This window comes from Tachyglossus aculeatus, chromosome 7, assembly GCF_015852505.1.
Source record: "Tachyglossus aculeatus isolate mTacAcu1 chromosome 7, mTacAcu1.pri, whole genome shotgun sequence".
Taxonomy (NCBI): Eukaryota; Metazoa; Chordata; class Mammalia; order Monotremata; family Tachyglossidae; genus Tachyglossus; species Tachyglossus aculeatus.
Genome location: NC_052072.1, coordinates 38,576,202 through 38,720,380, shown reverse-complemented (window position 1 = coordinate 38,720,380; position 144,179 = coordinate 38,576,202). Strand labels below are relative to the sequence as shown.

Genomic DNA, 144,179 nt, shown 5'->3' with positions numbered 1-144,179 from the left:
AATAATAACCTTTCTCTGTTCTTCCTCATCACAGAAAGTTTCAGACCATGTAAGATACCCACCCCTTACAATATTCTTCCTTTCTTGGCTATAATAGTCAGCCCCTCCTCCTTCCTCTTCCTCTCCAGTACATGGAGATTTTTTATGTCTGATCTTTATAATCCCCGTGTGGTACACCACAAATACACCCCCTCCCTCACCGCCCCCTGCCCCTGCCACCACACACACCCTCCTAATATAAAAATAAAAATAACAAGGCCTTAAGGGAATTTCAAAGAAGTAGACAATAAATATGTTTTCCAAAGGAAGAACCTCTGGAGGGCAACTCACCTAAACGTTCAGCAAGTTTCTAGTAAAGCCCTGGGGTGGGTGAGTTCCTCAAATAAAAGTTTCAGGGTCTCATAGGGATTAAGAGTTGGCCAAGGCTAGTTTTCCAAGGATGATAGCTGACCATCCTGAAGTACAGTGCTAGTTACAGCTCCCTGATAAAGAGATATTATAGAAAATGGCCAATCTTCGATTCTGTTGTATTTTTAGGGGACGTTTCTCCCCCTAGAAGGTGCTCAGCTAAAGACTAAATGGGATCAGTATTCTTTACTATTCTTCAGACTAGTCTGCTACTTTTCCTAGGTGATTGGAAAAGAAGCAGCATGGCCTAGTGGACAGAGCAAGGGCCTGGGAGTGAGACGGTCACGGGTTTGAATCCCGCCACCTGTCTGCTGTGTGATCTTGGGCAAGTCACTTTGCTTCTCTGTGCCTCAGTTACCTCATCTGTAAAATAGGGACTAAGAGTGTGAGCCTTGTGTGGAATATGGACTGTGTCCAACCTGGTTAGCTTGTATCTACCGCAGCACGAAGTACGGTGCCTGGCACACAGTAAGTGCTTAACGAACACTGCAATTATTATTATTAAAAGCTGCTGTTTTCAATGTATACTGACATCCTTTAATTGCATATGCTACACCAGTAATAATAATAGTATTTATTAAGTACTTACTATGTACCAAGCACTGTACTAAGCACTGGAATAGATACAAGACAAGCGGGTCAGACACAGTCCCTGTCCTGCATGGGCCTTTCGGTCTGAGCAGGATGGTGGTACAGGGATTTCATTCCCATTTTGCAGATGAGGAAATTGAAGCCCAGGGAAGTTAAGCAACTTGCCCTAGGTCACACAGCAAGCAAGGGGCAGAACTAGGATTAGAACCCAGATCCTCAGGTCGAGCTCTTTCCACTAGGCCAGGCTACTTCTCCACGAGATTCAGCTGGCATTTTCATGGAGTAACTGGGGCTTGAGTCCGGCTGTGGCCAAGGAATGGGTCTACAAACTCTGTTGTATTGTAATCTCCCAAGCACTTAATACAGTGGTCTGCAAACAGAAGGGCTCAATAAATACCACTGATAGACTGATTGATTGAATAGGTGTGCATAACTTAAAAAGATCTGGAATTACTATAGAATCACTACGGAATGTCTCATCTTCCCTCCAAACCCATTCTTATCTTTTCCACCTCCATCAACAAGACCATTATTCTTCCTGTCCTAAGATTCTTCCTGTCCTAAGTGCTTGGGAAAGTTCAGTAGTGATAGTTGGCATGAACCTTGCCTTTGAGGAGGATGATATGAGAGACCTGTATAATTATACACTTAATCATTCAGAATCTCCTAGAAGTTTATGGATGTTTGAACTCTCAACCTTGAAGATAAATCTAATTATAGTTCTGCTGTTCTACAATACTGTTTAAACAAAGCATCTTTACTCATTTCCTATCATCTTCAATAAATTTGCATGTTGAGTTGAGGAAGCAGACTCCTTTTTCTACATTCCTTTATATGGAGTTGGGTTTCAGGACAGAAACAGTGACAGTGTTTGGGAACTCGGTGTAAGATTATTGTCCATCGACCCTTGCTGGTGTGAGATAGGAAAATGGGAAAAGCCTATTTGTCCATTCCTCAAAAGTTAAACAAGCACCTTGCCCAGACCTCAGCAAGTAGCAGCCAGTGGCTGAGAGGATGACCGGAGAAGCACTGTGGTAGAATGCTCTTCCCCCATTGCAAAGCTCTTGTGTGTGTGTGTGTGTCTGTGGTATTTGTTAAGCGCTTACTATGTGCCAGGCACTGTACTAAGTGCTGGGGTAGATTCAAGCTAATCAGGTTGGACACAGTCCATGTCCCACACGGGACTCACAGTCTTAATCCCCATTTTACAGATGAGGTAACTTAGGCCCAGAAAAGCAAAAAGACTTGCCCAAGATCACATAGCAGACAGGTGGCGGAGCTGGGATTAGAACCCAGATTCATTCATTCATTCAATCGTATTTATTGAGCACTTACTGTGTGCAGAGCACTGTACTAAGCGCTTGGGAAGTACAAGTTGGCAACGTATAACGACGGTCCCTACCCAACAATGGGCTCACAGTCTAGAAGCCAGATCCTTCTGATTCCCAGGCCCGTGCTCTATCACCTAAGCCACGCTGCTTCTCCCACTATGAAGCTCCTGTTAGAGCCATAGTTGTTCCCTGGCTTCATTTCTTTCCCTTCATTCCTCTTTCCCTGCCACTGATCCTACTTCTCACACCCTTTTCAGCAAAGCTAAATGAGGAAAAAAAAAATTAATCCATGTTCCTCTATTAAATCCCAGTTGGGAAGCATTCAACACAAATGGGTATCTTTCAGAATCATTTCCAGAACACTGAATCTCACAGGCCAGGTGTGAACATCCTCAAACTATTAGTCACTTTCAATCAATTTGCTTACTCGAGTTACGGAAGCTGCATTTCAAGTTTTTAGCTATTCACTTGGTGCATCATCGGAAATTTGCTGATTTGGGAAGGGGGTGGGGGTGGTAAGAGGAGTCAGAGAAACTGCAAGGAAAAGAGAAATAATTACATACCTTTCTTAGTCTTTGTTTAGCTCTGCTTCCCCTCAAATCCTGTAAGGGCAGAGTTGTGTGCAGAATGCAATGGAGACCTTCATACTTATAATGTTCAATTTAGCATGCTGTGGGCTTTCTAACCCAAAATTGCAGATAAGGGACCTGAAGTACAGAGAAGCGAAGTGACTGTCTCAAGATCATACAGCAGACAACTGGCAGAGTCAGGATTAGAACCCAGATCCTCTGGCCAGTGCTCTTTCCACTATGCCACATTCTTTCTCTAGCACAAGATGTATAGCTCTTGAAGTTCAAGCCAGGATAGATGAAGGACATGAGATTTTGTGAGGAAAGGAAAGGTTCAAAAAGGGAGGAGATGTGGTCTCAAATGGGTAGGGTTTAGAAGGATGTAGATTTAGAGAGGAAGAGTAAAGCAGAGGGGGGGAGCAGAGAGCTGAAGGAAAAATAAGGAAAGTGAAAAGGGGATTAGTTTTATCTGACACTTTAATAAAGAGAATGTGAGTGAAATTTCCAAACACACAAAGAACTTCAAGGTGGTGAAATAGCATTCTATTGGGATATACTGCAGGACCATCTCACAAAGCTGAATGAACGGACAAAATCGTTGCAGTCGAGTTTCAATGTTAGCAGCTTGGAGAAACCCAAACCAGTTGCAAAATAATGGATGCTTTGCTCTCAGTCATGATTCGGGGAAAGGTATTATTTGGAGTCACTGTTACCTGACTCCATTAGATTAAACCATTAGATTAGAGGGCGGCAGCCATAAAAAAAAAATGCCAGTCAAATACAGGTCTCCTCATAAATGGTTTTGAAAATATACCCTAGGATAGACATTTTATAAAATCATAGTATTTCAGGACCTAGAATTCTGTGTTCGGCTCTGGTTGCCACATTTCGTGAGCGCATAGCAAAGCTGGAGGAGACACAGGGAAGGGCCACTGAAATGAGAGAAGGCTGAAGGGTGGAGAAAGGTGAAACATTCAGAAAGGTGGACAGCAGGGGAACATACAGAAAGGCCAAGAGGAAGAACAAAAATAAAGAAATGATATCTCCCAAGGTTGCAAAATTTTTCATTCATCTAAATACAGAAGAGGCTAGACTGATCGTGGGTTCTAATCCCAGCTCTGCCACTCAGCTGTGTGACTTTGGGCAAGTCACTTAACTTCTCTGTGCCTCAGTGACCTCATCTGTAAAATGGGGATTAAGACTGTGAGACCCACGTTGGATGACCTGATTACCTTGCATCTACCCCAGCGCTTAGAACAGTGCTTGGGACACAGTAAGAGCTTAACAAATACCATCATTCTTATTATTATTATTATTATTACTTAAGTAGTTCTAAGCAAGTGATTATGCAAATTAATTTAAAAGATCAAAGGAGGTGACATAATAATAGTAATAAAATTAATAACTGTGGTATTTAATAAGCACTTTGTGTCAAGCACTGTGCTAAGTGATGGGGTAGATACAAGATAATCAGGTTTGACACAATCCCTATTGCACACTGGGCTCACAGGTAGGGAAATTAGTAATCCTTTCAAACTACCGCACATAGCTACCTGGTGCTTATTTCATCTCCATCAGTCAATAAATCGAGAATCCCTCCTGTACACCAAGGCTTTTGCATTGGGTAATCAAGGAAGAATTCAGTCTGCCAACTGCTATCCCTCCAGGATAAAATATTTTTACTCTTCCAAGTGCTTAGTACAGTGCTCTGCACACAGGAAGCACTCGATAAATACAATTCATTGATATATTTATAGACACACAAATACATCTGTATATCTATAACTATATATACATATACACACATATATAATATATGTTTTTATATATATATATTTATATATATAAAACCATATAAAGTCTCACCTGCATTCTGATTGGATGTTAGGGAAGCAAATCCCTAATTTTGCAATAGTTACAGGACAAATAAATATTAAATACTGAAATACTTCTGCCAAAGATTACCTGACTCATGGACTATATCATGAATAGTAGTTTTCATTGAAAAATCTGCCTTTGGCCCAAATTTGCACTCAGCTTAAAGGTAAGCATCAGTCTACCTTTGGTAAAAATACAAACACCAGGAAGTTCGGTACTATTCATCCTGTCTTTGAACCTGCTCCAATAATCTTAATGTCAACACACCCAACTGATGGACAGATGGTATGCAGGCTTTTCCAAATGGATAGCCTCAGGCTAGTCCTTATATTACAAGCAGGCTAGGGGTAGGGTGAGGGCTGAAGGGGACTGTAAATATTAAGCCCTCAAAGCACTTTGAAATCAATCAATGGCATTTATTGAGCACTTACTGTGTACAGAGCACTGTACTAAGCACTTCGGGGAGTAAATGCCATTATTATTATTATTACAACAGAGTTGGTAGACAAGTTCCCCGCCCACAGTGAGGTTACAGTCTAGAGGAGGGGACAGATATTAAAATAAATTGTGGATATGTACATAAATGCTGTGGGGCTGAGGGAGGGGTGAATATCAAGGGCCCAAAGGGTTCAGATGATGCAGAAGGGAAAGGGAGTCAGGGAAAAGAGGGCTTGAACAGAGAAGGCTGCTAGGAAGAGACGGGACCTCAACAGGGCTTGGAAGGTGGGGACAGTGGTTGTCTGGTGTATGTGGAGAGGGAGGGAGTTCCAGGCCAGAGGACAGACATGAGAAAGGGTCAGAATCATGATACAAAAGAAGCAAGGAATCATATTCAGGACAAAACACCCTCTGGCTCCCAAGTGAGATTATGGCTCCTCATGATACCAGGTGTGAGCCCACTGTTGGGTAGGGACCGTCTCTATATGTTGCCAACTTGTACTTCCCAAGCGCTTAGTACAGTGTTCTGCACACAGTAAGCGCTCAATAAATACGATTGAATGAGTGAATGAATGAATGGCTCTCACTCAGACCAAGATGGCGACACCATTACATCTGCTCCCTCACAGATTTCCAGGGCAGGAAATAGCTTGCCCTCTGAGCTTCTTTAAGTCTGAGGGGCTGAGGAGGAATCAAGGTAGTGGTTCCACGCCATGACTTCTGCCAGGGAATAGTGCCCCTGCCCTGCATCCCAGAATGGCAAGACAAGCTGGAGATCTGCTAGCTCCCCCTTATTCAGCTCCAATGGCCATGAAAGCAGCAGCGAGCCCGGGCAGAGAGCAAGCTCGGCCCCCAGGCCGGGGTCACAATCCTTCTGTCTGCTGGAACTGCTACGAAGGACTGTGAGCTGCACAATGAGCAGAGGGCAAGAAGAACCTCAGGCCTGGTGCCTTGTCAAGGCTGTCCATCACCTCGCCCCCTCCTACCTCACCTCCCTTCTCTCCTTTTACAGCCCAGCCCGCACCCTTCGCTCCTCTGCCACTAATCTCCTCACCGTGCCTCATTCTCATGAGAAGCAGCGTGGCTCAGTGGAAAGAGCACGGGCTTGGGAGTCAGAGGTCTTGGGTTCGAATCCCGGCTCCACCACTTATCGGCTGTGTGACTTTGGGCACGTCACTTAACTTCTCTGTGCCTCAGTTACCTCATCTGTAAAATGGGGATTAAGATTGTGAGCCCCCCGTGGGACAACCTGATCACCTTGTATCCCCCCCAGCGCTTAGAACAGTGCTTTGCACATAGTAAGTGCTTAATAAATGCCATTATTATTATTATTATTATTATTATTATTATTATTATTCTCACCTGTCCCACCATCGACCCCCAGCCCACATCATCCCCCTGGCCTGGAATGCCTTCCCTCCTGACATCCGCCAAGCTAGCTCTCTTCCTCCCTTCAAGGCCCTACTGAGAGCTCACCTCCTCCAGGAGGCCTTCCCAGACTGAGCCCCCTCCTTCCTCTCCCCCTCCTCCCCCTCTCCATCCCCCGCCTTACCTCCTTCCCTTCCCCACAGCACCTGTATATATGTTTGTACGTATTTATTACTCTATTTATTGATTTATTTTACTTGTATATATTTAGTCTATTTATTTTATTCTGTTAATATGTTTTGTTTTGTTCTCTGTCTCCCCCTTCTAGACTGTGAGCCCACTGTTGGGTAGGGACTGTCTCTATATGCTGCCAACTTGTACTTCCCAAGTGCTTAGTACAGTGCTCTGCACACAGTAAGCACTCAATAAATACGATTGAATGAATGAATGAAAAGAAGTAGCATGGTCTAGTGGGTAGACCACGGGCCTGAGAGTCAGAAGGACATAGGTTCTAGTCGCGGCTCTGCCGCCCGTCTGCTGTATGACCTTGGGCAAGTCACTTCACTTCTCTGGGCCTCAGAGTCCATGTGGGTCAGGGACTGTGTCCAACTTGATTTGCTTGTATCCATCCCAGTGCTTAATACAGTGCCTGGCACATAGTAAGCACTTAAAAATACTACAGTTATTATTATTATTATTATTATTATTATTATTATTATTAAGAAGAACCCCCATACTTGGTGAGAGATTTCTTTGCCCAGTGGAGGAAAAGAAGAAGTGTGGCCTAGTGGAAAGAGCACAGGCCTGGGAATCAAAAGGACCTGGGTTCTAATCCCTGCTCTGCCTGCTGTGTGACTTTGGGCCAGTCACTTAATATCTCTGTTCCTCAGTTCCCTCACCTGTAAACTGGGGGTTAAGACTGTGTGTTCTATGTGGGACAGGTACTGTGTCCAACCCAATTATCTCATATATACCCCAGCGCTTAGTACAGTGACTGGCACATAGTAAGCACCGTTATTATTATTATTATTATTATTATTATCATCATCATCATCATCATTATTCCTCCCAATGCTAGCCAGATCCAGAGTGGCAGTGGTGGAGGTACAGAGGAGGAAGAGGAAGAGGAGGAAGCCAGTGAGAGATGACATCAGCAGCAGGAACATCTGCTTTGCCATTCAAATGCCAATTCTCCCCTTTCCCAAATGAATCAGGAATGAGTTTGATCTTTCTTTCTCTATCTCCCTTTCTCCCTCCCTTTTATTTCTCTCTTCTCCTCTCCCCTTGGCTTCTGTTTGAATTGTATGACTGGCTCTTTGCACACCAACTATTAAAAGGTTTCACTGTATTTCACTCATCTGCCCCTCCAGACTGTAAAACTCACTAAGGGCAGGGAATGTGTCTGTTATATTGTTGTGTTGTCCTCTCCTAAGCACTTAGTATAGTACTCTGCACACAGTACTACAGTACTCAGTAAATACAATTGATTGATTGTTCTGTCCCCAGAGCCAAATACTCAGTCATTTTGTGGACCTCTGCCCTAAATCTACTGGGTTTTTAGCCCTACTCTACTGAAGGGCAACAAGAATGGCAACAAGAATTTTAATAACAAAGCCCCCTTTGAGTAACTGGATAACAAGTTGTTATCTTTAATATAGCCTTAAGAATTTGTTGGATTTCTGGTAATATTTTCAACCTGCCATTAGGTTTTGCCCTGATGGGAAATAATAAGGCCAACATTGGCTGGGTATCATAAAAATGAATCGAAAAAAAAATTCCATTCCAATTTGAGTCCAACACAATTCATTTGTGTTACTTTTTCATTCAATCAGTCAGTCATATTTATTGAACACTTACTGTGTGCAGAGCACTGTACTAAGCGCTTGGGAAGTACAAGTTGGCAACATATAGAGACGGTCCCTACCCAACAACAGGCTCACAGTCTAGAAGACCGTGTGACATCATGCGACATCTGTGTTCATGCGACATTTCTGGGGTTATAGAATTATTGTCATTTTTGACTTCTTGAGGATATTAGCATTTTCATAAGTCCATATGTATGCAATGGGCTACCAAGGGAGATGGTGGAATTTCTATCTCTGGAACTCATTAAAAATGGGTTTGATTCTCATCTCTCTGGGTTGTCTTTTAGACTGTGAGCCCACTGTTGGGTAGGGACTGTCTCTATATGTTGCCAACTTGTACTTCCCAAGCGCTTAGTACAGTGCTCAGCACACAGAAAGTGCTTAATAAATACGATTGATTGATTGATTGTCCTGGGTACACCTGGTAGAAGGCGGAGGATTTGACTAAACAACCTTCTAGAGCCTTCCTGTCTCACAAATCCATTTGCTGAAAGAATACAGCATCTTCAAATAAACATAGCACATTATGCATGGCACCCACAGTTGTCTTTCAGGAGCAAGTCTAGAATTAAATCCATCAAGAAACTCAAATTAAAGCGTTTACAAGATAACAGTGTACACGTCCTCTCCCCAAAGATACATAAATATTACCCGCTGAACTTTAAGCCAAAAAATACCTCACCATTTTGTTTCAGGGATAGCAAACCACGTGGTGAGTTACTTTTCTGACGGTAAAATCATGCCTTATGAAACCAAGAAAGAAAAGAGCCTTAATCAAAAGTCCGATCACACATATCAAAAGCAAACTTGGGGACGAGTTTGGGGTGGACTCTGTCCAGGAGCACTGGCACGTGAAGGTTCTGTTGCCTGGCGAGGACACATGGCTGGAAATCAAAAATTCTTGGTTCCATTCCCAGCTCTAGGACTAATGAGCTGAATAACTTGAGGCAAGACATTTCAATTCTCTGTCCCTCCCTTTCTTCATCTGTGAACGATAATCGCCAGCTACACTAATTTCACGAGAGCCCCTCGAGGGGAAGTGAGTAAATACTAAAAGCAACCTGGCCTAGTGGCTAGAGCATGTGCCTGGGAGTCAGAAAGAGCTGGGTTCGAATCCCTCTCCACCACTTGTCTGCTGTGTGACTTTTCATTTCACTTCTCTGTGCCTCAGTTACCTCATCTACAAAATGGGGATTGAGACTGTGAGCCTCAAATGGGACTGTGTCCAAACTGATTAGCTTGTATCTACCCCAGAGGTCAATACAATTCCTGGAATATAGTAAGCGCTTAATCAATACCATTAAAAAAATACTTGCAAAATCCAATATGATGCCTGGGTGAAAGGTCCTCTCCCAGTGAAGTCTTTGGGTAAAAATGTATCACTGAAAAAGCTCCCAAACCTTTGACCACTTTCCTAAAGAGCTTATGCTAAAGGAGGCAATTTGAGTGGAAAGAGCCCAGGCCTGGATGTCAAGAGGTCATGTTCAGCTCTTCCACTTCCCTGGGCCTCAGTTTCCTCACCTGCCAGATGGGGACAATAATGTTTTCCCTTCCAACCTTTTGAGGATGTTTTAAGGATCCAACAAGACAACTGATGTGAAAGTGCTATGGAAAAATGAAAGTGAGCCCTATGAATTCAAGCTATAACAAAAAGGTGGAAGGAAGATGACTCACAGAAGAGGTCTAAGTAGGTGACTAATAGAAATACTAAGCTAGCACAGAGCTTTTTTATTATTATTATTATCATTATTGTATTAAACAGGTTGTTTCCTGCAGCAGTATTCCTCTTCCTCCAAATCTCTTACCCCAGCACGATTTTCTGGGGATTTTCTTATGCCAAGGGAATAATTTTAAGTCACATACTACTCATCCCATCTCCAAACATGTGACAGACTACATCTACTCATGGCCAATAATTTTCTTTGCCTTCGAATCCCGCCTTGGTTTATTTAAGGTATTTTTGCTCCATAAACCTTTTCTTACCTCTTCTCTTTTTTGGCACTCAGACAACGGCCCAGGGTTTTAGAACACCGGAGAGGGGAACATGTGGACTGAAAAATGAAAGTGTGGCAAGGTGCGAAGAGATGGTACCCAAAATGCAAATAGAGATGGGTTTACGTTTTTAATTTACAAAGATGACTCAGACCATCTTTGAGTTCTAAACCTTGATGTCAGGTTAAACCTATTAAAGAAAAAGAAAGAAAGAAAGAAAAAAAGACTCAGATGTGTCAGCCAAGCTCGTACTCCCTTGGTTCTTCCATGACTGTCTATGGCTGGGAAGCCAGTGTTCAGTGGTTCTGGTGCTGACCTGCGTATGTGATGGGTTTGGAATTATTATCATTATTATTATTATTATATTTTAAGCATGTTGTGGGGTAGATACAAGTTAATCAAGTCAAACAGAGTCTTTGTCCCAGAGGAGGCTTACAGTCTAAGTAGCAGAGAGAACAAGTAAAGGGCCCCGGGAGCAAACCCAGACACCTAGACCCCTGATACCACCACCACCGCCTTTTTCCTCCCCAGACCCTTTTCACCCCCCACTCTCCTCTCCCCCAGCCCCTTTTCACACCCCACTCTTCTCTCCCCCAGCCCCTTTTCATACCCCCATTCCCCTCTCCCCCAGCCCCTTTTCACACTCCCATTCCCCTCTCCCCCAGCCCCTTTTCACACCCCTATTCCCATCTTTCCCCAGCCCATTTTCACACCCCTATTCCCCTCTTTCCCCAGCCCATTTACACACCCCTATTCCCCTCTTTCCCCAGCCCCTTTTCACACACACCTGTTGTCCCCTCTCCCCCAGCCCCTTTTCGCCCTCCAGGCCCCTTTTCACACCCCCATTCCCCTCTTTCCCCAGCCCCTTTTCACACCCCCCAGTCCCCTCTTTCCCCAGCCCCTTTTCACACTCCCAATCCCCAGCCCCTTTTCACACCCCCATTCCTCTCCCCAGCTCCTTTCCACACTTCTATTCCCCTCTTTCCCCAGCCCCTTTTCACACCCCTATTCCCCTCTTTCCCCAGCCCCTTTTCACACCCCTATTCCCCTCTTTCCCCAGCCCCCCCACCCCTCCCCTCTCCCCCAGCCCCTTTTCACCCTCCAGGCCCCTTTTCACACCCCCATTCCCCTCTTTCCCCAGCCCCTTTTCACACCCTCAATCACCAGCCCCTTTCACACCCCTGTTCCCCTCTCCCCCAGCTCCTTTTCACAGCCTCTTCTCCTCAGTTTTTTTTACACCCCATTATTCTTTCACACACCCCTTTCTCCTCTCCCAGACCTTCTTTACCCCCTTCCTCCCGCCCCTTTTTCACACCCCCATTCTCCTCCCCTCATCCCTCTAGACTGTGAGCCCGTTGTTGGGTAGGGACCGCCTCTATATGTCGTCAACTTGTACTTCCCAAGTGCTTAGTACAGTGCTCTGCACACAGTAAGCACTCAGTAAATATGATTGAATGAATGAATGAACAAGTATTGCATCCCTATTTTACAGTTGGGGTAACTGAGGCACAGAGAAACTAAGTGTTGTACCCAAGTGGCAGGGCCAGGATTAGAACTCTGGTCCTTTTAGGCTCACTGGCCCATGGTCTTTCCACTAGGCCACACTGCTTCCCAATGTGTGGTAGCCCACAAGAAGCTACTGAAACTACAATGCTCAGCAACTAATAGGGTCAACCGGGCATGAATGGCAACTCTTCCATGAAACTGAATCCTTAAAGCCACCTCACAATCCAGTCCAGACCTGTGCCCAACCCAAGTGCCACAGGCTGGAACCTCAGCTGGGATTAGGCCAGGTGTGCAGCAGGGCAAATTTGGACAGGCTGATGATTTGGGGCCCCAGACAGGACTCAATCCTGTTGTGCCCTGCTCACAGTACCTTATTCGAAACTGAATACCCTCGTCTCTATTCAAAATGCTCTCTAGCTATAAAGAATATGCAAAAGAGAGAGCTAAACTATTCCTAATGTACAAGTGAAAAAAATGTTCTAAATTTTGCTACCCTGTTTTTTTTTTTTCCTAAACAGGACTGGTCTGGCTCTCAAGAAGGTTTCTGGGTAGTCAAGAGCCAAACCCATAGATATAATAGCAAATTAAATCCATCTGTATGGCTGTAAACAAATGACTTTTAATTGATTCATAAAAATTGGAACAGAATCTGTCATGAATGATTTCCCCCTTGTTGTGCTAAGAATACGACCATATACATTTCTACCTTTAGGAAATGCAAATTCTTGGGATATGCATCATCATCATCAATCATATTTATGGAGCGCTTACTATGTGCAGAGCACTGTACTAAGCGTTTATGCATTCCTTAATATGCATTCCTTTCACGCTGTCATTAGTTTGGCAGATTTGGTCATGATGAGGCATTTTCTTTGGAATCTGCAGAATCAGCATACTGGGAAGCAGTGTGGCCTAGTGGAAATTATAATAATAATTATGGTATTTGTTGAGCACTTACTAAGTTCCAAGCACTGTTCTAAGCACTGGGGTGGATACAAGGTAATCAGATCATCCCATGGGGGGGCTCACAGTCTTAATCCCCATTTTACAGATGAGGGAACTGAAGCACAGAGAAGTAAGGTGACTTGCCCAAGGTCACACAGCAGACATGTGGTGGAGCTGGGATTAGAACCCATGTCCTCGGCCTTCCAAGCCCAGGCTCTTTCCTCTGAGCCATGCTGCTTCTCTGAAAGGAGAAACAGCTGGAAAGAGCACAGCCAAGGGAGTCAGAGGACCTAAATTGTAATCCCAGGTCTGCTGTGTGACTTTGGGCAAGTCACTTAAATTTCTGCACCACAGTTCCCCCATCTGTAAAGTGGGGATAAAGGCTGTGAGCTCCATGAGGGAAACGGACTGTGTCCAACCTGATTGGCTTGTATCCACCCCAGAGCTTAGCACAGTGCTTGGCACCTAGTACGTGCTTAACAAACACCATATGAAGAGGTCACAGAGACAACCTCTGACATGGGGGGAGTTTCATGAGAGTTGTTAGGTTGCATGTCACTTCATCTATAATCTCGATTCGTTTAAAGACCTGATACTAAAGGAGCCATCTCAGGTACCCTTGAAACCCCCTGTGAAATGCCGTTCGGAGAGCAGATTCCCCAAGAAGTACTGCTCCATTGTGGAGAGGAGATAAACACAGCACTAACATGTACCCGTGTAACAGAGTGAATGAAACATTATTGGCTTGACCTAGATTCAGTACCAAACCATGCCAGGATAGAGATAAATTTACTTACCGAAAAAGACCCAAACATACAAATGTTACTGTATCTTCCTTGAACTCAGCCCTAAATTGTTGGTATTCCTCTCCTACCTGAGAGAAAAAAGAATAAAAATAATTACTCAATCAATCAATAATTCAACAGTAATACTAATATTAATAATAGTATTTCTTAAGCGATTACTATGCGCCACGCACTGTTCTAAGTGCTGGGGTAGATATAAGGTAATCAGGTTGGATACAGTCCCTGTCCCAAGTGGGGCTTACAGATTCACTCCTCATTTTACAGATGAGGTAACTGAGGCACAGAGAAGTGAGGAGACTCGTCCAAGGTAGCACGGCAGACAAGTGGCGGAGCGGAATTAGAACCCATGACCCTCTGATTCTGAGGCCTGTGTTTTATCCACCACGCCACTCGACTTCTCTGGAGCCCAGTTTAGCAAGGGGTCTTCTCTCCCACACGTTGCATCCAGGATGTTGGGAAGAAAGGGAGCAGAGGAGGATTCATGCTGCTGCCCCTTGTTTAGGAATTTGTTTGAGGAGCAGGTTTGTGAGGACATAAGCACCAAATACAGCTCTCAGCACACAGTGAACACTCAGCAAATACCACCGATTAAGTGCCTAGGGGACAAGGAAATGATTAAGTGCCTAAGGGGCAGTTGGAAGGATGGCAACTGGGGAGATTAGACATGGGGGAAGCCCTCTTGGAAGAGAATTGGACTTTCCAAGAGCTTAGTACAGTGCTCTGCACACAGTAAGTGCTTAATAAATAGGACTGAATAAATGAATTTCCAAAAGGCTTTGAAGATGGAGAGAACGGGTTGTCTGATGCATTTGAAGTGGATGGGGAGTTTCGAGAAGAGTGAGGGGGTCAGAGTTCAGTGGTGAGAGATATGAGAAGGGGGCACAGTGAGTAGTTTAGCTTGAGAACAATGATTAGTGTGAGCTAGATAAAGTGAGAGAAGAAGTGGATAAGGATGAGGGAAAGAACTGAACGTGCTCCTTTAAGACAATGTTCAGGAGTTTCTGCTTGATCAGTCAGAGAATCAGTCAATCAAAATTATTGAGCACTTACTGTGTGCAGAGAACTGTACTAAGTGCTTGGAAAAGTACAATACAACAGAGTTGTTAGATACACTGCTTGCCTACAACAAACTTACAGTCTAGAGGGGGAGACAGACATTTATGTAAATGAATTACTTGCAGACAGTCATTCAGTTGAATTTATTGAGCGTCTATTGTGTGCAAAGCGCTGTACTATTGTTGTATTGTACTCTCCCAAGTGTTTAGTGCAGTGCTTCTCACGCAGTAAGCACTCAATAAATATGACTGAATGGATGAATGAATAGGACAGTACTCCGCACACAGTAAGTGCTTGAGAAATACGATCGAATGAATGAATTAACTAGGAGATCGATCCAAGGGAGTTGCGAACTCGATCTTCCCACTGATCCCTTCTTAAGATTCCAGAAGAAAAGTATCGACCAACAAAGCTTTGTCCTACTTTTTCCCAAAGAACATGAAGGGCCATCGTTACATCTCTTTCTTGTTCTGTTGTCTATTTTTAAATTGTTGGGTTTTTTTCTCTAAACTGAGGCAATACTTCCTTCGGCCACCTCCCTAGTCCCACCCTGTTCCCCTCAATCTGGGTAAGACTTGCCTGACGTTCTTTTGGCCCAGAAAGGCCAAAATTAGACTCACTTTTGTTTCTTTTCTCAGAAGAGTCCCAATTGTATCTCAGGAAAGGATTATTGTACTCCGGGGACCGTATCTTATCAGGGGGCAGGGCAGGGGGGGTGAAAGGAAAATGGTCTTTGACAAATTGATTTGGTTGCAACTAGAACAGGCACATGATTTTCAGTAATCACCCTCAACAGTTTCAGAAACACTGCATCTGCTATTGTTCAGCCTCCCAAATATTTAGCCAAGTAGGAGGCCGGAGAAGACTGAGGACCATTCAAAGGTTAGCGAGCATGATAATCTGAGGAAAGGACTTTTCCTTGGCTATCTTTTCCCACATTGTGTTTGTAGTCACGATACAAAGTCAGGGACGAAGCTCAGTTAGATCCTTTTTTTATGGTCCTCGTTAAGCACTACAGAAGCAGTGTTGCCTAGTGGAAAGAGCACGGGGCTGGGAGTCAGGAGACCCTGGATTCTAATTCCGGCTCTGTCACTTGCCTGCTCTGTGACCTTGGGCAAGTCACTTAACTTCTCTGTGCCTCTGTTCCCTCATCTGTAAAATGGGGATTAAGACCGTGAGCCCCATGTGGGATGTAGACTGTGTCTAACCTTGTAGCTACCCCAGAGTTTAGTACAGTGCTTGGCACATAGGAAGCGCTTAACAAGTATCATTAAGAAAAAAAACTGGGGGGAGAGATTTACTTTGTGTCAAGCACCATTTTAAGCAGTGGGGTAGATACAAAATAAAAAAATTGGACACAGTCCCTACCCTATATGGGGCTCACAGCCTAAGTCGGTCAAAGTAGATAGTTCCCTTTAACACTAACCTTCAACCTCTGATAAGACTTAGGTTCTTTCACAGTAAGAAGATCTTCCAGTGATATCTGGACCAAAGCTAAAGTCTTCCAGCCCGGAACCAAAAAGCCTTCCAATATTCATTTGAGAAAACAGGCTTTTACCTTTTCACCTGAAACAGTGGATGCAGTAAAAACCTGGGCAAAAACAGGAAAGCCCGTGGTAAGTGAGGGAACACATTTAACTTAAGCTGTGGGAGTTAAAGGTTTAAATAAGAATTAAAGGCAGGGAAAGGCACCTGCTCGTCTAATTCTGTTTTATGCTTAAGACCGACAGAGCATTCCTATTCAGCACGTGAAGCTCATTTTTTAAAGACCAGCAGCATGTGAGCCTATTTGTTATCAATAGGGAACACTTTTCCCCTGAGCTCATACAGTTGGTCATCTGTCTGATAGGCTTGTGGGGGTGGGCAGAGGGGAAGGGAGTGTGCGGCCACCATAGACTGAAAAATGCCATGAGGTCATCATACCATGTCCTTCCCCGAGTTGGGCAACAATTGTCCTTCCAGGTGCTTTGTTCCATCAGCCCTAAGTGAGTCAGACTTGGGGGTTTCCACCACTTCCTCTGGGAGATCTCTGTTACCGTCTAATCGCCTTTACAGTTTAGAAACAGACTCCAGTACCCAGACAGGGAACTTGGATTGGAATTTCAGCCTCTGGAAGAGGATTCAGGCAAACAGTTCTGGTCTCGGCAGGGGGGTGGGGGGGGTTCAAAGAAGGAAATATTAGGTGACTATCATAAATGCAAAATCATGTTGGTGGATTACTTAAACATCTTGCTTCCCTTGCTGCTAGCCACCTTTAGAACATTTTGCTAAACAGTGGCTTCTATATTAAGGTGCAGGGAAAGAAGAGGTGATGAAACACACAGATCTCCGGATAAGAATTTTTATCAGAGTTTAATAGAAAGGGGAATCGAAAGCAAGTCCTAAAATAAGATTTGGGTTAGACCTGTGGTATTTTATTTAATGGTGCTCCTGGTTTCTCCTCCTACCATTGGTAACCGCTTGCTATACTGCTTTTTTGTTTTGTTTTTAATGGTATTTGTTAAGGGCTTACTATGTGTTAAGCATAGTTCTAAGTGCTTGGGTAGATACAAATTAATCAGGTCAGACACTGCCCCTGTCCCACACGGGACTCAGAGTCTAAGTAGGCACTGAATCCCCATTTGACAGATGAGGAAACTGAGGCACAGAGGGGATGTGACTTGCCCAAGTTCACATGGCAGGCAAGTGGCAGAGCTAGGATTAGAACCCAGGTCCACCAACTCTCAGGCCCGTGCTCTTTCCGCTAGATCAAGCTGCTTTTAGTAGGAAACCTTCCAGAATCCATCTTTACAAATTTTTTTTCCTTCTAATAGTTCTCATGGTTTTACATTCTGACAGGAATGACCTGATTGCCTCTTAAACAAAGGCTCATTCAAGAACAGCGTTCTTGAGTTTGAGACCAAATTGTGACCTGGGGACAAAAGAGAGAACTCGAAATGCCTCGGTTCTAGGCAAGCTCCAATTTTTCAAAGCACCATTGCAGATTTATATTTACAGGAATTAATTAAAGTTCGAAGAAGATGTGAGGAGCCAGCCTGGGGGGCAGGGAGGGCGGTTGGAGAGGGGAGGGCCTTTGGAAAAAAATCCTTTCAAAAAGGTGACTAATCTCTCTCCTTCATTGACCCTCTAGAAACTGAGATTTGTCCTGGTAGATTCTTCCAATAAGTACAATGAATGAGCCTCCATCTTGCCACTTAGGCAATTTGTCAATAAACAACACTGAAGGCTTAATTCATTCAATCGTATTTATTGAGCGCTTACTGTGTGCAGAGCACTGTACTAAGCACTAGGGCAAGTATAGGATGATAGAATTTAAAGTCATGATTTCTGCCCTTGAGGCGCTTATAAGCTCATGATGGAGAGAGATATTATAATAAATTACAGGTAGGGGAAGGGGCAGTATAATCAATCGATCAATCATATTTATTGAGTATAATGATAAGCACAAAAGTGCTTTGAGTCTGGGGTAGGGTGGTTAACGAAGTGCTTAAGGGATATAAACCCAAATGCATAGGTAATACAGAAAGGAGGTGAATAGAGTGGAGAAATGGGAGTTAGTCAGGGAAAGCTTCCTGGAGGAGAGATGATGGGAAGAGTAGCAGTCTGTTAGACATGAAGGGGGAGGGAATTCCAGGCCAGAGGAAGGCAGTGAGCCAAGGGGTTGATGGTGAGAGAGACAAGATCAGAGCCCAGTGAATACCTGGTTCAGGACTGAAAACCTGTACAGAAGTATTGATTATAGTGCTATTCACTGCCACTGTCACTCCCTCTCTTTAGTTGAGCACTTACTGTGTGCACTAAACTGTACTAAGCACTGTACTAAGCGCTTGGGTGAGTACAATAGAACTATAAATAGACACGTTCCCTCCCCACAACAAGGTTACAGTCTAGACGGGGAGACGGACATTAATATGAATAAATGAATTACAAATATGTACCAAAGTGCTGAGGGGCTGGGAGGGGGAGATGAATAAAGGGAGTGAGTCAGGGTGATGCAGAGGGAGTGGAAGAAGAGGAAAGGAGAGCTTAGCCAGGGAAGCTTTGACAGAGACGTTCCCAATGGGACCCTGAATGCAACAAGTATGTGAGGGTTTTGGGGAAGAACATTGCTAAATGTGACGTTAATCAACTGGAAGCCGAACAGGACTAGAACCTTGGTCCCTTGATTCCCAGAGCAGTGATCTTTTACCTGAACCAATGCAGGGTGAAGCTCTTTTGTACTCAGGCAGATGCTTAAAGCACTCCTCAGCACCCAAGAGGCTCCCAAGAAATCCTCTGAATGGAGCATTGCTCATCTTACTGCTGAGAAGTCCAAGATCTCTGTCCCGGCTATGATCCCAGCAAATGAATCACCTGAGGCTGGGCCTGTTTCCTCTTCTGTAAAAGGGGGTAATAAGACTGGATGCTTCCTTCCTCATAGGGCTGTGATGAGGATAAAATGAGGTCATTGTTGTGGCGCTAGCTGTTTCAGAGAAATAAAGAAAAAGCCGGACGAATGTTAAATGTTGTTTAGGAAGGAGAGAGTTTTGTGGACAAATGTTCACAGATTTTCCTGTTGGATCCCCCAAATTTTGTTCCTGGCACTTTCCTTACGACAAAATGAGGCCCGATTGGATAGCTCTCCTTTCCTCTTCTCCCTCTCCCCTCTGCATCGCCCTATCTTGATCCCTTCATTCCCCCCCCCCCAAGCACTTATGTACTTGTTTATATTGGTATCTGTCTCCCCCTCTAGACTGTAAGCTTGTTGTGGGCAGGTAATGTGCCTTTTATATTGTATTGTATTCTCCCAAGAGCTTTGTACAGTGTTCTGCACACAGTAAGCAGTCAATAAATAAGATTGACTGCCTGACATATAACTCCTGGAAAGTTCTCTAGCCTGCCAGAACTCAGGACAGTGCTCGGCACATAGTAAGTGCTTAACAAATACCAATATTATTATTATTATTTTCAATGCTGGCTACTAAGCACCTTTAGATCATTTTTACCTTATTCAGAGAGAGGTAGTGAAGTTTCTTCATCTTCAGGCAAATGATTCTGTGATCCTGGTATAGGAATGGTAATGTTCAGTTTACAAAGAGGGCTCTAAAACGGGCATTGTTTTAATGCCTCATAGTATATATGGTGAGCAGTTCCAATGGCTTTTGAACAACCCAGTCCACACTGGGATAATGCAGAGCGTGCAAAAAGTCAGTACAATGCATGCAGAATGGGGCTGAAAATGCTTTGGTCCTGAGAAGGTTTCTTCTCATATCTCTGGAGAGTAACTCTCCAAACTACCCCAAAACACCAGTAAAGGGGCCAGGCCTAAGAGAAGATTCTAGAGAGCTAGAAAAGAATTTTCTTTATGCCAGGCACTGTACTAAGACCTGGGTTAGATACAAATTAATCAGATTGGACATAGCCCATGTCCCACATGGGGCTCACAGTCTTAATCCCCATTTTGCAGATGAGGTAATAGAGGCACAGAGAAGTCAAGTGACTCACCCAAGGTCACCCAGCAGGCAAGTGGCAGAGCTAGGATTAGAATCTTTAACTTGAGACAGGTCAGTGTTATCTGGAAGGGACATAGTTTTTGCCCCTACAGTGTGTTTTTTGTTATTATTGTTGCTAAGGATGATGATGATGATAATAATGGCATTTATTAAGCGCTTACTATGTGCAAAGCACTGTTCTAAACATTGGGGGGGGGTAGAAGGTAATCAGGTTGTCCCACATGGGGCTCACAGGCTTCATCCCCATTTTACAGATGCGGGAACTGAGGCCTGGAGAAGTGAAGTGACTTGCCCAAAGTCACACAGTTGACAATTGGCAGAGCCGGGATTTGAACCCATGACTTCTGACTCCAAAGCCCGGGCTCTTTCCACTGAGCCACGCTGCTTCTCCACTTCCTATGTGTACTGTACCAAGCACTGGGGTAGATACAAGATAATCAGGTCCCACATGGGGTTAACAGTCACAGTAGAAGGGAGAACAGGCATTGAATCCCTATTTTGCAGTTGAGAAGCAGTGTAAGCCTGGGGAACAGAGGACCTGGGTTCTAATTCTGACTCGGCCGCTAACCTGCTGTATGACTTCAAGCAAGTCATTTCACTTCTCTGTACCTCAGTTTCCTCAACTGCAAAACGGGGATTCAATACCTATTCAATATCAACTCAATACCCGTGAACCCCATGTGGGACGGAACTGTATCCGGCCTGATTAACTTGTATCCACCTAGCACTTATTAACAGTTCCTGACACATAATAAAAAAAAATCATTAAAAAAAAGATGGGGGAACTGAGGCACTGAGAAGTTGAATGACTTGCCCAAGGTCATACAGCAGGCAAGTAGCAGAGCCAGTATTAGCACCCAGATCCTCTGGTCCCTAGGCCTGTGTTCTTTCCACTGAGGCCATGCTGCTTGTCTGTGCTTTGTAATCTTGCCCACAATACATTAACCAAAGGTGGATGGTGGCAGATTTCTATGTAAAAGCACCATAAGCCCATTGTTGGGCAGGGATTGTCTCTATTTATTGCTGAATTGTACTTTCCGAGCACTTAGTACAGTGCTCTGCACACAGTAAGGCTGTCCATCACCTCGCCCCCTCCTACCTCACCTCCCTTCTCTCCTTCTCCAGCCCAGCCCGCACCCTCCACTCCTCTGCCGCTCACCTCCTCACTGGGCCTCGTTCTCGCCTGTCCCGCCATCGACCCGCCGGCCCACGTCCTCCCCCTGGCCTGGAATGCCCTCCCTCCACACATCTGACAAACTAGCTCTCTTCCTTCCTTCAAAACCCTACTGAGAGCTCACCTCCTCCAGGAGGCCTTCCCACACAGAGCCCCCTTTATCCTCTCCTCCTCCCATCACCCCCCCGCCCTACCTCCTTCCCCTCCCCACAGCACTTGTATATATTTGTACATATTAAGCACTTAGTACAGTGCTCTGCACACAGTAAGCGCTCAATAAATACGATTGATTGATTACTCTATTTTACTTGTACATATTTACTACTCTATTTTATTAATGATGTGCATATAGCTGTAATTCTATTTATTCTGACGGTTTTAACACCTGTCTACATGTTTTGTCCTGTTTCTGTCTCCCCCTTCTAGACTGTGAGCCCGCTGTTGGGTGGGGACCATCTCTATATGTTGCCGACATGTACTTCCCAAGCGCTTAGTACAGTGCTCTGCACACAGTAAGCGCTCAATAAATACGATTGAATGAATGAATGAATAGGGACCGTCTCTATATGTGGCCGACCTGTACTTCCCAAGCGCTTAGTACAGTGCTCTGCTAAGCATCAATAAATATGATTGAATGAATGAAGAAAGTGCTCAATAAATACAATTGAATGAATGAATAAGCAGAACAGAGAGGTGAATGTGCTTTGCTCTAGTTGCCATAATACCTCTGGGTGTGGCCTTTTGTAGAGTCAATTAGTCAATCAACGGTATTTTTTGAGCACTTACTGTGTTCTAAGCTCTTGGGAGCCTACAGTATAACAGAGTTGGTAGATACCTTCCCTGCCCACAAAGTGATCGCAGTTCAGAGGGGGAGACGTTGATATAAGTAAATACATAAGTCTCTCAGTGACTGCAAGGCAGATAGATGAAGTCTGTTCTAGACAGCAGCTACAGGCGGCCCATGAATCCTAGTTTAGTTTCCCTCAGACTGTTCGCATTGTGTGCAGGGAATGTGTGTCACAACTCTGTTGTATAGTCCTCTCCCAAGTTCTTGGTACAATGCTCTGCACACAGTAAGCGTTCAATAAATATAATTAACTGATTGATTGACTTAGGTTGGGAGGGATTTGGGGACAGACAAAAGGAAAGATTAAAAATAATTAAAACAGAAAAACCTAAGAGATAAGGCTCAGCAACCAAATTCGTTGTGGGCAGGGAATGAGTCTGTTTATTGTTATATTGTACTGTCCCAAGTTGTGCTCTGCAAACTTTCATTCATTCATTCAATCAATCGTATTTATTGAGCGCTTACTGTGTGCAGAGCACTGTACTGAGCACTTGGGAAGTACAACTTGGCAACATATGGAGACGGTCCCTACCCAACAACGGGCTCACAGTCTAGAAGGAGGAGACAGACAGCACAACAGAACATATTAACAAAATAAAATAAATGGAATAAATATGTACAAGTAAAATAAATAGACTAATGAATATGTACAAACATATATACAGGTGCCATGGGGAAGGGAAGGAGGTAAGGCGGGGGGGATGGGGAGGGGGAGGAGGGGGAGAGGAAGGAGGGGGCTCAGTGTGGGAAGGCCTCCTGGAGGAGGTGAGCTCTCAGTAGGGCTTTGAAGGGAGGAAGAGAGCTAGCTTGGTGGATGTGTGGAGGGAGGGCATTCACTGTGGAGGGCAAATGGTAAGTACTCAATAAATATGATTGAATAAATGAAAAAGTCCACTGGCAAAGGGAACCACCAGGAGCCTCAGGGTGCTAGTAGCTGCCCACACTCATCTAGAGTCCGGTCTCAACTCCATCTTCCCCTCATTCTCCAATTTGTGGAGGCCTAGTGCTGTCCCTCCTGCTCCAGACCCTTAGGTCCCGACAGGCATGGGATAGGTTGGGACCAAGGCCCAGGGTGCAAGTAGGGTCATTGGGTGAGGCAGGGAATCCAAGGGCTAGCAGCCTCCTGGAGCAGAAGCCGTCCCACATGGTCTAGTGGAGAGCTCACAGGCCTGGGAGTAGAAAGGACCTGGCTTCTAATCAATCAAGCAATCAATCGTATTTATTGAGTGCTTACTGTGTGCAGAGCACCATACTAAGCGCTTGGGAAGTACAAGATGGCAACATATAGAGACAGTCGTGTTAATCCACCGCTTGTCTGCTGTGGGACCCTGGGCAAGTCACTTCACTTCTCCGTGCCTCAGTTATCTCATCTGTAAAACGGGGATTAAGACTGCGAGCCCAGTGTGGGACAACCCGATTTGATTGAATCCTAATTTATTTATTTATTTTACTTGTACGTATCTATTCTATTTATTTTATTTTGTTAGTATGTTTGGTTTTGTTCTCTGTCTCCCCCTTTTTGACTGTGAGCCCACTGTTGGGTAGGGACTGTCTCTATATGTTGCCAACTTGTACTTTCCAAGCGCTTAGTACAGTGCTCTGCACACAGTAAGCACTCAATAAATATGATTGATTGATTGATTGATTGAACCTATCCCGGTGCTTAGTACAGTGCCTGGCACATAGTAGGTGTTTCACAAATACCACACTTATTGTTATTATTATTATTATGTCTGTCAAAGAAAGCAGTGTCCTGGCTACAAAATGCCATTGGCTTGTGCATTCATTTGCATTGTTTTGTCCTTCCTCATTCGACTGTAACAAGAACATCAGATCACGCTATCATTAGCTGGCTAACATACCAGATATGTTTAGTGACTCAAAGAAACATATAGAATTGGTGAGGTATTTTCCAATGCAACTAGGCTTGACCAGTGCTAGCAAAACACTGTTTCAAAAGACCAAAACAGCCCCGATTCTCCTGGTAATAGTAATCATGGTATTTGCTATGCCCTTAATATGATAAACTTTGTACAAAGCGTAAGGGTAGAGATGTTTTGTTTTGTTGCCTGTCTCCCCCTTCTAGACTGTGAGCCCGTTGCTGGGTAGGGTAGGGACCATCTCTATCTGTTGCCGACTTGTACTTCCCAAGCGCTTAGTACAGTGTTCTGCACACAGTAAGCGCTCAATAAATACGATTGAATGAATGAATAAAAAAATAATTAGATCAGCCGCAATCCCTGTCCCATAGGGACTCAGCAGCCTGGAGGAGAGAGGGAACAGGTATTTATTCCCACTTTACAGAATGAGTAAACTGAGCCCCAAAGAAGTTAAACGACCCAAATTCACTACATAGCACCTGGGAGAGTACAACATAATTAGTCGACATGACCCTTGCCCTCAAGGAGTGTGCAATCTAGTGGGGATGAAAGATAATAAAATTAATTAGAGGTAGGAGGAAGCAATAGTGTAATAAAGTTACATACATAAGTGATAGTGTGAAGACTTAATTGCTTAGGTGGCATGGAAGTGCTGAAATGGCAGTTGGGTGATATAAGGTGAGGAGAATAAAAACCAATTGGATAAAGCCTTCTGGAGAAGATTTGATTTATCTTGTATCTACCCCAATGCTTAGAGCAGTGCTTGACATACAGTAAGCACTTAAAAAATACAATAATACTAGTAATATTGAGAGTTATAATAATCACAATAATCATAAGCATAGAAGCTGATGCAATCATCAAGCCAGGACATGACAAATACCTGCTACCAAAAAAACACAGGTAGATGTCAATACAAATTCAGAACTTATTAAAGTGCCCAGAGAAATGTGGACAGCTTTTATTCCCAATGCCCTCATTTTTTAAACGGTATTTGCTAAGTGCTTACTACGTGTGAGGCACTGTACCAAGTGTTTATTCAAGGACACTGTGCTAATATTACAAAAGGGAGAGGAAGAAGGAAAATATGCTTGTTCATAAAAGCAGTAATAAATAGAGTATTTTGTGTTTGGTGTGCAAGTACAGCATGTTACGAGATTTAAGAAGAGCAAGCCAAAGAAACCGTCTTCAAGGAGTGGCTGTGGATAAACTTGTGGGCAGGGAATGTGTCGATTTATTGTTAAATTGTACTCTCCTAAGCGCTTAGCACAGTGCTCTGCACACAGTAAGCAATCGATAAATACGATAGGATGAATGAATGAATAAGAAGCAGCGTGCCTTAGTGGAAAGAGCCTGGGCTTGGGAGTCAGAGGTCGTGGGTTCTAATCCCAGCTCCGCCACTTGTCAGCTGTGTGACTTTGGGCAAGTCACTTAGCTTCTCTGTGCTTCAGTTACCTCATCTGTAAAATGGGGATTAAGACTGTGAGCCCCACGTGGGACAACCTACTTACCTTGTATCTATCCCAGTGGTTAGAACAGTGCTTGACACATAGTAAGCGCTTAACAAATACCATTATTATTATTATTATTATCAGGCTGAGAACCGGGAGACCTGGGTTCTGTTCCCAGATCTGTAGCTGACTCCATCTGGGGAGTCACTTCACCTCTTTAGTTAGTTATGATACATTCTGTTCTTCTCAAATATGTTCTTTCATTCTGTGCTTTGGATAGAATGCGAGGACAGAGTAAAGAGTAAAGAACGTTCTTCTGACAATGTGTGTTTGTCTGAATTCGACACAGTGAAGTGACAAGAGAAACAATTGTGCACTCGGGCTTGACAGACACCAGACGCTGAATACTATCGCCTGAGTATTCCTTAATGCAGGGTTCTGCATATTACTGGGGGCTAGAGGGAGGTGGCCTAGTGGATAGAGCCCAGTCCTGGGAGTCGTAGGACTTGAGTTCTAATTCTGGCTCTGCCACTTGTCTATTGCGTGATTTAGGGCAAGTCACTTTATTTCTCTCTGCCTCAGTTCCCTCATCTGCAAAATGGGGGATTAAGACTGTGAGCCCCACGTGGGACACCGACTGTGTCCAACCTTGTATCTATCCCAGAACTTACCTGGCACATGGTAAACACTTAACATACCGTTAAAAAAAATTGGATCAGAGACAGTGTCTGTCCTGTATGCGGCTCTAAGTCTAAAAGGTAGGGAGAATATGTATCTTATTTCAGTTTTACAGATGAGGAAACTGAGGGCCATGGTGCTTAAGTGACTTGCCCAAGGTGCCACACTAGTGGCAGAGATAGGATTAGGGTCATCATTCTCCATCCTTTTTTTTCCACCTGACACTCCACTTTTGTGTCTCAGTTTCCCCCTCTAAAAGTAAAAATGGTTGTTCCTTCCCTCTTTCCATGAGATGAGGGGGAATTATCTTGTTTGCCTATTACCTATCATTTTAGGAACTCAAAGTGCTACAGCCAAAGATTCATTTCCACAACCAACCTCAAAGATAACCACCTACCTAAGAAAAAAAGACAACAGTAGAATCTAAGGAAAATCAGGTGTGGTCCCGCCTAAAAGAAACTTAATCCACTTATTCTTTTTCTCTGTAATTTTTCTATTTCAATAAATCAATGGTATTTATTGGGTGCTTTCTGTGTGCCGACCTCTGTACTAAGCACTTGGGAGAGTATGATACAACAGAATCGGTTGATGTGTTCCCCGCCCACGACAAACTACTTCAGCTGAGTTTGTAAGCGATCTCATTGCATTCGCTGTAGGCAGCCGGTTTTGAAGTTTTTGGTCAGTAAATCATCTGGAGGAGGAAGGAGATTTGAGACTGAGATCTTTGTAGCAAGAGCCCCCTTATCCACTGTGGTTTCAGTTCTCACACTTATCTTCACACTCCTTAATTTGGTGCCTTTCCCACACCAAAGATACCTGAGTGTATCAAAGTGTTTAGTGCCATCACATGTCTCCTTTCCACTGTACCTCGATCTCATCTAACTCACCGCCAACCTCTTGCCCACATCCTGCCTCTGGCCTGAAACGCCCTTCCTCCTCATATCCGACAAACAATTACTCTCCCGGCCTTCAAAACCTTACTGAATGAAGGCACATCTCCTCCAAGAGGCCTTCCCTAACTAAGCCCTCCTTTCCTCTTCTCCCATTCCCTTCTGTGTCACCCTGACTCTCTCCCTTTATTCATTCCCCTTCCCAACCCCACAGCACTTACGTACACTGTAATTTAGTTATTTATATTAATGTGTGTCTCCCCCTGTAGACTGCCGGCTTGTTGTGGGCAAGGAATATGTCTGCTTATTGTTATACTGTACTCTCCCAAGTGCTTAGTACAGTGCTCTGCACACAGTAAGTGCTCAATAAATATGATTGACTGACTGACAACCAGCAAAAGCCTTATTTCCTAAAGACTGTAAGCTTCTCGTGGGTAGGGATTGGGTCTACCAATTGCAGTTGTATTGTACTCTCTCAAGTGCTTAGTACGGTGCTCATGACATACCATTGATTTGACTTGGGGTGTGGTGACCTTGACAGCCCCTCTCAAGGTCACATCTGGAGAGTTTCCAGTACTGTACCAGCCTGCGGGAGGGAGAGTCAAGCAGAGGTGTGCCCATTCCATTCCTCGCTTGGCCAGTGGCTAACAAGTGGAAGGCAACCTGCTACAAGTCAAAACTCACCTGTGCTGGGCAGCAGGGGAGACAGTCGAGGGCGGAGACTCAAGTTTACTGCCAGGAAGGAGGCAATGGTAAAGCACTTCTGCATTTTTACCAAGAAAACTCCATGGATACACTACCAGAACGATTGCAGATGGAGGTGGGGTGTTCTGAGAGAGGTGTGTCTATGGCGTCGCTATGGGTCGGAGACGACTCGACGGCATACGACAAGACAGGACCTTGGAGGTGCACAGTGCAGATCAGAGGCAGCAGGAGAAGGTAAGAAGAAAACAGTAGTCGGTACAGCAACCACCATAGCTGCTATCCTAAACCCAAAGCTCCCCTCAGGTCAGTTCTTGCAGGCCAAACTAGAATCTAGAAGAGAGAATAAGCAGAAGGAAAGACACCATTTCCAACTCTTCCTTTTCCTATCCATCACTCACTCCTTATCCGTTCCGCCCCATTCAACTGTAAGCTCCTTGAGGGCAGAGATCATGCCTGGTAGCTAGTGTTTTCTTCCAAGTGCTCAGTACAATGCTGTGCACGGAGTAGGTGTTCATTCATTCATTCAATCATATTTATTGAGCACTTACTGTGTGCAAAGCACTGTACTAAAGCACTGTACTAAGCGCTTGGGAAGTACAAGTTGGCAACATATAGAGACGGTCCCTACCCAACAGCGGGCTCACGGTCTAGAAGGGGGAGACAGAAAACAAAACAAAACATGCGGACAGGTGTCATCATCAGAATAAATAGAAATAAAGCTAGATGCAGATCATTAACAAAATAAATAGAAGGGTAAATTTGTACAATAAAATAGAGTAATAAATCTGCAAAAACATATATACAGGTTCTGTGGGGAGGGGAAGGAGGTGTTCAGTAAATACTATTGGTAATCTGAAAAGAAAAGAGATAGGGAAAACCCAAAACCAAAAAACAAGGGAGGGAGAGAGAAAGGGAGTAAAAAATACATTGTTCAACGAGGGTCAAGTACGGTTTTCTGCCAGCGGAGTGTAAATGATTCTTTGGATAGCATGAAAGTTTTCATTCCCTGCAGGCATCCAGCCCAACTTTGAAATGAACATTGCCTTTGAACTCTGGGCTGCAGTAGCTTCAATACACTTCGCAGCCTTGCATTTTATTGTGTATTATCTTATCTCAATAGGAAAAGGCAATACAGTAGAAGAATTTCCTTTCTACTGTGTTCCAATCTTTCCATTGTCTAGATTTCTTAGCTCTCCTATATCTCTCGCCTGTCTATTACTAATATTAATGTGGAGGCTCTTTATCAGTGCCAAGATAGAAGGGGACTTTTTTTTTTTCTCCTGTCCCAGACAAACTGGAATACATCCACCCTTTGTGGGCGGCCATCAAAACACACCCACAGTTAGTGGCTCCACAATTCTTGGCTGCCTATGAGAAGATAGATTCAACACTATTTTGAGTCATGAATCTGCTAGGATTGCCCTCGGCTGGCTTAGTGTGCTGTTCCAATAATAAAAATATTACAGTTTTGCAGGGTGCCATATTGATTTTTAAAAAAAGTCTCGCATTTGGGCTTCTGGGGCTAAGCATCAGCCCATTTCATAGATGAGGAAAGTGAGAAGCAGCATGGCACAGTGGATAGAGCACAGGCCTGGATGTCAGAAGGTCATGGGTTCTAATCCCAACTCCCCCACTTGTCTGCTGTGTGACCTTGGTCAAGGCACTTCATTGCTCTGGGCCTCAGTTACCTCATCTGTAAAATGGGGATTGAGACTGTGAGCCCCACATGGAACAGGGACTGTGTCCAACTCGATTTGCTTGTCTCCACCCCAGCGCTTAGTACAGTGCCTGGCACATAGTATGAGCTTCCAAATACCATCACCATTATTATTACAATATAACAGACACATAATGAGTTTAAAGTCTAGAGGAAACTAGAAACTAGATTGTAGACAGAAGGCAGATGGGTGGAGAATCAGACGTTTGCAATCCCTAGTGGGAATAGTGCAGACTTGGGAGTTGAAGGACTTGGGTTCTAATTTCAGCTCTGCCAATTGCTTGCTGGGCAAGTCACAACTTCTCTTTGCCTCAGTTTCTGCCTCTGTAAAATGGGGACTCAATAACTGTTCTCCCTCCTACTTAGACTGTAAGCCCCACTTGGGAGAGGGACTGTGTCCCTACCTGATTAACTTGTATCTACTCCAGTGCTTAGAACAGTACTTGACACATAGTAAGTGCTGAATAAATGCCACTGTTATCTGAGTTTAGACAGTAGTAGAGTTAATAATAATAATAATAATAATAATAATAATGATAGCATTTGTTAAGCGCTTACTATGTGTGAAGCACTGTTCTAAGCACTGGGGGGAATACAAGGTGATCAGGTTGTCCCATGTGGGGCTCACAGTCTTAATCCCCATTTTACAGATGAGGTAACTGAGGCCCAGAGAAGTTAAGTGACTTGCCCAAAGTCACACAGCTGACAAGTGGCGGAGCCGGGATTAGAACCCATGACCTCTGGCTCCCAAGCCTGCACTCTTTCCACTGAGCCATGGTTGAGGAGATCAGAGGCCAAGGATTCTGAATCCTGTGAACTTTCCAAGAGATTTTACAGGTGCCAGTGTGGACTGACTGTGAGTTTGAAACCCCTCCACTGAGATGAGTGGCGGAGTGGAGTTAATAATAATAATTATGATGCTATTTTTTAAGCGCTTACTATGTTCCAGACACTGTACTACCATCCTTCTTTAGTCCTTAAGAGGAGGGACCATGCTGAGGTAGAGAAGCAGCATGGCTCAGTGGAAAGAGCACAGGTTTGGGAGCCAGAGGTCAGGGATTCTAATCCCAGCTCCGCCACTTGTCAGCTGTGTGACTTTGGGCAAATCACTTAACTTCTCTGTGCCTCAGTGACCTCATCTGTAAAATGGGGATTAAAACTGTGAGCCCCACATGGGACAACCTGATTACCTCTTATCCCCTCAGCGCTTAGAACAGTGCTTGGCACATAGTAAGCACTTAACAAATACCATTATTATTATTATTAGAGACCTGCCCGCCAGTGTGAACGCAGATACAAAATCATCAGTTTGAAGATAGTCTTTGTCCCCCTCAGAGTTTGCAGGGCTGGGTTTAGAACCAGAGTCTCCTGACTTCCATTGCTGAGTTCTTTCTGTCTAGACTGTAAGCTTGTTGTGGGCAGGGAATATGTCTGTTTATCATTGTATTGTACTCTCCCAAGCGCTTAGTACACTGCTCTGCACACAGACAGCGCTCAATAGATATGATTGAATGAATTTTCACTAGCTGTGTTTACTCCCTCGCTGAATCTCGGTGACCTCATGACACCGCTAGATTGTAAATTTGTGGTGGGCAGGGAACGTGTCTGCTAATTCTGTTGAATTGGACTTTCCCAAGTGCTTAGTACAGTGCTCTGCACACAGTAATCTCAACAAATACCACTGATTGATTGATTGATTAACCTCTGGGACCTGAATCATGTCCTTGCTGTTACTATCCTTCTTTCCCCAGGCAACCTCAGCATTTTTTATAGTGTTTGTTAAGTGCTTATTATGTGCCAGGTACAGTACTAATTGCTGAAGCTGATACCAGCTAATGGGGTTGGACACAGTCCATATCCCAAGTGGCACTCACAATCTTAATCTCCATTCCGTAGATGAGGTAACTGAGGCACACGTAAATGAATTGATTTGCCCAAGGTCACACAGCAGAAAAGTGGTGGAGCCAGAATTAGAACCCAGGTCCTCCTGACTCCCCACACTGTATTCCCATCCAGTGGAATGCGAAGAAGAAAACTGGGAAAACAGGATCCAGCCGGCGTCATAGTGCCAGGATTTACAATTATCTCTACGCAATTTCTAGTTGGCCATCTGTGTTTGCTATCTTGTTATTCCTGAGTGCCCACCCAAGCTGATAAGGAACAGCAGGAGACTCAGAAGTAAAAGAGATACCATCGGCTCAAAGCTTTAGTGAACAAAAGGGCCTAGCATATGAAAGAATGTACTTTAGTACCACGGGTGTGGTCAAATCCTTATTAGTGTAGTGTTTGGTGAGTTAGTGACCTGAGAGCGACAAAATTATGATTTGACCCCAAGCTAGCCCTACATTTTCCTTCTTACCTTTGAACAAGTTCACTTCCTGCACTGAGGCAAAAAAGAAAAGCATCTAATCAACAATTATCATCATCATCAATCGTATTTATTGAGCGCTTACTATGTGCAGAGCACTGTACTAAGCGCTTGGGAAGTACAAATTGGCAACATATAGAGACAGTCCCTACCCAACAGTGGGCTCACAGTCTAAACGGGGGAGACAGAGAACAAAACCAAACATACTAACAAAATAAAATAAATAGGATAGGATATTAGGTGAGGAGAGATGAGAAATACACCACCAGTCTGCTCTGTGACCTTGGGCAAGTCACTTCAATCAATCAATCAATCATATTTATTGAGCGTGTACTGTGTGCAGGGCACTGTACTAAGCGCTTGGGAAGTACAAGCTGGCAACATATAGAGACAGTCCCTACCCAACAGTGGGCTCACAGTCTAGAAGGGGGAGACAGAGAACAAAAGCAAACATACTAACAAAATAAAATAGAATAGATAGGTACAAGTAAAATAAATAGAGTAATAAATATGTACAAACATATACATATATATGTATATATATATATATATATATATAGATAGATAGATAGATAGATACACTTCTCTGTGCCTCAGTTACCTCATCTGTAGAATGTGGATTAAGGTTCCAAGCCCTACGTGAGACAGGAACTGTGTCCAACCCATTTATCTTGTATCTACTCCGGCACTTAGTACACAATAAGCGTTTGAGTACCACAAAAAGAAGAAAATGGCACCGCGTGTCAGTAGTTTGAGAGGAATGAAGATTGTGAGCTAGACTGCAATTGCAGAAGGGAGTGGAAAGAAGGATAGAGGTGGCTGATTGAGTGCCTTAAATCAATGGTATTTATTGAACACATATTGTGTGCAGAGTACTGTATTGATCATGTGGGAGAGTACAGTACAACAGAGTTGGTAAACACATTCCCTGCCCTCAGCGAGCTTACAGTCTAGAGGAGGAGACAAACATTACTAGAAATAATTTGTAGAAATGTACATAGGTGCAGTGGGGCTGAGGGTGCCTTAAATAATTATAATTAATAATTATGGTAAGCCCTTACTGTATGCCAGGCACTGGACTAAGTGCTGCAGTAGATACAAGATAAATGGGTTGGACACAGTCCCTGTTCCACGTGGGGCTTACAGTTTCAATTCCCATTTTACAGATGAGGTAAATGAGGCCCAGAGACGTGACTTGCATAAATTCACACAACAGACAAGTGGCGGAGCCAAGATTAGAACCCACGTCCTCTGACTCCCTAGCCTGTGTTCCTACCAGTAGGCCATGCTCCTTTTTTTTATGGCATTTATTAAGCGCTTACTATGTGCAAAGCACTGTTCTAAGCACTGGGGAGGTTACAAGGTGATCGGGTTGTCCCACGGGGGGCTCACAGTCTTAATCCCCATTTTATAAATGAGGTAACTGAGGCACAGGGAAGTTAAGTGACTTGTCCAAAGTCACACAACTGACAATTTGCGGAGCCGGGATTTGAACCCATGACTTCTGACTCCAAAGTCCGGGCTCTTTCCTACTGAGCCACGCTGCTTCTCATGGGGAGATATGTGCAGAATGTTTTAGAAAAATGAGCCGGGCAGAAGAGTGAAATTTGGGTAGGAGAGGGGAGAGATTGGAGTCTGGGAGTTTATTGAAGAGGCTGACACAGTTGTCAAGGTGGGGTATGACAAGAGCCTGGAATAGCTTGGTGGTCTGCACACAGCGAGTGCTTAATAAATACGATTGAATGTATCCCCTTGCCCAAACCTCAGACCTGAAACTCTTCCGGCCTCCATATCCAACAGACCATCATTCTCCCCACCTGCAAAGCCTTCTTAAAATCACATCTCTTCTAAGCGACCTTCCCCGACAAAGCCCCCATTTTCCCTAATTCCACTCCTTTCTGCATCACGCTTGCATTTGGATGTGTGCTCTTTAATAATAATAATAATGACGGCATTTGATAAGCGCTTACTGTGTGCAAAGCACTGTTCTAAATGCTGGGGAGGATACAACGTGATCAGGTTGTCCCACGTGGGGCTCACAGTCTTCATCCCCATTTTACAGATGAAGTAACTGAGGCCCAAAGAAGTTAAGTGACTTGCCCAAGGTCACACAGCTGACAAGTGGCGGAGCCGGGATTAGAACCCATGACCTCCAACTCCCAAACCCGGGCTCCACGTTGCTTCTTGTACTGACCCAGCCCCACAGCACTCATGTACATATCCATAAGTTACTTTAATGTCTATCTCCCCTTCTAGACTGGAAGCCCCTTGTGAGCAAGGAACGTGTCTATCGACTCGGTTATATTGTCCTCTCCCAAGAGCTTAGTACAACGCTCTGCACACAGTAAGTACTCAATAAATTTGATTGATTCACTGTTTGGTGGAGTGGAAAGAACAGATCTTCAAAATTTTGTGGAGAAAAACCAATAGGATTTGATGACAAGCTGAATATGGGGGTTAAAAGAGACAAAGATGGGGCCAGGTTTGTGGGTTTTAGAGATAATAATTATTATTATGGTAGTGGTTAAGTGCTTACTATGTGCCAGGCGCTGTGCTAAGCGCTGGGGTGGATACAAGCAAGTCAGGTCGGACACAGTCCCTGTCCCTTCAGGGGCTCACAGTCTCAATCCCCATTTTACAGATGAGGTAACCGAGGCCCTGAGAAGTGAAGTGACTTCCTCAAGGCCACATGAAAGACAAGTGGTGGAGCCAGGATTAGAACCCATGACCTCCTGACTCATCTCTCCACTATGTCCTGCTGCTTCTTGCTAATGGTATTGTCAACTGAACTGTGTGCTTAATACAGTGCTCTGCACATAGTAAGCATTCAGGAAAAAAGATCGATGGAGAGAAGATTCTGTTTAGGATATATTGGGCTCCAGGTGTCAGCAGGACATCCAAGTAGAGATATCCTGGACGTAGGAGGAAATGTTTGACCGTAGAGAAGGAGAGGTCAGGAATGGTGGGGGAAATTTGGGAATCAACTGATTAGAGGCACTAGTTTAAACTATAGGAGCCGATGAGTTCCCCAAGAGTCAGTGTAAAGTAAGAACAGAAGGGAACCCAAACTCAATTAGAGGAGAAAGTGAAGAAAAATCAGAGGCAGTGTAGCTTAGTGGATAAAGCACGTGCCTGGGAGTCAGAAGGGCCTGGGTTCTGATCGTGGTTCCAACACGTCTGCTGTGTGACCTTGGACAGGTTACTTTACATCTCTGTATCTCAGTTACCTCATTTGTAACATGGGGATTAAGACTGTAAGCCCCATGTGGGACAGGGACTGTGTCCAACCTGATTAACTTGTATCTACCCCAGCTCTTAGCCCAGTGCTAGGGAGATAGTAAGTGCTTAACAAGTACCATAACAAGAACCATAATGGACAAAGGAGACTGAGAAGGAATGGCCAGAGGAGGAAGGAGAAGAAGGGAGCTATATCAGGAAAAGCAAAGCTATACAGTATTTGAAGAGGCTGGAGTGGCCTACAGTGCTGATGATAATGAAGAGGTCAAGGAAGTTTATTATTAATAATAATAAAATAATTATGGCATTTGTTCAGTGCTTACTATGTGCCAAGTACTGTTCTAAGCATTGGGGTAACAATAATAATAACATGGTACTTGTTAAGCGTTTACTATGTGCCAAGCACTCTTCTAAGCACTGGAAGACACAAAATAATCAGTTTGGACACAGTCCCCGACCCACATGGGGCTCACAGTCCTAATCCCCATGTTTAGGGCACAGCCTGTTAGATTCTGTCCTCACATGTAATAATAATCATAATGGTATTTGTTAAGCATTTAACTATGTGTCAGGCACTGTACTAAGCGTTTCCAATTGTGCAAGGCTGAGGGAGGGAGGTGACTGATTGACAGTTCCAGCTTGAAGGAGTTGCTTCTTTTACTCCATCTAAAGATTTGCAATTTAGAAGCACACTGCAGAGACACTGGAGGACCTCTCACAAGGAAACAGGAAAAACTTCAGGAGGGCTCCTTTTATTAAACAGAACAACACTCATTTTAGTCTTGCTTCTCCACACCAAGAGAAATAACGGGGATAAGGAGCCAGAGCCTGGGGATGGGGAGCGGGATTTGGAAAAGCCCAACATGCCATGACAATCAGATGAATGTGTTAGTGTCAGAGGTCCCGAAGTGGCTGTCGGGTAGAACCAGCAGAATTTGGACTTACCCATGTCGGCACAGATATTATTAGCTTGGCTAGATTAGGTTGCCTGAGATCATTGTGGTGAAATGGATTTCTCCTATGAGAAAAAAATGACTTCAAAAAATACCACTGCCCTGAGCAGACCTAGCCAGGATCCTCAATCATCCATCCGATAAACAAAGACCCATCCTGCCAGGACTGTCACATGTTTTTTGTTTCGCTAAAACATCGTTCTGCTGGGTGCGATATGGATGTTAAGGTTAAAGGTTCATCACCAGGCTACAGATGGGATCTGAAAAATACGAAATACACCATTGTCTGAATAAGATGAACTCCCCAAACCTCGAAAATGTCAGAGCAGGAAGCCAAAGAGGATGCGATGCGCTCACCCATTCTCCACGCCTTCCAGGAGATGAGAGATCCCGGCCAAAAGCTGCCCCCAGATCTGACTCGCCTCGGACAGATGGGCCGATCTACTTCATCATCATCAATCGTATTTATTGAGCGCTTACTGTGTGCAGAGCACTGTACTAAGCGCTTCAGCCAGGAGCTGGTTTCCCTCAGAGAGACAAGCTATATGAGGTGGCTGAGGACCACGTAGAATTCATGAGCAGCAGTGATGGGTAGTAAGAGTAAGCACTTACTGTGTGCAGAGCACTCTACTAAATGCTGGGAAAGAGTGGGAATTAGACACAGATCCTGTCCTTTGAAGGGCTCAGGACCTATGACATTCCTGGTTTTTTTTATGGTATTTGTTAAGAAGTGCTTACTATATGCCAGGCTCTGTTCCAAGCACTGGGGTAGACAGAAGGTAATCAGGTTGGACATCGTCCCTGTCCCACATGCGGCTCACAGTCATAATCTCCATTTTACAGATGAGGTAACCGAGGCATAGAGAAGTGAAGTGACTTGCCTAAGGTCACCCAGCAGACAAGTGGCAGAGCCAGGACTAGAAATCAGGTCCTTCTGATTCCCAGGCCCCTGCTCAGGCCACTAGCCCACGCTGCTTCTGTTGGACTGCCTCCCAGCTTTTCCTTCGTTTTCTGGGAAGCAGAAGAGTGTAGTGGACAGAGCACAGGCCTGGGAATAAGAAGGTCATGGGTTTTAATCCTGGCTCCACCACTTGTCAGCGCTTAGACAGTCCTTTGCACATAGTAAGCGCTTAATAAATGTCATCATTATTATTATTATTATTGCCTGCTTACTGTGTGCACAGCACTGTACTAAGCACTTAGGAGAGTACAGTGCTTTGCACATAGTAAGCGCTTAATAAATGCCATCAGTATTATTACAACATACCGGTAAATGGACACATTCTCAAAGGCTGGAGCTAAAATCAGGCCTCCACAATTGGGCTGGTTTTCTACATTTTGAGGGGCTTCTCTTTGAAGGTGGAAGGTATGGTGAGAGATAACAATAATATTTTTAAAAACGATGGTATTTGTTAAGCACTGTACTAAGTGCTGAAGTGGATACGGTGAATTACGCTGGACACGGTCCCTGTCCCAAACGGGGCTCACGGTGTCAAACTCCATTTTCCAGATGAGGTAACTGAGACCCTGAGAAGTGAAGTGACTTGCGCAAGGTCACACAACAGACAAGTGGTGGAGCCTGGTTTAGAACCGAGGACCTTCTAACTCCCAGACTCACACTCTATCCACTCTGTCATGAAATCATTTTGGAATTCTAGCAACTGCTATTGGCTCAAGAATCCATCCTTACCTGTGATGAAGGCGGGTTCTCTCCGTAGTCCTCAATGTAGCTGTGGTGGAACATTTGAACCCGTTGAAAGACCGAGGCTTTAGCAACCGCTAACCAAACGGGGCAGGCCTGTGCAGTGAATCATCATCCTGAAGCTACTCCATGACAGGATGGAAAGTTGAATCAAAGCTGAAGGTAACAATAATAATAATAATGATGATGATGATGATGATGATGGTGGTGGTGGTGGCATTTATTAAGCGCTTGCTATGTGCAAAGCACTGTTCAAAGAGCTGGGGAGGTTACAAGGTGATCAGGTTGTCCCACGGTGGGCTCACAGTCAATCCCCATTTTCCAGATGAGGTAACTGAGGCGCAGAGAAGTGAAGTGACTCGCCCAAAGTCACCCAGCTGACAATTGGTGGAGCTGGGATTTGAACCCATGACCACTGACTCCAAAGCCTGGGCTCTTTCCACTGAGCCATGCTGCTTCTCTTTGGCTTTCCTCTTTCAAGCTGCTTTTGTTGACCCTCTCCACATTACCCTCAGTGTCTACCCTGGTGCCTGGTGTCTACCCAACTTGTACTTCCCAAGCGCTTAGTACAGTGCTCTGCACATAGTAAGCGCTCAATAAATACGATTGATGATGATGATGATGATGGTGCTGACTGCACTGCTTGGCACAAGTAGGCACTTAGTAAATATTGCTATTATTATTAACCATCAAGCGGGGCTGTGTGATGAGTCAGGCCATACTCAACCTATTTTGGCTGACCCTGCTGGGGGTTGCAATGAGAAATCTGGATGCCGTGGTCAGAATATACTTCCACCCAAACAAGCTACAAGCTTTATAACACACAGCAGATATATAAAGCTGTAAAGGGATAATAGCTGTGGCATCTGTTAAGTGCTTACTATGTGCCAAGCACCATTCTAAGCGCTGCAGTAGATAGAAGGGAATCAGATTAGACACGATCCCTGTCCCACATGGGGTTCACAGTTTTAATTCCCAGTTTACAGATGAGGGAACTGAAACACAGAGAATTGAAGTGACTGGCCCACGGCCACCTGGCAGACTCGTGTGGAGCCAGGATTAGAACCCGCATCCTGACTCCCAAGCCCGTGCTCTTTCCCCTAGGCCACCTTTGCTTCTCGTCGCTTCCGTATAGCTACAAGATGGAGACCTGCTACAAATTGCACATCCAGTCATTTGAGAAGCTTCGCCAGTTTCGCCTGTCACGTTAAATATCTAATAATAATAATAATGATGGTGTTTGTTAAGCGCTTACTATGTGCAAAGCACTGTTCAAAGTGCTGGAGAGGTTACAAGGTGATCAGGTTGTCCCACGGGGGGCTCGCAGTTTTAATCCCCATTTTACAGATGAGGTAACTGAGGCCCAGAGAAGTTAAGTGAATTGCCCAAAGTCACACAGCTGACAGTTGGCGGAGCCGGGATTTGAACCCATGACCTGACTCCAAAGCCCGTATATCGTCATCATCAATCGTATTTATTGAGCGCTTACTGTGTGCAGAGCACTGGACTAGGCGCTTGGGAAGTACAAGTTGGCAACATGTATATATGTTGGTACATATTTATTACTCTATTTATTTATTTATTTAATCTGTGCATATCTATTCTATTTATTTTATTTTGTTAGTATGTTTGGTTTTGTTCTCCATCTCCCCCCTTTAGACTGCGAGCCCACTGTTGGGTAGGGACTGTCTCTATATGTTGCCAACTTGTACTTCCCAAGCGCTTAGAACAGTGCTCTGCACACAGTAAGCGCTCAATAAATACGATTGATTGATTGATTGATTTCCACTGAGCCACGCTCAAGGTAAGAGGAAGGTTGTAGAACAAAGACTAGTAACAATACTCCTTGCCAGAGAGCTTCCTTGAGCAGGACAAGTGACTAGAGAGGATGAAAGCAGGACGCCCAAGTAGCTGCCTGAGAAGGGGACTGAGTGCTTTGCACATAGTAAGCGCTTAACAAATGCCATTATTATAATGGTGAACATGCAAAGAGGAAAGACAGAACAGATCTTTTGAAAGCGATGGTGATGTATGGTCTCGAGTCATCTGATGGGGTGGTGGAAGGTGGAAGCCTTCTAGACTGTGAGCCCGCCGTTGGGTAGGGACCGTCTCTATATGTTGCCAACTTGTACTTCCCAAGCGCTTAGTACAGTGCTCTGCACACAGTAAGCGCTCAGTAAGTATGATTGAATGAATGAAGATCACCTGAGCGGACAGACCACCCTGATGGGCAGAAACTGGGAGAGGATTATAATTATTTCTATTAATGTCTGTCTCCCCTCTAGACTGTAAGCTCGTTGGAGGCAGGGAATATGTCTGTTTATTGTTCCGTTGTACTCTCCCATGTGCTTAGTACAGTGCTCTGCACACAGTAAGCGCTCAATAAATATGACTAACTTTTTTGCCTCCAAGACACAAAGGCAGTCCACTTCCCTTATACACAAACGCTCACACACAACTCCAGACACAGTATAAGCAGCCTACACCTCAAACCAGTGGCTTCACTAGGGTACCACCAAAACCAAATTCAACATGCCTAGGATCCCTCCAGTCTATACCAGACTCCCCCGGCTCCATCCAGGACTAATAATAACAATAAAAATAATAACAATAATAATTCTAATGATTGTGGTATTTGTTAAGTGCTTCCTATGTGCAAACACTGCAAGTCCCTGCCCCACTTGGGGCTCACAGTCTCAATCTCCATTTTACAGATGAGGAAACAGATACCGAGAAGTGAAGTGACACTGTGCCCAAGGTCACACAGCAGATGAGCGACAGAGAAGGGATTAGAACCCAGGTCCTTCTGCCTCCAAGGCCGGTGCTCTTTCAACTAGGTTCCCCCAGGATGACCCCAGGACTAGGCCCCGGGACTTCCCTGGAACAAACCCGGACTCTGGAACTCAAAGGCAAAGATGCCCTTTGCCCCCGTGTTTGCCCAGCTGCTTTCGTTCGGCACGCAGAACAGGCAAACACAGGTAGGCAGGCTTCCTTTATTGACGCTTCTCGAGGGAGGGAGTACACACTGGACTTAACGGTTAAACTCTGGCACCCAAGTCGGGCTGTGGTTCAGAATCGCCCTGAGACATCAAACGATGTGAGCCCAAACCAGTCCCTTTTCTTCATCCTGATCATCATGTCAAAAAGGAATCAGGACAGCAGGATTGTTGTGCTTGAATGTAAACCCCCCCATTCACACACACCCACCCCGCTCCCTTTACCACCCTCTGCATGCTGCACGTTGTATTTTCTCAAAACAAATAAGGATACTTTGATTTAAAAAAAGGCGGACTATCACCCGCAAATTCCCCTTCCCCAACACCCGACTTAGACTGTGAGCCCACTGTTGGGTAGGGACTGTCTCTATATGTTGCCAATTTGTACTTCCCAAGCGCTTAGTGCAGTGCTCTGCACATAGTAAGCGCTCAATAAATACAATTGATGATAAGAGGGCCCAGCAAAGCCTTCAGGGAAGCAGGAAGCTCTGGATTCGATATAAATGAAGCAAATAAGTCTTCTATCCAGCTGGTGAAACAGATAGGATAGAAAGGGAAATATCACCCTTTTCTTGTTTGACTTAGCCAGTTCCCTGTCCTCCTCCTTGGCGGGGAATATGTCTTGTGCTTTTGTTTTACTTCCCAAGCGCTTAGAACAATGTGTTGTGCTCAGTAGACCCTGAGTAAACGCCTTTACTACTACTGCTGCCGTTACGGAAGGGGCAAGGGGAGGGAGAATGAATGGAGGGGGTATTGCTTAGGGTGGAGTAGAGGAACACAGGGGAAAGGAAATGTCGGAATGACTCACTAAAATGCAATACTTGACGCTCACTGTCTTTCCACAGAGATGGTTGGCAAATCGTAGTACATCGGATTCTCACTCATACAACCTTCGCCACCAAACGTGCACCCAATTCTTCTCAGACTTATGACCCTGAAAAGAGCATGGGCTGTAAATAACATCTAGAAGGTAATAATAATAATAATTATAGTATTTGTTAAGCGCTAACTATGGGCCAGGCACCGTACTGAGCGCTGGGGTGGATACAAGCAAATGGGGTTGGACACAGTCCCTGTCCCACGTGGGGTTTACAGTCTCAATCCCGATTTTACAGACGAGGTAACTGAGGCACAGAGAAGGGAAGGGGTTTGCCCAAGGTCACACAGCAGACAAGTGGGGGAGCCAGGATTAGAACACAAGACCTTCTGACTTCCACCCACTACACCGTGCCGCTTCCCCGGAAGGCGTGGGTTTTATTAGTAGAGCAAGGATTCCTTTCACCTTCGGATTTAAGCTTCCTAGTCTTGCTTGGCTTGCCCCAGGAGCAAGGAAATATCATCCCGATCATCACAAACATTTCCTGAGTACCCACTGGATACGGAATCGGAGGAGGTGCTAACCCATCTTAGATGGCTTGGCCTCGAGTCCTTAAGAGTCCGACGGAGTCGGCGTTCTGAGTCCTGAACCCCGAAGAGGCTGAACCCTGGGCATTTCCAAGTTGTTTTTGCTCCACTGAAGATTCGCGTCTTCAAAGTCCCACTGTGAACAGAACACACAAGCTCTCAGGTTGAGGCGCTTTTATCTCTTGCACTCAGACATTACCTAGGATCAGTAATGGGCGTACGGGGAAAAGGGAAAGAAACAAGATCTGTGCTTATGAGGTTTAAGAGATGCTTCCTGTAGACAACAAAGAACTATAATAAAAATAAAATACCTGAACACTGGAACTGTACATCTTCAGGCTACTTAGAGAAGCAGGGTCGCCTAGTAGATAGAACACAGGCCTGGGACTCAGAAGGATCTGGGTTCTAATTCCGGCTCCTCCACTCGTCTGCTGTGTGACCTTGGGCAAGTCAGTTCACTTCTCTGGGCCTCAGTTATCCCATCTGTAAAATGGGGACTTAAGACTGTGACCCCACATAAGATAGGGACTGTGTCCAAACCAATTTGCTTGTATACACCCCGCACCTAGTTCAGTGCCTGGCACATAGTAAGCATTTAACAAATAACACAATTATTATTATTATTATTACTGATGCTTGTAGCCTCTTGCAGCTATGGCAATGTGAAATACAGTAAGAGTATGGAACACCTTGAGAGCATTTGAGAAATGCTACATCACTAATTTGACTTCAAACTCTTTTCTCATGTCAAGTGGGTAACAATAATAACAACAACTAAGGTATAAGGCGCTTACAATGTACCAGGCACTGTACTAAGCGTTGGGGTGGGTACAAGCAAATCAGGTTGGACACAGCCCCTGTCCCACGTGGGACTCACAGTCTCAATCTCCATTTTACAGAGGAGGTGACTGAGGCTCAGAGAAGCGAAGTGACTTGCCCAAGGTCACACAGCAGACGAGTGGCTGAGCTGGGATTAGAACCCATGAATTTCTGACTCCCAGGACCATGCTCTATCTACTACACCACGCTGCTTTGAGACAATTTACCGTAGTGGGCTACGGTAGGAAAATCAGTTTCCCTTTTTTTTCTAATGAGGTTCCTGAGAGGAGATTGGTGTTTTGCAAAAATAGATGATGGCAAGTTTCACCAGTCCAGCCTGTGTTCCCGAGTTCAGTCAGCCCCTTCCTGCCACGTGGATTCCATTCAGATGGGACAAGTTGGGCCAGCTCCCCTAAATGGACTCCCACGTTCCTCATCTTACTCCAGTATCTGTTCACAGTGAGGTTGTTTCTCTTCGATAATGTGTCGGTGCTGAAAGCCATCCAGATGCTGCAATATATCCTTTGCCTTTGTAATGTTTTGATTGCACGGAAAGTGGACTCTGGCTTTGTTTTGCACATACGCAGAAACCTTTCTAGGTTACTGTTTTACTGATAATAAATGATTCCTGTTCTAAAAAGGTACATATGACCCACGGGACATGCTGAATATTTCTTTTGAACGCCGGGGTCAGGGATTGTGGCTTTTTAATATATTACATGTTCCCAAGTGCCCTGAACACTGTAGGTGTCACTTAAAAGTACTGGTTTGATTTCAATCTTTTTTCTAATAGAGCAGCAGCAAGAACTAATGGCTTGAGAGTCAGAAGACCTGGGGTGGTGGTGGCCTGCTATTTAACCTTGGGCCAGTCACTTAACTCCTCTGTGACTCATCTGTAAAATGGGGATTCAATACCTGTTCTCCCTCCCACTAATAATTATATTTGTTAAGTGCTTACTATGTGCCAAGCACTGTTCTAAGCACTGGGGTGAATACAAGGCGATCAGGTTGGACACAGTCCCTGTCCCACGTGGGGCTCATAGTTTTAATCCCCATTTTACAGATGAAGGAACTGAGGCCCAGAGAAGTGAAGCGACTTGCCCAAGGTCACCCAGCAGACAAGTGATGGAGCCACATCCTCAGATTCCCGGATCTGTGCACTATCCATTAGGCTGGGAGCCCCATGTAGGACAGGAATTGTGTCCCACCTGACAATCTCAGATTTACCCCAATGTTTAGTACAGTGCACATAGTAAGTGCTTAAGAAATACCACTATTAATAATAATAATAATAATAGCTACGTTATGCACTTGACAGAATTTGGTTTTAGTGGTTATTTCTAAAACTAGACTATTTTCAATAAAATAGAAGCCCCATTTGGGGGTTCAACTTGAATTCTGAAGCGTCAAGACACTTCATCCATGTTCCTATCTTTCCCGTTCATATCACAGAAAAGAAGAGCTTGTTGGAGGAAAACAACCATTCTGATTTTTTTGCATTCCCCTAATGTCTTTCCTTGAGGAACTCAATGTGTTTTGCAATTTTTTTTTTCCACTGGGAAAGAAGCAGCACTTGTATCAGTGTCATACACAGGGCAGACGACATTCCTTTGTTAAGGTTTTTAAGTGACCCTCCCAAGACTCCCGCAGCAAGTCAGGACCAAGAAGTTAGGCTCGGAATCAAGTGTTTTATCCCTTAATTTGTCTCAAATTTCCACTGCTAAAGGGCCTTAGTCATCTCCCCCTGCAGTCATTTTCAAGTCGATCCGTGATAGCGTTAAAACCTGAGATCCTCCAATCAATAGACAGAAAGTCAAATCTCTTCCAGACACAGAAAATAAAATATAGCATTGTAGCTCCATCTCTTTGGCCCTTACAACAGAAGACCACGATACCTTTTGACTGTGAATCATTTTCTGTCCTGCGTTTTGATCTAAAAAGGGACTAGGGTCTTTGATATACCATGTTCTGTTCAACGTTCAGACTCGTGATGACCTGAAATAGCCGCGGTGACAGTTCATTCAGATAACTGTGTTTCCAATGCTATTATTTGCTTTGCCAATTTTACAGAGGGGCGAAGCACACACATGGAAAAAATCCCACCAGCAGCCTAAAGCAGAGCCCGAAGTTTAGTCCACAGAAGAATCAGAAAATGAACCTAAATCTCTGGAAGCTGGTTCCAGGGTCCCCTCGCTATTCATTACTAATTATTCCACAATTTATTTTTTTGCCTGGAGTTAAATATGTTTGCAGACCCTCTTGTGGCATTTGTTAAGTGCTTACTTGGTGTCAGGCACTGTACTAAGCACTGGGATAGATATAGTCAGATTGGACACAGTCCATGTTCCACATGGGGCTCACGGTCTTAATCCTCACTTTACAGATGAGGGAACCGAGGCACAAAGAAGTTAATTGACTTGTCCAAAGTCGCATATCTGACAAGTGGCGGAGCCGGGATTAGAATCCACGACCTCAGACTTCCAAGCTCATGCTCCATCTACTAAGCCACTCTGCTTCCCGACTTGCCCAAAGGCACACAGCAGAGTGGCGGAGTCAGGATTTGAACTCAGGTCCTCTGAGTCTCAGGCTCGTGCTCTTTCCGTTGGGTCGCGCTGCTTCTCTTTTTGACCGGGACACAGAAGACACCCACGTGATATAAGACATTGCAAATCCGACTGATCCACTGACTGGCAGTCCTTCTGTATCCAACCTGATTAATGTATATCTACCTCAGTGTGTTTAGTACAGGGCGTGGCTCATAGTAAGTGCTTAACATTTATTATTATCATTATTAGTATTATTCTACAGTAGAGTGAAGTGATGATTCTCCATACCTGTTCTGAATTTAGGGCTTCCCAATATTTTTGCTGCAGAACAAGAAAGATTGAGAAAAGAGTTGAACCAATTTTGCCGTCACCAAAAATCAAAGTTCAGTTTGAGCTAGATATCATTTCTGGAATTAGCAAAGAGAGAGGTTTCTAGTACGAAGCAGGAAGAAATATTTGGCAAGCAGAAAAGTAGCAATTAGCAGCAACAAACAGGAAAGGAGTTTTATTTCAGTTTGAAGATAATTGTGCTAAAGAAGGGAAATGGTTGGAACCCCACTGTAAAAGAGAAAATGCTTTAAAAATGTGTGTTTCATTATTATTATGAATAACAAAATGATAAGAAGTTCCTAATTATTGGTTTGGGGGCTCAGAGGTTTCATATTAAGCACTTAAAAATAATAATCGGTGTCATAATATTGGGTTCATCACAACCCAGATTCATTTTTAATTGGTATCGTTTACAAATGATGACACATTCAGACTTCTGTACTTGATTTTCCAAACCAAGTCACATAGGGGAAATAGCTAAATGACTCTGATTAACATTTGCATTTCAATATCAGGTAGATTACTCACGGGATTCGCAATCCATCATTGGGGTTTGTATTAGAAAGGATATGCAAACAAAAAACTAAAAAATACCCACAGGACTTTTTACTGAAAACGGTGGTGAGAACTCCGCAAGCCACTCATTATAAACAGAAATCGAGAAAGAGAAATGGAAGTTAAAAGAGCTGGGCCAAGATTTAAGGTTTAAAAAATATAAATACAAACAGTGGCCTGTTTTCTCAAAAAGTGGAGGTATTTTTTTTTTTTAAAGGACAAATGTTTCCAAAGCTGTAACGGAAACAGGGCAGGGCAGGTTATGTACTTAGCAGACTCAAAATTTTATGATCAATGCCAAGATAAAAATGTATTTCTTTCCAAAATAGAGGGGAAACTAGGGATTTTTTTTTTTTTACAATATTTAAATCGTCTATAGTTTGGGAGTACTGCCCACTAGGGGCCAAAATAATTATTTCACCTTCCTTGGTAATGTTGAAAATATTGGTCTATTCATATAATAAACCTAATTCTTCCAATAAATGAGTTTATTCGCTGGTAGTACATTAGGCACTTTACTAGTCGTGTCCAGAACACTAAGACAAGAAGCAGCCTGGTCTAGTGGATAGAACTCGGGATTGGGAATCAGAAGGATCTGGGTTAATAATAATAATAATAATGATGGCATTTATTAAGCGCTTACTATGTGCAGAGCACTGTTCTAAGCGCTGGAGAGGTTACAAGATGATCGGGTTGTCCCACGGGGGGGCTCACAGTCTTCATCCCCATTTTACAGATGAGGGAACTGAGGCCCAGAGAAGTTAAGTGACTTGCCCAAAGTCACACAGCTAATTGGCGGAGCCGGGATTTGAACCCATGACCTCTGACTCCAAAGCCCGTGCTCTTTCCCACTGAGCCACGCTGCTTCTCAATCAGGGCTCTAATCAATCAGGGTTCTAATCAGGGCTCCACCACTTGATGACTGTGTGACCTTGGGCGAATCACTTCACGTCTCTGGGCCTCAGTTACCTCATCTGTACAGTGGGGATTAATGCTGTGAGACCCATGTGGGACATGGATTGAGTCCAACCTGATTAGTTTGTATCACCCCCTTGGCCCATAGTAAGCACTTAACAAATACCATCACTATTATTATTATTAACCGATTATGGATTTTTACGCTACCTAAATTTGCAATATATTTTCTCTTGTTAATCAATCAATAAATGGTATTTATCGAGTGCTCGGAAGTGACTTGAAATGGGGACTAATGAATCTACCAGTCAATGACATTATTGGGCACTTATTCTTTGCATAATAATGCTAATAATAATTATGATATTTGTTAAGCACTTACTATGTGCCAAGCACTCTTCTAAGCACTGGGGTAGATACAAGGTAATCAGGTTGTCCCGCGTGGGGCTCACAGTCTTAATCCCCATTTTACAGATGGAGTAACTGAGGCACAGAGGAGTTAAGTGACTTGCCCAAAGTCACACAGCAGACAAGTGGTGGAGCCAGGATTAGAATCTACGTCCTCTGACTCCCAAGCCTGTGTTCTTGCCACTAGGCCATGCTGCTTCTCTTAGTAATAATTATAGTACTTGTTAAGTGCTTACTATGTGCCAAGCACTGTTCTAAGCACCAAGGTAGTTGCAAGTTAGGTTGGAAACAGTCCCTTTCCCACAAAGGGCTCACACTCTTAACCCCTGTTTTACAGATGAGGTAACTGAGGCCTGGGGAAGTGAAGAGACTTGCCCAAGGTCACACCGCAGGTACGTGGCAGAGGCAGGATTAGAACCAGGTCCATCCTCTATCCACTAAGCCTAGCACTGCACTAAGCACTTAGGGGAGTACAGTACAATTGGGAAATATGATTCCTTCTCTCTAGGATCTTACAATCTAATTGTGGAGACAGACATTAAAATAAACTAAATTACAGGTAGGGGAAGCAACTGAGTATAAGAATATGTACATGGTTTGAATTAATTAATCTAGTACCATGCATTTGAAAAATCTCTAAGATTCTCATCAGTCAATCAATCAATTGCATTTATTGAGTGCTTACTGTGTGCACAGCACTATACAAAGTTCTTGGGAGTATACAATATAATAATATAGCAGACAAGATTCCCTGCCCATAACAAGAGTACAGTCAATCAATCAATGGTATTTCTTGAGCACCTACTATGTGCAGAGCACTGTACTAAGCACTTGGGAGAGTACAATACAACAGAGGAGAAGATAGACATTAATATAAAGAAATAAATTACGGATATGTAGGTAAGTGTTGTGGTGCTTGGGGTGGGGGTGGGTGGATAAAGGGAGCAAGTCAGGGAGTGAGAGAAAAGGAAACCTAAGGAAACCGCCACCTAAAGCTCAACATGTCGAAGACTGAGCTCCTTGTCTTCCCTCCCAAACCTTGTCCTCTCCCTGACTTTCCCATCTCTGTTGACGGCACTACCATCCTTCCCGTCTCACAAGCCCGCAACCTTGGTGTCATCCTCGACTCCGCTCTCTCATTCACCCCTCACATCCAAGCCGTCACCAAAACCTGCCGGTCTCAGCTCCGCAACATTGCCAAGATCCGCCCTTTCCTCTCCATCCAAACCGCTACCCTGCTAATTCAAGCTCTCATCCTATCCCGTCTGGACTACTGCACTAGCCTTCTCTCTGATCTCCCATCCTCGTGTCTCTCTCCACTTCAATCCATACTTCATGCTGCTGCCCGGATTATCTTTGTCCAGAAACGCTCTGGACATATTACTCCCCTCCTCAAAAACCTCCAATGGCTACCGATCAATCTGCGCATCAGGCAGAAACTCCTCACCCTGGGCTTCAAGGCTGTCCATCACCTCGCCCCCTCCTACCTCACCTCCCTTCTCTCCTTCTACTGCCCAGCCCGCACCCTCCGCTCCTCCACCGCTAATCTCCTCACTGTACCTCGTTCTCGCCTGTCCCGCCATCGACCCCCGGCCCACATCATCCCCCGGGCCTGGAATGCCCTCCCTCTGCCCTTCCGCCAAGGTAGCTGTCTTCCTCCCTTCAAGGCCCTGCTGAGAGCTCACCTCCTCCAGGAGGCCTTCCCAGACTGAGCCCCTTCCTTCCTCTCCCCCTCGTCCCCCTCTCCATCCCCCCGTCTTACCTCCTTCCCTTCCCCACAGCACCTGTATATATGTATATATGGTTGTACATATTTATTACTCTATTTATTTATTTATTTATTTATTTTACTTATACATTTCTATCCTATTTATTTTATTTTGTTGGTATGTTTGGTTCTGTTCTCTGTCTCCCCCTTTTAGACTGTGAGCCCACTGTTGGGTAGGGACTGTCTCTATGTGTTGCCAATTTGTACTTCCCAAGCGCTTAGTACAGTACTCTGCACATAGTAAGCGCTCAATAAATACGATTGATTGATTGATTGATTGATTGATTGAAATGGGGGCTTAGTCTGGGAAGGCCTCTTGGAGGAGATGTGCCTTCCATATGGCTTTGAGGTGGGGGAAAGTAATTGTCTGTCCGATACGAAGTGGAAGGGTGTTCCAGGCCAGAGGCAGGATGTGGGCGAGAGGTCAGCCATGAGATAGATGAGATTTACAGTGAGAAAGTAGGCATCAGAGAAGCAAAGTGTTGGAGGGTTGGACAGGGTTGGAGTAGACGAGTAGGCGAGGTTAGTTTGGAGAGAGCAAGGTGATTTGAATGCTTTAAAGCTGACAGTGAGTAGTTTCCATCTGATGGTAATGTCCTATTTTCACTCCAAAATACCTTGAGAATGGAAAATGCACTAAATATTCATATGTCTCGTTTTCAAAACTCCTGCCTCCGATTCCCTGTTTGAAACTCCCTTTCCCCTTCAAATGTGCCCGGGTATAGCTTCTGAGCCCTGCTGAAACTCCATCTCTTCCAGGAGGGCTTCCTTGATTCATTTTTCTTCTCCCCGAGTTATACTCTCCCAAATACTATTTTAGCACCTCAGCACAGCTTCTGTCTTTATGGCACTTTTGTACGTGTACATTTACATACATAAGCCACTGTGCACTTATCCATTTTTCCATTCTCCTTTTTTGATATGAATGACAAATAGTAGCTATCGAGTAGGATTCATTAAATCAAACTGATTTAATTATATCTACTCCAGTGCTTAGTACAGTGCTCGAACACATAGGCAGCACTTACTAAGTACCATAATTATTCATTCATTTTCATAAAGCATTCACATGACAAATCTAAGAATGGGAGAAAGGGCCATATAGGACAGACCCATCTCTTTACAATTATTTTTGTGTAAAGCTGCAAGAAAACACAGATAGTGAATTTGGGCAATATTAAAACAGAGAACTGATGCATCTTCTCTCCAGCAACTAGATTGCTAATTCTCAAAGAAACACAAGACTACTGTGAAAACCCAAGGGACTGTGTAATGCAGCAAATCGGATAAATGCCAAGAAAGGGCTGAGGTCTGAAAAATCAGGAAACTTTCGGGAATTAACAAAGCAATATTTATTTTGCTCAAACAGATCAAAACGAGTGTATCTGAACTGGTTCTCTGTCAATTCTGAAAAGGCGTATAATAACATCTGTTCCAGAAATAGAGACGTAGAGTTTGGCCTTTTCGCAATATGACTGCAGAGTGTTGAATGATGCAGGAAAAAACTACTGCAAAGTCAGAGATTTTTCAACTGGAATGATAAGACGACAGAGTCTTCTGGAAACTCCAAGGGCAAAATTCATTAATTCTAGTATACAACTCTTTTTTTGGGGTGGGGAGGGGGGGGCTCTAACTCTCCCATTCTCGGTTTTCTGTACTATTGATTGTTTTTTTTTCTCCTTGGTTGAAAATAAGCAAATATTTGAGCTGTTTCATTAGCATGCTCCTGGAAAAGCAGTGCTGCAGTCAAGAAATAGCTAGAATATTTAAATGCTTAATGCTCAAATGCTGTTGGAATATGAGAGTGCCTTTCTCTTCATTCCTATAATAGACTATCAACTGTAAGAACATTGAACCCACTTCTCTCAATATCAAAAGTTACCCCTAGAAGTAAATTGGACACTTTGCGAGGGGCATAACACCTTCCAAGCACACTGAGCATATTTACAATAGAGAAGCAGTGTAGTCAATAATAATAATAATAATAATAATAATAATAATAATAATAATAATGGCATTTATTAAGCGCTTACTATGTGCACAGCACTGTTCTAAGTGCTGGGGAGGTTACAAAGTGATCAGGTTGTCCCACGTGGGGCTCACAGTCTTAATCCCCGGATTCGGGAGTCGGAACAACCTGGGTTCTAATCCCAGCTCTGCCACTTGTCTGTTGTGTGACCTTGGGCAAGGAACTTAACTTCTCTGTGCCTCAGTTACCTCGTCGTAAAATGGGGATTAAGATTGTGAGCCCCATTTGGGACAGGAACTGTGTCTCATTGGATTATCTTGTATCTACCCCAGTGCTTAGTACAGGGTCCTTTATACAGTAAGTGCTTAACAAATACCACAGTTATTATTATTATTATTATCACATTGTGCAACAATCTCATACCACCATCCTGCACCCTGGGTCACATCCGCCATCCACTTCTTCTGCAATTGAGCAAATGCTATTTTTGTGATTTCTAATACCAGAGGCAGGCAGTTGCCCCTAATACAAGGGCTTGCTGTTCCTGTAGAAGATTCAGTCAGCGCAGCTATTTACTCTAGAGACCCAGGTGTAGAGCTTTTGGCCAAAAGCAGGAATCTGACAACCTTGTCAGGCAGAACAGCCAAATCAAATGAAACCTCTGGGCAGGTGGAGCACAATAAGTGCTTAGAACAGTGCTCTGCACACTGTAAGCACTCAATAAATATGAATGAATGAATGAACCATAGAAATGCATTAATGTAGGTTACTGCATTGTGAATCTCACTATTATCCTTATAATTATCATTATTTTTATGGTATTTGTTTCATGTACCGTTCTAAGCATTGAGACAGACACAGGTTAATCAGTGCCCACGTAGGGCACACAGTCTAAATAGGAGGGATTAGGATTGAATCCCCATTTGACAGTTGAGGAAACTGAGGTACAGAGAAGTGACTTGCTCAAGGTCACACAGAGACCCGTGGTGAAGCCAGCAGTAGAACCCAGCCCTTTGACACCCAGACCTGTGTCCTTTCCACTAGGCCACGCTGCTTCTCGTGGTTTTAAATGCCTCCTTTCCCGACTGCCTTGTTCCCTGACTCCGAAAGATTGGAAAGTTTTTAAATGCCTCGTCCCCCACCGTAGACAGCTCCTGTTTGGGAGCAGATGGGCTGGATGAATCCTCCCCAAACCCAAGATCCGAGGACTGCTTTGTTCTATGGGAACTGCAGCGCATGGAGCATTTTGATTTTGTCCTGCACCACATATGGCTCTTTATAACAACCTTGAGATGGAGGAGGAGAGTCGTGGGGGGGGACTAGAGGAAGGGATTGAAGGGAGAGGAGAGGAAAGGAAAAGAAAAGAGGAAAAAGGGGGAGAAGGAAGGGGAGAGGCCCCATGATAAACTGGTATTGGCAGTTTAATCTCTCTTCATCCCGGGGATGTGAGTGAAGAGGGGCCACTAGATTGGTATTTGCTAAGCACTTACTGCATGCCAAGCACTGTTCTAAGCGCTGGAGTGCATACAAGCAAGTCGGGTTGGACACAGTCCCTGTCACATGTTAGGCTCACCATCTCAATCCCCTTCTTTGGGCCGTTTTACAAACGAGGGAATTGTGACCCAAAGAAGTAAAGTGACTTGCGCAGTCACACGGCAGACAAGTAGCAGAGCTGGGATTTGAACCGATGACCTTCAGACTACTACAGCCCGTGCTCTCTCCGCTATGCCATGCTGCTTCTTGAGATTGGACATGGGAAGCAGTGGTGCTACCCCTTCCATACTGCCTGGGCCCACCAGTGGAGAACAGGAGCCCCCATTCCTAGTCCTCCCCAAAGGGCTGGAGCAGGATCTCCCCATCCCCAGCACCACCATAGAGGATGAAGCAAGGTCACTGGGAATAGGTGGATTCAGAGAAGCAACATGGCATTGGGGATACAGCCCAGGCTTGGGAATCAGAAGGTCATCCTCCTGTCTCGCCCCACTTCAGTCTATACTTCACGCTGCTGCCTGGATCATCTTTGTGCAGAAACGCTATGGGCATGCTACTCCCCTCCTCAAAAATCTCCAGTGGCTGCCTGTTAACCTATGCATCAAGGAAAAACTCCTCACTCTCAGCTTCAAGGCTGTCCATCACCTCGCCCCCTCCTACCTCACCTCCCTTCTCTCCTTCTCCAGCCGAGCCCGCACCCTACGCTCCTCTGCCGCCGCTCACCTCCTCACTGTACCTCGTTCTTGCCTGTCCCGCCATCGACCCCCAGCCCACGTCCTCCCCCCTGGCCTGGAATGCCCTCCCTCCACACATCTGCCAAGCTAGCTCTCTTCCTCCCTTCAAAGCCCTACTGAGAGTTCACCTCCTCCAAGAGGCCTTCCCAGACTGAGCCCCCTTTTTCCTCTCCTCCTCCCCATCCCCCCCGGCCCTATCTCCTTCCCCTCCCCACAGCACCTGTATATATGTTTGTACAGATTTATTACTCTATTTTACTTGTACATATTTACTATTCTATTGATTTTATTAATGATGTGCACTTAGCTTTAATTCTACTTATTCTGATGACTTAACACCTGTCCACATGTTTTGTTTTGTTGTCTGTCTCCCCCTTCTAGACTGTGAGCCCATTGTTGGGTAGGGACCATCTCCATATGTCGCCAACTTGTACTTCTCAAGCGCTTAGTCCAGTGCTCTGCACACAGTAAGTGCTCAATAAATATGATTGAATGAATGAATGAATGGGTTCTAATCCCAGCTCTGCTACTTCTCTGCTGCGGGAACTTGGGCAAGTCACGTCACTTCTCTGAGCCTCGGTTCCCCCATCTGGAAAATGAGGATCGAGACTGTGAGCCCCGGGTGGACAGGGACTGCGTCCAACCCAATTTGCTTACATCCACCCCAGCACTCTGTACAGTGCCTGGCACATAGTAAGCGATTAACAAATACCATAATTATTAGTCTGCTGCCCCTAGAGCAGAGCAGAACCCCATTATCCCCAGCCCCGCAGCCTGCGACAAGCCCCGGCTGGATTATAGGATGCTGGGGCGGCATCTCTGGGACTCTGGTGGGGATCTAATACCGTCTCCCGCTCCTGTCGTTGCCCTGCTCCTGGCCCCCTGCTTCCCTCCTTCCTTTCTGGCTCTGAAGGGCTGCTGAGCCCGCCCAGCCTCCAGGTCGGGCCGGGACTCCTCTTTGCAGAAGGATGGGGCCGCCTTCCCTGGGCAGATTATTCGTATTATTAGTGGACTTTCCTTCCATCCCAAAATGTGTCTCCCAGCTCAGGGTCTGAAGGGCAATTGGAGTCCAATGCCCCTTACTTATCCCAGGCCTCAGTACTCCTGACCCTCAGAGTTTTGGAGGTAACTCATGCCCTGGTGCAGTGCCACTAATGCAGACTGAGCCCTCTACTTCCTCTCCCCGTCCTACCCCTCTCCATCCCCCCCACCTTACATCCTTCCCCTCCCCACAGCACCTGTATATACGTATATGTGTTTGTATGTATTTATTACTCTATTCTATTTGTACATATTTATTCTATTTATTTTATTTTGTTAATATGTTTTGTTCTGTATCCCCCTTCTAGACTGTGAGCCCGCTGTTGGGTAGGGACCGTCTCCATATGTTGCCAACTTGTACTTCCCAAGTGCTTAGTACAGTGCTCTGCACACAGTAAGCGCTCAATAAATATGATTGAATGAATGAATTCCCTGGCATCAGAATTCCCTGGTCCAACCAGTGCAGAGCAGGCATTTGGAGTGACAGGGATCCAGTCCCACCAGGGGCACCAAGGCAGGGGAGAGGGCCCGGCGCCCACCTGCTTCACGCATCAGAAGCCCCCGACAGAATGCTTGGCACTGCAGGAGGAGGTCGGAGGACTGCCTGATGCTGAGAAGAGCTCGGGGCAGTTTTCCCGTGCCAATGCCTCCACCTTCCCTCCTTCCCTGTGGCTCAGTGGAAAGAGCCCGGGCTTTGGAGTCAGAGGTCATGCGTTCAAATCCCTGCTCCGCCACTTGTCAGCTGGGTGACTTTGGGCCTGTCACTTGACTTCTCTGGGCCTCAGTTCTCTCATCTGTAAAATGGGGATGAAGACTGTGAGCCCCCCGTGGGACAACCTGATCACCTTGTAACCTCCCCAGCGCTTAGAACAGTGCTTTGCACATAGTAAGCGCTTAATAAATGCCATCATTATTATTATTTACTATTACCCACCACTGCTTTTAAGTAAGAGGAGGGGGTGCTCAGTCCAAGTGTGGCACTGTGTACTGTGGGTGTTTTTTGGCAGGGACCTGATCCTGAGCCCGAGGCTCTGGGGTCAGGCTCAGGGGCACCCTTCCCCTGCTCAAGAGCCATATTTGTTTCCAAGAAGAGCCGAGATATGGCTCACAGGCCATAGGTGGCAGATACTTACTCAATGTTGAGGTCACTTCCCCTTCATTTTTCTCTATAATGTCTTTATTCTAATAATTATGGGATTTGTTAAGCACTTACTGTGTGCCAAACACCATTCTAAGCACTGGGGTAGAGACAAAGTAATCAGGTCGGACACTGTCCCTGTCCCACGTGGGGCTCATCGTCTTCATCCCCATTTTACAGATGAGGGAACTGAGGCACAGAGAACTGAAGTGACTTACCCAAGCTCACCCAGCGGACAAGTGGCAAAGGTTGGATTAGAATCCACGTCCTCTAACCCCTAAGCCCCCAAGCCACAATGCCCAAGGGCACTGACAGACTTCACTCTACAGAAATACTGATGATGATGATGGCGGCACTTACTAAGCGCTTACTATGTGAAAAGCACTGTTCTAAGCGCTGGGGTGGATACAAGGTGATCAGGTTGTCCCACGTAGGGCTCACAGTCTTAATCCCCATTTTGCAGATGAGGTAACAGGCTCAGAGAAGTTAAGTGTCTTGCCCAAGGTCACACAGCAGACATGTGGTGGAGCCGGGATTTGAACCCATGACCTCTGACTCCAAAGCCCGTGCTCTTTTCACTGAGCCACGCTGCTTCTCCACTACTGGGGAGTGGGTTACACTTTCTTTAGCCTTTCTGAGACCTTCCCCCTTAACCCTCCTTCATCTCAGCTATTATTCTGACACAGTGCACATTCAGTTTCTGCTAGATCTACTGCATTGTACTCTCCCAAGCACTCAGTACATTGGCCTGCACACAGTAAGTGCTCAATAAATGCCACTGATCGATGGATTCACCAAGTCAGCTGCTTATTTCCCAACCTGACTGTTTCTTCACCGTGTCAATTAGTCTAGTGACTATTTTAAGGTTACAAAACCTTTCGTCTCTACCTTGACTTCTACCCCTTTGGCCTGAAAAAGTCTCACAGACTTTCTTAGCCTACCAAGTGACCCCCTGGAAGGAAGAGCAAATTTCAGTTGGTTTGGAAACCCCACAAAGAGACGCATAAACAGTTAGGCTCAGCAGAAGAGTGTTGCTTTCAAACCATAAAGAAAACGAAGACAGGGCAGGAGAAACCCCTTGACTGTGGGTTAGTTCCTGTTGGGCAGGCAAGGTTAGATGTCAGGTCACAGCGGGTGACGGGGAAGGGGAAGGTGTGAGAAACCAATAACTTCACATACCTTCGGTTCGGAGGTTTTGGAGACCTTGGGAGAGCTAGAAAAAGAGACTTTGACTTGGATGATGTGGACAGTAGGTTGGCTTCTGGTGATGGCCAGGCAAGATTAGCGGTCAGACCATGGGGTTAGGGGGAAAGGAAAGGCGTGAGGAACTGCTGGCTCACATACCTCCAGTTCAGAGTTTATGGAGGAGACCTCGGAAGAGCTAGAGGAAGAGACTTTGGCATGGATGACTTGGATGGGTGGGTAGGCTGGAGGTTCAAGCAGAGACGGAGGGTCCTGCAGGGCTACTTCACCAACGCTGGTCTGTCCATCTCCTGGCAGTCGCGTTGCGCTGCAGCCGATCTAAAATGGGCATGAAAAACACTCTAAGGTGAGTAAGGGACAGAAATAATAATAATAATAGTAATAATGGCATTTATTAAGCGCTTACTATGCGCAAAGCACTGTTCTAAGCTCTGGGGGGTTACAATGTGATCAGGTTGCCCCCCGCAGGGCTCACAGTCTTCATCCCCATTTCACACATGGAACTGAGGCCCAGAGAAGTGAAGTGACTTGCCCAAGGTCACACAGCTGACAAGCGGTGGAGTCAGGATTTGAACGCCTGACCTCTGACTCCAAAGCCCGGGCTCTTGCCACTGAACCACACTGCTCCTCTATACTGTACTATACTATACTGTAATATACGACATACTATCCCATTCCCAAGTGCTTAGCACAGTGCTCTACACACTGTAAATCCTCAATAAATACGACTGAATGAATGAATGAACGATATAGTCCCCAAAGCTTTATCTTCAGCCAGAAAGAGAGTCTCTGGGAGCAAATGAAAGCCAGGTTTCTTCCCTGTAGTCTGTAAGCTCCCTGTGGGCAGGGGCTGCACCGACCAACTCTGCTATACTGTACTCTCCCAAGCGCTTAGTACAGTGTGCCAAATAGGGTACGTATTGAATAAATTCCACTGATTGATTCCCAGGTCTCTTCCTCACAACATCAACATTAATGCTATTGGTAGAGTGCCTACTGATTGAATGCTTGGGAGAGTTCAACAGGAGCTTACAATGTAATATAGCTTATAAACAGAGTGGCTTAGTGGAAACAGCCGGGGCTTGGGAGTCAGAGGTCATGGGTTCTAATCCCAACTCTGCCACTTGTCAACTGCGTGACTTTGGGCAAGTCACTTAACTTCTCTGTGCCTCAGTTACACTATCTGTCAAACGGGGATTAAGAGTGTGAACCCCATGTGGGACAACCTGATTACCTTGTATCTACCTCGTATCTATTAACAAATACCAACATTATTATTATTATTATTATTATTATAATGGAGTGAACTGACAAAAATTGTTATTATTTAGTGTTTGTGGTCCCACCCACCTCTAAATACTTTACCTCATCTGTAAAATGGGGATTAAGACTGTGAGCCCCATGTGGGACAGCGTAATTACCTTGTATCCCCCCAGCGCTTAGAACAGTGCTTTGCACATAGTAAGTGCTTAACAAATGGCATCATCATTATTATTATTATTAATGGTGCTTAGTACAGCATTAGTACAGCAGAGTGCCCAAGATCTCCTTGTAAGATCTTGACACCTCCAAATTTTCACAGCTCATTTGCTCCCTTTGTAGTGGGGTGGGAAATGCAGCCTAAGGAGTCCCTCAATAACACCTTTAGAGCTCAAAACACTGTTACCAACATCACTTAGCAACAGCATCTGTTTTCTTGTTAACTCTAAAACACCTGACAGGGCAGAGAACTGACTTGCCTCAAGACCCGAAGAATCTTGGAAAAGCCTAGAATGAAAAACAGTCTCCTGGCTCTCATGCCACCCTTTCTCATGCTGCATGCCTCCTTAGTGTGTGTTTGGGTTTGAGGCTTTGGAAAGGAAAGAAAGGGAAACTCCCTTTTTCTTTGAATGCCACAATAGCTCAAATTACATAAAATTTCACTGCATACCGCCTTCACGTCCTCAAGGTTTCAAGTGATCGCCCACTAACAGCAATCCATCTGTCAATCAACAGCATTGGTTCAGCACCCACTGTATGCAGAGCACTGCACTGAGCACTTTGCCCAGGAGTTCAAGAGTAGTGTTGGCCTTGCAGTTAGGACAATAATCTCTTGAATTAAGATAGTGGTGTCCAGATGGGCTACAGCAGAGGACTTCAAGTGTGGGGCTTCCTCTTCTCCTTCGGATTGAGGGGTGACAGTTTATAGGGTCTGGTCATTTCTTCCTCCACAACAACTAGCAGGGAAGGTTCCACCATTCAAAAAAGTTTTGGGAATTCCTGGTCTAAGCTTTTGGAGTGCGCATCTTTATAGTTGCTTTTAAATAACGTCCTTTTTAAGGGATGGAAAAAACGCTATGAGGTGGAAAATGTCACATAATGGAAAAGCAAATAAATGTGGGGGAGGCAGAGAAGGGCAGGCAGCTGGAATTTTTAAATGGAACGCCCCACGTGAGCACATATTAAGAGAGGGGATTGATGAGGCGAGGCAGGTCCCTGTCGTTTTTAAACACAATTTCCTCTTCAGAATTGGCCCCCAGTACCTCCTGAACGTGTTCGATGGTCAGCTCCATATAACGGCCGATGGCTGCCATCTTCTTAAGGTACTTGTTGTTTGGAAGTATGTTGAGTGGCACCCAATCCGAATTCTAGAAAGGACAAAGGACATTAGTAAGAACAATTCAGAAAAACTCTTCAAAATCATTCCGGCATTTTCCTCAACAGATCCCAAGAGCTTTCTTGCACCCACACTCCAAGCAAGTAGTTCTTTCCAAATGAAGGTTTATTCTTCTATTCCTCACCCATACCTCCTGCGAAATAAATTAACCAGAGGGTTCTGATATAATGGGATTTTCAAACCCGTCCATTATATATAAGAGGATCAAACCATTTACATCTCTTGCTGTACTCTGTTGCCACCAACATCTGCTGTTCCCTAAGGATTCAGGCTTAGAGAAGCAGCATGGCTTAGTGGAAATAATAATAATAATAATAATAATAATGGCATTTATTAAGCGCTTACTATGTGCAGAGCACTGTTCTAAGCGCTGGAGAGGTTACAAGATGATCAGGTTATCCCACGGGGGGGCTCACAGTCTTCATCCCCATTTTACAGTTGAGAAAACTGAGGCCCAGAGAAGTTAAGTGACTTGCCCAAAGTCACACAGCTAACTGGCGGAGCCGGGATTTGAACCCATGACCTCTGACTCCAAAGTCCGTGCTCTTCCCAAGCACAGGCTTGGGAGTCAGAAGACATGGGTTTTAATCCCAGCTCTGTCACTTGTCTGCTACGTGACCTTGGGCAAGCCACTTCACTTCTCTGTGCCTCAGTTACCTCATCTGTCAAATGGGGAATAAGACTGTGAGCCCGTCATGGGACAACCCGATTACCTTGTATCTACCTCAGCGCTTAGAACAGTGCTTGGCGCATACCAAGCACTTAATAAATACCATAATCATTATTATTCATTTCTTTCTTTTATAAAGCGGCTCAATCTCCTTTTATTCTAGTCAGTGCTGGCAACTGAAACTCCAAAATGCTTCTAATGATTACGACTGTCTTTCTGCCTCTCTGATCTCTACCTTGTATCTGTTAAATGTCTTATTCAACCCAGGGAAGGGAGGTCATCTACCCATTTTACAAAAGAGAAAACCGAGGCACACAAAGGAAAAGTGGCTTCAGTCAGTCCTGGAGTGAGATCACAACACATAAGCTTCTGACTTACGTTCAGGGTCCCCATCCCTGTTGCCTCTTTCCCCACGGTTTGAAGTTTATGAGCTACTGACTATTCAACCACAGGCCTTGGGCAGGAGCGTCTTTGGGGTGGGAGGAGAGTCGGGGAGTGGCGGGGAGGGAGGAGGCAAGGAACAGAGGACCCACGGCAACTTGCTTGTTGTTGGGAGGGACGGATTTAAAGGGTAGAAATCTCATCTTTAAATAATAGTAATAATTGTGGTATTTGTTAAGCACTTACTATGTTCCAAGACTCTTCTAAGTGCCGGGGTAGATACATGGTCAGACACTGTCCCTGTCCCACATGGGGCTCACAGTCTTAATCCCCATTTTCCAGATGAAGGAACAGAGGCACAGAGAGGAGAAGCGATTTGCCCAAGCTCACACAGCATTCACGTGGCGGAGCCAGGACTAGAACCCACCTGCTCTGAGTTCCAGGCCCATGTTTTTTCCACTAGACCATGCTGTTTCTCATTCATTGATTCATTCAATCATATTTATTGAGCACTTACTGTGTGCAAAGCGCTTAGTACAGTGCTCTGCACACAGTAAGCGCTCAATAAATACGATTGATTGATTGCAAAGCACTGTACTAAGCGCTTGAAAAGTACAATTCTCAGCCCCCCTCTGCCCTAGCCTAGCACTCGCTAGCCCAACCTTCACAATGGGATCCTAAAGGGCTCTAACTCCTGCAACCTAGCAGCATTCCTGGCCCTTCCACCGGAAAGCGGGAGTCCAGTGCTTGCTTCCTGTGATGGAGAAGGGAGGAAGTGGTCACGTAGTTGAGTCACAGGGGCCTCCTTGCCCACTCACTGCTCCCCCGTTTCCAAGCAGGTATGACCTGGTGGCATGACTGCTCCCACCCTTCCCCCGCTACCCAACACGGCAGCAGCCGTCCAGAGTCCGACTCGGCCAAGACGGGGCCCTCTTCGGTTCTTTCCCACTGGGGCTCTCGATGGACCACCAAGGCCATTTTCAAACCTAAACTGTTTTTTTTTTCAAAGAGTTGGTGGGCGGGGGAGAAAGGACCTTGTCTTCTCCTTCTCCTCCCTGTTTCTCGTCATCCTCCTTCACAGCACAAGTCAGGAGAGCCTCTGTGTCAGCGGCTTCTGTCGCTCCGACTGGGAAACCCAGCATCTGGTTCAGCTTGGTTCTCATCACACAGGAAAGGAAAATAACCTGAGGTTCCAGAAGTTAAGGGTGTGAGAGGCAGGGAAAGGTGTGGTACAGAGAGGAAGGCACTGATAGCTACTTCTACTTCACCTGGAAATAATCTCTCTAATCTCCCTCTGCAGCACCTCCTCATTGCCAAATCAAACCACCTAACACAGCTATCTTTTTACATCCCTTACGCACTCTGCTACTTAAACACTAATTCACGCTCTGTTCTCTTTCCCTTCTTCTTTCTAAATGTAACTGATTCTAGCTTCTGCCTCTCTTGCTAGACTGCAAGACAGAAGACTACATCTTCTAATTCTATTGCACTCTCCCAAGTGCATGGTCAGTCAGTCAATCGTATTTATTGAGCATTTACTTTGTGCAGAGCATTTTACTAAATGCTTGGGAGAGTACAATATAACAATAAATGGACACAATCCCTGCCTAAAACAAGCTTACAGTCTGGAGGGGGAGAAAGGCATTAATATAAATAAATGACATAACAATACAACAATAAATAGACACAATCCCTACTTATAACAAGCTTACAGTCTGGAGGGGGAGAAAGACATTAATATAAATAAATGACATAACACAACAATAAATAGACACAATCCCTACCTATAACAAGCTTAAAGTCTGGAGAGGGAGACAGACATTAATATAAATAAATGACATATGTGGACATAAGTGCTGTGGGGCTGGGAGGGAGGATGAATAAAGGGAGCAAGTCAGGGTGACACAGAAGGGAATGGGAAAAGCAGCGTGGCTCAGTGGAAAGAGCACAGGCTTGGGAGTCAGAGGTCACTCATTCATTCAATTGTATTTATTGAGCGCTTACTGTGTACAGAGCACTGTACTAAGTGCTTGGGAGGTACAAGTTGGCAACATATAAGTCATGGGTTCAAATCCCAGCTCTGCCACTTGTCAGCTGTGTGAGTTTGGGCAAGTCACTTAACTTCTCTGGGCCTCAGTTACCTCATCTGTAAAATGGGGATGAAGACTGTGAGCCCCACGTGGAACAACCTGATCACCTTGTATCCTTCCCAGCACTTAGAACAGTGCTTTGCACATAGTAAGCGCTTAACAAATGGGAGAAGCAGAGCAGAAGAAAAGAGGGCCTAGTCAGGGAAGGCCTCGTGGAGAAGATGCACCAGTGCTCTGCCCACAGCAGGTGCTCAGTAAATACAAGTGAATGATGGACCGACTGACCTGAAGTAATAATAATAATAATAATAATAATCATAAGCATAATAATAGTAATAATGGCATTTATTAAGCGCTTACTATGTGCAAAGCACTCTTCTAAGTGCTGGGGGGGTTACAAGGTGATCAGGTTGTCCCACGAGGGGCTCACAGTCTTAATCCCCATTTTACAGATGAGGTAACTGAGGCACAGAGAAGTTAAGTGACTTGCCCAAAGTCACTCAGCTGACAATTGGCGGAGCTAGGATTTGAACCCATGACCTCTGACTCCAAAGCCCGGGCTCTTTCCACTGAGCCACTGTACTAAGCACTGGGATGGATACAAGCAAATTGGGTTGGACACAGTCCCTGCCCTACACAGGGCTTACGGTCTTAATCCCCACTTCCTAGATGAGGTGACTGAGGCACAGAGAAGCTCAGTGATTTGCCCGAAGTCACACAGCTGACAAGTGGCAGAGCCGGGATTAGAACCCATGACCTCTGACTCCCAAGCCCGAGCTCTTTCCACTAAGCCACGCTGCATCTACAGCGGTACAGTGCTCTGAGCACAGTAAGTGCTCAATAAATGTGATTGATTCCGAATCCCATCAGACCCAAAACTGTCGATGAACAGTTCTGTCGGCGCCGACCCGGAAAAAGGATACAGCCAGGTCGAGTGCCGCAGAGCCCAGAGCGATCAGGAACCAGGGCACGGCGCGCGCCAGGTATTCCGGCTGCCGGCTGTGGGCCACGATGGTGGAGGCGTACAGGAAGCTAGCCAGGGCTGAGAAGAGGTTGGCCCACAGGCGGAGCACCGGGCAAGTCTTCCCCTGACACTAGTCACAAAACAGAAGAGGAGAGGGCTCAGGAAATGATAATAATAATATAATGATAGTATTTGTTAAGTGCTTACTATGTGCCAAGCACGGTACTAACCACTGGGGTGGATACAAGGCAATGGGGTTGGTTGGACACAGTCCCTGTCCCATGTGGGGCTCACAGTCTCATCTCCACTTTACAGATGAGGGAACTGAGGCCCAGAGAAGTAAAGTGACTTGCCCGAAGTCACGCAGCAGACAAATGGCAAAGCTAGGATTAGAACCCATCGCCTGTCTGCTTGTTTTGTTTTGTTGTGTGTCTCCCCCTTCTAGACCGTGAGCCCGTTGTTGGGACGGGATTGGCTTTATTTGTGGCCGAACTGTACTTTCCAAGCGCTTAGTACAGTGCCCTGCACACAGTAAGCGCTCAATAAATACGATTGAATGAATGAATGAATGACCTTCTGACGCCCAGGCACATGCTCCATTTGTTACTCTATTTATTTATTTATTTATTTATTTATTTATTTTACTTGTACATATCCCTTTTATACTGTGAGCCCACTGTTGGGTAGGGACTGTCTCTATGTGTTGCCAATTTGTATTTCCCAAGCGCTTAGTACAGTGCTCTGCACATAGTAAGCGCTCAATAAATAAATACGATTGATGATGATGCTCCATCCATTATTCCATGCTGCTTCTGGAGGCAAGACCCATCCACTCAACCCAAGAAACCAGCAGGGTGGAGGCCACGGCAGCCCGCCCCACCCTTTAATAATAATACTACTACTAATAATGATGATGATGGCATTTGCTAAGCACCTGTGAGTCAAGCACTGTGCTAAGCGCTGGGGTAGATACAAGCTAATCAGTCCCTGTCCCTCACGGGGCTCACAGCCTTCATCCTCATTTTACAGATGAGGTAACTGAGGCCCAGAGAAGTTTAAGTGACTCGCCCGAGGTCACACAGCAGACAGGTGGGAGAGCCGGGATTAGAACCTAGATAATTCTGTCTTCTAGGCCCGTGCTCTATCCACTAGGCAACGGTGCTTCTCTTTATTCTCTTCTGCTTTATTTGGGGTGCAGGACAGAAACTTGCCCAAATGGTCATTCCAGTGCTGTTTTACAACAAGAAAAAAGAGGGGGCTGGCACTAAAGCCAAATGACAGGTCTTTCTGCTCCCATTTCTGGGGGCTCCATGCTCATAGTGGCTTCAGGCCCGGGCCTGAAACTGGGGAAAAGTCGAGAGCTTTTGGGGTCCCTCCCCGGCTCCTTGCAGAAAGGCCAGCCAGAAGCGGGGCCACAGTGGGACTCGGGGCCCCAGCTCTCGCCTCTCCGGGGCTGCAAAACTGTGCTAAACACTGGGGGAAACGCAGATGATCAGGTCCCACAGGGGGCTCACACTCTAAGTAGGATGGAGAACAGGTACTGAATCCCCGTTCTGCAGAGGAAAGAACTGAGGCACAGAGAGGTTAAGTGATTTGCCCAAGGTCACACGGCAGTTATGTGGTGGAGCCAGAATTAGAACCCTTGTCCTCTGATACCTAAGCCAGGGATCTTTCCATTAGGCCAAGGACGTGTGGGCTTGGGAGTCAGAGGTTGCGGGTTCTAATCCTGCCCCTACTACTTGTCAGCTGTGTGACTTTGGGCAAGTCCCTTAACTTCTCTGTGCCTCAGTTACCTCATCCGGAAAATGGACACACTGACACTGGACAACGGCTCAGCGGAAAGAGCACGGGCTTTGGAGTCAGAGGTCGTGGGTTCAAATCCCGGCTCCGCCACTTGTCGGCTGTGTGACGTTGGGCGAGTCACTTCACTTCTCTGGGCCTCAGTTCCCTCATCCGTAAAATGGGGATGAAGACTGTGAGCCCCTCGTGGGGCAACCTGATTACCTTGTACCTACCCCAGCGCTTAGAACAGTGCTTTGCACATAGTAAGCGCTTAACAAATACCAACATTATTATTATTATTATTATTATTGTATCTACTCCAGGGCTTAGAACAGTGCTTGGCACATAGTAAGCGATTATCAGATGCCGTCATTATTAGATAGGGAAGGGAGAAACAACTGCACTGCATTACTGTCCATGGGAGGCCTGTTCTTGGAGAAAAACCCGCTTCTGTGGCTGGAACACCAGGAGGAAATTTTCTTCTGACAACGTGTGTCTATCGGGGTAGAACGATGCCGTGTCAGAGACAACGCGTGCGGGTGGTGATGGTCTAGTGTTCCTTCTTTAAGGTGAGTTTTCCTATAAGATTCGTAAAAATCACAACCCCTGTGTTACTGGACACTTGGGTGTATGGTCTAATAGTGCCCTCTAAGTCCCCCATAGAAAACTGTTCTCACTTCTCTGAATTACTATTTCTGTCTCTTCATGTTTGCTCAATACCCCATTATTCATAAGCGGTGGAGAACATTTCCTGTAATAATGTCGCCCCAACTTGCTCCCTTTATCCAACTTCACGGCACTTATGTACATATCTGTAATTTATTGATATGAACATCTGTCACCCCCTCTATCATCATCATCATGAATCGTATTTATTGAGAGCTTACTGTGTGCAGAGCACTGTACTAAGTGCTTGGGAAGTACAAGTTGGCAACATATAGAGACAGTCCCTACCCAACAGTGGGCTCACAGTATAAAAGGGGGAGACAGAGAACTAAACCAAACATACTAACAAAATAAAATAAATAGAATAGATATGTACAAGTAAAATAAATAAATAAATAGAGTAATAAATCTGTACAAACATATATACATATATACAGGTGCTGTGGGGAAGGGAAGGAGGCAAGATGGGGGGATGGAGAGGGGGGCAAGGGGGAGAGGAAGGAAGGGGCTCAGTCTGGGAAGGCCTCCTGGAGGAGGTGAGCTCTCAGTAGGGCCTTGAAGGGAGGAAGAGAGCTAGCTTGGCAGATGGAAAGCTCGTTATGGGCAGGGAATGTGTCTGTTTACTGTTGTACTGTAATAATAATAATAATGGCATTTGTTAAGTGCTTACTATGTGCAGAGCACTGTTCTAAGCGCTGGGGAGGTGACAAGGTGATATTCTCCCAACTGCTTAGAACAGTGCTTCGCACACAATAAGCACTGAAAAAATACAATTGGATGAATGAATACATAGTTCACCAGGCCAGCAAATGCTGCCTTGTCAATACTGCCCCGAAAAGGTGCAATAGCCGTAATTTATTTATTTAATAATAATAATAATAATAATAATGGCATTTATTAAGCGCTTCCTATGTGCAAAGCACTGTTCTAAGCGCTGGGGAGGTTACAAGGTGATCAGGTTGCCCCACGGGGGTCTCACAGTCTAAATCCCCATTTTACAGATGAGGTCACTGAGGTACAGAGAAGTTAAGTGACTTGTCCAAAGTCACACAGCTGACAATTGGCGGAGCCGAGATTTGAACCCATGAGCTCTGACTCCAAAGCCCGTGCTCATTCCACTGAGCAAGCTGCTTCTCTATATTATTTATTAATATATGTTTAAATGTATATAATTTATTATATTAAATAATATTATTTATATTAATGTCTGTCTCTCCCTCTAGACTGTAAGCTCTTTAGAAAAGGGAAACTGTCTACCATCTATATTATACTGTACTCTCCCAAGCGCTTAGTAGAGTATTCTGCACACAGTAATATGACTGAATGAATGACTGAATGAATATCCTAGCGCTCGACTCCCTGTCTAGACTGTAATCTCACTTGGCAGGGGCCGGGTCTACTAACTCTGTTTTATTTTACTCCCCCAAACCCTGAAAAATACAGTGTTCTGCGCATAGTCTGTGCTCAAGAAATACCACTGATTGATTTGGCTCAGCGGAAAGAGCCCGGGCTTTGGAGTCAGAGGTCAAGGGTTCAAATCCCGGCTCCGCCAACTGTGAGCTGTGTGACCTTGGGCAAATCATTTAACTTCTCTGTGCCTCAGTTCCCTCATCTGTAAAATGGGGATTAAGACCGTAAGCCCCCCGTGGGACAACCTGACCACCTTGTAACCTCCCTAGTAAGCGCTTAACAAATACCATCATTATTATTATTATTACTACTAGGTGAGGTGAGTTTCCTAAATTATCAAATGTATATTTCAAAAGAGGCTTTCAACTCTCTTTGGTGTCCCCAACCATTGCAGGGTAGACTAGGTTGAAAATGACTTACTGGACAATCCTGCTTTATTTGACTGATGATGGGAGAAGGGTTAGGGAGGGCAGCTTCAACCACTGACCTGTGGTTGTGAAAAGCCTTATCATCATCAATCGTATTTATTGAGCGCTTACTGTGTGCAGAGCACTGTACTAAGCACTTATGAATTTGATACATTTCTCAGGGCAACTACATTTGTTTTAGAGCTGCCAGAGCATGGGTCTATTAGAGAAGCAGCATGGCTTAGGATAGAGCGCAGACTTGGGAGTCAGAAGGACTTGGGTTCTACCCCTGGCTCTGCCATTTGTCAGCTGTGTGACTTTAGGCAAGTCACTTCACTTCTCTGTACCTCATTTCCCTCATCTGTAAAGTGGGGAGGAAGAGTGTGAGCCCCATGTGGGACACAGATTGTGTCCAGCCTGATTACATTTCTAGACTGTGAGCCCGCTGTTGGGTAGGGACTGTCTCTATCTGTTGCCGACTTGTACTTCCCAAGCGCTTAGTACAGCGCTCTGCACCCAGTAAGCTCTCAATAAATTGAATGAATGAATGAATGAATAAACAACGGAGACTAATAATTGCCTGAATTAAGAAAGGGATATAAAATGTTAGTGCCCCTGCTTGAATGTGATTATCTTGCATCTACTCCAGCACTTAGTACTGTGGTTACCATATAGTCAGTGATTAACAAATACCGCTTTTACCTCTCAACAGGAAGAAGGGCTAAAGAGCTTTACTTCATTAAAACGGAAAAATGGGCCAACTTTAAAAGGAAAGAGGACTCTGTATCGCTTCCTCTCACACGCTACTTACTATTTTGGCAAATAAGGGGATCCTGGAGGTCCAGGTGACAATCACAGCAATCACTCCCAGGATGCAGCCCAGGATTTCACTATTTTCCTGAAATGAAAATGAGTAAGACGTTCTCTGCTGCAAAATGGGAATTCCCTCCTACTTAGACTGTGACCCCCTTGTGGGTGAGAACTGGATCCAATCTGATACACTTCCATCTATCCCAATCCTTTGTACAGGGTATGACACCTCGTAAGCACTTAATATAATAATAATAATAATAATAATAAAGATAATAATGAAGTTCTTGTTCCAGGGAACCTGTGAAAAAGTTGAAATGCTCTCTGCTCAGAAAAAGCTAGTCATTGCAAAGACTGGAAAACAGACAGGTGCATGGACACTCTTTTATTTCTATTATATTGGGTTGGGGTTTTCATATCTTCAGAGGAAACAAGTGTCCTTTTCAAGTTTCAAGGTGCCCAGCAGTATTGGATGCATGTGGAATAAGTCATGGATGTAACAATAATAATAATTATGGTATTTTGTTAAGTGTTAGGTGCCAAGCAATGTTCTAAGCACCGGGGTAGATACAAGGTAATCAGGTTGTCCCACATGGGGCTCACAGTCTTAATCCCCATTTTCCAGATGAGGCAACTGAGGCACAGAGAAGTTAAGCGGCTTGCCCAAGGTCACACAGCAGACAAGTGTGTGTGTTTGTGTGTGGGATCAGAACTCACGGGCTCTGACTCCCAAACCCGCGCTCTTTCCACTAAGCCATGCGGCTTCTCACGCTTCTCATGCTGCTTTCTAGACTGTGAGCCCGCTGTTGGGTAGGGACCGTCTCTATATGTTGCCAACTTGTACTTCCCAAGCGCTCAGTACAGTACTGTAAGCGCTCAATAAATATGATTGATGATGATGATGCTCTGCACACAGTAAGCGCTCAATAAATACAACTGATTGATTGATTCTCATGTAACATACTTAAGAGCAGGGATTATCCTTATTATTATTATTGTTATTATTATTATGCCTACCAACTCTACCGTACGGTAGTCCACGCTCGCAAGTGCCGAGCACAGTGCTCTGCACACAGTAAGAGCTCAATGAATACCATTGATTGGTTGATTGATTGATTGAAAAGGAAGCAAGGCCCCCTTGCTCTGAACTACAGGATCCCTATGGGGGTTGGGAGCCCCGTTACCTGAAGAAGTGTGCCAAGGAGCCTTCTCCGCGGCCCACGGCACTCCACAGTTGACCAGGAGGCGGGCATCAGGATGAACCAGCCTGTGCCCACACTAAGAGGCACAATGAGGGCAAACAGGCTAGCATTAACCTTCCTCCGACCCTTCCTCTCCCGAGAGCTCCGACCTGCAGCAGAAGCCAAATTGAAGGGAGACATTTTAGAAGATGGGGAACATTAGTAACTTACCAAAAGATCTGAAGCTCGACTCTAGACCGTAAGCTCATCCTCTAGACTGTAAGCTCGTGTGGGCAGAGCATGTGCCTGTTTATTGTTCTACTGTACTCTCCCAAGCGCTTAGCACAGTGCTCCACACACAGTAAACGCTCAGTAAATACGATCGAATGAATGAATCTGAAGAAAAGGAGTCATCTGCAATACGCACCTTAGATCTTTATTAGCCGAAAGACAAATGAGCTGGAAACCTCCCAGTTCGAGATCCCGTCCTTGGATTTAGGTGGAGGCATTTAATCAACTCTGCGGGATTTCAGGAACAGTAACAGATCTGATGTACAGAAACGGAGGCCTTCGCAGACTGAGCCCCTTCCTTCCTCTCCCCCTCGTCCCCCTCTCCACACCCCATCTTACCTCCTTCCCTTCCCCACAGCACCTGTATATATGTATATATGTTTGTACATATTTGCTACTCTATTTATTTATTTATTTATTTTACTTGTACATATCTATTCTATTTATTTTATTTTGTTAGTATGTTTGGTTTTGTTCTCCGTCTCCCCCTTTTAGACTGTGAGCCCACCGTTGGGTAGGGACTGTCTCTATATGTTGCCAACTTGTACTTCCCAAGCGCTTAGTACAGTGCTCTGCACACAGTAAGCGTTCAATAAATACGATTGATGATGATGATACTTTTTAGAGACTGAACAAAAGACAACTCATTTACTCACCACAGCCTCTTTAATTTCCTGTTCTATCTGCCCTTCCCCAACCCTCACTTTCCTTACCTCTTTGTCCTAATTATTTATTCCTCTCTGCCTAGTCTTCCATTTCCCAGACTCTTCTCCCCTTTAGTCTTATCTGTAGGTTGTCCTGGCCCTTAGTTTGAGAACAATTGTGAGGTTGAGTCAATTTCAAAAAACTGCCGTAAAAATGAACTTGGAATTGTTTAGGGACTGCTACACAGAACTTCCATGCAGCACTTACTGTTTTAAAGTCACATTTCCCTAGTTTTTTCTCTTTGGCATCATGAGCAGCATTTATTGTTTGAGAATGACTCACTATGGAGCACTGGGGGTTATATAAAAAACAGGAGAAACTCATGAAGCATTCTATATTTAAGCCCTCCTAAAATCGAATCTCCTCCAGGAGGCCTTCCCTGACTTACCATCTCCTCTGCATCACCTATGCACTATTATCTGTATTAAAAACTTGATATTCACCCCACCCCAAGTCTCACAGCACCTACATTCATTCATTCAATCGTATTTATCAAGTGCTTACCATGTGCAGAGCACTGCACTAAGTGCTTGGGAGAGTACAATATAACTAAACAAACTCTCGCATTTCTCTCTGTAATGTATTTTAATGTCTGTATCCCCCTCTAGACTGTAAGCTCCTTGTGGACAGGGATCATGTCTACCAACTCTGTTATGTTATACTCTGCCCAAAGTTTGGTACAATGCTCTGCACATGCCAAGTACATGCTCTGCACATGGTAAGTACTCAATAAGTGCCACTGATTGATTGATTGACTGAATATACAATCTAAGGGCAGGGACAAACCAGTTGATTATATACCAGAACAGGATCAAAAGAAGAAACATAGAGTCAGCAAGTAACAAAATTAAATTAAACAAAAATGGAGTAAATAAAATACTTAAAGAAATTAACGGGATAATGGATCGATGCCACTTTGTGAGCGCTTACTGTAGGCAGGGATCTCTTTGTGGGCAGGGAATGTGTCTGTCGTATTGCTGTGTTGTACTCTTTCAGGCACTTAGCACAGTGCCCTGCACACAATAAAGGCTCAATAATACGATTAATTGATTGGGAGAGTACAATAAAGTGGAATATGTACAAGGAGCTTACAACCTAGTGGGTAATCCAAGGAGTGAATGGGGATTATTCATTCATTCATTCAATTGTATTATTATTATTATTATTATTAATAATAATAATAAGTGACGGTACTTGTTAAGCACTTACTATATGCCAAGCACTGTTCTAAGCACTGAGTAATCAGGTTGTCCCACGTGGGACTCACAGTCTTAATCCTCATTTTACAGATGAGAGAACTGAGGTACAGAGAAGTGAAATAGCTTGCCCAAGGTCACACAGCAGACAGTTGGTGGACTCGGGATTAGAACCCAGGTCCTCTGACTCCCAAACTGACATTCCCCTACACTTGATGAGTTGATTTGCCTCCATTCACTCACCTGCCTTAGGCTTGAATTTGGAGCCACAGAGAGGAAAAAGGATCAATAGAAAGTTTAGGACATCTGTGGCTGCCAGATAAGCACCAGTGAAAACCTGCAAAAGAAAAAGAAATAGAAAAGGTGGAATTCTGTCAAGGGTAGATATTTCTTTTCATGGAACGCTCCTTTCATCCCAGGACTGGTAATCACCTTTCAGGTATTAATACTCTGGGATTCATCTCCTTCTTAAGGTGCTGGACCAGACGGATGACAGGTGAGGACTGTGAAATTAATATTGCGAATGTTTCATTTTTTTAATGGTATTTGCTAAACACTTACTATGTGCTAGGCACTGTACTAAGTGCTGGGGTAGATACAAGCTAATCAGGTCCGACACAGTCCCTTCCCACATGGGGCTCACAGTCTTAATCCTCATTTTACAGATGAGGTAACTGAAACACTGAGAAGTTAAGTGACTTGTCCAAGGTCACACAGCAGACAAGTGGTGGTATCCAGGATTAGAAGCCAGGGCCCCTGACTCCCAAGCTTGTACTCTTTCCACTAGGCCATGCCGCTTCTCAGAAATGCTCTAGTACTCCAGGAAACATATCCAGTCATTCCTCACAGCTTGATAGGTTAATGTTAACAGTCGATAGTCATTCAACAAATATTTATTGAAAACCCACTTGAAGCTCAAAGACTAGAGATTAAGCAAACTATCCACAGTTTAACACCGAATAGAGTCCGAGATTGTTCGAGATCCCAGTCCACTGAAAATGTTTTCTTTTATTTTTTGTAATCTTGAATTGCCTGTGACGCCCTGGGTGTGGTTCAGAAAACGGTGGATACGGTCAAGTGCTACAACAGCAGTGCCGTTTACAGGACAATTGTGTTGTTGGCCTCCCAGTTTACTATTCTCATTATTATTATTACTATTATTATTATTATTATTATTATTATTATTAAGCTAATTGTTAAGTGCTTACTATGTGCCAAGCACTGTTCTAAGCACTGGGGTGGATACAAGGTAATCAACTTAATTAGGTAATTAGAGATTTAATTAGGGAAGGTAATTAGAGAAGCAGCATGGCTCAGTGGAAAGAGCACGGGCTTTGGAGTCAGAGGTCATGGTTTCTAATCCCGACCCCGCCACATGTCTGCTGTGTGACCTTGGGCAAGTCACTTAACTTCTCTGAGTTCCCTCATCTGTAAAATGGGGATTAAGACTGTGAGCCCCACATAGGACAACTTGATCACCTTGTATCTCCCCCAGCGCTTAGAACAGTGCTCTGCACATAGTAAGCATTTAACAAATGCCATTATTATTATTATTAACTTGGACACAATCTCTGTCCCACATGGGGCTCACAGTATCAATCCCCATTTTACAGATGAGGTAACCAAGGCACAGAGAAGTGAAGTGACTTGCTCAGGGTCACATAGCAGACAAGTGGCGGAGTCAGGATTAGAACGCACATCATCAATCGTATTTATTGAGCGCTTACTGTGTGCAGAGCACTGTACTAAGCACTTAAAGCTTGAAGCTTAACCCCTTGAAGCTTAAGCTTGAAGCTTAAAGCTTAAAGCACATCCTCTGCTTCCCAAGCCCAGGCCCGTGCCACTAGGCCAAGGTGGTCGGGGGTCTGATCCATTCCATCAACCTCCTTCATTCATTCATTCAATCGTATGAATCATTCATTCATTGAATCATTGAAGCATTCATTCACTCACCTCAAGGAGAAGGTGTTGAATTACTCTCCCGCATGGTGCTGTCTCCCAACAGCCACAGGAGACACTCCCCTTTAGTGACATGAATGTTCAAGGGAAACAGGAGATGCAAAACATTCCCCAACCCTGAAGGCATCTGTTAGGTGATTTGGACAAAGCCGTGTTCCGGATGGCTGGATATGTGGATATATGAAGGCCTCCTCCAGGAGGCCTTCCCAGACTGAGCCCCTTCCTTCCTCTCTCCCTCGTCCCCCCTCCATCCCCCCCATCATACCTCCTTCCCTTCCCCACAGCACCTGTATATATGTATATATGTTTGTACATATTTATTACTCTATTTATTTATTTATTTTACTTGTACATATCTATTCCATTTATTTCATTTTGTTAGTATGTTTGGTTTTGTTCTCTGTCTCCCCCTTTTAGACTGTGAGCCCACTGTTGGGTAGGGACCGTCTCTATATGTTGCCAACTTGTACTTCCCAAGCGCTTAGTACAGTGCTCTGCAGTAAGCGCTCAATAAATACGATTGATTGATTGATATGTGTGACTAGTATTCAGGTTTCAGGTCCGGAGTTCCCAATCAGGAAGAGATTTTGTGTGTTGGGGACAAGTGTCACTTAAATAGAAGCTGATTAAGACTGTGAACCCCTTGTGGGTTAGGGACTGTGTCCAACCTGATATGCCTGTATCCATCCCAGCGCTTAGTACAGTGTCTGGCACATAGTAAGCACCTAACAATTACCACAAGTATTGTTATTATTATTACGATGATAAGATGGGGTTAGCCTGGGTAGAATTCCCGCTGAGAGCAGGAATTGTGTCAAGTATATTGTACGCTACCAAGGGCTTAGCACTCCACACAATAAACACTCAATAAATACCACTGATTGATTGATTGTGGATTTCTAGGACAGCATAAGAGTTCACCCTCTGTATATCAATCAATAAATCACTTTTTGCGGTATTTGTTAAGTGCTTACGAGGTGTTAAATGCTGTTCTAAGAGCTGGGGTAGATACAAGTCATTCGGGATAGACTGTGAGCCCATTGTTGGGTAGGGATTGTCTCTGTTGCCAAATTGTACTCTCCAAGCGCTTAGGACAGTGCTCTGCACACAGTAAGGGCTCAATAAATTCATTCATTCATTCAATTTTATTTATTGAGCACTTACTGTGTGCAGAGCACTGTACTAAGCGCTTGGGAAGTACTACGACTGAATGAATGAATGGACACAGGATAGGGAGTCAAGAGATCTGGGTTCTAATCCCAGCTCTTCCACTGGACTTCTATGTGTGACCTCGGGCAAGTCACTTAACTTCTCTGTGTCGCAGTTTCTTCATCTGTAATATGAGGATTAGATCCCTATTCTCTCTTCTTCTTATGATAGTAATATTAACGATGGCATTTATTAAGTGCTTACTATGTGCAAAGCACTGTTCTAAGTGCTGGGGAGGTTACAGGGTGATCAGGTTGTCCCACGGGGGGCTCACAGTCTTCACCCCCATTTTATAGATGAGGTTGCTGAGGCCCAGAGAAGTTAAGTGACTTGCCCAAAGTCACACAGCTGACAATTGGGGGAGCCGGGATTTGAACCCATGACCTCTGACTCCAATGCCCGTGCTCTTTCCACTGAGCCACGCTGCTTCCCTGGTTCTTAGACTGAGACCCATCTCCTCCTTCTAGACTGTGAGCCCGCTGTTGAGTAGGGGCCATCTCTATATGTTGCCAACTTGTACTTCCTAAGCGCTTAGTACAGTGCTCTGCACACAGTAAGCGCTCAATAAATACGATTGAATGAATGAATGAATTTGGGACAGGAGCTAAGTCTGATCTAATTTGATTGTCATTACCCCAGCACATAGCACAGTACTTAGTGTGTAATAAATGCTTAGCAAAAAACACAATTATTATTATTACTACTAATAATAATGAAAGGCACAATAACAGTAATAATAATAATAATGGCATTTGTTAAGTGCTTACTATGTGCAAAGCACTGTTCTAAGCGCTGGAGGGGATACAAGGTGATCAGGTTGTCCCACGGGGGGCTCACAGTTTTAATCCCCATTTTATAGATGGGGGAACTGAGGCAGAGAGAAGTTAAGTGACTATAGCAATGTGAATATGAACAGTAATAAAAGATTTTGAATTAGATAACTTATTGCGTATATATTTACTTTTCAATAATATATTTTATTATCTTTCACATCCTATTCAGCAATAAGGCATTATCTAAATTATACACTATTATCCAATTATATACTGCAATATATTTTAATCACTCTGTTCAAATCAATATTTCAAGGGGAGGGGAAGGGAGGTGCTTTGCCAAGGAAAATTTTACCTGCATTAAAATTAATTAGCGCTAACCTGAAAGCGGCTTGTTTGGCTGGTACTAACCCTACTGGGTTTGAATTGGCTATTATGCATCACCTGCTATTGACAACTTAGGCAAAAAATATATAGACTGCCGTTCTTTATTTTGTGTTTAAATGGTAACACGAGTACACAAGTCATTTTATATCCATTACTGTCCCATGAGCTGACTTCAAAGATTATCAGGAGGTGGCCATTAAAATCAGCTTTGACAGTGTTCTAAACCATTTCTTTGAAATCACCAAGGTTAGAGTATTTACACCACTTAGAAAAACAGGGGAAAAAAATGGTCAGTTTTAGGGAACGGATATTTTGGGTTGTATTGATTTAACCCAATTTCTATGTTTCAATTTTTTTTATAAGAGTTTAAACAGCATGGCCTAGTGGAAAGAGCACGGGCCTGGAAGTTAGAGGACCCAGGTTCTGAACTGCCTCTGCCGATTGCTTGCTGAGTGATTCTGGGCAAGTGACTTAATTGTTCTGTGCCTCAGTTTCCTCAACTGTAAAATGGGGATTCAATACCTGTTCTCCCTCTTACTTTGACTGTGAACCCCACATGGGATAGAGACTGCATCTGACCTAATTAATTTGCACCTTAGCACTTAAAACAGTTTTTAACACATAGTTAGTGCTTAACAAGCACCATGAAAAAAAGCACAAAATCTGAAAGTGCTATTTAAAAAAACTTTGTTTTTTTCTTTTTTACTATTTTCCCCGCCAAAATGGACTTAAGTTCATTTCCAAATCCACCCTAATTGTGCCATGACCACCTTCAGAGAATTTAGAGCTTTTACATGAGGAATTATGAATATCCCTACAGACATCAATAGAATTAATGTGTACTTTGAAATATGCTATTTGGAAAGTTTGAACATTTTAAAATGCACCAATACATCTTATTTTTTTTCTGAGACATTTTCTACCTCCTCTTTGGTCAGGAGTCTGGAATTATTTTGGGTACCTGCTACCTATCATCAGTTTTGCTAAGCTCTTGTGTGAGTATCATTATTTTTTTTTAATCCAAAATAAGGCCCTCCCCTCAAAATCAACAAAGATAGGCATACATTTTTGACTGGGCCTGGGCTTGTTATATGCAATCAATCAATGGTACTAATCGAGCGTTTACTGAGGGGAGATGACTGTGATAAACACTATGGAAACAACAGCATTGGTAGACCTAATCCCTGCCTACAAGCTTACAGCCTAGAATGGGAAAGAGACATTAAAATAAATTACAGACTGGGGAAATGAGTATCAGGATATTTACATGAGACTGTAAGCTCATTGTGTGCGGGGATTGTTTCTGTTATATTGTTGTGCTGTATTCTCCCAAGTGCTTAGTATTCATTCATTCATTTAATCGTATTTATTGAGCGTTTACTGTGTGCCGAGCACTGTGCTAAGCGCTTGGGAAGTACACGTTGGCAACATATAGAGACGGTCCCTGCCCAACAGCAGGCTCACAGTCTAGTACAGTGCTCTGCACACAGTAAGCACTCAGTAAATACCACTGATTGACTCCGTGGGGCTGGGGTATCAGAGCGCTTAGAACAGCGCTTTGCACATAGTAAGCGCTTAATAAATCCCATCGTTATTATTAAGGGGTACACACCCAAGTGCAAAGTCAACGCGGAGGGAAGGGTTAGGAATGTGTCTGTTTATTGTTATATTGTCCTCTCCCAAGCACTTAGTACAGTGCTCTGCACACAGTAAGCGCTCAATAAATACGATCGAATGAACTGAATGAAGTTGCTGCAACTTGTGGTGAATACGGAGGACTTTCGGTCCAGTGGTGAGCCTCGGTAGTCAAATTCAGCAGGAAGCGGTCACAGATGAATTTCTGTCGAATTTATGCGCCATTAATCCTTTAACATTAACAGGTCCTGCCTGGGCCTTACGGAGATGAGGTCTTCCATTGACAAGAGGTGACACCCCAAACAGTCAGCCAGCTCCTATTGACAAACTCTCCATTGAGATGACCCCCTTGAAAATAGTAACTACCCCCTTTTATACCCAATCTGCCCTTGGTCGTATACAATACTACGCTGGACACATCACATCTCGTAGCTTCACTCCAGTGGAGCTAACCCTAGCCTCTCTTTTGTGGGCTGGGTTCTTACGAGCACTTTCCCACATATCGATTTCCAACGTGCATTCAATAAATGCTATGATTCCTACTATCAATCAATCAATCGTATTTATTGAGCGTTTACTGTGTGCAGAGCACTGTTCTAAGCGCTTGGGAAGTACCAGTTGGCAACATATAGAGACAGTCCCTACCCAACAGTGGGCTCACAGTCTAGAATGTGTCTAGACTACATCAGGACGTTTTTCCCCACTGCTCTCTTTTCCTGATTGGAAAGTTGTTATATTAGAATGACTTGGCTTTTATGACTTGAAATTGAATTTTATATCTCTTCCACGAGTTAAAGGCTCAGCAGCATAAGGAAGGAAGGAGACACATTTCATATTTCACATCATTTAGTTGTTCTTCATATTCAAAGGAGAGACTGTGATGGACTGTGAGTCCGTTGTTGGGTAGGGACCGTCTCTATATGTTGCCAACTTGTACTTCCCAAGCGCTTAGTACAATGCTGTGCACACAGTAAGCCTTCAATAGATACGATTGAATGAATTAGCACTTGACCACTTTTCCAGTCTTCTCTTCCTCCTGTTTGTAAATTATTCTACATCTATTTCCCCTGTTAGATTACAAAGTCCTTTAAAGCCGGGATTGCATCTTCTAGCTCTGTCTGTACTCTCCTAAGCGTGTAGTACAGTGCTCTGCATCCCGTAGGCGCCCAATAAATATTGATTGACTTCTCCCCCCTAGACTGTAATCTCGCTGTGGGCAGGGAGTATGGCTACCAACTGTTACATTGTTGTGCCTTACTCTCCCAAACACTTAGTACAGTGCTCTGCACACAATAAGCGCTGAATAAATATGATTGATGCATTGACTGATGAAAACAAGCATCCCAGGAGGAAAGAGAATGAGAAAATGGATATGCGGATGAGTAAGTGCTTCAATAATACAGTAGGCAAGTCTGCACAAAAGTGCTATATGTAGTTGAGAGGGTATAGGTACTCAGGGTGGGCAAAAGTGTAGCGGTGGCAGATGAAAAGGTATGATTTGGGGAGAAGAAAAAGAAACTGGACAAAGCGTCCTGAAGGTTATGATGTCAAGGGTTCATTAAGCCATTTGTATCATTTGCAAGGGCTGGAAAGGAGCTATATTGCCAAAGGAAAACACGCCATTGATATCGTTTGTGAACAATAAAAATGAAAGTTAAAATGAATCCTGAATTTTTGAAATTTAAACTCAACTATTCCCCCAACTTTAACAATACGTCCCGTCAAGTATCCAAGTAACGTATTTTTTTAACCTTTAAAATCCATACCCCACTGACAACCCAAAACTCCTCGCACAGACCAAAGGACCCTTCTCAGAGACGTTACCTGGATAGGGAGTTGCTTGCAAAGAAGAGCTCCAGTTGTGTTGCACAGACTGCCCACAAAGCAGTAAATAACACCAAATACAGACTTGTCTGGTCTGGGGTTCTTTCCGCATCTCAAGTAGAAAAGCCTAAAGGACACAGAAGAGAAGACAAATGGAAGATTTTGGAAGTCCGTCTCACTTGCTCATCTGAGCTTTTTCGTTGCCAATGCATGTGTGAATTCTTGGTGGCAAGGGAGAGGGCCAGAAGAGGGAGTGACCACGATAAAACGTTCAGGCCATGTTTCCCCACTCCTCAAGAATCTCCATTGGTTGCCCATCCACCTCCACATCAAACGGAAATTCCTTAACAACACCTTTCCCCCTCTTACCTCATCTCGCTACTCTCCCACCACAATGAAGCTCATACACTTTGCGCACCTAAAACTAATTTTCTTACCGTATCTCAGTCTCTTCTAGCTCATCGCCTACCTCTCCCCCATTCCCTGCCTCTGGCCTGGAATACCCTCCCTTATATCTGACAGACAATTACTCTCCCCCTTGCAAAGCCTTATTGAAGACACACGTCCTCCAAGAGGCCTTTCCTGACTAAGCCCTCTTTTCCTGTTCTCCCACTCCCTTCTGTGTCACTCTGTCTTGCTTCCTTTATTAATCCCCTTTCCCAGCCCCATAGCACTTATGTCCATATCTGTAAATTATTGATTTATATTAATAGAGAAGCAGCGTGGCTCAGTGGGAAAAGCACGGGATATGGAGTCAGAGGTCATGGGTTCAAATCCCGGCTCTGCCAATTGTCAGCTGTGTGACTTTGGGCAAGTCACTTCACTTCTCTGGGCCTCAGTTCCCTCATCTGTAAAATGAGGATTAAGACTGAGCACCATGTGGGACAACCTGATCACCTTGTAACCTCCCCAGTGCTTAGAACAGTGATTTGCACATAGTAAGCGCTTAATAAATGCCATTATTATTATTATTATTATTATTATTATTATTATTATCTGTCTCCCCCTCTAGACTGTAAGCTCACTGTGGGCAGAGAATGTGTCTGTTATGTCGTACTCTCCCAAATGCTTAGTAAGGTGGTCTGCACACAGTTAGGTCTCAATAAATATGATTGACAGACTGACTGACAAGGGGGAAGAGGAAGGAAAGGTGGGAATGTTTGGATCCTTGTTTTTTGGGACTGAGAAGACAAATGGGTGCAGAAAGGAATCCAGAGCAACCGTTATTCCATCTCTGACTCCTGAGCAGCCCTTTACCCCTCGCCCCGAAGCTATCAGAGAGAGAAAGGGAGAGAGCATGAGAGTGTGAGAGAGAGGGAGTGAGAGAAAGTATGTGCATGTGTGAGAGAGAGAGAATGTGTGTGTACAGAGAGGAGGAAAGGCCCTCAAACTCTTAGCCAACTTTCTAGTCCTTGGGGAAAGCGGGTAGGTCGAGTCCCCGGGTTGGCATATTCAGGGGGCAAGGGGAGCAGCCTGGTCCCCACCTCTTATAGCTGCGGGGATGGTGAGGCACCACTGTTTCACAAGAGCAGCGACAGCTCGGCTTGGCTCCAGATAATAATAATAATGATGGTATTTGTTAAGCGCTTAAAATGTGCAAAGCACTGTTCTAAGCGCTGGGGAGGTTACACGGTGATCAGGTTGTCCCACGGAGGCGGGGGGGTGGGGGTTCACAGTTTTAATCCCCATTTTCCACATGAGATAACTGAGGCCCAGAGAAGTGAAGTGACTTGCCCAAAGTCACAAAGCTGACAGTTGGAGGAGCTGGGATTTGGACCCGTGACCTCTGACTCCAAAGCCTGGGCTCTTTCCACTGAGCCACGCTGCTTCTCTTCTCCAGATAGTTAGCAATCCCAAAGCAGGGACCACCCTGCTAGGCCAATGCCAGGAAACCTGGTCCTGAATGCTTTTCCCAAGCCCTAGGGGTGGGAGTTTAGTGCACGCCTTCCTCCCATCTCACTTGCCACCCGTGGCAGCTGAGGGAGGCGGGGGTCTCGGTAAGGATGGTGCTGGACCCCAAATACTACTTTGGCCTCCCTTTACACATCAGAAGAACCTGGGGCCAGATAGACAGGAGGAACATTAATCAACTGCTCTCAACTGGGACACAAAACCCATAACCACATCCCCGATGACAAGCCGAATGCCATAAAACATCTTTTAGCAAAAACTCTCCAGCCACTTCACAAACTTCTTCCCAAGGCAGACGGAAGAGAGGGCAGACAAGAGGTAGAAGTAACAGCGTGGCTCAGTGGAAAGAGCCCGGGCTTGGGAGTCAGAGGTCATGGGTTCTAATCCCGACTCCGCCACTCATCAGCTGTGTGACTTTGGGCAAGTCACTTCACTTCTCTGGGCCTCTGGTACCTCATCTGGAAAATGGGGATTAAGACTGTGAGCCCCATGTGGGTCAACCTGATTACCTTGTATCTCCCCCAGTGCTTAGAACAGTGCTTGGCACATAGTAAGCACTTAACAAATACCAAAATTATTATTATTCGAAGAGTCATCAGTGGTAGAAGTTGAATGCAAATTCCTGCTCAGGGCTTTAGCTGCTAGACCTCATCACCACTCTAATTAAGAGGAATTCATTTTCCAATTCTAGTATAAAGGAAGCAACTTGACCTAGCGGATAAAGCACGGCCTGGAAGCTAGAGAATTTGGGTTCTAACCCCAGCTCTGCCACTTGTCTGCTGTGTGACCTTGGGTAAGTCACTTCTCTTCTCTGTGCTTCAGTTTCTTTCACTGCAAAATGGAGATTCAATACCTGTTCTCCCTCCTATTTAGACTGTGAGCCCCTGTAGGGCCCAGGGACTTTATCTGGACTAATTAACTTGTACTTACCCCAGCGTTAGAACAGTACTTGACACACAGTAGGCACTTAACAAATACCATTAAAAAAGTCAGGGAGAATTTGTTTTAACAATCCATGGTTCAGATAATATCTGTTTGTTGTTTTCCTTGAAAGCAAAACAGGAGAGTTATAAAAACAAGTTCATGCACTACAGCTCATTGAAATTTCAACTAATATTGTGACAGAAAGCTGTTGAATTTTCTTGTAATAAAAAAAAAAGCCCAAGTAGAAAGGTGCCATCTGGATGGTGTGATAGCAGCATGGCTCAGTGGAAATATCCCAGGCTTGGGAGTCAGAGGTCATGGGTTCTAATCCCGGCTCCGCCACATGTCAGCTGTGTGACATTGGGCCAGTCACTTCACTTCTCTGGGCCTCAGTTACTTCATCTGTAAAATGGGGGTTAAGACTGTGAGCCCCACGTGGGACAACGTGATCACCTTGTACCCTCCCAGCACACAGAACAGTGCTTAGCACACAGTAAGTGCTTAACAAATGCCATTATTATTATTATTGTTATTATTATTATTATTATAATTAGAGTGATTGACACTCCAGGCAAAGGCTTTTTCATGTGAACTCAAGACTTGAGCCAAATCTATGAAAATATCTCACCTACACATTAAATTTCACTCTCCAATTTCTTAGACTTCAGTAAAAGGTATTTTCTGCTGAGAAATGGGGGTCAAACTTTGATTTTCATTTAAGGCACTTTTTCACCACTAAAGGTCTTTTAGCATGAACTACAAAGAGGGAGAAGCATAGCCTAGTGGAAACAGCATGGGCCTGGGAATCAGAGGACATGGGTTCTAATCCTGACTCTGCCAGTTGCATACTGTGTAAACTTGGGCAAGTCACTTAATTCTCCGTGACTCAGTTTCTTCACCTGCAAAATGGGAATTCAATGCCTGTCACTACTTAGGCTGTGAGCCCTTTGTGGGACAGGGACAGTGTCTGACTTTAATAATGGCATTTATTAAGCACTTACTATGTGCTTTGCACTCTACCCCAGCACTTAGAACAGTGCTTGACCCATAGTAAGTGCCTAACAAATACCAAAATGATAATGATTTTAAAAATTTGCATTGCTGTTACCAATATCATTATAACAGTGCCTAGATCATACTGAGCATTGCACAGCACAATGTACAATTGTACAATTTACAATTCATTGAATGAATGAACAATATTCCATTTAATCCAGTCTGATAACTATAATTGGGTATTTGCAATGTGCTTCCCTTTAAATATGTAGCACACTAGCAGAATTAGTGTTAGCAGACGAAAAAATATCAAGTAATGGGAAAAACTACGCAATGTGTCCTTCAAACACTTGATTTTGATAAAAAGTGACAACTGAAAAAACTGGTCCTGTTAGAAACAGGGTGAAACTCAATGCAAACAAGGGCATTGGAACTAAAAATAAGCAACCCAAATAAAGGATGGAGGAAAAACTATCTAGGCAGCAGTACAGCCTAAAAAAGCCGGGGGAGAATGGGAAGGGCCGGGGTGGGGGGGCATCATAGTTGATCACAAGCTGAATGTAAGCTGTTACCACAAAAAACTAATGTGAGTATGGGAAATCGGGAAGTAATCCTGTTATACTGTGTCTTGGTCTAACCCTAAGAAAACCATGCTGTTTGGGATCACTGCATTTTCAAAAGGGGTTAGATCTCCATCTCCGCCTCTGCTCTCTCTCCCTTCCTCCAGGCTCGTATCTCCTCCTGCCTTCAGGACATCTCCATCTGGATGCCTGCCCGCCATCTAAAACTCAATATGTCCAAGACTGAACTCCTTATCTTCCCTCCCAAACCCTGCCCTCTCCCTGACTTTCCCATCACTGATGACGGCACCACCGTCCTTCCCGTCTCACAAGCCCACAACCTCGGTGTCATCCTCGACTCCGCTCTCTCGTTCACTCCTCACATCCAATCTGTCACCAAAACCTGCCGGTCTCAGCTCCGCAACATCGCCAAGATCCGCCCTTTCCTCTCCATCTAAACGGCTACCTTGCTGGTTCAATCTCTCATCCTATCCCGACTGGACTACTGCATCAGCCTCCTCTCTGATCTCCCATCCTCCTGTCTCTCCCCACTTCAATCTATACTTCACTCTGCTGCCCGGATCGTCTTTGTGCTAGCGGGTCACATTAACTGTTTTTCAAGAAAACATTTTTCTATGGGAAGGACACCGACCTGTTGGTCTCCAGGATCCCGGAGGTCCGAGCCACAGGAAATGGGAGTTTTGCCAAAGTAGGCAAAATTTAATTTGGACATAAGGAAGATTTCCTCTACCGTCAGCGCTATAAAATCCCAGAATGGACTAGGGAGATGGTAGAATCTCTCTCCGGGCAGATCTTCGAGAGAAGACTAGAGGAATAGAGAATTAGAAGAATGGAAGGAGAATGGGTTTGCCCTGAACGGTTGAGTTATTGACTCGCCAGGAGCAAGGGATTGGACCAGTTGGCTTCTTTTGTGGTTCCATCCAGATCTGTTGTTCCTCTCAAACGATCTAATTTCACTGTGGTTAGGGGCCACTTCTGGGGACAGCAAGTATTTATTTATAAATGGTTCCATTCTCCAATAATCACTCTAATCTGGTCCAAAATTAAACCATTCATCACCTAGGAAAGGGGGTCCAGGAAATTAGGGAATTTCCTTTTCTTATTCCTGGAGCCTGAGAAGCAGCGCGGTGTAGCGGAAAGAGCCCGAGCTTGGGAGCCAGAGGTCGTGGGTTCTAATCCACAGCCCCGCCACTTGTCAGCTGTGTGACTTTGGGCAAGTCACTTAACTTCTCTGTGCCTCAGTTTCCTCATCTGTCAAACAGGGATTGAGACTGTGAGCCCCAGCTGGGACAATCTGATTGCTCTGTATCTACCCCAGCATTTAGAACAGTGCTTGGCACATAGTAAGCCCTTAACAAATATCATTATTATTTCATTCATTCAATCGTATTTATTGAGAGCTTACTGTGTGCGGAATTATTTAGTCAGCGCTAGCAGCCAGAGGCATACCCAGTGGCAGAAGACTATACCATTTAGTCTGTAGGAAACATTAGTCATATTTAGGGCAGGAAATGTGTCTATTATTGTATTGTATTCTCCCAAGCGCCCAGTACAGTGCTCTGCCCACAGTAAGTGCTCAATAAATACGACAATGTGAATCAATCTGTTGGTAGCCCAGGCTGAAAAAAGAAAAAGATCAGTTTTGTCGGAACAAGCAGTGTCACTTGGAGTTTTGACTAGGATGGAGAGGCAGAATTAGGGAACATTCTTCAGGCAATGCATGAGATTAATTAATTATAATCAATGCCTGGATTGAACTTGGCAGAGGAAGGCTGAAAGCGCGAGCGCGCGATCAGTAGTAAATCACAAATTTTCCGCCAGCCGAGTTCCCCTAGAAACACCCTCGTCTCCTCCCCAGCCCGTTACAATGGAACCGACCGTACCAAATATTTCAGAGCGGCACGCATCGTGACCGAAAAGCCCGTTGCTATTTTCACTCGCATTTCATCCTCGAGTAATTTCCAACCCCGGAGTTAACTTTGGAGTTAACTTTTAGACTGTGAGCCCACAGTTGGGTAGGGACTGTCTCTATATGTTGCCAACTTGTACTTCCCAAGCGCTTAGCACAGTGCCCTTCACACAGTAAGCGCTCAATAAATACGATTGATTGATTGATTTGGGCACCTGAGCCCTTCAAAAACCTGACTGCTATTCCCGGCCCTATCGTCGTCACCGCATGTGATTTTGATTCAGTCACTCAGCCATAAGGTATTTCAACTTTTGTGATCTGAGATACGGAGCTACAGCTGCTTGCCGCTGCCCTCTCAACGGTATTTGTTTGCTTTTGATGACTTTTTTAAGCGCTTACTATGTGCCAGGCACTGTTCTGAGCGCTGGGGTAGATACAAAGTAATCGGGTTGGACACTATGTTGCCAACTTGTACTTCCCAAGCGCTTGGTACAGTGCTCTGCACACAGTAAGCGCTCAATAAATACGATTGATTGATTGATTGACACAGTCCATGTCCCACGTGGGGCTCAGAGGGAGGTACAGAGAAGTTAAGTGACTTGCCCAAGATCACACAGCAGGCAAGCGGAGGGGCTGGTTTGAGAACCCAGATCCTTCTGACTACCCCAAGCATAGAGAAACAGCGTGGCTTAGTGGAAAAGAGCCCGGGGTTTGGAGTCAGAGGTCGTGGGTTCAATTCCCGGCTCCGCCACTTGTCAGCTGTGTGACTTTGGGCAAGACAATTAACTTCTCTGGGCCTCAGTTACCTCATCTGTAAAACGGGGATGAAGACTATGAGGCCCCCCCCCGGGACAACGTGATCACCTTGTAACCTCCCCAGCGCTTAGAACAGTGATTTGCACATAGTAAGCATGTAATAAATGCCATCATTATTATTATTATTGCGCTCTATCTATTAAGCCACACTGCTTTCAGGAGTAGTGCTGCCAATCTCTCCACAGCCCTTGGAGGAAGGTGATTATTATCAAGGTAGGATTACTCTGTCCTAGAGAAAGCCCCTCCAAAATCCCAAATCCTAGAGTCGTTGGCCGAGGAAATGGAGTCCTCCAATTGATCCCATAAAAAGCACCCGGGCTGCCACTGTAGCTGTCAGCGTTTTCCCAAGCTGTGCACACTTTCCCGACAAGCGTGGCTCAGGGGTTCAAATCCCGGCTCCGCCACTTGTCAGCTGTGTGACTTTGGGCAAGTCACTTCACTTCTCTGGGCCTCAGTTTCCTCATCTGGAAAATGGGGATGAAGACTGTGAGCCCTACGTGGGACAACCTGATCACCTTGTAACCTCCCCAGCGCTTAGAACAGTGCTTTGCACATAGTAAGCGCTTAATAAATGCCATTATTATTATTATTATTATTATTATTACGGAGCTGCCATTAACCGAATCCCACTTCTAGCCAAATGGACATAAACGGGTGGCAGGGCCGCGACGACAAGGGCATTACAGACGGCCGCGTGAAGTGTGCCATAGAGAAGCAGCGTGGCTCAGTGGAAAGAGCACGGGCTTTGGAGTCAGAGGTCATGGGTTCGAATCCCTGCTCCGCCACGTGTCTGCTGTGTGACCTTGGGCAAGTCATTTAACTTCTCTGAGCCTCAGTTCCCTCATCTGTAAAATGGGGATTAAGACTATGAGCCCCACGTGGGACAACCTGATCACCTTGTATCCCCCCCCCAGCCCTTAGAACAGTGCTTGGCACATAGTAAGCGCTTAACAAATGCCATCATCATCAAATGCCATCATCAAATTCCAGCTCCGCCAATTGTCAGCTGTGTGACTCTGGGCAAGTCACTTAACTTCTCTGTGCCTCAGTTACCTCATCCGTAAAATGGGGATTAAGACCGAGAGCCCCACGTGGGACAACCTGATCACCTTGTAACCTCCCCAGTGCTTAGAACAGTGCTTTGCACCGTGAGCTCCTCGCGGACTAGGGTCTTGTCCGACAACTCCAGCGTACTGGACTCTCCCTGCACACAGTAGCGTGGCTCAGCGGAAAGAGCCCGGGCTCGGGAGTCAGAGGTCATGGGTTCCAATCCCGGCTCTGCCGCTTGTCAGCTGTGCGACTCTGGGCAAGTCACTTCATTTCTCTGGGCCTCAGTTACCTCATCTGTAAAATGGGGCTTAAGATTGTGAGTCCCACATGGGACAGCCTGATCACCTTGTGTCCTCCCCAGCGCTTAGAACAGTGCTTTGCACATAGTAAGCGCTTAACAAATACCAAAATTATTATTATTATTATTATTATCTGCGCATGGTAAGAGCTTAATAAATGCCATCATTATTATTATTATTATCCACGCAGCACGCCCTTCCAGGCCAGAAAGCTTCGTGACATTCACGTCCTGGCCTGCCAAGCCACTCGGACGGAGGCAGAGGGGCACAGAACCAGCTACGTCAAGTGGTCTCCCGTGTTCGTTCCATGCCTCGATGGGGGCAGCCGGGCCCAGAGCCAAAGTCTACCCTGCATCCACTGTCCAGCAGGCTGCAGCTGTAGCCAGATCTCTGATTAAGGCCCTACTGAGAGCTCACCTCCTCCAGGAGGCCTTCCCAGACTGAGCCCCTTCCTTCCTCTCCCCCTCGTCCCCCTCTCCATCCCCCCATCCCACCTCCTTCCCTTCCCCACAGCACCTGTATATATGTATATATGTTTGTACAGATTTATTACTCTATTTATTTTACTTGTACACATCTATTCTATTTATTTCATTTTGTTAGTATGTTTGGTTTTGTTCTCTGTCTCCCCCTTTTAGACTGTAAGCCCACTGTTGGGTAGGGACCGTCTCTCTATGTTGCCAACTTGGACTTCCCAAGCACTTAGTCCAGTGCTCTGCACACAGTAAGCGCTCAATAAATACGATTGACTGATTGATTGATTGAATGATCGATTTCAGGAAGAAAACCACCAGTTTGGAAGAGGGGGGAAGAGGGAGAGGCATCAAAACCCCGTCCATCCATCCAACCCTGCTCCAAAGACAAGAAGACACCTCGACAGCTGGCACTGAAATCGCACACCACCTCTGCCGATGCTGCCCTGGCTCTGGGGATGATAGCCCCGGGGGCCCCGCGATGGTTTGTTGCTCCTGCCCCTGAAATGCCAACTTCAAGTCCGCCATCTACCCATTACTACAGTCCCTAATGAGTCTGGGTATACCTGGGGGGGCTGGGGAGGAGGGCTTCACCCCAGGGTCGCACCCCTGGAAAAGCAGGGTGGCCTGTGGATAGAGCCTGGGAATCAGAGGATCATGGATCCTAATCCCGGCTCCACCACGTAGCGGCTGTGTGACCCTGGGCAAGTCACATCACTTCTCTGGGCCTCCTCTGTAAAAAGGGGACGACGAGTGTGAGCCCTACTTCCCAAGCACTCAGTCCAGTGCTCTGCACACAGTAAGGGCTCAAGAAATACGATTGAATGAATGAATGAATGTGGGACGGGGACGGTGTCCAACCTGATGACCCGTACCTACCCCAGGGCTTAGGACAGTGCTTGGCACCTGGTAAGCGCTTAACAAGTCTTCACAGTCTTCTAGACTGTGAGCCCGCTGTTGGGTAGGGACCGTCTCTATATGTTGCCAACTTGTACTTCCCAAGCGCTTAGTACAGTGCTCTGCACACAGTAAGTGCTCAATAAATACGATTGAATGAATGAGTGAATGTGGGACGGGGACCATGTCCAACCTGATGACCCGTACCTACCCCAGGGCTTAGGACAGTGCTTGGCACCTGGTAAGCGCTTAACAAGTCTTCACAGTCTTCTAGACTGTGAGCCCGCTGTTGGGTAGGGACCGTCTCTCTATGTTGCCAACTTGTACTTCCCAAGCGCTTAGTACAGTGCTCTGCACACAGTAAGTGCTCAATAAGTACGAATGAATGAATGAATGAATGAATGAACAAGTACCACTATGATCAGATCTCACTGCTGGAAAAATGCACAACTTTAGGGATTCGTCTTCAACTTGAGAACTACTTCTTCTAGACGGTGAGCCCGCTGTTGGGTAGGGACCGTCTCTATATGCTGCCAACTTGTACTTCCCAAGCGCTTAGTACAGTGCTCTGCACACAGTAGCGCTCAATAAATACGAATGAATGAATGAATGAATGAATGAATGAATGAACAAGTACCACTATGATCAGATCTCACTGCTGGAAAAATGCACAACTTTAGGGATTCGTCTTCAACTTGAGAACTACTTCTTCTAGACTGTGAGCCCGCTGTTGGGTAGGGACCGTCTCTCTATGTTGCCAACCTGTACTTCCCAAGCGCTTAGCGCAGTGCTCTGCACACAGCAAGTGCTCAATAAATACGATTGAAAAGCAAAAAGTGGCTTGGTGGAAAGAGCCCGGGCTTGGGAGTCGGAGGTCATGGGTTCTAATTCCGGCTCCACCAATTGTCAGCTGTGTGACTTTGAGCAAGTCACTTAACTTTTCTGTGTCTCAGTTCCCTCCACTGTAAAAAGGGGATGACAAGTGTGAGCCTTACTTCCCAAGCACTCAGTACAGTGCTCTGCACACAGTAAGGGCTCAAGAAATACGATTGAATGATTGAATGAATGAATGAATGAACGAACAAGTACCATTACGATCAGATCTCACCGTTGGAAAAATGCACAACTTTGGGGGTTCGTCTTCAACTTGAGAACTACTTCTAGACGGTGAGCCCGCTGTTGGGGAGGGACCGTCTCTCTATGTTGCCAACCTGTACCTCCCAAGCGCTTAGCCCAGTGCTCTGCACACAGCAAGCGCTCAATAAATACGATTGAAAAGCAAAGCGGCTCGGTGGAAGGAGCCCGGGCTTGGGAGTCGGAGGTCCTGGGTTCTAATCCCGGCTCCGCCACCTGTCCGCTGTGAGACCTCGGGCGAGTCACTTAACTTTCAGACTGTGAGCCCACTGTTGGGTAGGGACCGTCTCTCTACGATGCCAACTTGTACTTCCCAAGCGCTTAGTAAGCGCTCAATAAATACGATTGACTGATTAACTTCTCTGGGCCTCAGTTCCCTCATCTGTAAAATGGGGGTGAAGACTGGGAGCCCCACGTGGGACAACCTGATCACCTTGTAACCCCCCGGGTGCTTACAACGGTGCTTTGCACATAGTAAGCGCGTACAGATGCCATTATTATTCTTATTATTCTTCAATTTCCCCCCCCCAGCACGGCCAGCCAGAGGGAGGGGCGGACAGACGGGCAGCCCCCCACCCCGTCCCGGGGCGGGAAGGGTGCGGGGTCCCGCATTACAGGGCGTGGTCGGCGGTGCAGAAGAGGGCGGACAGCAGCCACAGGCCGAAGGACAGGCAGACTTTCTCCCTGGAGAAGCAGCTTTGCAGGTAGGGCTCCTCTCCGGGCTCCTCGGGGGGCGGCTGGGAGGGGCCGGACGGCCGCATCCCCCCACCCCCGCCGGGGGGCGCTGGAGGGGCCGCGTTGTACGGAGGGGGCGCGCTGTAGGGGGAGCGCTCTGCAGGGGGGCGCGCTGTAGGGGGAGCGCTGTAGGAGGCGCCCTGCAGGGGCCGGCCCGAGGCCCGGGGGGCCTGCAGGGGGCGCTGCCGAGGGCGGGGCGGGGGGGGCGCGGCGCGGGGGCGCGGCGCTGCGCGGGGCGGTCCGCAGGGGGCGCTGCAGAGGGCGGGGTGGGGTGCACGGCGCGGGGCGGCCGGCAGGGGGCGCTGCCCGGGGCGGCGCGGGGCGGTCGGCAGGGGGCGCTGTCCGCCGCAGGGTCCGGGGTCCGGGGTCCGGGGTCCGGTCCTGTCCGGGGGTGGGAGCGGGTCCCGCCGTCCCCGCGCGGAGGCAGTTGGGCGGGCGGAGGAGTGCGGGCGGAGTGCGGGCTGCGGGGTCCGTCCTCCGAGCGGGCCGCAGGGAGGATGGCCGCAGATGGGGGGCGGGCAGGCGGCCGGCCGGGCAGAGGGGCGGCCGGGCGGGCGGGCAGGCGGCCGGGGGTCTCGGGGGTCTGTCTCTCTCGGGGTCCGAGGCGCGCCCGTCCCGGCCCCTGGGGCCGCCCGCACTGGGCCGGGGGCGGGGCCTCCTCCGGACCATTGTCAGGCCGGGGGACGCGCGGGCGCGCCCCCTCCTGGCCGCCGGGAGACACACCGGCCCCCCGCCGGCCCCCCCCCCCCCGCCCGCCCCGCCTTTCTCTTCCTGCCTTTCGTCCTTTCTCCTGCCTCTCCCTTTTTTCCTCTCCTTCCTTTCTTTCCTTCCTTCTTTCTTTCCTTCCTTCCTTCCTTCCTTCCTTCCTTCCTTCCTTCTCTTTCCTTCTTTCCTTCTTTCTCTCTTTCTTTCTTTCCTTTCTTCCTTTCTTGCTCTTCCTCTTCCTTTTTTCTTCCTTTCTTGCTCTCTCTCGCTCTTTTTTCTTCCTTTCTTTTTCTCCTTTCTTCCTTTCTTTTTCCTCCTTTCTTCCTTTTTTCCTTCTATTTCTTCTTTTTCCCTTTCTTTCTTCCTCTTTTCCTTTTTCTTCCTTTTTCTTCCCCTCTTCCTTTTTCCCTTTTTTCCCTTCTTCCCTTTTTCTTTCCTTCTTTTCCCCTTTCTCTTCCTTTTTTCTTTCCCTTCCTTCCTCCTTTCCCTTTCTCTTCCTTTTTTCCTTTCTCTTTCCCTTTCCTTTTCTTCCTTTTTTCTTTCCTTCTTTCTTCCTTTTTACCTTTCTTCCTTCCCTCCTTCCTCTTTTCCTTTATTTTTCTTCCTTTTTTCTTTCCTTCTTTCTTCCTTTTTACCTTTCTTCCTTCCCTCCTTCCTCTTTTCCTTTATTTTTCTTCCTTTTTTCTTTCCTTCTCTTTCTTCCTTTTTCCCTTTGTCTTCCTTTTTTCTTTCTCCCGCTTTTCCTTTTTCTTCCTTTTTTCTTTCTCCCTCTTTTCCTTTCTTTTCTTCCTTTTTTCTTTCTCCCTTTTCCTTTCTTTTCTTCCTTTTTTCTTTCTCCCTCTTTCCTTGCTTTTCCTCCTCTTTTCCTTTCTTTTCTTCCTTTTTTCTTTCTCCTTTTCCTTTTTCTTCCTTTTTTTCTTTCCTTTTCTCCTTTTTCCCTTTCTCTTCCTTCCTTTTTCCCCTTCTTTCTTCCTTCCATTTTTCCTTTCCCTCTATCTCCCTTCCTATTTTCCTTTCTTTCTTTTTTCCTTTGCCTTTCTTCCTTCCTTTTTTCCTTCTTTTTCCTTTCTCTCTTCCTTTCTTTCTTCCTTTTTCCTTACTCCTTTTCTTCCTTTTTTCCTTTCTTCTCTTTCTTCCTTTTTCCTTTCTCTTCCTTTTTTCCTTTCTTCTCTTTTTTCCTTTTTCCTTTCTCTTCCTTTTTTCTTTACTTTTTTCCTTTGTCTTCTTTCCCATCTTTCTCTTTCTTTTTTTCTTTTCTTTATCGCTTTTCTCTTTTCTTTCTCATTCTCCCTTCCTTCCTCTCTCTCACCCCTGCCACATCACAACTCCTCTGGGTCGGAACCCGAGGAGAACAATCGGAAAACCACAGGGGGAAAAAACCCGAAAAGATGGCTTGGGGATGGGCCTGAAGGAAAGAAGAAGCGGAAGCCCAGAAAAGGACGGGACACAGGAGGAAGGATTGGGGGCCGGGAACTGTGTCCCCTCACTCACCCCTCCTCAACAGGGCATCCAGGAGGTAGAGCCCCCCGCCCAGAGAGAATATTCCCCTTTGTCCTCCACCCTACAAGTTCACCCCAATTCTAGCCTCTCTATTTTAACAAGCCGATGCCTTCTAAATTGCATTATCTGACCCAGCAGAGAAACCGGCAATCAAGACAAGGCCCCTGCTAAACAGAATAATTTTTGCAAGCAAATTGCAAGGCTACACACTGACTAACAAGTGGAGTTTTAAAAAACAAAACCAAGGACATATGGCACTAATAAGGGATAAAGCCTCTGTTGATGTTAAATATTTTCTGCTGGCAAGCATATTGGCTGCCCCCAGATTGCTTATTTCTACAATAAATCATTAAAGGAGCTGGAGGACGGGAAACAGCAGCAGGAGGAGACGGCCCATACTGGCTGCAAACCAGAGCAGATTGGAAAATAAAATAAAATAAAACAGAGAAGCAGCGAGACCTAGTGGTTAGAGCATGGGCGGGAGCCAGAGGGACCTGAGTTCTAATTCTGACTCTGCCACTTCTCTGCTGTGTGACCTCGGGCGTGTCGCTTAACTTCTCTGTGCTTCCGTTCCATCATCTGCAACTCGGGGACCAAGACCGTGAGCCCCATGTGGGACAAGGACTGTGTCCAACCTGATTAGCTTGTACCTACCCCAGAGCTTAGTACGATGCTTGGCACATAGTAAGCGCTTAACAAATATTATTAAATAAATACAGCTGGCTTTGGCTATTAAAGAAAAATTCCCTTGATGTGTTTCTGACGTACTAGTGTATTTGGAGGATACCCTATTAACTGCAAAGATATCCTGTTATTCAAACAGTTGCCCCTCAAAATAAATAAGGATTATCTGTAGATGATAGAGTGATTACTCGATGCCCAGGAAACTGATTTCAGGACATTTGCTTTAGGGGTAATTACCAAATTTTTGATAACTCTCTAAATGATGCAAGCTATGACAAGTCACTGGAGATCTGGATTCTTATCTAGATTATGCCATCACCTCACCAATAAGACTTTCTGCAAGTCACCTCAGTTTTTCTCATCTACAAAATAAAAACAGTGCAAGTTACTTGAGCTATTGGGACATTAGTTTAAAAAAAATTGGAGATGGAATTACACTAACCAAAGTACTCAGACCTCTTTTTCTTCCCCAAGGTACTAGCAACTACTGCGAATTACAATAAAATATCATAAATAGTTCTCAAATCTTCATCAAAATATCAACCATTAAAAGATTAAATGCATCTTTACTGCTTCAACTAAAAGCTTCCCAAAGTCACACTTCATTGGAAGTGCTCTGCACACAGTAAGCGCTCAATAAATACGATTGATGATGATGATGGAAGAGTTTAATAATATCTCTTTTGTTATTTTTTTTTTAATAGAAGCAGGGAAGATGGAAGGGCCCGGGGGGAGTGAAGGAGAGTGGGGGGAAAAAGGGTCTATATTCCGGAGCTGCTAGGGATGGCTGGAAGACTCCACCGCTAATTCCTTTAATTTAAGAAGGTTCCAAGGCTTAGTAGGAATGGAATTTTTTATTGTTCTACCTCTAAGCAAGGTCAGGAAGGAAGACGGTGAGTGCAGTGATTGAGGAAGGGCTGGGTCGCATCCTTTCCAGAGAATGGAGCATTTTAAGCAAATAAACAGCACCAGGGCTGCCAAGGGCAAAGATTCTGCCCAACAACAGGCAAAGTATACACCTGTTCATAGCTCTCTTGCCTAGAAGAAGCGGGGGGCAACAGGTGCAGTCTGCAGGGAACTGAAATCAATCCTCTGAATCCCTTTTTTTTCCTCTTCCTGGCATTTGATCGGGTTGGCAAATGGGGCCTAACCTCATTTCCCTTCCCCATTCTTTTCTGGCTAAATAAGCAAGCAGATCATTTTTATGGCATTCGTCGAGCCCTTCTGCGTGCCGGGGGAGATTCAACTTGATTAGGTTCCCCTCACCGTACCTCGTTCTCGCCTGTCCCGCCATCGACCCCCGGCCCACGTCCTCCCCCGGGCCTGGAATGCCCTCCCTCTGCCCATCATCATCATCAATCGTATTTATTGAGCGCTTACTATGTGCAGAGCACTGTACTAAGCGCTTGGGAAGTACAAATTGGCAACATAATAGAAGCAGGGAAGGTGGAAGGGCCCGGGGGGAGTGAAGGAGAGTGGGGGAAAAAGGGTTGCCCATCCGCCAAGCTAGCTCTCTTCCTCCCTTCAAGGCCCTGCTGAGAGCTCACCTCCTCCAGGAGGCCTTCCCACACTGAGCCCCTTCCTTCCTCTCCCCCTCCTCCCCCTCTCCATCCCCCCCATCTTACCTCCTTCCCTTCCCCACAGCACCTGTATATATGTATATATGTCTGTACATATTTATTACTCTATTTTACTTGTACATATCTATTCTATTTATTTTATTTTGTTAGTATGTTTGGTTTTGTTCTCTGTCTCCCCCTTTTAGACTGTGAGCCCACTGTTGGGTAGGGACTGTCCCTATATGTTGCCAATTTGTACTTCCCAAGCGCTTAGTACAGTGCTCTGCACATAGTAAGCGCTCAATAAATACGATTGATGATGATGATGATTAGGTTGGGCTCGGCTCACGTCCCACGTGGGGTTCACAGTCTTAATCCCCACAGATGAGGCAACTGAGGCACAGGGGAAATTGCATGACTTGCCCAAGATCCCACAGCAGACAAGTGGCAGTCGGGATTAGAACCCGGGTCCTTCTGACTCCCAGCCCCGTGCTCTGCCTACTAGGCGAAGCTGCTTCTCTAGAGAGACCCTGACATATAGAGAGGAGGCAATCTAGCAGGAGGCACCAATAACTTTTCCATCATTACCTCAAAAGTGGTTGGTTGAAAAGTCCCCACATTTTTTTCCACCTTTTCTCTCTTTCTTCACCTCAACATTGATCCTTGGGGTCTTCAATATAATAATAATAATAATAATGGCATTTATTAAGCGCTTACTACGTGCAAAGCACTGTTCTAAGCGCTGGGGAGGTTACAAGGTGATCAGGTTGTCCCACGGGGGGCTCACAGTCAATCCCCATTTTCCAGATGAGGGAACTGAGGCGCAGAGAAGCGAAGTGACTTGCCCAAAGTCACACAGCTGACAGTTGGCAGAGCCGGGATTTGAACCCGTGACCACTGACTCCAAAGCCCGGGCTCTTTCCACTGAACCACACTGCTTCTCAATACTACTGCTTACTATGGACCAGGCACTGTACGAAGCGCTGGGGTAGATACGAGCTAATCAGGTTGGACAGGGGCCCTGTCCCACATGGGGCGTCCGGTCATGAAGGCCCATTTTCCAGATGAGGTGACTGAGGCCCAGAGAAATGACCCGCCCGAGGTCCCGCGGCAGATGAGGCACAGATCCGGGATGAGATCCCAGCTCCCTCCGACTCCCGGGCCCTTGCTCTAACTGCTAGGCGAGACCGGAGAAGCCGCATCCGTGCGGATGTTCTCCACAACCCTTCTGTTACCCAATTCCTCCTTCCTCTCAACTCCACTGACCTTCCATGGAGGCATTCCCTCCTTCATCAGCCCTTAGAACAGTGCTTTGCACATAGTAAGCGCTTAATAAATGCCACCATCATTATTATTATCATGATTATGAGGTAGCTCAGGGGCACACCCTATCACGGACTTATTGTTTTCTTCCTCCCACAGAATACGCTACTATCAATCAATCAATCAATCAATCAATCGTATTTATTGAGCGCTTACTATGTGCAGAGCACTGTACTAAGCGCTTGGGAAGTACAAATTGGCAACACATAGAGACAGTCCCTACCCAACAGTGGGCTCACAGTCTAAAAGGGGGAGACAGAGAACAGAACCAAACATACCAACAAAATAAAATAAATAGGATAGAAATGTACAAGTAAAATAGATAAATAGAGTAATAAATATGTACAAACATATATATATATATATATATATATATATATATATATATATATACACAGGTGCTGTGGGGAAGGGAAGGAGGTAAGATGGGGGATGGAGAGGGGGACGAGGGGGAGAGGAGGGAAGGGTAGTACTATCACTACTTACAAACCTATGGTATGAAATTGATAACTTTATTTCCATCTTAATAAACTGGAATGGGGCAATTAATTCTATTTATTTTGTTAATGATGCACACATAGCTTTAATTCTATTTGTTCTGACGATTTTGACACCTGTCTACATGTTTTGTTGCCTTTCTCCCCCTTCTAGACTGTGAGCCCGTTGTTGGGTAGGGACTGTCTCTATATGTTGCCGATTTGCACTTCCCAAGCGCTTAGTACAGTGCTCTGCACACAGTAAGCGCTCAATAAATACGATTGAATGAATGGAAGTATATATCGGTAATTAATTTTAATGCCTGTCTCCCCCTCTAAGACTGTAAGCTTGTGAGCTGGGAACATGTCTGCAAACTCTCCTAATGCCTAGTATAGTGCTCTGCACACAGTAAGCACATCTTAAATGCCAATTTATTTTCCCCTATGAAAAAAAAAATCATCATTTTCTCTTCGCTTCTCACATTAGTTCCAGTATCTGTCATTAACAGATTGGGTTGATTCAAACTACATTATCTTTTAGACTGTGAGCCCACTGTTGGGTAGGGACTGTCTCTATATGTTGCCAATTTGTACTTCCCAAGCGCTTAGTACAGTGCTCTGCACATAGTAAGCGCTCAATAAATACGATTGATGATGATGATGATTATCCCAGCTCTTTCACCACAACAGATCTTTCTGGCAACGGGGCTAGGGGGGAATCGCAGGGAAGACGGGAGGGCAGACACACTACACAGAGGATTGCCTTATTCTGTATTTTTACATAGTGCTAGAAAGAGACAAACATCAGTAATTTGAATTCTTTTTTTTATATTTGTTGAGCGCTTACTATGTGTCAGGCACCCTACTAAGCGCCAGGGTATACATAAAATAATCGGGTTGGACACGGTCCCCGTCTCACAGTCTTAATCCCCATTCTGCAGGTGAAGGAACTGAGGCACACACAATTGAAGTGACTTGTCCAAGGTCACACGGCAGACAAGTGGAGGAGCTAGGATTAGAACCCAGGTCCTCTGACACCCAAGCCCATGCTCATTCTAAGCCATGCTGCTTCCCTATTTCTGTTTCAAGATTCCAGATAATAGTAATAAAAATGGTATTTAAGCACTTACTATGTGGCAAGCACTGTTCTAAGCGCTACGGTATTCATTCATTCAATCGTATTTATTAATAATAATAATAATAATGGCATTTATTAAGCGCTTACTATGTGCCAAGCACCATTCTAAGCACTGGGGAGGTTACAAGGTGATCAGGTTGTCCTACATGGGGTTCACACTCTTAATCCCCATTTTGCAGATGAGGTAACTGAGGCACAAAGAAGTGAAGTGACTTGCCCAAAGTCACACAGCTAAGTGGCGGAGCTGGGATTTGAACCCATGACCTCTGACTCCAAAGCCCGGGCTTTCTACTGAGCCACGCTGCTTCTCTTATTGAGCACCTACTGTGTGCACAGCACTGTACTAAGCACTTGATAATCAGGTTGGACACAGTCCCTGTCCCACATAGTGCTCACACTCGTAATCCCCATTTTATACGAGGTAACTGAGGCCCAGAGAAGGGAAGTGCCTTGCCCAAGGTCGCCCAGCAGATACGTGGCGGAGCCAGGATTAAAATCTAGGTCCTTCTGACTCCGAGTCCTCTACCCAGTCCACGGAACCATGCTCCTTCTCAAAAACCACTCAGGGAGGAGATTTGGGGAAAACCGCTGTTTTCCCGGCCCTCCCAACAGGCCCACTTGGCCTCGGAATTTCTTAAACCGGGAAATGTTTACCTACATTGACGCGTGAACTTACACATCGGCTGTTCCCACGCCACCCGCATCCGAACGCAGATATTTCTGTCTTCTGCCAGGCAGATTTACAAATCCGGGAAGAGGACGACTGTTCCGGGAGGTTTCTGTCCTCAGAGTCCACCGGTCCCAGAATGAGCTTGACAAGAAAAATTCCCGCGGGGATGTTCCCCGGCTGTAATGAGGATGGAAATTTTGAATCAAAGGCCACCCCAATCAAGCCCCCTGAATCATTCATTCGTTCAATCGTATTTATTGAGCGCTTCCTGTGTGCAGAGCACTGTACTAAGCACTTGGGAAATACAAATCGGGAGCATATAGAGATGGTCCCAACCCAACAAAGGGCTCACCCCCTGGTGACCTTGGCTCTACTTCTTTCCAGGGCTGGATAAAGGAGACCACTCAATAATAATAATTCTGGTATTTGTTAAATGCTTACTATGTGCCAGGCACTGTACTAAGCGCTGGGGTGGATACAAGCAAATTGGGTTGGACACAGTCCCCCTCCCATGTGGGGCTCACAGTCTTAATCTTTTGTTAATATGCTTTGTTTTGTCGTCTGTCTCCCTCTTCTAGACTGTGAGCCTGCTGTTGGGTAGGGACCGTCTCTATATGTTGCCAACTTGGACTTCCCAAGCGCTTAGTACAGTGCTCTGCACACAGTAAGCTCTCAATACGAATGAATGGATGACTGGATCCCCATTTTACAGATGAGGGAACTGAGGCACAGAGAAGTAAAGTGACTCGCGCAAGGTCACACTGCAGACAAGTAGCAGGGCGGAATTTTTTTTTTTAATGGCATTTATTAAGCGCTTACGATGTGCAAAGCACTGTTCTAAGCGCCGGGGAGGTTACAAAGTGATCAGGCTGTCCCACGGGGGGGCTCACAGTCTTAATCCCCATTTTCCAGATGAGGTAACTGAGGCCCAGAGAAGTGACTTGCCCAAGGTCACACAGCTGACAATTGGCAGAGCCGGGAGTTGAACCCACGACCTCTGACTCCGAAGTCCGGGCTCTTTCCACTGAGCCACGCTGCTTCTCCATGGAATTAGAACCCATGACCTTCCGAATCCCAGGCCTATGCTTTAACCACTGCTGCTTCCCAACTAGCCACGAGTTCACTTCAGGCCAGCTCTCCCTGTTTCTGGAAGCTTCATCTCCGGGCTTCCCGCAGCTCCTTCTCGGGGTCCTTCCTGGCATCCCCCCCCGCCCCAAATAGGCCATTTACCACAAGGGACCTGGGTGGCACCGCTTACTTTTGGCCTCATTTTGCCCCTGGCAGTTCATGCCGCGCTTAGAGAAGCCGCGCGGCTTATTCATTCATTCAATCGTATTTATTGAGCGCTTCCTGTGTGCAGGGCACTGTACTAAGCGCTTGGGAAGTACAAGTTGGCAACATATAGACTGCCTATGTGTCCCCTTTTAGACTGTGAGCCCACTGTTGGGTAGGGACTGTCCTTATATGTTGCCAATTTGTACTTCCCAAGCGCTTAGTACGGTGCTCTGCACATAGTAAGCGCTCAATAAATACGATTGATGATGATATAGAGACGGTCCCTACCCAACAGCGGGCTCACGGTCTAGAAGGAAAGAAAGGCTTAGTGGAAAGAGCGCAGGATGGGAAGTCAAAGGATGTGGGTTCTAAACCCGACTCCACCACTCTGCAGTGTGACCTTGGGTAAGCCACTTTACACTTCTCTGCGCCTCAGTTACCTCATCTGTAAAATGGGGGTTAAGACTGTGAGCCCCACGTGGGACAACCTGATTACCTTGTATCTACCCTAGTGCTTAGAACGGTGCTTGGCACACAGTAGAGTTAACAAATAACATCACTATTATTATTATTATTATTATCCCTTCCCCAATCTTGCCCCGAACCAACAAGAGAAAACAAAACCGAACAGAAAACCATGGAGCAAGAGGTACTGGAAAGGCAGAGAAGGGGCTAATGTGCATTTCTGACTTTTTTCCCACTCGTGATTTCTGAAAGAAATTCTTTCTTAAAAAAAAAAATGCTATTTCTATTCCGTTCAGGGCAGTTATTCCCTTCACCCTGGATGAAGCTGAAAACCCCAGTACTTTCGGAGAGTGAGAAAGATGTTGCTGGAGTATTTTTAAAACAGTTTAAAACACGTGAAGCAAAATGTTCTATGCAATTCTATCCCGTCAATCAGCCATCTTAAACACTGCTCTCCTCTTGCTTCCTGGGTCAGTTTGGTGGGGTGATGGAAGAACAGAAAGGGCTGAGCTCTTTGGAACAGAAGTGTTAAATCGGCTTATGAATGCTATAACTTCAATATCAATCAATCAATCGTATTTATTGAGTGCTTACTGTGTGCAGAGCACTGTACTAAGCGCTTGGGAAGTACAAGTTGGCAACATATAGAGATGGTGTCTACCCACCAGTGGGCTCACAGTCTAGAAGGGGGAGACAGAGAACAAAACCAAACATACTAACAAAATAAAATAAGTAGAATAAATATGTACAAATAAAATAGAGTAATCCTAGCTTGGCCACTTGTCTGCTGTGACCTTGGGCAAGTCACTTCACTTCTCTGGGCCTCAGTTACCTCATCTGGACTGTAAGCTTGTTGTGGGTAGGGAATACGTCTACCAACTCCGTTGTAGCGTACTCTCCCATGTGCTCAATTTGGTAGTTTGCACGCAGTAGTTGCTCAATAAATACCACTGATTGATTGCTTCTACAGATTTTCTTTTATAATTTCCCAAACCTGAACTCAATAAATACCACTGATTGATTGCTTCTTCAGATTTTCTTTTATAACTTCCCAAACCTGAAAAAAGCCCTATTAATCTGTTAACTTGAGATAGGGATACAGTGGAACTTCATGGCTTTATTCCTCTTCCTTTCATTGCTAGGAACCAAACTGAGAAAATGTCTTAACTCCAGGGACAAAAGCTATTTCAGCATGATCAATTGGTCAACTATTAAAGTTCTTACTGGGCACCAAGACCCCCCTACATGAAATGCAGGCAAGTTGACTTTACCACATAGGAAAGGTGAATCCTTCTCTATGGAATTTCCAGCTCCTAAATACTTGTAGTTCAACTTAATAGAGGTAATTTTTTTTTTTAAATAAGGTAGAGAGATTGAGGTCCATGGAGCTTTCATCGATCCCCATTCATTCAATCGTATTTATTGAGCGCTTACTGTGTGCAGAGCACTGTACTAAGCGCTTGGGAAGTACAAGTTGGCAACATAGAGAGACGGTCCCTACCCAACGGCGGGCTCACAGTCTAGAAGGGGGAGACAGACAACAAAACATGTTAACAAAATAGAATATGTACAAATAAAATTAAGAAATAGAGTAATAAATACATACAAACATATATATATATATAAGCACTGTACTAAGCGCTTGGGAAGTCCAAGTTGGCAACATATAGAGACAGTCCCTACCCAACAGTGGGCTCACAGTCTAAAAGGGGGAGACAGAGAACAAAACCAAACATACTAACAAAATAAAATAGAATAGATATGTACAGGTAAAATAGAGTAATAAATATGTACAAATATATACATATATATTTGGAGTCAGAGGTCAGTATATATATATATATATATATATATATATATATATATATGTGCTGTGGGGAGGGGAAGGAGGTAAGGGGGGGAGGGGGAGGAAAGGGAGAGGAAGGAGGGAGCTCAGTCTGGGAAATGAACGGAATAGTAAATATGCACAAATAAAATAGAGTAATAAATCTATACAAATATATATACAGGTGCTGTGGGGAGGGGAAGGAGGCAGGGTTGGGGGGATGGGGAGGAGGAGAGGAAAAAGGGGGTTCAGCCTGATAATATTTATGAAGCTCTGAGCACGTGCCAAGCACTGGACTAAGCGCTGGGCTGGATGATAAACACAATTATTGTAAGCTTTATTCCTTTATCCCCTTTCAGTTGCTAGATTTGCACCATCTTCACCTCCTCTTTATTGCTTTGACTGTGTCTTTGGGGGAAAAAAAAGGGGTAATTTTGCTTCCGGGGTCCAAATTTCAGTTAGAGAAACACCTAGACTTTTGAAAGGGACAAATATTAAAGGTGAGAAGCAGCGTGGCCTGGGAGTCTAAGGACCTGGGTTCTAATTCCAGCTGTGTCTCTCGTCTGCTGCGGGCCCGTAGACAAGACACTTAACTTCACTGTGCTTCAGTTTCCCCATCTGCAGAATGGGCATTCAATCCCTAGTCTCCCTCCTACTTCGAGTGGGAGATCCATGTGGGCCCTGATTATCTTGTATCTACCCTAGCACACAGTACACAGCTTGACACGATAGTGAGCACTTAAATGGAATTATTATTTGAATCCTCTGTGTCACCCTCTGTCATCCTTAAAGAATATCAGTCAATCGTATATATTGAGCTCTTGCTTTGTGCAGGGCACTGTACTAAGCACTTGAGAAGTACCAATTGGCAACATATAGAGACGGTCCCAACCCAACAACGGGCTCAGAGTCTAGAAGGGGGAGACAGACAACAAAACAAGTAGACAGGTGTCAATACCAAAAATATGGAACGCTTCACGAATTTCAAAGAAATGCTACTGAGACTACAGCGATGAGCACAGCACCATCCCCAAATATTTCAGGTACAATCCATCCATCATCATCATCAATCGTATTTATTGAGCACTTACTATGTGCAGAGCACTGTACTAAGCGCTTGGGAAGTACAAATTGGCAACATGTAGAGACAGTCCCTACCCAACAGTGGGCTCACAGTCTAAAAGGGGGGTATCATCTTCTGATACCTGTTACTTGAGAAGCAGCGTGTTCTAGGGGAACGACCACGGACCTGGGAACCAGAAGGATCTGGGTTCTAATCCTGGCTCCCCCACTTAATAATAATAATTATTATTATGGTCTTTATTACATGCTTACTATCTGCCAAGCACTGTTCTAAGTGCCGGGGTAGATACAAGGTAATCGGGTTGTCCCATGTCGGGCTCACGGTCTTAATCCCCGTTTTACAGATGAAGCCACTGAGGTACAGAAAAGTTAAGTGGCTCGCCCAGAGTCACCAGGTGAAAAGCGAGGGAGCCAGGATTAGAACCCACGCCCTCTGACTCCCAAGTCCACGCTCTTTCCACTAAGCCATACTGTCTGCTGTGTGACTGTGGGCAAGTCATTTCACTTCTCTGTGCCTCAGGTATCTAATCTGAAAAATGGGGTTAAGACTGTGCCCATCCTGATTATCTTGTATCCCAGCACTTAGTACAGTGCCTGTCCCATAGTAAGCGTTTAACAAAACACCATAAAAAAAAGTAACTCAATCGCACACAAATGTTCCTCAATCATAAAAATCAAATCGAGGCAATGTAAAGCAGTTACACATGGAACCCAGAAAGGGTTCAGTATTATTCATTCATTCAATCGTATTTATTGAGCGCTTACTGTGTGCACAGCACTGTACTAAGCGCTTGGGAAGTCCAAGTCGGCAACATCTAGAGACGGTCCCTACCCAACAACGGGCTCACAGTCTAGAAGGGGGAGACAGACAACAAAACATATAGAAAGGTGTCAAAATCGTCGGAACAAATAGAATTAAATGATCTGTGCCCAACCTGGTAAGCTTGTATCTATCCCGGTACTTAGTACAGTACCCGGCACATAGCAGCGTGGCTCAGTGGAAAAGAGCCCGGACTTTGGAGTCAGAGGTCATGGGTTCAAATTCCGGCTCCGCCACTTGTCAGCTGTGTGACCTCGGGCAAGTCACTTCACTTCTCTGTGCCTCAGTTCCCTCATCTGTAAAATGGGGATGAAGACTGCGAGCCCCCCGTGGGACAACCTGATCACCTTGTAACCTCCCCAGCGCTTAGAACAGTGCTTTGCACAGAGTAAGCGCTTAATAAATGCCATTATTATTATTATTATTAACAAGAACCATTTAAAAATAGAAAAAAAAGGGTAGGGGTGGATGGGATTCAGAAAGGACACCCTGGGTGAAAGTAAATTTCCTCATGATCTAAATGCATAGTAGTTTGACCTGAAAATAATAATAATAATAATGATGGTATTTGTTAGGCGCTTACTGTGTGCAAAGCACTGTTCTAAGCACTGGGGAGGTTACAAGGTGATCAGGTTGTCCCATGGGGGGGGGGGGGGGGGCTCACAGTTTCAATCCCCATTTTACCGATGAGGTAACTGAGGCCCAGAGAAGTTAAGTGACTTGCCCAAAGTCACACAGCTGACAGTTGGTGGAGCCGGGATTTGAACCCATGACATCTGACTCCAAAGCCCGGGCTCTTTCCACTCAGCCACGCTGCTTCTGAAAATCAAAGGGGCAAGGACTGCCCCATGGCACTTCCTTGAAGCAATCCTGGAGAAGTGCCCCAAATAGTGCCCTGCCCTCACTCACCTTCTCATCATCAATCGTATTTATTGAGCGCTTACTGTGTGCAGAGCACTGTACTAAGCGCTTGGGAAGTCCAAGTTGGCAACATATAGAGACGGTCCCTACCCAACAGCGGGCTCACAGTCTGAAAGACTCGGCTGAGCTTCCTCGGTCCCCAGCCCGGCCGGGCGCAGTGCGCCACAGATGTGGGGGGAAAAAAATGAAAAAATGGAAGAGTTCAAGTTTATATACAGCACCGGCCTCCCTGAAGTGTAAGAGAGTAAAAATATCAGCTAAATCAGCTACATAGTTGAAGATAATGTTGGGGATTGGAAAACTGCCATATGGAATGTTCCAACAGACTTCCTACTTCAATTTTACATTAACTGAGGTATCTCTGTTAAAATGCTCATCTCTCCTTTCTTTCAATAAAAACACACATTAGGTATCTCAGAATAACTAATCAAGCCTATGCTACTCAACTTCAATAATAATAATAATAATGATGGCATTTATTAAGCGCTTACTATGTGCAAAGCACTGTTCTAAGCGCTGGGGAGGTTACAAGGTGATCAGGGTGCCCCACATGGGGCTCACGGTCTTAATCCCCATTTTACAGATGAGGGAACTGAGGCCCAGAGGAGTGAAGTGACTTGCCCAAAGTCTCACAGCTGACAAGTGGCGGAGTCAGGATCGGAACCCAGGACCTCTGACTCCAAAGCCCATGCTCTTTTCCACTGAGCCACACTGCTCAATGCATCTTTAATAATGAAATAATCTTCCTATTCCCCCAGGAAACACAAGAGGTCAAAATTAAATGAAATTTTAAATTAACATATCACATTTTGGGAGAATACAAAGCCACTAAAATGCAAACGCTACGCAAGGCGTGGAAATCGAGGTTTGATTCCCAAGGATCAATAAAACATTCAGCTGTGGTACTGAAGTCAATTTTAATATTTCTTTTCAAAAATATGGATCTGGCCTACCAATCTGGTGTATATATACTAGCATTCCAACCAGTTTTTTTTCCCAACGCTGAGGTCAACAAGACTTAAATGGTTTTTTTTTAAGCCTCTGATGATCGGAAATATCCTTGCGCCTCAGATTTGACTCTTCCCACGGAGCTCAGGTTCATATTTTCTGAAAGGGGAGGCCACCGAGGTGTGTCTGCACAGTTTTGGGTCTGATGCCCTCCAAACCCCTCGGCCTCATGAGACGACGTGGGCAACAGAGGCGAGCCGAAGCAGTTACGACAGTTTAAGCATCCAAATGCTTGTTGATCCTGCGGATCTTCTCCTTTTTTTTCCTGTTTCCGTGCTTCTTCCAGGGCTTCCCCGCTCCGCTGTCAGCATCCACGGGGGTGGCTGGCACCCTGCCGCTGCCGGGTCTGTACCCCATCACGCCCTGCACTCCTTTCATCAGAGCTCGCACATTCTCCTAGGGAGCGAGAAATGGTCACTGAGACATTCTGGGGGGAAAGGGCAGTTTTCAGAGATTCTTTCAAGGGAGACCCCCAGACTTGTGAAAATGGATTTAAGTCAAACCTAAAAATAGGAGGGACTCTTTCCACAAGGCTACACTGCCTTTTTTTTTTTTTTTTTAGGAAATTTCTAAAGACTTTAAATGCAATTCTTCTAATTGTTAGACCTAACTGTTAAAGCTTTTAGTCCCTCCACCACTGATGAACAGTCTCTCTGCTTCTCACTCCACCAGCTCTCTGCTGTTCTATGTTCCGGTGGTCTTCATCTGTTTCTCCCCCAGCTCAGACTTTCCACTCCGTCCACACTAACCCCTTAAAAGTTCCGTGTTTCGGTCTCATCTGCCCCTGCCCCATACTCAGGCTGCTACCCAGCCTGAAACTCCTCCCCATCTTAAACCCTTCTAAAATCCCACCTCCTCCAACCCTGTGACCGAGTTTTCTCACGTGTAAAAGGAGAAATCAGTGAAGTCTAAATGAATGAAGTCATTATTCATTCAATGAATGAATGAATTCAATGAATTCAATGAATTCATTATTCATTCATTTCAATGAAGTCTCAATGAAATCAATAAGTTCAGAAGAAGCACTTTTAAAAAACGAAAGAAATGGCGAACGATTCAATATTAATAAAAGGAAGCGCTTCCTCCTTGGCAGTTTACTTAAGCTGGCAGAGTGTAGATATGGTTCACAGGGGTCTCCCTTCACAGTTCGGCCACTTCCTCTAGTTTTGGAACTGCCCTGGACAAAAATGGAAACAACTGAGCCAACCGGACAGTGAATTGTGATTTGGGCATGTTGACAAAAGAGCAGTGAAAAGAGAATTAGGCAGTGTGGCCAATTACTGCGGCCAATCCCCCTCCTTTCCTCATTGGCTTTTTAAGTATTTTCTCCCACTGAGCGTTCTTATCTAGTCATCTTCCTATTTTGCCATACTTTCGTTAAAAAATAAATTAATTAATTAAAGTCCGGATTAAGCATTTCATCTTTCCCTTTCAACAGAACGCTCTGGAAGCACTGCAGAAAATCAGTTACTATTAATACTACTTCCTACCTTTGGACGGAACCCAAGGTCTGGAGATAAGGGCTGATAAATTCACTGTCAGGACGGCCCCCTCCGTTACTCAAAGCGGACAACACCGCCCAAGACCCACAGTGTGCCTGGGCACGACCCCCTGGGCTCAACAGGTTGCCCCATCCGCCTCACGGTGCAAAGCTGTGAAAGGGGCATGGAACTGAGGTTCCACAAAAATCAGAGCAATGCCGATCATCATGACGGCATTCATTAAGCACTTACTAAGTGCTGAGGCAGATATAAGATCGTCGGGACGGACACAGTCTGTGTCCCCAATAAGGCTCTAGAGGTTTCACTTGGCAAACACTTGGGCACTTGAACATTTGAAAATATGCCTTTGGAACGGTCTTCTTTCTTTTTTGAAGAATGAGAATATTCCCTCCTACAAGAACTCAAGTCCAAGGAACGCTTCCCCAGCTTTCCCCGACTTAATAATAATGGCATTTGCTAAGCGCTTACTAGGTGCAAAGCACTGTTCTAAGCGCTGGGGAGGTTACAAGTTGATCAGGTTGTCCCACGGGGGGCTCACAGTCTTATTCCCCATTTTACAGATGAGGTAACTGAGGCACAGAGAAGTGAAGTGACTTGCCCAAAGCCACACAGCTGACAATTGGTGGAGCAGGGATTTGAACCCACGACCTCTGACTCCAAAGTCCACGCTCTTTCCACTGAGCCAGGCTGCTTCCGATAGTTTGGTTAACAGCCGACTTAAGTTAAAGGGCATCTTTAAGTCTTACCTGATGAAAAAAGGTTCTGTCGACTACGCTTTCAATTTGCCTGGCATTTTGATTCCTTTCTGGCTGCATTTCCACCTGGCCCTGACCACGTCTGTTCTTCGCAAGTCTGATGCGCTGGTGCTGGGGCTGGAAATCCACTGGCTCAATACCAGGAGGAGGGTGACAATACAATAGCTTACCCTACAACAACAAGAACGTTAAAAGACAGCAGCTCTGACCTGCGGCATCTTACGTATTATTATCAATTCAAAGAAAAAAAATGGATATACAAAATCTAGAATGGGGCCATAAAAACACAATAATACATGTTCATATCTATTCTATTTATTTTGTTAGTATGTTTGGTTTTGTTCTCTGTCTTCCCCTTTTAGACTGTGAGCCCACTGTTGGGTAAGGACTGTCTCTATATGTTGCCAATTTGTACTTCCCAAGCGCTTAGTACAGTGCTCTGCACATAGTAAGCGCTCAATAAATACGATTGATGATGATGATGTTCCCAGAAGTTACTTTTGCCCCACTGAACACAGAAATCATTTCACATGAAGGTTCATTTGCTTTTATTTCATACTATAGAACCCTCCTATGTCCTACATACATTCATTCATTCATTCATTCTTTTAGACTGTGAGCCCACTGTTGGGTAGGGACTGTCTCTATATGTTGCCGACTTGTACTTCCCAAGCGCTTAGTACAGTGCTCTGCACACAGTAAGCGCTCAATAAATACGATTGATTCATTCCTTCATTCAGTTGTACTTATTAAGCGATTACTGTGTGCACAGTGTTGTACTAAGCCCTTGGAAGAGTACACTATAAGAATAAACAGACACATTCCCTGCCCACATCTAGCTTACAGTCTATGGGGGAGACAGACATTAATATAAATGAAGAAATTACAGATATGCACATAAAGTGCTGTGGGGAGAGAAGGGATGAATTAAGGGAGTACACTGCTTTCTAACATCCAGATCAGCAGCATGGGAAGATGATGATAATCATAATAATGATGGCATTTATTAAGCGCTTACTACGTGCAAAGCACTGTTCTAAGCACTGGGGAGTTTACAAAGTGATCAGGTTGCCCCACGTGGGGCTCACAGTCTTAATCCCCATTTTACAGATGAGGTAACTGAGGCACAGAGAAGTGAAGTGACCTGCCCAAAGTCCCACAGCTGACAAGTGGCAGAGCCAGGATTTGAACCGATGACCTCTGCCTCCAAAGCCCAGGCTCTTTCCACTGAGCCACGCTGCTTCCGATGACCTTTCATAAGCATCTTTTTTCTGTAACCCCCACCTTTTTTTAATGAATGATGCTTTGCATTTGTTCAGCAAATATGTACATCAATCCGTCACATTTTTTAAGTGCTTACTGTGTGCACAGCACTGTACTAACTGCTTGGGAAAGAATAATTAAAAAGAGTTGGTAGACAAGTTCTCTGCCCACACCGATCTTACAGTCTAGAGGGGGAGACAGATGTAAATATAAATACATTCCAGATATGTACATAAGTGCTGTGGGGCTGGGGGAATAAAGGGGGCAAATAATAATAATAATGGCATTTATTAAGCACTTACTATGTGCAAAGCACTGTTCTAAGCACTGGGGAGGTTACAAGGTGATCAGATTGTCCCACGGGGGCTCAAAGTCTTCATCCCCATTTTACAGATGAGGTAACTGAGGCCCAGAGAAGTTAAGCGACTTGCCCAAAGTCACACAGCTGACAATTGGCGGAGCCGGGATTTGAACCCATGACCTCTGACTCCAAAGCCCGGGCTCTTTCCACTGAGCCATGCTGCTTCTCCAAGGCCAAGAGCCACACAGGAGGGAGAGGGAGAAGAGGAAATAAGGGCTCAGTCGGGGATAGCTTCTTGGAGGAGATGTGCTTTTAATAAGGTTTTGAAAGGGGGTGCTGTGTGGCCGTCTACAGGTCATGAAGAAGGACGGCATTCCGGCCAGAGGCAGATCAATCGTATTTATTGAGCGCTTACTGTGTGCAGAGCACTGTACTAAGTGCTTGGGAAGTACAAGTTGGCAACATATAGAGACAGTCCCTACCCAACAGTGGGCTCACAGTCTAATAGTGGGAGACAGAGAACAAAACCAAACATACTAACAAAATAAAATAAATAGAATAGATATGTACAAGTAAAATAAATAGAGTAATAAATATGTACAAACATATATACATATATACAGGTGCTGTGGGGAAGGACGTGGGCAAGAGGTCGGCAGCAAGATCGAGGTACAGTGGAGGCTGGCGTTAGAGGAGTGAAGTGTGCGGGCTGGGTTGTAGCAGGAGAGCAGGGAGGGAAGGGAGGAGGTGACAAGGGGACTGAATGCTTTAAAGCCAACGGTAAGGAGTTTCTGTTTCATGTGGAGGTGGATGAGCAACCACTGGTGGAAAGAATCAATCAATCAATCAATCAATCGTATTTATTGAGCGCTTACTATGTGCAGAGCACTGTACTAAGCACTTGGGAAGTACAAATTGGCAACACATAGAGACAGTCCCTACCCAACAGTGGGCTCACAGTCTAAAAGGGGGAGACAGAGAACAAAACCAAACATACCAACAAAATAAAATAAATAGGATAGAAATGTACAAGCAAAATAAATAAATAGAGTAATAAATATGTACAGCCATATATACATATATACAGGTGCTGTGGGGAAGACAAGGAGGTAAGACGGGGGGATGGAGAGGGGGACGAGGAGGAGAGAAAGGAAGGGGCTCAGTCTGGGAAGGCCTCCTGGAGGAGGGGAGCTCTCAGTAGGGCCTTGAAGGGAGGAAGACAGCTAGCTTGGCGGATGGGCAGAGGGAGGGCATTCCAGGCCCGGGGGATGATGTGGGCCGGGGGTCGATGGTGGGACAGGCGAGAACGAGGTACAGTGAGGAGATTAGTGGTGGAGGGTGCAGGCTGGGCAGTAGAAGGAGAGAAGGGAGGTGAGGTAGGAGGGGGTGAGGTGATGGACAGCCTTGAAGCCCAGGGTGAGGAGTTTCTGCCTGATGCGCAGATTGATTAGTAGCCATTGGAGGTTTTTGAGGAGGGGAGTAATATGCCCAGAGCGTTTCTGGACAAAGATAATCCGGGCAGCAGCATGAAGTATGGATTGAAGTGGAGAGAGACACGAGGATGGGAGATCAGAGAGAAGGCTGGTGCAGTAGTCCAGACGGGATAGGATGAGAGCTTGAATGAGCAGGGTAGCGGTTGGGATGGAGAGGAAAGGGCGGATCTTGGCAATGTTGCGGAGCTGAGACCGGCAGGTTTTGGTGACGGCTTGGATGTGAGGGGTGAAGGAGAGAGCGGAGTCGAGGATGACACCAAGGTTGCGGGCTTGTGAGACGGGAAGGATGGTAGTGCCGTCAACAGAGATGGGAAAGTCAGGGAGAGGACAAGGTTTGGGAGGGAAGACAAGGAGCTCAGTCTTCGACATGTTGAGCTTTAGGTGGCGGGCGGACATCCAGATGGAGATGTCCTGAAGGCAGGAGGAGATGCGAGCCTGGAGGGAGGGGGAGAGAGCAGGGGCAGAGATGGAGATCTGGGTGTCATCAGCGGAGAGATGATAGTTGAAGCCGTGGGAGCGAATGAGGTCACCAAGGGAGTGCGTGTAGATTGAGAACAGAAGGGGACCAAGCACTGAACCTTGGGGAACCCCCACAATAAGAGGATGGGAGGGGGAGGAGGAGCCTGCAAAAGAGACTGAGAAAGAACGACCGGAGAGATAAGAGGAGAACCAGGAGAGGACGGAGTCTGTGAAGCCAAGGTCAGATAGCGTGTTGAGGAGAAGGGGGTGGTCCACAGTGTCAAAGGCAGCTGAGAGGTCGAGGAGGATTAGGACAGAGTAGGAGCCGTTGGATTTGGCAAGCAGGAGGTCATTGGTGACCTTTGAGAGGGCAGTTTCCGTGGAATGAAGGGGACGGAAGCCAGACTGGAGGGGGTCAAGGAGAGAGTTGTTGTGGAGAAATTCTAGGCAGCGCGTGTAGACAACTCGTTCAAGGAGTTTGGAAAGGAATGGTAGGAGGGATATGGGACGATAACTAGAAGGTGAGGTGGGGTCAAGAGAGGGTTTTTTTAGGATGGGAGAGACATGGGCATGTTTGAAGGCAGAGGGGAAGGAACCGGTGGAGAGTGAGTGGTTGAAGATGGAAGTTAAGGAGGGAAGGGATGGAGCGAGAGATTTCATAAGATGAGAGGGAATGGGGTCAGAAGCACAGGTGGCCGGAGTAGCACTTAAGAAAGAAAGGAGTGGGGAAATATGGAACGATCCGTTTTGTAGAAAAATGATGAGGGCAGCAGAGAGAAGTATGGACTGGAGTGGGGAGAAACGGGAGGCAGAGAGGTCAGCAAGGAGGCTGAAATACTAATCTACACAGGACAGGAGAATTGCGTGGATTAACGCGGTAGCTATTTGGATGGAGAGGAGAGGGTGGATTTTAGCGATGTTGTGAAGGTTGAACCGACAGGATTTGGTGACGGACCAGATATGTGGGTTGAATGAGAAAGATGAGTCGAGGGAGACGTCAAGCTGGAGGGTGGTGGTGCTGTTTACAGTAATGCGGAAAGTCGGTGGGAGGACGAGGTTTAGACGAGGTGCCAAGATAAGGAGTTCTGTTAGGGGCACTTTAAGTTTGAGTAGATAAATAATCTTTAAATTCTATATTATAAATTATTTTTTATTTAGGTCTGTCACCCTCTGGAGTGTAGTCTTGTGGGCAGGGAATGGGTTTGCCAACTTTGTTGTACTGTACTCTCTCCAGCACTTAGTACTGTGTTCTGCACATAGTAAGTGCTCAATAACTACCATGGATGATGACATGTAATGATGATGATTATGGTATTTGTTAAGCGCTTACTATTCACTCATTCAATCGTATTTACTGAGCACTTACTGTGTGCAGAGCACTGTACTAAGCGCTTGAGAACAGTGCTCCAGCACTTAGAACAGTACTTTGCACATAGTAAGTGCTTAATAAATGCCACCATTATTATTACAAATCGGAAACATACAGAGACGGTCCCTACCCAACAACGGGCTCACAGTCTAGAAGGGCGAGACAGACAACAAAAGAAAACATGTACACAGGTGTCAAAATCGTCAGAACAAATAGAATTAAAGCTATATCATCAATTGTATTTATTGAGCGCTTACTATTGCAGAGCACTGTACTAAGCGCTTGGGAAGTACAAATTGGCAACATATAGAGACAGTCCCTACCCAACAGTGGGTTCACAGTCTAAAAGGGGGAGACAGAGAACAAAACCAAACATACTAACAAAATAAAATAAATAGAATAGATATGCACAAATAAAATAAATAAATAAATAGAGTAATAAATATGTACAAACATATATACATATATACAGGTGCTGTGGGGAAGGGAAGGAGGTAAGATGGGGGGATGGAGAGGGGGACAAGGGGGAGAGGAAGGGGCTCAGTCTGGGAAGGCCTCCTGGAGGAGGTGAGCTCTCAGTAGGGCCTTGAAGGGAGGAAGAGAGCTAGCTTGGCGGATGGGCAGAGGGAGGGCATTCCAGGCCCGGGGGATGACGTGGGCCGGGGGTCGATGGCGGGACAGGCGAGAGCGAGGCCCGGTGAGGAGATTAGCGGTGGAGGAGCGGAGGGTGCGGGCTGGGCTGGAGAAGGAGAGAAGGGAGGTGAGGTAGGAGGGGGCGAGGTGATGGACAGCCTTGAAGCCCAGGGTGAGGAGTTTCTCCCTGATGCGCAGATTGACTGGTAGCCACTGGAGATTTTTGAGGACAAAATGGATTAGTAAATATGTACAAGTAAAATAAACAGAGTAATAAATCTGTACAAATATATACGAGTGCTGTGGGGAGGGGAAGGAGGTAGGGCGGGGGGGGATGGGGAGGAGGAGAGGAAAAAGGGGGCTCAGTGTGGGAAGGCCTCCTGGAGGAGGTGAGCTCTCAGTAGGGCTTTGAAGGGAGGAAGAGAGCTTGCTTGGCAAATGTGCGGAGGGAGGGCATTCCAGGCCAGGGGAAGGACGTGGGCCGGGGGTCGACGGCGGGACAGGCGAGAACGAAGTACAGTGAGGAGAACGAGGTACAGTGAGGTGCTATGTGCCAAGCACTGTAATGCAGCATCTCATTACTAGTTTGAATACACCACCACTACGATCTCCTACTCAGTAAGACTTCCATAACCACTTTCAGGCAGTTACTCTACTAAGCTCTTCAAGGAAAAGGATGGTTTCTTTGAGTTTTCTGCATCTAGCTCGATTCCCTGCACCTAGTGAGCAGTCAAAGACTGGTATGTACTGTGTTCTGCACATCGTAAGTGCTCAATAACTACCACTGATAATGACATGTAATGATGATGATTATGGTATTTGTTAAGCGCTTACTATTCATTCATTCATTCAATCGTATTTATTGAGCGCTTACTGTGTGCAGAGCACCGTACTAAGCGCTTGAGAACAGCGATACACTTGTTACATCAATACATCTCTAGAGCCAGAAAGAAGAACATTTTGTTATCCTCCTAGTCAATATATATTTGGAGGAAGGAGGGGGAAAAGGGATCGGAGGAAAGAAGAAAAATGACGCACCCTTTCAAATAGTACTAGGAAACCATAAATCAGTCAACTTCCTTAAATAAAATCTGATAAAGAGAAGGGCTGAAAAGTTTTGGAAAGCAGAAATACCCGTGGGGATCATCGACGAGATTTCACCCCAGGCTGAAATGTCTGCTATGGGAATGTAGAACAAAGAATGGAAGGCCAAACTTACACTGACATAATCCTTCAGTAGATAACGAGCGGATCGAGGCTGGTCTGGCTGTCCATGAGAGGTCATAAATCCTCTCATATCTGTGGGGGAAAAGCCATAATGGTCGGTGGGAGCTCTGGAACTAAAAATGATCAATGGTTCTCTACGTACAATACTCATCTCAGGTACACCACCAATTTGTATAACCCCTGAAATATCTGAAGTATTTTTCTGTCTTTTGAATGTTGGTTTGGGGGAGGAGGGGCACGCCTTTTCTTTAAGCCCTTCCCCGGGTCAGAAATAGGAGCAGTCATTCTCTCACTACTCCTTTAATGCCTTGGTTAAAGCGGGGAAGGGGAGGGAGGAGAGGACTTTGCGCTCTAAACCCACCACAGAATAGCAGGAGCACGCTGTGTAGGCAGTACATTTGGTCAAAACTTTAAGGATATATTAGTCTTTTTTTCTCTCCAGTCACTGAAATGCTGCAAAACTCCCCCCACTTCCATATTGTTATTCTGAACCCCCAAGTACTATTTTTTCCCCCTCAAATGGTATTTGTCAAGCACTGTTCTAAGCACTGGGGCAGATACAAGTTCATCAGATGGGTCACGGTCCCTGTTTATTGAGCGCTTACTGTGTGCAGAGCACTGTACTAAGCGCTTGGGAAGTACAAGTCGGCAACTTATAGAGACGGCCCCTACCCAATAACGGGCTCACTGTGTCTCACAAGGGGCGCACAGTCAAGTGTGAGGGAAAACAAGGACTGAATCCCAATTTTATAGCTGAGGAAACCGAGGCCCAGAGAAGTGACTTGCCCAGTCACACCGCAGCCAAGTGGCGGAGGTGGGATGAGAACCCAAAATATGTGCCTCCCTAGTGCTTTTATCCACTAGACCATGCTGCTTTTCTCTTCTTAACAAACTATGCTCTGATATCTTAGACAGGAGCATCAAACTGACTACAAATGCCAGAACACCTCAAGTTCTCCATCACTTAGGCCGTTCTGTCTCCACGCTGACCTCAAGTACACGTGGAATCCCAATCACAGCAGGTGAGTGACAATCCTATCAATCAATATGTACTGGGCACTTATTCTGTGCAGACCACTATACTAAGTGCTTGGGAGAGTACAATCCTAGCAAGAAAGGACTGAGGTGGCTTGATCACTACCACAACAGAGAACAACAAAAGGAATCTTCTTACCTGAATTACGCCAACCAATTGGACCAGAGTTATTCAACTAATTGTTTATAATTCAGAGTCCCTTCCCTATGGCCCCTAGCTGACCCCACCAGGACTATAATGGGGAAACACATTTGCTGCTGTGTCACAGCCACCGTACCACAGATTTCCCCTCTCTGTTTTCTGGACCACCTTAACACGACTCCCCGGATGCTGAATCAATCACCTTTCACCTCGTGGAGCAGCAGGGGAAGCCAGTCTCAGACTGGAATTCCTAACCTGCTCTCGAGGGGTAGTTCCACAAGTTTCATTTACAGTATTGTACTTCCCAAGCGCTTAGTACAGTGCTCTGCACATAGTAAGCGCTCAATAAATACGATTGATGATGATGATGATGAGTAATGTCTGTCTCACCCTCTGGACTGTAAGCTCGCTGTGGGCAGGGAATATCTCTGTTTATTGTTCTACTGTACTCTCCCAAGTGCTTAGTACTGTGCTTTGCACACAGTAAGTGCTCATTAAATGACTGAATGATGTATGACCCCACCTGACTTATACTGCCAAAGATGATAATAATAATTATGATATTTGTTAAATGCTTACTATGTGCCAAGCACTGTTCTAAGCGCTGAGACAGATAAGGGTAATCAGGTTGGACAGAGTTCCTGTCCCACACAGGGCTAACACTCAATCTCCACTTTACAGATGAGGTAACTGAGGCCCAGAATAATAATGATGGCATTTAGTAAGCGTTTACTATGTGCAAAGCACTGTTCTAAGCTCTAAGTGAAGTGACTTGCCCAAGGACATTCAGCAGACACGTGGCGGAGATGGGATTAGAACCCATGACCTTCTGACTCTCAGGCTCGTGCTCTACCCACGAGCTCAAGCTCAAAGATGACAAGTTACCCTACTAGAATTCTTCTCCCGTTATGTAATCATGCTTTCGGAACAACCAAATCAGAAGGAAACAGATTAAACTTTCAATCCCCATCACTTCTCCAAATGAGAAGACGCTGACCCCGTTTCCCCACGTCTCAATGATTCGAGAGAACAGCTCCATAAAGTCGTAGTGCTTTCCAAGAACACAGCTAGTATGATACTAGCTGGTCCAGAAAACATGGGATTTTACTGTTTACATAAAAGGGGGCTTTCATTGTTAATTCCATTTAATTCTTTCTGGGAAGCCAGAGTACTAAAAATGTTTACTTTAAAAAAAAAAAACAAACAAAAAACAATCCACTCCATCAGCAAGGATTGTAAAAACAGCTTTCACCAATTCAAATCTGGCTTTTATCTTAAGACCAGAAATAGTCGCTCTTCAGCCTCTATTCAGGGTCTCTTCTGAAATTAACAGGCCATGGATGGCTGACGTCTCTGACCCTTCATAATTTAGAAAAACCTCTTTGAAGCCTGAATTAAGCCATCTCAGGAGTAGACCCTTCAAAATAGAGTTTGGGAGCACTCGGGCGGGGGGAATGGGATGACTATTCTCCAGGCTCTAGCCTGCCAATTTTAACATTTTGATTTTAATTTAACCATTTCAATCACTTGGAGGGCAATACAAAATGCAAGGCACTGTCAATGTAAAATCACATTCAGAGGATGTAAAAATCAACATTTCAAACCCAGTTAAAAGATTATATTTTTAAGCTAGTACCTTGATGAGGACCACTATAGGAAAAGGCTAAATGAACATTAAAAAAAAACGGGGTTTGTTAACCAAGCACTATACTAGTTGCCGGAACTCCACGGGATATAAGCACAAGGAAAACATGGAACAACATTTAACCTTAACAGAGTTAAGGCGATATTAGTTACTGTTCCTTAACAGATTTATTCTATTTTTTAATATACTTACAACCATAAGCTGTTAATAACTCTTCTGATGTTGGTTTTCGGTCTGGATCTTCATCTTCTGTGGGTCTTATGATGTTTATTCCGTATGTAGCTTCCAAAACCTGTCTAGGAATATTCTGGCAAATGTAAGTTGGTAAAGGAATCTAAATCTTTGACTTCCTTCGAACCAAGCGATGAAAATTGATCCTCACCAGCTACTCATCTGATAATCCACTTAAAACAACTCTTTGCTTGCAGTACCTGTATCAGATGTAAATACTGCAATCTGCTCTCTGAAGCCATGTGGCCAGCTAAACCCAAACAATGGGTTTTAGGTTATATAAAAGGAAGTATGAATAATTCACCCTACAACCGCCCCCCCGCCACCCAACTATGAATATTTGTTAAAGTATAATACCAGCCCTTTCAGTTACCCCAAGAATAAATTCTTAAGTTAAGGCGCATCTTGGTTCCAGTAACAGGATTTTCCCCGAAAGCAAGATGGGCAAGATATTGGCCAGGGCCCATATCTGGCTCACCAACGGAATCTACCCACCCTACCTACCGCTGCATCCAGCAAATGTAAAAAAATCTGTCAGTATTTTCCTGATAAAAACCAGAGCCACCAGGTTGCCAAGTGAAGCAAGTGTGGCCTAGCGGAAAGACCTCGGGAGTCGGAAGGATCTGGGTTCTATCCCGGCTGCACCACCTGTCTACCCAGTGACTTTGGGTAAGTCGCTTCACTTTTATGGGTCTCAGTTATCTCATCTGTAAAATGGGGACTAAGACTGTTAAGCCCCAAGTGGGACATAGACTGTGTCCAACCTGATCAGCTTGTATCTACCCCAGGGCTTAGCACAGCCCCATTGTCTCCTTCCCCAAAGATGCCATACCCATCTCTTCCCAACCTATTCTCTCTGCTCGCTTCGTCCTCTCCTTCCTGTCGCCCCTCCCTCCTTCCCTCATATCCTCCTGCCCAAGGAGGTGTGTGTGTGTGTGTGTGTGTGTTTGTGTGTGTGTGTTGGGGGGGGGGCTGCTCCTGTTGAAAATGGGGGGCTGCAATGCCAGAAATGGCAGCTCACACAGCTGTCCAACACCTCAAACCCAACATGTCTGAAACCCAACTCAGCTTCCCCACCCAAACAAACTCTTCCCCCTAACTTTCTGAGTCAATGTCACTATACCCACTCAGTCCAAAGTGCATGACTCGAGCACCGTGCTTGACTCTCTGCTATCGTTCAATGATAAAATTCAGTCGACTTCCAAATCCTACCAGTTCTTCCTCCACAGCATCTCCTGACTCTGCCTCGCCACCCAAGCTCTGCTCCCAACCTGGGATAAGCTCTGGTCCCAGCATGGCTAGGTGACTCAGCAGCCCTTTACGTAACCTAGGCAACAATTAATGAAAACGCTAGTTTTCTTTCCTGTGGGGGTAAAAGCAAAATAAAAGATAAAAACTGAACAAAAATTCCACTGTCCTGGTAGAAGTCATGAGCTGGGGGTTAGGACGCTGGCCAACTAAGAGACTGGGGTCTAAGTCCTGTCCCATCACTGACACGCCAAAAGACAGAAGCAGCTCGGTCTAGTGAATAGAGTACAGACCCGGGAGTCAATAGGACCTGGGTTCCAAACCCGGCTCTGCCATTTGTCTGTTGGGTGACCTTGGGTGACTAGCTTCACTTCTCTGGGACTCAGTTATCTCATCTGTACAATGGGGATTAAGACTGTGAGCACCAGGTGGGACATGGACTGTGTCCAACCTGATAATACCGTATCGCTCAGGTGACGATGGAGCCTTCTGTCAGAAGCAGCCGACGAGCTGTAGCCCGTCATGAGCCCCCCGACGGAGATCTTTGCCCTGCCTGCCCGTGCCCGGCTCAGCGGGCGCTGCCCTCCCGCGCTCCTGGGGAAGGAGATCAGACTGACCCTGGCCAGAGTCAGCCCTTCTCTCTTCCCGGGAAGCAGCGACAACTGTTGCTACGAAGCAGTGGGTGAGGAGAAGCAGTGTGCTCTCGCGGATAGAAACAGGGGCCTGGAAAGTCCGAAGGACCTGGGTTCTAATCCCGGCTCTGCCAGTTGTCTGACGGGTGGCCGTGGGCAAGTCGCTTCACTTCTCTGTGCCTCAGTTACCTCATCTGTGAAATGGGGATTAAGACTGTGAGCCCCATGTGGGACGTGGACTGTGTCCAACCTGATTAGTGTGTACATATTTATTACTCTATTTTACTTGTACATATCTATTCTATTTATTTTACTTTGTTAGTATGTTTGGTTTTGTTCTCTGTCTCCCCCTTTTAGACTGTGAGCCCACTGGTGGGTAGGGACTGTCTCTATATGTTGCCAATTTGTACTTCCCAAGCGCTTAGTACAGTGCTCTGCACACAGTAAGCGCTCAATAAATACGATTGATGATGATGATGATGATGATGATAATAATGGCATTTATTAAGTGCTATGTGCAAAGCACTGTTCTAAGCACCCGAATGCTTAGTACAGTGCCTGGCACAGAGTAAGCCCTTAACCAGCACCATAAAAAAAAACAGGGAAAAAAAAAAAACCAAAAAGGGGGAGGCCCAGGGCAGTAACCTCATTTCTCCTCACCTTCCAGGGAGAGTTCAGCTCACACCCCAGGCTTTCTGTCCAGGCAGGGTTCGATGACACAGGAGATTCTATTTCTTCTCTAGACTGTAAGCTCGTTGTGGGCGGAGAACATGTCTGCTATATTGTTCTGTTGTATTCTCCTAAGCACTTAGTATAGTGCTCTGCGTACATCTGACTGAACCTTTTAAATAACAGAGTCCTTGCCCCAATTCTTCCCTGTTCCACACCTAGTTATGTGGTATTGTAACAGTTCACCTAACAGCTGCTACTTTGGAGGCAGCTGCAGTTGAGCAGCAAAGCACATATTAAAATTCCGGAAGCACTAACAGATGGGCAACTTAGAGAAGCGGCATGGTATAGTGGATAGAGCCGGGCCCTGGGAGTTATGTGGTCATGGGTTCTAATCCCGGCTCCGCCGCTTGTCTGCTGTGTGACCTTGGGCAAGTTACTTCACTTCGCTGTGCCTCGGTTACCTCATCTGTAAAATTGGGGTTGAGACTGTGAGCCCCACGTAGGACAGGGACCGTGTCCAACCCAGGGCTTGGCACAGAGTAAGCGCTTAACAAATACCATCTAATAGCCACAAACCCCAAAAAGGATATTAGTGATATAGACGGAACATGGTCTCTCAATTGGTCTATGGGTAGGATTCCGCAGCAGATCATTTCTGCCTTAGTGGAGACAAAGGATGGCATTACCAAGCCAGGGCAGTCGCATAAGCAGAGGCCAGGTTCCACGTAGAGAGTCTGGAAAGCAGAAAGACAGACACACACAGATAAAAAACAAGAGAACTGATGAAATTCCCAAAGCCACAACCTGCTAACTTTAATGGACTGAGCCAAATGAGGAGAGGAGAGGTGGAGGTTCGCCAGAAACTAGGGTGGGAGAAGAGGCAATTAACGGTAAACTGACCGAAGAGGAAGGTGAGAGAGGTCCAGAAACCTCTGGCTTACCTGAAAATGTTTGGTGTGACCCGGAGTGGCTGACACCGAAACTTTCTTGTTCCCAATGATTGTGTTGATTGTTGAGCTTTTCCCAACGTTAGGATAGCCCACCTAGGAGGAAGATTCATAGGAGTGTCCCATCAGTTGCTTCAGGGTTACAATTATTTTCGCAGGCTTCTGCTTTGCTTCCTCCAAAGTAAATAAATGTTTTGCACCAGAAGGATGAGCTGATTTTATGACCTGACCCGTTTTCTAATGTCCCCCCACAAGTTCAAATGCCAGCCAAAATAAACCAGACCTTGAGTTCCGAGGGCATTCAGGCTATCCCAAAACATGGCAATATGTGGTGGATTCAGACCTGAGAGAACCAAGTAGTCCCTTAATCAACGCTATGTACGTGATGGTGAAGATTTTAACCCATCGGCAGCCTCCTATTGTTTTGGGTGTAATATCTAATTTCCTACCAACAATATTCACTGAAATTCAGCAAAAACTGTAGCCTCATTCCTCCAAGGAGCGTTTGCGGAATCTGCCGCAAACTATAGACCTAAAGGTTTCACGGCACCTCAAATTCCAACTTACCAGTCCTACTGTAAGTTCTCCTTCTTTACACTTCTTCCCAGTGTGCAGCGTTTTAAAAATCTCCAGCAACTCATGCTTCTGGACTAGATGGCTGAAATTACGGACTGGATGATTCCGTAGGGCTTTGGGGCTCTGCTCTCCAGCACCGTTAGTCCTGCCTGCTTCCTGCTTCTGGCCAAAGGACTTCTCTTCATGGCCACTGTCATCTTCAGAACAGGTCTGCCAATCTTCATCACTCTCTTCACAATCCTCATACTCACTAGCCTCTTCCTCACTGTCTGCAATGTTTTCAACCCCAGGTTGTGTTTCCTCTTCCTGACTGCAGTTTCCATCCTCTAATTCATCCAACTCCTCCGCAGCTCCAAGACCTTGTTCCTGTTAAGAGAATTAAACCCCAAAATGTTCCAAAAGGCACTGAAAAAAGTTACTGCAGTTCACACTGTACCTGTCATAACACCCGATCCAACTGCAGGGTAAAATCTAAGCTAGGCAAAAGTCAGGGAAAGCAGAGAGGACAGGGAAGAAAAGGAGATTTATTCAAACGTTTTTTATAAAAAGTCAAATTGATGGGTGGAGATTTCTTACTTTTGAGATTGAGTCTCCAGAACAAAACTAAGAACTGCTTAACCAACATTTAGTCTTTGGATGGCATTATCATAGTTTTAAGTTACAGGAATAACAATAATAATAATGGTATTTGTTAAGCACTTACTATGTGCCAGGCACAGTTCTAAGCTCTGCAGTGGATAAAAGCAAATCGGGTTGGACACAGTCCCTGTCCCACATAGAGCTCACAGCCTTAATCTCCATTTTACAGATGAGGGAACCGAGGCCCAGAGAAGTGAAGTACCTTGCCCAAGGTCACACAGCAGACTAGTGGCAGAGTCAGGATTAGATCCTGTGCCCTTCTGATTTCCAGGCCAGCGCTCTATCCACTAAGCCAAGCTGACAGCTTCAACACAGTTCCACACTTCTATCAGTGGCAAAAGTTTGGTTTTTGTATCTTTAGTTCCTTCCATCTTCCTTGAGCACAGATACATACAGAAACTTTATTTATTTATTAAGCTTTAAGCTGGTATTCTCACAGAAGCTCAAAATAAAACCACAGCTTCAAGATCCCAATAACGCAAGCCAACGATTTCTGTGAAGCTTTAAAAGTTTCAAAGACTTTTAAGAAGGTCCAGCAGTGATTAGAATGCTTTACATAAATGGTTACTGTTTCTCTAATCTAAAAACAGGAGTCACCCAACTTTGGTCTAAATACTGTGAGGTTATTGTATTTACAATAGCCTTTTCGCTAACTTTTGTTAATGGTCAATGCAAGGCCATTTTGCAACTTCCTATGCCACTTCCTCTCTGCCTCAGAGGATAACTAATATCTACCAGAGTTTCCACTGGAAGGTCATTTGTTCTTTATACTTTAATAATTCTGCAGCAATTGGCTAAGCAAGAAAATTAAAATGCATTTGTTTTATTTACACTTGTCTTTACTGAGGGAGTACTAAGCAGTAATTCAGGATACCTTGGCTTCGGCATTCAGTCGCAGGCTTTCGGCCAAAGCCGACCAGAAAACAACCTTCACGCCTTCCCGTTCGAAGAATCTGGCCCAAGCACTCCGCTGCCCTTCAGTCAGCAAGTCTGCCTTGTTTATCAAGATTACATTCTCTTTATCTTCATCTATTTCTTTCACATAGCGTTCCTAAGCAAGACAAAGCTATTTAGAGAGGCTTTCAGAGAGAGGAAAGGGTATTGTTTCTCCAAACGAAGAATAGTGACTTGGGTATTTACATGGTGGGGAAAAAAAAATGACATTTTAAACCAAAGGTATGAATTCTAGTCAAGAACTGGATACAATATTAAAAAAAATACTGGCCCTGAAATATCAAATTTTCTGAATTGTGAAAGGAATCGTCCTCTTTGCTTCATTTCTTTCAGAAAGCTGGGAGTTTCACTCATATAGAGTAACTACTTGGAAGTATTACCCAAGGAATGATCAGAGGTTTTAAAACATCATTTTGAAACATACTTGTTTGAGATATTCTGTGCCTATTTTTTTTTTTAAACATGAGTTTTCACTCACAGTCCAGCTTTTGAAAGTAAACAAAACAGAAGAGCAGAAATGGAAAGTTTGGCATATTAGCACTTGGAATAATTTTGAAGTCGAACGATTTTTTAAATCACTGGTATCATTTTTTCCATTCTGATATAAAACCCACCTAACTAGTCATATGTTCAAATGGTACCTAGAAAGATGAAATTCAGTAACTGGTATGCTCAGTCGCTCATTTTACCTTAGGACAGTAGTATGTATCTTAAACTACTCTTTCAGTATTTCTGGCTTTGAAGCACTACCTGTGATGGGGGGAGTTTGGTGGGAAGTTGCCACAAACTTCAACTTTTGCCATGAGCCTCCCGGAGGTAGCAAAACATTGCTCTCTTGAGGAATAAACTGCACTCACTGCTTTGAGCCAAAGATGCTTATTAGCAAACAGCTGTGCAGAGTTTGGAGTTTCCCCACATGAGCAATTACTGGAATGGAACAAGAAGGAGGAGAAACAGGTGATTCCTCTACTTAATTAAATCCTGTTTCTAAGCCGGTGCCTGAAAGAAAGGGGAAGAAGATGCTCACTGGCAGGGCTGCCTCCAAACTGGAAGTGTTTCTTTAAAATAAAATAAATTAAAATACCCGGGCTTCAGAAGGAAAACACCTACCTAAATACTGGCCTCGATTCTGCACCCGCAAATGAAGCAATTTACTTTTACAACAAATGACATCTGTTTGCCTCGAGAGCAGTCTACTTGAATGGATTTGAAAAGGACCTCGGGAATACTTTATAGAATGAAAATGTCTACATGAAGCCAAAGAGAGAGGAATTTTTTTTGTTTTTGAGAATGTTGTTTCTGTCACATTTCCGCTCGGGGCAAACCTAACACAGATTTCCAAAATCAAGCAGTCCAAAAAAAAAAAGAAAAAAATCAATCTTAGGGAAGCATATACCAGTAGTCCTTATCCTGGTGCCTATTTCAGGAAGCAAGATATCAATCGAGACGTCAGTCTGATTGATGGAGACATTTCCAGTTGGCCTCGAGGGCCCAGGCAGGCTGGCAGGACACGAAAGGAAAGAGAGGGAAGAAACCACCAGTGGCAGTCAACTGTGTGAATCCTTGGGGCTAACACTTTTCATCTCAGTCTTGAACGTAATAAAAAGTACTGCATTAATTACCAAGCTTCCTTTGGTTAAAAATAAAGTGTTAACGAAATAAGCAAGATATGTTCATTTCCCCCAGACACCCTTCAAACCGCCTGAAATCTGCCTCAAATAGCAGGCAGGTTTGGTGTCGAGGGGAGGGTGTTAGCTGGATAACTCAACAATGCTGAAAATCAAAGGTTCAGGGACGTTGCTCTATGGCATTTTTCTTCTCCAAATTTACTTACCAAATCCTCACATCTAAACAGGAGGGGATTTCGAGCATCTACTATCTGAACCACGACATCACTGCAAAATAAATGTGAGACCAGTAAACCCCTTGAGCCAGATCAAGGTTTTCTGAAAAGACAATAGTGAAACTGTGTACTGATTATTTGCTTTAAATACATATTACAGCAAAATTGAACCTCTGGAACTTTAGTGCTTTTAGTGCTAGTGGGAGGATTGAACATCCCAGTCTCCAGGAGACAGCCCGGTGCTTTTGTTAGAAACTCTTAACTGTAGCCTGATGCTACTGGACAGCAGTGCCATTTATCGAGTCACTTTCCTTAAACTGAAATTAACAGCTGTGTGTAAACTCCTTAAGGGCAGGGATTCTGTTTTCTAATTTCACTATCCTCATCATGAACGGTATTTACTGAGCACTTAATGTGTACAGAGCACTGCATTAAGCGCTTGGGAGAGTACTTGTGGGAAGGGAATGTGTGTTGGCTCAGTGGAAAGAGCATGGGCTTTGGAGTCACAGGTCATGGATTCAAATCCCAGCTCTGCCAACTGTCTGCTGTGTGACTTTGGGCAAGTCACTTAACTTCTCTGTGCCTCAGTTACCTCATCTGTAACATGGGGATTAAGATTGTGAGCCCCCAGTGGGACAACCTGATCATCTTGTAACCTCCCCAGAACTTAGAATAGTGCTTTGCACATAGTAAGCGCTTAATAAATGCCATTATTATTATTATTATTATTATTGTATTCTTCCAAGTGCTTAGCACAGTACTCTGTACACAGTAAGTGCTCAAGAAATATGATTGACTGACTGCCCAAGTTGGTTCCCTGCCTCTAAACTGTGAGCCTGCTGTGGGCAAGGACTGTCTCTATTGCTGTATTGTACTTTCCAAGCACTTAATAAAGTGCTCTGCACCCAGAAAGTGCTCAATAAACACGATTCAGTGAATGAATGGTAGAAACATTCTCTGCCCATACGAACCTACATTCTGGAGGAGACTAATAATAATTGTGGTATTCGTTAAGTGCTTACAATGTGTAGAGCAGTATTCTAAGTGCGTGGGAGAGTCAATACAAGAGAATTAGCAAATATATTCCCTATCCGTAATGAGTTTACAATCTAGAAAGGGAGACAGACATTAATATGAATAAGTCACTTATAATACTTTAAAGATACACTGATTACCTCTCACTATGCCAACTGTAGGGTGGGTAAACAGGTATATAACCATAACTAGGCATCCTACTGGTACCCAGGGAAATAATCGACTAGTTTAGAAATCAAGATTGCACAAACTGAATTGGTAGAGAAAAACTGAAATTTAGAAGAGAATGAGCGCTGCCTTAAAACAAGCATTTTGACCCCCTACAGGGTATAATGTATTAGTACAGCACTTCCATTAAGATAATGTCTTGAAGCTTTAAAAGTTCCACTGTAGTTCCTCTGCAATTTGTGTTGCGATTTATTCACTTTTTTAAAAAACCTTTTTTTAAAAAGGCATTTTTAAAAATCATTCTCTCTCATGTCACGATTTCTAAAATATAACACTACTAAAATTTTTAAATAGGTAGAAAATTCAATCAGTTCAAATGAAACATATGCCCCTTGTTGTATCCTCCCTCCCTCCTCCTTCACATCTCTGTTGTTCTGACAACTCTGACACCTGTCTCCGTGTTTTGTTGTCTGTCTCCCCCTTCTACACTGTGAGCCCCTTGTTGGGTAGGGACCGTCTATATGTTGTCAACTTGTACTTCCCAAGTGCTTAGTACAGTGCTCTGCACACAGTAAGCGCTCAATAAATATGATTGAAAGAATGAATGAATCTGACAGAACATCATTCTCCCCATCTTCAAAGCCCTACTAAAAAAATCACAGCTCCTCCAAGAGGCCTTCCCTGATTAACCTCTCATTTCCCCCACCCTATTTGCCCTCCCTTCTTCATCATTTATGAACTTGGGTCCATAGCCCTTAAGCACTTGGATATTTACCCCACCCCCAGGGCACCTATGGACACACCCTTAAATTCCACTGCTTCTCCTGGCTGTAATTTATTTTAGTGTCAGCCTCCCCAATTAGACTTGAAAGCTCAGTACAGTCTCTGCCCACAATATGCGCTCACTACACACCACTCGCTGATGGACTTGAAGTGAAAACCTCCACCCTGAACCTAACCAAACCATCTGCTGAAAAACCATCACTTTAGAAACTAGACTTCTGATAACGTCTGACAGGCCTTCCCAGACTGAACCCCCTTTTTCCTCTCCTCCTCCCCGCCACCCCGCCCTACCTCCTTCCTCTCCCCACAGCACTTGTGTATATATATATATTTGTTCAGATTTATTACTCTATTTTACTTGTACATATCTACTATTCTATTTAGTTTGTTAATGATGTGCATATAGCTTTAATTGGATTTGTTCTGAGGATTTTGACACCTGTCTACATGTTTTGTTTTCTGCCTCCCCCTTCTAGACTGTGAGCTCGTTGTTGGATAGGGACCGTCTTTATATGTTGCCAACTTGTACTTCCCAAGCGCTTAGTACGGTGCTCTGCACACAGTACGCGCTCAATAAATACGATTGAATGAATGAATGTGAAAAAGTAGCATTTTTGAACAGCTCTACCACAGCACTCATCTGCATTCATTCGTATTTGAGTGCTTACTGTGTGCAGAGCACTATACTAAGCGCCTGGGAATTATTACAAGTCGGCAACATATAGAGACGGTCCCTACCCAACAACGGGCTCAGGATGTATGGTACACAATAGATGCACCTTGTGTTAACAGAATGGTTTCCTGACCTTGCTGGATTAGCAGTGTCCTGCATTTCAAAGACAGCATACCTTTTTTATGATAATTGCTAATTAAAGGACCAGATGGCTTGGGTAGTCTGTTACCGACTATGAGACATCTGTTACAGAGGAGACGTCGATAAATACTTCCCGTTGAAACATGTAATGAGAACACTTCATGAATAATACTTCTGGACCACAGCAGGCGGCTCGTGTTCAAGGTAAACAGCCTCTTCTACTCCTCGATTTTCACAAAGTAAGATGGCTACAAAGTCAAACACGCTCTAAGTCCAAATAGCTTAAAGCCCCAAAGGATGTCCCAAGCATAGCTGGGTTTTTTGAACAACGGTTTCACTTGATAATAGAAACTGGCACTCCTTTTCCGACCGAGGATGCTTAAAAACAGATCCAGGTGGTCGGACTGGTATCGGATGCGTCAGTCGGGTCAGGGTGGCTAGCTCTGACCTCAAGAAGAGAATCTGTAGCCAGATCTGCAGATCGGCAGCCCGGGAAGCAGATAAACCGGCCCCCAAGTCCCTCGGCTGAAATCTCTGTCAGGTCCATGGTGGCCCAGAACCAGAGGTCAGCCTAACTGCCCTCCTGCTCCAGACTCGGTGGGACCAAGCTGAGCTACTGCCAGACCCCGGCATGGGCAGGCTGATTCTCCCCTCACACCATCCACCCTGCCAAAAGTAAGGCTACGGGGTCTTCTGTCAACGGCAAGCGCTGTTTTCCTATTTATGGAAGCACAAAAAACGAGAGGTTTTGGCAGACACAAAAAACTGGAGGGAGGAAGGGGATGTTTTCAATAACATGACATGGCTTAAATGCCCAACACCTACCTGAGGGCTAAGTTAGAAGGGCACAGTTTAAAGCTCTAAAGGCACTTTCTGAAACACACTAATTGGATCGACGGCGAGGATACCGATTCAACTATAAATCCTTGGCTTTGAGGCCTGATCTAATTTTTCCCCCAGCACCTAGATAACTAGCCTCACACTAAATGAGCCTGTCGTGGTCCCTAATGTTTAGCAACGATAAAGACAGAAAATTTCATGCGATGTCTGGGAAAGATGGAGTCTTTACGCTACACTTTAAAGAAATAACTTACCTTCTCTCAAGGACTCTCCAGAGCTGGCGCCAGAAGTCCAAATTTCGTTCAAATGGAGTTAAAATCAGCTTTTGTTCCTCTTCCAGCCTAGCTTTAGAATGAGATGGTTATACAACCGTCCAGTTGGACTACTGGCAGGTGACAGTTTTCAGACTTGTCCCTTAACCTAACCTTTATGGACTTAAATTGAATGCAATGAAAGTGAAGTCAAGTTCTTTTTAGCCCATCCTGCTGAATTTCCACAGATCTTAGCTCCTGCACAGAATTCCTAAGGAATTATTTAAGCCAGGTATAAAAAAAGATTCCTGTGGTAACAACAACAATACTAGTATTTGTTAACTGTTTACAATGTGTCAAGCACTGTTCTAAGCGCTGGGGTAGATAACAGTTAATCAGGTCGGGACACGGTCCCTGTCGCACAAAGGGCTCACAGTCTAAGGAGGAGGACGAATCCCCGTTTTAAAGTTGAGGAAACTGAGGCACAGAGTAGTTAAGTGACTGGTCCAAGGTCACACAACAGCCAAGTGGCAGAGCTGGGATCAGAACTCAGGTCTTTTGACTCCTAGGCTCATGCTCTTGCCACGAGGCAAAAGACTGGCAGAGGGAGAAAACCTAACTCTCCTAAACCTCTCTGAAAAATTACTGGACTATATAATAATAATGGTATTTGTTAAGCGCTTACTATGTGCCGAGCATTGTTCTAAGCACCGACTATATGAAAATTACCTCGAGACTGACTACCTCAATTCCTTAGGAACTCTGTCCTGAGGTCTCTGGAAGACAAAAGTTCTCGGCTCCAGAAAACGAAATACACTCAAGTCTCCGCCTCAACTAAAGTCATGGAGCTATGTTCATCTTTCTTAGTTGGCAGAGTGGAGAAGGTAATCAATCGCTCTTTTATAGTCTCTAAATTCCTTGTGGGCAGGGATCATCTCTATGTACTCCATTCATTCACTCATTCAATCGTATTTATTGAGCGCTTACTGTGTGCAGAGCACTGTACTAAGCACTTGGGAAGTACAAGGTGGCAACATATAGAGACGGTCCCTACCCAACAGTGGGCTCACAGTCTAGAAGAGGGGAGACAGAGAACAAAACATATTAACAAAATAAAATAAATAGAATAAATATGTACAAGCAAAATAGAGTAATAAATACGTACAAACATATATACATGTGCTGTGGGGCTCTCCCAGGTGCTTAATGTATTCTGCCCACAGTTAAGCACTCAGTAAATACCGCTGATGGACTGACTTAACCCAAAGGATAATAGGATACTATTTATGCTGGCCAGAGGTGTACAAGAACTCAGAAAAGTCAAAGAGCAGACTTCAAGTATTTGGGGTAGAGAAATGGGAAGAAAAGCAAGGAAGGAACTGAGAAAAATAGCAATACCTTCTTAGCAAATATACCGTAACTAAATATACAAGGAAACCAAGAATTTCTAACCACAGTATAGATGAAAATGCACCCTTAAGACTTCAAGAAACAAATACCCCTGGCGTAACAAAGAAACAGGCAGCGTAGCGTAGAGGAAAGAGCACTGAGGAAAGAGTGAGGAGACCTAAGATCTGACCCTTGGTTCGGAGTTACCCAGCAAGTCACTCAACTTCTCGGCATCGCCATTTCCTCACCGGAAAAATGGAGATGACATTCTCCCTCCCTCTTTTGACTGTGAACCCTGTGTGGGACAGGAACTGCGTCGAATATGATTATCTTGCATCTGCTCCGGCATTGAGCAGTTACCGCTTAATAAATCCCATGATTAACACATTATTATTGCGAATGAACTGAATAAACACTTTGAATCTGGTGACGATTTAATGTTAGTGACAGAACGTTAAAGGAGAGTCTCTAGCGCTTAACAAATACCACTAAACCTCATCAACAACGAAAAACCCTATTGCACTTAACTCTCCCAAGTACACGGCACGGTATTCTGCACACAGTAAGTGCTCAGAAAATACAGTAAATCGATCGACTGAAGAGACTCCCCCACCATGAAGCAGCGTGGCTTAGTGGAAAGAGCAGTGACATCTGCCTGCTGTGTGTGCTCTGTGCCTCAGTTTCCTCACCTTTAAAATGAGGGTTCAATGCCTGTTCTCCCTCCTTCTTAGACGGCGATTCCCACTTGGGGCAGGGACTGTCCTGACCTGACGAACTTGCATCTATCCCAGCACTTAGAACAGTGTTTGATACACAGTAAGCACTTAACAAAATGCCATAATATTAACAGGGTAACAAAGTCGTCCCCTACCCATCCTCTCAGCCACACACACGTGAACTTACCGAACAAGCTGACGTCTCCATGCTAGGAAGTTCTCTCTTTCTGCTTGCTGGAGTTTTTCGGCACTAGTTCTTTTGTCCCAGTAAGGCCTGGAGCAAATCAAAGACGGGGGATACGAAACACATGCAGTTTAGAGAAAGAGATTCAGGAAGGGCTTTCCAATCTTTTTACTATTAAATCAGGCAAATGAAATGGAGTATTTTTTATTGTTAAAAAAGCAACACATAGCAAGGGTCAACTGATAGCTTGGGAAAATTAACTAGGAAAATTAAAAAATCAAACAGTGGAGACTTTATAATACCCTAATCTTGCAACTCACCTTCTTGGAATACACAAGAACTGTTTATTTTCTTCATGCAGTTTCTTGATTTTGAGGCTCTCCTCAGAGGACAAAAGTCCAGTCCTAGCCTCAGCGGGAACGAATTTTATGTTGAGTTTCTCTGTTTATAGAAAAAAATAATATTTAGTGAAAGCAAGTATTAATAATAACTGTGTTTTTTGCTAAGGGCTTACTATATGCCACACACTACTAAATACTGTGGTATAAACACAGGTCAGACACAGTCCCTGTCCCACATGGGGCTCACAGTCAAGGGGAGAGAACAGGTACTGATTGAGTGACTTGTCCGAGATTTCATTCATTCGATCATATTTATTGAGTGCTTCCTGTGTGCAGAGCACTGTGCTGCACTTGGAAAACACAATTCAGCAATGAAGGGAGACAATCCCTGCCCACACCAGATTTACAGTCTGGGGGGGGCAGGGGATGATAAGTAAACAGGATCAACATAAAGAGAATTATAGATTTATACATATATACATAAGTGCTGTGGGACGTGGAGGGGGGAAAAGAGCAAAGGGAGAGAGTCGAAGTGACACAGTAGGGAGGGGAAGCTGAGGAAAAGGGGAGCTTAGTCTGGGAAGACCTCTTGGAAGAGGTGCGCCTTCAGTAGGGCTTTGAAGGCGGGGGGGAGAGTGTTTCTTTGGCATATTTGAGGAGGGTGTTCCAGGCCAGAGGTAGGACGTGGGCCAGGGATCAACGGCAGGACAGGCAAGATTGAGGCACACTGAGAAGGTTAACACCAGAGGAGTGGAGTGTTCAGGCTGGGATGGAGAAGGAGAAAAGGGAAGTGAGGTGATGGAGAGCTTTGAAGCCAATAGCGAGGACTTTTTGTTTCATACGGAGGTTGATAGGCAACCACTGAAGAAGGGAGTGGGGTGACAGATTTATTGAATCAGGTTTTGAAATCAGTCTGGTGAAAGGCAAAAAGAAGAGTTTAAATGCACTTATTTCAACACAAGGATGGAACAAATTTGATCAGTTTCCTACTGACTCAGTTTAATTGGCCGAAAGCTACTCAAGGGAAGGGATGGAGTGGAAGCGTGGCTTCGTGGGAAGAGCACGGGCCTGAGAGTCGGAGGACCTGGGTTCTAATCCTTGCTCTTCCCCTTGTCTGCTGCGTGACCTTGGGCTAGTCACTTCACTTTTCTGTGCCTCATCTGTGCCTAAACAGACTGTGGGACCTGATTATCTTGTACCTACCTTGGCACTTAGTACACTGCCTGACACATTGTATGCACTTAACGAATACAATTGTTGCAATCAAGTCGTAGGCTCCCAAGCGCTTAGTAGAGTGCTCCGCCCATAGTAAGTGCTCAATAAATACTACTGACTGACTGAGTAGAGAAGTCACTTACCAGCCACAAACTCGGTTCCGGCAAGTTCTGCAGTGGCAAGGAATTCATCGAGCGCAGTCTGTTCAGTCACGGACTGAAGATTCAGGCGACCCCAGTCGTAGCCATCATTTAGTTCGCTTGTATGTAACTGTCAGGTAAGCACACGCACAACGGAGTGACATGCAACATGGGTTTGGTCAACAGACAAAAAAACAACTTCATCTTATAGGTTAACGTAACCAATGCATTCGGGGCCACTGCACTGGCTAACGAAGAGGAACAGATTCAAATGTGAAGGGGCTACAGATTCTTAAGTCAAAAGCAATCTAAGTCTGACAGTTTTGCTACAGAAAAATACACCACAACCTAGTTCAGTGAGCAACTGGCTCTGAAGACAGTATAAAGAAATAGGTTCTGCTCTTCCACCTCAGATTGTGAGCTCTGTGTGGGACAGGAGCAGTGTCTGATCTGTTTTTATAGTATCTAGCGCAGGGCTTAACCCAGTAGTTGGCACATTGGTAGCATTTAACAATAACTACTTACCCCAAGCATCCTTATTAAAAGCACATCTTCTCCAAGAGGCCTTCCCTGACTAAGTTCTCATTTCCTCTTCTACCACTCCCTTCTGCATCCTTTATTCCCCCTTTCCTCAACCCCACAGCCCTCATATGCACATCCGTAATTTACTTATATAAATGTCTGTCTCCCCTTCTAAACTGTAATCTCTTGGTGGGAAGAGAATGTGTCTACCAACTCTGTTATACTGTGCTCTCCCAAGCACCTGGTGCTCAGTAAATTTGACTACTTGATAACACCACCCCAATTCTTATTGTTGTTGTTGAGGCGGTGGTATTCCCTGCCGCGAAGAGACCATAATGGGCCAACTTGCTGGCCTCCGGATCAACTGTGAGGGTTCAGGAACCCTGAGCCTCTAGACTGCAAACTTGATGTGGACAGGGAATGTGTCTATTGTAGTGTTATACTATCCTCTCATTCATTCAATCATATTTATTGAGTGCTTACTGTGTGCAGAGCACTGTACTAAGCGCTTGGGAAGTACAAGTCGGCAACATATAGAGATGGTCCCTACCCAACAATGGCCTCACAGTCTAGAAGGGGGAGACAGACAACAAAACAAAACATGTAGACAGGTGTCAAAACTATCAGAATAAATAGAATTATAGCTGTGACTACTCATTCAATCGTATTTATTGAGCGCTTACTGTGTGCAGAGCACTGTACTAAGCGCTTGGGAAGTACAAGTCGGCAACATATAGAGACAGTCCCTACCCAACAGTGGGCTCACAGTCTAAAAGGGGGAGATAGAGAACAAAACCAAACACACTAACAAAATAAAATAAATAGAATAGATATGTACAAGTAAAACAGAGTAATAAATGTGTACAAACATATATACATATATACAGGTGATGTGGGGAAGGGAAGGAAGTAAGATGGGGGTGATGGAGAGGGGGATGAGGGGGAGAGGAAGGAGGTGGCTCAGTCTGGGAAGGCTTCCTGGAGGAGGTGAGCTTAGATAAAATAAAATAAATAGAATAAATATTCATTCATTCAATCATAATTATTGAGTGCTTACTGTGTGCAGAGCACTGGACTAAGTGCTTGGGAAGTACAAGTCGGCAACATATAGAGTCGGTCCCTCATTCATTCAATCACATTTATTGAGTGCTTACCGTGTGCAGATCACTGTACTAAGCATTTTAGAAGTACAAGTTGGCAACAGATAGACGGTCCCTACCCAACAGCGGGCTCACAGTCTAGAAGGGGGAGATGGATGATAAAACAAAGCATATGAACAAAGTAAAATAAATAGAATAAATATTCATTCAATCGTATTTATTGAGCGCTTACTGTGTGCAGAGCACTGTACTAAGCACTTGGGAAGTACAAGTTGGCACTTCTAGACTGAGCCCACTCTTCTAGACTGTGAGCCCACTACTGGGTAGGGACCGTCTCTCTATGTTGCCAAGTTGTACTTCCCAAGCGCTTAGTACAGTGCTCTGCACACAGTAAGCGCTCAATAAATACGATTGAATGAATGAATGAACGAACATAGACAGACAGTTAAGTAAGCGCTCAATAAATATGATTGAAAGAATGAATGAACATAGTTCAGTAAGCGCTCAATAAATACGACTGAATGAACACAGAGAGTTCAGTAAGCGCTCAATAAATACGACTGAATGAATGAATGAACCGAGACAGTTCAGTAAGCGCTCAATAAATACGATTGAACGAATGAATGAACAGAGACAGTTCAGTAAGCGCTCAATAAATACGATTGAATGAATGAATGAACACAGAGAGACGGTTCAGTAAGCGCTCAATAAATACGACTGAATGAATGAACATAGAGACGGTTCAGTAAGCGCTCAATACGATTGAATGAATAAACATAAAGAGACGGTTCAGTAAGCGCTCAATAAATACGACTGAATGAATGAACATATAGAGACGGTTCAGTAAGCGCTCAATAAATACGATTGAATGAGTGAACATAGAAAGACGGTTCAGTAAGCGCTCAATAAATACGATTGAATGAATGTACATAGACAGTTCAGTAAGCGCTCAATAAATACGACTGAGTGAATGAATGAACATATAGAGACGGTTCAGTAAGCGCTCAATAAATACGATTGAATGAAGGAATGAATGAATGAACAAACATATAGAGACGGTTCAGGAAGCGCTCAACAAATACGACTGAATGAATGAATGAATACAAGGACGGTTCAGTAAGCGCTCAATAAATACGATTGAATGAATGAACATAGAGAGACAGTTCAGTAAGCACTCAACAGATACGATTGAATGAATGAATGAATGAACATATAGAGACGATTAAGGAAGCGCTCAATAAATAGGATTGAATGAGTGAGTGAACATAGAAAGACGGTTCAGTAAATGCTCAATAAAGACGACTGAATGAATGAACATAAAGAGACGGTTCAGTAAGCACTCCATAAATACAACTGAATGAATGAATTAACATATAGAGACATTTCAGGAAGCGCTCAATAAACACGATTGAATGAATGAATGAACATATAGAAACGGTTTGGGAAGCGCTCAATAAATATGATTGAATGAGTGAACACAGAAAGACGGTTCAGTAAGTGCTCAACAAATACGACTGAATGAATGAACATAAAGAGACGGTTCAGTAAGCGCTCAATACGATTGAATGAATGAATGAACATATAGAGACGGTTCAGTAAGCGCTCAATAAATACGATTGAATGAGTGAGTGAACATAGAAAGCCGGTTCAGTAAGCGCTCAATAAATACGATTGAATGAATGTACCCAGACGGTTCAGTAAGCGCTCAATATGACTGTGAATGAATGAACATATAGAGACGGTTCAGTAAGCGCTCAATAAATACGACTGAATGAAGGAATGAATGAATGAACAAACATATAGAGACAGTTCAGGAAGCGCTCAACAAATACGATTGAATGAATGAATGAATACAAGTACAGTTCAGTAAGCGCTCAATAAATACGATTGAATGAATGAACATAGAGAGACGGTTCAGTAAGCGCTCAATAGATACGACTGAATGAATGAATGAACATATAGAGACGATTAAGGAAGCGCTCAATAAATACGATTGAATGAGTGAGTGAACATAGAAAGCCGGTTCAGTAAGCGCTCAATAAATACGATTGAATGAATGAACATAGAGACGGTTCAGTAAGCGCTCAATAAATACGATTGAATGAATGAATGAACATAGAGAGACGGTTCAGGAAGCGCTCAATAAATACGATTGAATGAATGAATGAACATATAGAGATGGTTCAGTAAGCGCTCAATAAATACGATTGAATGAGTGAGTGAACATAGAAAGACGGTTCAGTAAGCACTCAATAAATACGACTGAATGAATGTACACAGACGGTTCAGTAAGCGCTCAATAAATACGACTGAGTGAATGAATGAACATATAGAGACGGTTCAGTAAGCGCTCAATAAACACGACTGAATGAATGAATGAACATATAGAAACAGTTCAGGAAGCGCTCAATAAATACGACTGACTGAGTGAACACAGAAAGACGGTTCAGTAAGCGCTCCATAAGTATGATTGAATGAATGAACATATAGAGGCGGTTCAGGAAGCGCTCAACAAATACGACTGAATGAATATTGAGACGGTTCAGTAAGCGCTCAATAAATACGACTGAATGAATGAACATAGAGAGATGGTTCAGTAAGCGCTCAATAAATACGACTGAGTGAATGAATGAACACAGAGCGACAGTTCAGAAAGCGCTCAATAAATACGACTGAATGAGTGAGTGAACATAGAAAGACGGTTCAGTAAGCGCTCAATAAATACGACTGAATGAATGAATAGCGACGGTTCAGTAAGCGCTCAATAAATACGACTGAATGAATGAACATAGAGACGGCTCAGTAAGCGCTCAATAAATAAGATTGAATGAAGGAATGAATGAATGAACAAACATATAGAGACGGTTCAGGAAGCGCTCAACAAATACGACTGACTGAATGAACGAATACAAGGACGGTTCAGTAAGCGCTCAATAAATACGATTGAATGAATGAACATATAGAGACGATTAAGGAAGCGCTCAATAAATACGATTGAATGAGTAAGTGAACAAAGAAAGCCGGTTCAGTAAGCGCTCAATAAATACGATTGAATGAATGAACATAGAGAGACGGTTCAGTAAGCGCTCAATAAATACGATTGAATGAATGAATTAACATAGAGAGACGGTTCAGGAAGCGCTCAATAAACACGACTGAATGAATGAATGAACATATAGAAACGGTTCAGGAAGCGCTCAATAAATACGATTGAATGACTGAGTGAACACAGAAAGACGGTTCAGTAAGCGCTCAATAAGTACGGTAGGGACTGTCTCTATGTGTTGCCAACTTGTACTTCCCAAACGCTTAGTACAGTGCTCTGCACATAGTAAGCGCTCAATAAATACGATTGATGATGATGATGAATGAATGAACATACAGAGACGGTTCAGGAAGCGCTCAACAAATACGACTGAATAAATACTGAGACGGTTCAGTAAGCGCTCAATAAATACGGCTGAATGAATGAACATAAAGAGACGGTTCAGTAAGCGCTCAATAAATACGACTGAATGAATGAATGAACACAGAGAGACGGTTCAGTAAGCGCTCAATAAATACGACTGAGTGAATGAACACAGAGAGACGGTCCCTACCCAACAGCGGGCTCACAGTAAAATAAACAAATAAATGTAGTAATAAATCTGTGCCAAGATATATACTATCATATATTATGTATATATTCTATATATTATTGTTATATGTTATATAAAGAGGCTCAGAGGAAGGTCAGCGAGGGTCGTCATCATCAACCGTACTTATTGAGCACTTACTGTGTGCAGAGCACTGTACTAAGCGCTTGGGAAGTACAAGTTGGCAACATCTAGAGACGGTGTCTACCCAACAGTGGGCTCACAGTCTACAAGGGGGAGACAAAACCAAACGTACTAACAAAATAAAATAAATAGAATAGATAGGGACAAGTAAAATTACCACTGTACAAAGCGCTTGGGAAGTCCAAATTGGCAACAAATAGAGACAGTCCCTACCCAACAGTGGGCTCACAGTCTACAAGGGGGAGACAAAACCAAACATACTAACAAAATAAAATAAATAGAATAGATATGGACAAGTAAAATTACCACTGTACTAAGCGCTTGGGAAGTACAAATTGGCAACATATAGAGACAGTCCCTACCCAACAGTGGGCTCACAGTCTACAAGGGGGAGACAAAACCAAACATACTAACAAAATAAAATAAATAGAATAGATATGGACAAGTAAAATTACCACTGTACTAAGCGCTTGGGAAGTCCAAATTGGCAACAAATAGAGACAGTCCCTACCCAACAGTGGGCTCACAGTCTACAAGGGGGAGACAAAACCAAACATACTAACAAAATAAATAGAATAGATATGGACAAGTAAAATTACCATTGTACTAAGCGCTTGGGAATTACAAATTGGCAACATATAGAGACAGTCCCTACCCAACAGTGGGCTCACAGTCTACAAGGGGGAGACAAAACCAAACACACTAACAAAATAAAATAAATAGAATAGATATGGACAAGTAAAATTACCACTGTACTAAGCGCTTGGGAATTACAAATTGGCAACATATAGAGACAGTCCCTACCCAACAGTGGGCTCACAGTCTACAAGGGGGAGACAAAACCAAACGTACTAACAAAATAAAATAAATAGAATAGATATGGACAAGTAAAATTACCACTGTACTAAGCGCTTGGGAATTACAAATTGGCAACATATAGAGACAGTCCCTACCCAACAGTGGGCTCACAGTCTACAAGGGGGAGACAAAACCAAACACACTAACAAAATAAAATAAATAGAATAGATATGGACAAGTAAAATTACCACTGTACTAAGCGCTTGGGAATTACAAATTGGCAACATATAGAGACAGTCCCTACCCAACAGTGGGCTCACAGTCTACAAGGGGGAGACAAAACCAAACATACTAACAAAATAAAATAAATAGAATAGATATGGACAAGTAAAATTACCACTGTACTAAGCGCTTGGGAAGTCCAAATTGGCAACAAATAGAGACAGTCCCTACCCAACAGTGGGCTCACAGTCTAAAAGGGGGAGACAGAGAACAAAACCAAACATATTAACAAAATAAAATAAATAGAATAGATCTGGACAAGTAAAATTACCCAGGAGTGAGCGTGCCTGTGATGGCGGTTGCGCAGGCCTTGCTCCTTTATGAGGGAGCGGCCCAGGCCCTGCTTCTTGCCCATGGCCGCCCCACGGAGCGCCGGAAGTGCCGCTTTAACCTTTAACCCGGAAGTGCAAGCGCCGGGCGGCGCTGGGCCGTACCAAGGGAGGCCCCCGGGGGGGGGGGAGAGCAGGCCGAGGGGCGGCCGTTCCCCGCCCCCCGACGTTTGCCCCCGAAAGGCCAAGTTGCTTTCGACGGTAACGTTGGGATCCGGCGGCCTTCGGCTCTGCGGCCGGCCGTCGGCCCGCCGCGGCGGAGGAGGGGGGAGGTGGTCGGGATGGTACGGTCCGGCCTGGGCGCGCCCGCCCGTCCGACCGCCGTCCGGCCGGAAACACCACGCCCCAAACAACGGGGCCGGGGGAACTCCGGACGACACGCTCACTCCCTCTTATTCAGCCATCCATCCATCCATCCATCCATCCATCCATCCATCCATCCAACCAGCCAACCATCCATCCATCAGTCCAGCCAGCTAGCCAGCCAGCCAACCATCCATCAGTCCATCAGTCCATCCAGCCATCCATCCAGTTATCCAGCCAGCCAACCATCCACCCAGCCAGCCAGTCAGCCAGCCATCCAACCATCCATCCAGCCAGCCAGCCAGCCAGCCAGTCAAACATCCATCCATCCATCCAGCCAGCCAGCCAGCCAGCCAGCCAGCCAGCAAAACATCCATCCATCCATCCAGCCAGCCAGCCAGCCAGCCATCCAAACGTCCATCCGTCCATCCATCCATCCATCCATCCATCCATCCATCCGTCCAGTTATCCAGCCAGCCAACCATCCATCCAACCAGCCAGCCAGCCAGACACCCATCCATCCAGCCAGCCAGCCAGTCAAACATCCATCCATCCAGCCAGCCAGCTAGCCAGCCAGCCAGCCAAACGTCCATCCGTCCATCCAGCCATCCAGCCATCCATCCAGTTATCCAGCCAGCCAACCATCCATCCAACCAGCCAGCCAGCCAGACGACCATCCATCCATCCAGTCATCCAGCCAGCCAAACATCCATCCATCCATCCATCCATCCATCCATCCATCCAACCATCCATCCAACCATCCATCCATCCATCCATCCATCCATCCATCCATCCATCCATCCAACCATCCATCCATCCATCCATCCATCCATCCATCCAACCATCCATCCATCCATCCATCCATCCATCCAACCATCCATCCATCCATCCATCCAACCATCCATCCATCCATCCATCCATCCATCCATCCATCCATCCAGCTATCCATCCATCCAGGCATCCATGAATCATATTTATTGAGCGCTTACTCTGTGCAGAGCACTGGACTAAGCGCTTGGGAAGTACAAGTCGGTAGCATATAGAGACGGTTCCCACCCAACAACAGACTCCATCCATCCACCCATCCATCCATTCACTCACTCATCCATTCATTGTCATATTTATTGAGCACTTACTGTGTGCAAAACACTGGACTAAGTGCTTGGAAACTTCAAGTCGGCAGCATATAGAGACAGTCCCTCCCCAACCACGGGCTCCATCCACCCATTCACTCACTCACTCATTCATTCATTCATTCAGTCATATTTATTGAGCACTTACTGTGTGCAGAGCACTGGACTAAGTGCTTGGAAAGTACAAGTCAGCAACATACAGAGACAGTCCTTACCCAACAACGGACTCCATCCATCCATCCACTCACTCATTCATTCATTCAGTCGTATTTATTGAGCGCTTACTTTGTGCAGAGTGCCTTATTGAGCCTTCAACACTGTGGACCACCCCCTTCTCCTCAACACGCTATCCAACCTTGGCTTCACAGACTCCGTCCTCTCCTGGTTCTCCTCTTATCTCTCTGGCTGTTCATTCTCAGTCTCTTTTGTGGGCTCCTCCTCCACCTCCCATCCCCTTACTGTAGGGGTTCCTCAAGGGTCAGTTCTTGGTCCCCTTCTGTTCTCGATCTACACTCACTCCCTTGGTGAACTCATTCGCGGCTTCAACTATCATCTCTACGCTGATGACACCCAGATCTATATCTCTGCCCCTGCTCTCCCTCCCTCCAGGCTTGCATCTCCTCCTGCCTTCAGGACATCTCCATTTGGATGTCTGCCCACCATCTAAAACTCAACATGTCTAAGACTGAACTCCTTGTCTTCCCTCCCAAACCCTGCCCTCTCCGTGACTTTCCCATCACTGTTGATGGCACTACTATCCTTCCCGTCTCACAAGCCCGCAATCTTGGTGTCATCCTCGACTCGGCTCTCTCGTTCACCCCTCACATCCAAGCCGTTACCAAAATCTACCGGTCTCACCTCCGCAACATTGCCAAGATCCGCCCTTTCCTCTCCATCCAAACCGCTACCCTGCTCATTCAAGCCCTCATCCTATCCCATCTGGATTACTGTATCAGCCTTTTCTTCGATCTCCCATCCTCCTGTCTCTCCCCACTTCAATCCATACTTCATGCCACTGCCCGGATTGTCTTTGTCCAGAAATGCTCTGGGCACGTTACTCCCTCCTCAAAAATCTCCAGTGGTTTCCAATCAACCTATGCATCAGGCAAAAACTCCTCACCCTGGGCTTCAACGCTGTCCATCACCTCGCCCCC

General features: G+C 45.1%; 2 protein-coding genes across 2 annotated transcripts; both read right to left on the bottom strand.

Annotated features, from left to right (window-relative positions):
• Positions 1-40,794: 40,794 nt before the first annotated feature.
• Positions 40,795-92,554, bottom strand: TMEM44 (transmembrane protein 44). The gene is made up of 13 exons (XM_038748786.1): positions 92,223-92,554; positions 91,766-92,137; positions 80,161-80,287; positions 72,617-72,710; positions 70,185-70,351; positions 69,002-69,088; positions 63,885-64,055; positions 61,906-62,055; positions 59,687-59,791; positions 57,306-57,482; positions 45,901-45,933; positions 42,245-42,383; positions 40,795-41,777 (listed from the first exon to the last, which is right to left on the bottom strand). The coding sequence occupies exons 1-12, from the start codon at positions 92,552-92,554 to the stop codon at positions 42,273-42,275; spliced, it is 1,926 nt and encodes a 641-aa protein (XP_038604714.1). The 3' UTR covers positions 40,795-41,777; positions 42,245-42,272.
• Positions 92,555-107,229: 14,675 nt separating this feature from the next.
• Positions 107,230-141,615, bottom strand: LSG1 (large 60S subunit nuclear export GTPase 1). Its single transcript, XM_038749541.1, has 14 exons — positions 141,532-141,615; positions 134,783-134,909; positions 133,404-133,524; positions 133,087-133,173; positions 130,798-130,884; positions 126,895-126,955; positions 124,981-125,157; positions 123,459-123,833; positions 122,886-122,987; positions 122,535-122,678; positions 119,354-119,477; positions 116,332-116,411; positions 109,586-109,765; positions 107,230-107,733 (listed from the first exon to the last, which is right to left on the bottom strand). Exons 1-14 carry the CDS (start codon positions 141,613-141,615, stop codon positions 107,554-107,556), a joined length of 1,929 nt encoding a protein of 642 aa, XP_038605469.1. The 3' UTR covers positions 107,230-107,553.
• Positions 141,616-144,179: the final 2,564 nt, after the last annotated feature.

What these genes read in the sequence shown, in the direction of transcription:
- LSG1 (XM_038749541.1), bottom strand. Translation starts at nt 141,615, where the DNA reads ATGGGCAAGAAGCAGGGCCTGGGCCGCTCCCTCATAAAGGAGCAAGGC. An exon ending in CGGAACCGAGTTTGTGGCTG is followed by an intron (nt 133,525 to 134,782) that starts GTAAGTGACTTC and finishes TTCTATAAACAG; the next exon opens with AGAAACTCAACATAAAATTC. An exon ending in TGGAGACGTCAGCTTGTTCG is followed by an intron (nt 130,885 to 133,086) that starts GTAAGTTCACGT and finishes TTCTAAAGCTAG; the next exon opens with GCTGGAAGAGGAACAAAAGC.
- TMEM44 (XM_038748786.1), bottom strand. Translation starts at nt 92,554, where the DNA reads ATGGTCCGGAGGAGGCCCCGCCCCCGGCCCAGTGCGGGCGGCCCCAGG. An exon ending in TGCACCGCCGACCACGCCCT is followed by an intron (nt 80,288 to 91,765) that starts GTAATGCGGGAC and finishes TGTGTCCTTTAG; the next exon opens with GCTTTTCTACTTGAGATGCG. An exon ending in CCATAAACTCTGAACTGGAG is followed by an intron (nt 45,934 to 57,305) that starts GTATGTGAGCCA and finishes CTTGTTCTGCAG; the next exon opens with CAAAAATATTGGGAAGCCCT.